Raw genomic sequence first — 121,743 nt, 5'->3', positions numbered from 1 at the left:
ATTGTAAATTTGGGAACTCGTTGGGTTTGCTTCCATTGAAACTATTCCGCAGTCTAATAACTGATTTTGGGCTGGGCTGCTTTTCCATATGTAATTCCATGCACATGAATCCACTACCCCCAAAGCAAGGATCGCAAATAGGCTAATGTTTAAACATATATTTTTCAATGTAAATATGGGGTTGTGCAACGTTTTAAAAACTGCTCATGTATAGCTTCGGAACTTTCAGGCCATGTAGAGGGAGATATTGAACAAAATTAAAAAAAAAAATGTTTACATTCAGGTTTCTAGGAGAGAGTATCAACAAAATTTCAGGAACAGCTCAAGAGCTGATTGAAAACTTCCAGGGAATGCCGAGGAAGATATTGATCTAAATCGAAATGCACTATGAGCATCCGAGTATCAAAAAGGGAGTATCAACAAATTGTCAGGAGTTGCATTGAGTATTGGCTGAAAACTTAAAGGGAATGTTGAATTAGCTTTACTGTTACAAATCAACAGTTATGAGGTTGAGAAATTCGTTCAGTTTCAAACAGTTTGCGGCAAGGAACTGTAAGTAAGGAGTGACGCGGCTCAATAATAACCGAAGCTCTAAAAAATGGATATCAATTTGATTTTGATGCCAATAGATATGTAAAAAGAATCGGTTTATCATGCTGATTCCAAATATATAGATATTATTAAGTTTAGTGTTGCCCATTAAAGGCTACGCGCCTGAGAAAGTTTGCCTGATTTCGAAAAAGGGGGGGGGGCAACGCCACCTAAAAGTCAAAGAATCTTCATGAAAATCACATCGTCAGATTGTGTGTATCAGAGAACTCTACTGTAGAGGGTTCAAGCTCCTGTCTGCTAAAATGTGGTATTTTGTTTCGTTTTTTTTGCCAGGAGAAAGATCACGGATGTGTGTTATTTGTTTTTTTTATTTTCCCAGGGCTGATCGTATGGACTCAATTGTCCTAGAATACAGAAAAAGGGCTAGTTCGAACGGAAATTAAAAGTTCCTGTGCCCAAATCAAGTGGCCAAAAAGATTGGAGGGCAACTAGGTCTTCTCTCACGCCCCAGTTTTTCCCAAAACCGTCCAATCAAAATTTTGAGATGACCATTTTGTTCAGCATAGTTGAAACACCCAAGAACTATGCCTTTGGAGATAACATAGCCCCCACAGCCCCTGGGGAGAAGTCCTTAAGTTATAAATTTGCCCATTGTTTACGCATAGTATTTGTTATAAGGAACTATGCATACATTTTCTGGGAGGACTGGGGTTTCTCCACGGGGAGGATATTCCATGGGAGGGAAGTTTCCAGGGGAAATTTTGCACTGGGTGAATTTGCCACCTATTTGCATTTCTTTTTATATGTCTCCCTTTCTCTTTTCCGACTCAACCTCCCACACAGCCCCTGGTGAGAGGTCTTTAAGTTTGCCCTTTGTTTAAAATTTGCCCTAAAATTTGCCCTTTGTTTACGTATAGTATTTGTTATTGGGAAATATGCATACATTTTCCGGGAGGACGAATTTTCAGCAAGAGGTTTTTTCACGGGGAGAATTTTCTATGGGAGGGAATTTTCCAGGGGGTGAACTTTTCAGGGGAAATGTTACACTGAGGGAATTTGCCACAACTTCTATACAAATTTCTTTTTATATGTCTTGCTTTCTCTTTCCCAACTCAATTTTACGCATAGAGATGTTAAAGATAATTGTCGAGGGTAAATTTTCAACGAGATTAAATTGTCTAGAGGATATTTCTCTGGGGAGGGGTATTTTTCTGAAGAAGTTGAGCCAGATTTTCTGGCTTTATTTAAAGAACAGTCAGAAAATAAAAAAACAATTTTTTCAACTGAAAGTAGAGAGCAACATTAAAACTTAAACGAATAGAAATTATTATGTACTAGCTGTTGGGGTGGCGCTTCACGCCACCCCAACACCTAGTTGGTGGGGGCGCTTCGCGCCACCCCCCAAGCCCCCCCGCGCGCGTAAGTTGTTACGGGCCATATTAGTTACGCGCCATTGTAGTTGTGTCCCTGTGTCCCACCTGTGAATATAGATAGATATATATATTTTCTAACTACGTAAAACTTGCGAATATACAACATTCTTGGCTGTCCCATTGTCTGTGCATATAAATAGATTGTCAGGTTTACAATGATTGCCCTTGAGCTTTGTTGATGGTGATTGCCAATCGAACATTCCCTGTGTCCCCGTCGTCATTTATATATCCCCCTGTGCCCCCCGGCGTCCCCATTGTAGTTGTTTTTCTGTGTCCCCGTCGTCATTTGTGTCCCGGTGTCCCAGTCTGTAATTTCTCTTTGAGTGTCGCGGTCGTCATTTATATTCTCTGTGTCCCGGTGTCCCGGTCGTCATTTTTGTCCCGATCGTCATTTGTGTTCCGGTGTCCCGGTCTGTAATTTCTCTTTGAGTGTCCTGGTCGTCATTTATATTCCCTGTGTCCCGGTCGTCATTTGTGTCCCGGTGCTTTGTTGATGGTGATTGCTAATCGAACATTCCTTGTGTCCCGGTCGCTTTCTCTTTGAGTGTCCCGGTCGTCATTTATATTCCCTATGTCTCGGTGTCCCGGTCGTCATTTGTGTCCCGATGTCCCATTCTGTAATTTTGTCAGTCGACAAATATGACGTCAGTCGACACACAAACATGACGTCGCTCGACAGACACACAGACAACTTATTTTTATATATATATAGATGTCTCGGTGCCCCGGTCGTCATTTGTGGCCCGATTTCCCGGTCTGTAATTTCGTCAGTCGACAAACATGACGTCAGTCGACACACAAACATGACGTCACTCGACACACACACACACACACAAAGACAACTTATTTATATATACTAGCTGTTGGGGTGGCGCTTCGCGCCACCCCAACACCTCGTTGGTGGGGGCGCTTCGCGCCCCCCCAAGCCCCCCACGCGCGTAAGTCGTTACGCGCCATATTAGTTACGCGCCATTGTAGTTGTGTCCCTATGTCCCACCTGTGAATATAGATATATATATATATATATATATATATATATATATATATATATATATATATATATATATATATATATATATATATATACATATATATATATATATATATATATATAAATATATATATATATATAAATATATATATATATATATATATATACATATATATATATATATATATATATATATATATATATATATATATATATATATATATATATATATATATATATATATATATATATGTTTTTAACTACGTTAAACTTGCGAATCTACAACATTCTTTGCTGTCCCATTGTCTGTGCATATAAATAGATTGTCAGGTTTACCGACTCTTGAACATGCAACATATAATGGTCCATGGGAAAACAATCCGTATTCAGATCAATACCTCATGATCCTAATGATTGCCCTTGAGCTTTGTTGATGGTGATTGCTAATCGACCATTCCCTGTGTCGCCGTCGTCATTTATATATCCCTCTGTACCCCCGGCGTCCCCTTTGTAGTTGTGTCCCTGTGTCCCGGTCGTCATTTGTGTCCCGGTGTCCCAGTCTGTGATTTCTCTTTGAGTGTCCCGGGCGTCATTTATATTCCTTGTGTCCCGGTGTCCCGGTCGTCAATTATATCCCCCTGTGCCCCCCGGCGTCCCCGTTGTAGTTGTGTCCCTGTGTCCCGGTCGTCATTTATATTCCATGTGTCCCGGTCGTCATTTGTATCCCGGTGTCCCGGTCTGTATATACATTCGTTTTTTTAGATTTGTTTTTCTCCTTTATTTTTCATTTTTTTCCTTTTTTATTTTTTTTTCTTTTTATTGTTTTTAGTTTTTAGCTTTTTTAGTTTTTTTATTAGTTTTTAGTTTTTTTTTCTTTTTAGTTTTTTCGTAGTTTTTACCTTTTTTAGTTTTTTTAGTTTTTTTTTACTTATGTCCTGGTCGTCATTTATACTCCTTGTGTCCCGGTCGTCATTTGTGTCCCGGTGCATTGTTGATGGTGATTGCTAATCGAACATTCCTTTTGTCCCGGTCGCTTTCTCTTTGAGTGTCGTCATTTATATTCCCTATGTGCCGGTGTCCCGGTCGTCATTTGTGTCCCGATGTCCCGGTCTGTAATTTCGTCAGTTGAAAACGTGACGTCAGTCAACACACAAACATGACGTCACCCGACAGACAGACCCACACATCCACAGACAACTTATTTATATATATATATAGATAGATATATAGATAGATAGGTGTCCCGGTCGTCATTTGTGTCCCGATGTCCCGGTCTGTAATTTCGTTAGTCGACAAACACGACGTCAGTTGACACACAAACATGACGTCACTCGACAGACAGACAGACAACTTATTTTTATATATATAGATAGATACGTCAGTTGACAAACATGACGTCAGTCGACACACAAACATGACGTCAGTAGACAGACACACAGACAAACAACTTATTTTTATATATATAGATATGAAGGAGGGTTGCTCCCTCCTCAACACCTGGCTCTTTACGCTAAAGTTTGAATTGTGTCCCAATTCTTGAAAAATGCCTCTTAAAACACGAGGGTTGTTTAATTAGAACAGTAAGAGGCTTTTTTAAAATTTCTGAAAAATTTTGCGTGAAGAGCTAGGTTTTTATGAGGGGACAACGAGGTAATAATTTCTGCTCGTTTTAAGTTTTAATGATGCTCCTTACTTTCAGTTGAAAAAACTTGTTTTTTTATTTAATCAGAGAAAGGGGAATCACAAGAGAGTGATTCTGATGTAAAACCAAAAAGAATTATCACACCACACACATCTTGACTTAATGAAAAATAATAAAAATTAACCACCATAATCCACTTCAAGCTAGACAAAAATCATGAAATACCGCAATTTGTTGAAGAAAGTCAGTATGGCGAAATTCAACCCTTTCAAGTCATTATAAGAAACTCAATAACGGCGAAAGCAGCATACAAACATGAAAACACGATATACCCAACAATTTTTTTTGTCCTGAGATTCTGCAGATACTCCCATTTGAAAACCTGGATACACACAGTATCATCTGATTTAGTTCAACATCTCCCTCAACATGCCCTGACATCACCCTGTCCATCGAATTACAAAATGTAATTAAATAGCATGGGAATTAATAACGGGAAAAGTAGCGCAGGAATAACACACCATAGGAATTAACTTTTCTTCAAAGTTCGGTATTACTCTTATTCTGTTATTTTTTAAAATAACCGAAAAATGCTGAAATAAAACAAGCCTCGATTAATCGGGGGTTTGCCGTCGATCAATTATTTGTGGCGCGCCACCACCGAATTACGATTGGGCATGACTTCGGGGACCCCTATGCACCAAGTTAATACGGGCCAGGTTTTTTTTTCCTTTAATCATAGAGGTATAAATGCTTCCTTGATTTCGGTTCAAACAAGGTACGATATGCCCACCTTTGTGAAAAAAAATTGATGGTAGCAAAAAGGAATTCGTTGGAACAGGCATGGACCCAATTCGTGCCTGTGATCCTGTAGAATTTCTTGCAATTTTTAGGCTAGAAAAAGTTGAAAATGCCTACTTTTTCTAAAAGGAAAGTGTATGCGTCAGATGTGGTTAGAGACATTCTTTTGACTTTTCGGCCATTTTGACTGAAAAATTCACCTCAATATTCTGATCCGGTGCCATGGAGGGCAGTAGTCAGGGAGGAAAAACAGCCATTAAGAGATTAGTTCCCTTCTGATTGTTTTCGGTCCTTAAAAAGGATCATATAGCTTCCTTTCAAATCAAATTAGCCCTCTCACACATTCATTCAATAACCTGTTCTATACGACGTTGTCGGGGAAAAGTAAACGTGGAAAACTTCCATGATTTTTTCATGCTAATGACTTTTGAGGGTTAAATTTAAAATTAATCATATTGTACAGACGGGGTAAATCCTAGGCAGTGCAGTAGCACTTCCCAAGTAAAGAGCGATGTGGGCACAACGTATTATTTTTTTTTTTTTTTAGACCAGGATACTTAGTATGGAAGGATTTGTCGTAGAATTTTGACAGGGATTCATTCGATTGGAAATTGAAAGTTGTAGTGTCCTTATCAATAGTCAAAAGTGATTGAAGGGCAACCTCCCTCCCCCACGCTTATCATTCCCCCAAATACATCCCATCAAAATTTTGAGGTAACCATCTTTTTAAGCATAGATAAAAGGTCAAGTAATTATGTCTTTGAGGATGAACCACCTTTTTAAGCGTAGATAAAAGGTCAAGTAATTATGTCTTTGAGGATGAATCCCCTCTCTCTCCCGCAACCCTTAGAGCTACATTAAACCAAAAATAAGCAGAAATAAAATCAAATAATTTTCCAAGTTTAAAACTACCATAAATCATCATCAATAAATAAATGAAACCCCGAACGAGCCGAAATTGCAATAAATATCTGAGTCAAACTCAAAACGAGCAAAAATTAACACAAGTATTGAGTAGCGCTGACAACCCCCATGCCTTCTTAAGACCAAAATATAATTTATACTTCACTGAAAATAAAATAATTTTAAATGTTTTCACTTTTTTTACTTTAATCAATGAAAAAATTCTTGAAACTTTAAGGAATAAATATCAGTTTATGTATTTTAAACTGACAATCTATGGTCATTTGTTTTTTTGTTGTTTTTTTTTACTAGTAAAGTGCAAATTATGTTCAGGTCTTGAGAAGGCATGGGGGTTGTCAGCACTACTCAGGTTAATTTTTGCTCGGTTTGATTTTCACTTGGTTATTTATTGTAATTTCTGTTCGTGTTGGGTTTCATTTATTTATTGTTGGTTATTTATATTAGTTTTACGCCTAGAAAATTATTTAACTTTATTTTTGCTCTTTTTTGGTTTAACGGAGCTTTAATTTTTTTTGAAAAACTTGTTTTGTGGAAATTTTTTTTAAATTAATTTCCGTTCATTTTTTATTGGCATAGCCTTTTTCGTGAAAAAAAAAATATTTTAGATCTTTACGTTTTTTTATATAAGAATCCATAGATTGGCCTGCTATTTGTATGTTTGAGAAACTTTTTCACCAATGCTTAGTTCTGACGAAAATACTTACTTACTTGTACTTGTGGCGGGGGTCAGGCGTTTCCGCCTCACCCGGCATCCAGGATTCTTGTGATCTCTTTGGACCAGGTTTCACGATTTGCTGCAAATTGCTCTACGAAAGGGAGTCACTGGGCCTCGCTTAGTTTTCAACATCAGCGCCATACTCGAAGTTGCATCGCCTGTCAGGAACCCCGTAGCATGATAGGCTTGCTTACTTCTCGACACCCGCGCCAATACGGGAGCCGCGTCGCATACCGGAGACGCCGTAACCATATCCAAGTTTTTACGAGGTCTGAGACCCATAGATGTTTCATGAGGATCTATTTGAACGCAAGGACCCCAATCTTGCGGGTCACCCGGAGCGCGTTTGCCAACATCTCGCTCTGCGTGGATCTAAATGGTGTTTACACCCCTTCACCACTTTGAGGTGCGCTTACAGGTTTCCACTGCTGTCTAGAGACGGAGGGTCGAGCCTCATTAGCTACAATCCCACCACAGCCGTGAGAAATGTAACCTTAGCTATGATGCTTTAATTGCAACCTAGAAACAACAGAGGCTTCGGGAAGGGGATGACACAAATAGTATTTTATAAATTTAATTTTATATCTCCTCAAGTTGACCTGGAAAATAAAACATAATATCATTCCCAAAAAATTCTTTATATGCTCATTGACAACTTGGATACATTCAGCCTTTTTTGATTTATTTAAATTGTTAGAGCAGAAGTAGTAATTGTAATAGCCCCGAAAGTTTCAATTTGATACACCCAGTCGTTCTCGATATAATGCTGATGTGCATTATTGGCAACCATATACATAGTGCCTTTTGATTTAGTTTTAAAGCAACATTTAGTTTTAAAGCATAATGGCCCGATTACATAATTGTGGGGGGCTGACATACCCAATATCCCCAGAGACATAGTTACTGGACCGTTTTACTATGCTGAACAAAACTACTGTTCTAAAAATTTTGACTGGATGTGTTTGGAAAATGAATGGGCTTGGGAGGAGGGCTGCTTGCCATCCAATCTCTTTTGACTCTTAAAAATGACACTAAAAATTTCTGATTTAGTTCAACATCTGCCTAAATATTCCTTGAAAGCTTCACCTTAATGCTCTTAACTTGCGTCGTAGCAATAATTGTAGAAGCATTAGTAGCAGTATGCACATAACACCTTTGGATTCTTCAACATCCCCTTCAACACACGTTGTATTTTTTAACTTAATACCATAAGTCATTTCTGAAGCATTTTTCATACATCCTCTTAACAACCTGTGTGGGCGTAGTGTGTTCCGATTTAATTCCATAGAGTTTCAATATTTCCCAAAATTTTTGCCCTAATAGCCATAGCTTTAGTAGCAGCAATACCAGTTGTAACAACAGAATAAATAGTAGTAGCCTTAGCTTTAGTCGTAGTAGTTGTAGTAGCAGTAATAATAGTAGCAGTAGAAGTAGTATGAGTAGAAGCAGCAACAATGGACTGCAAATATTTTCTTTTGGTTCGACAAGCCCTGTTAGTTTCAACTTCACACACCCAGCCAAACTGTTCCTAAGGTATTACAGTTACGCCCTTTGAAAACCTGCATACAGATTGCGTGTTGTGATTAAGTTCACCTCTTCCCCATCTCCCACAAAAAAATCCCCTGAAAGCTTCATCTTTCTACCCTTAGGCATAGTTGTAACAGTAGTCATAGCAGCAGTCTTTGTACTAGCAGCTACAGTAGCATTATCACATTACTAAGTAGTTGTGACAGAAGTAGTAGTTGAAGTTGTAGTAGTAGTAGTAGCAGTAATAAATGTAGCAATGATATAAGTATTAGTAGGAGCGTGCACATATTGCCTTTAGGTCTGATTATTGTCCCCTTTTAGTATTCTCTTGAAGTTCCAACTTAACAACCAAATAAAATCTTGAGATACGACCTTTTGACAATGTGCATGTGCATAGCGTATTTTGATTTAGATCAAATTTCCCCTCAATATTGTAAATGGAATAGTCTGTTAGTAGTAGTATTAGTAATATGTAAAATTTCCTTTTTTGATCACCTCCCTCATCATTTCCTGAAAATTCCAAATTAATATACCCAGTCATTAATGAGTTACGCCCTTTTAATAATGCGTATACGTATAACGTGTATTGATTTAGTTTAACACTCCCCTCAACATTCTCTGAAAGGCTCACCTGAATTCCCTTCGTCTTTTTTAAGAAAAATTAAATAAATAAAAAACAAGTTTTTTTGCTGAAAGTAAGGAGCGACATTAAAACTTAAAACGAACAGAAATTACTTCGTATATGAAAGGGGGTTTTCCTGCTCAACACCCCCCTCTTTACGCTAAAGTTTGACTCTTTCTCTTAACTCTACCTTTTAAAACAGCAAAAAACTTTAGCGTAAAGAGCGAGGCGTTGAGGGGAAAAACCTAATAGCAACGGTGGAAATTTTTGACAGAGGCCTTTGGTAAAAATGGTCGTGCGGGCGGGGCGGGGGGGGTTGGTTACTATCCTATTACTCTTGACTCTTAAAAAAGGAGCTGGAACTTTCAATTTTACTTTGAGTGAGCCTTCTCTGAAGTCTTTATGGCCACCCTTTCCAGAAAACTTAATTGTTAACGATTGGAAAATAGTATAGCTTATAGCCCTTTCTTTAAAGGCTGGGAGGAATTCACCCTCAAAGACATAATTACTGGACCTTTCAAACATGCGTAACAAAATAGCTATCTTAGAATTTTGATTGGATGGGTTTAGGGAAATTATGGGCGTGGAGGGGGGACTCCAATCACTTTTGAGTATTAAAAATTGCATTAGAACTTTTGATTTCCAATCCATTAAGCTCACTCCGAAGAATGTACGACCAACCTTTCCTTAAAAAGCCTATATTTTCGGGGGACTTAACTAATAACCCTTGCCCTGAGAGCTGTGGGGGGGGTGTAATCTTCAAAACATAATTACTGGACCTTTCGAATATGCGTAAAAATGATTATCTAAAAAATTTGATTGGATAGGTTTAGTGGAATGGTGGGCGTGAAGGGAGGGATGGGGTTGTTGCCGTCCAATCACTTTCGATTATTAAGAAGGGCACTTGAGCTTCTTATTTCCAGTCCAGTGAGGCCCCTCCGAAGTCATACGACCACCCTTTCCATAAAAACCTTATATGCCCCCGGGGCGTAACTTACAACCCTTGCCCTGAAAGCTGCAGGGAGGGATGTAATCTTCAAAGACACAATTACTGGCCCTTTCAACTACGCTGAACAAAATTTCTATCTCAACTTTGTATTGGATATATTTGGGAAAATGACGTGTGGGGGAGGGGGCTAATTGTCCAACAATCACTTTTGACTTTTAAAAAGGGCATTAGGGTTCCTGATTTTCAATCCAGTGAGCCTCCTCTGAAATTTATATGACCACTCTTTCCATAAAAAAAAACTTATATACCCCCAGGGCATAACTTACAACCCTTGCTCTAAGGGCTGTGGAGGGGGAATATTCATAAACATTATTACTGGACCTTTCAACTACACTTGAACAAAATGGCTATCTCAAAATTTCTGTCAGATGCATTTTGGGAAAATACAATGTCAAAGGGGGTAGCTGCCCCCGATCACTTTGACTCTTAAAACGGGCACTGGGACTTTCAATTACCAATCCAATGAGCCTCCTTCGAAGTTCATAAGATCACCCGTTTCATGAAAAGCTTATATTCCCCTGGGTATAAATTTAATAGAAATTACTATTAATAGAAATTACTGTTAAAGAATAAAAAACCTGAAACAAACAGAAAGTAAACAAATAATCATAGAAAACATACTGATAACAATTACTAATACAAAAGAATAGATAAATCTTAAACCAAGTAAAAATTAAATTGAAAATTCAAGTCAAACCTAAAACGAACAAAAATCACTACAAATTGGAGTTTGGCTACTGTCCCTTTCCCCCTCCCCTAACCATAACATTCTATAACCCGATGCGTCGTTTACGTTTTATGCAAAACTGTAGCGTGAAGAGTCCTTTGAAAAAACTAATGAAAATAAAATGAATATTGTATATGTAAATTATATTAATTGCTGAAAACTCGGAAACAATTCAAAACTGAAAACAATTCAAGATTTTAGTTTACCGTCATTTTTTTCAATGTTGTAAATATGAAAAAAATTGCAATATGATTCGTTTTCAGTAAAGTGCAAATGCTACAATAGGCTTTAGAGTTTTACGGCTAGGGGAGGTGGAAGGAGGCAGTAGCCAAACCCCCTTAGGTAGTGATTTTTTTATTTATGTATTTAGTCATTCATTTATTCATTTTTTGATCAAGATTTATTTATTCATTTATATTAGTAATTGTTATCTGTATGTTTTCTATGATTATTTGTTTAATTTATGCTCGTTTCAGGTTTTTATTCTTTAATAGTAATTTCTAACAATATATTAATAGTAAAGCTCTATTTATTGTCTTTTAATTTATTTCAACGTTCTCCTCAGTATTCCCTAAGAGTTCCGACCAAGTACCATTAACCGTTCCCGGAATATTGCAAATACACCCTTTTGACAACCGAGATGTGCATAATATCGTTTGATTGAGCTCAACATCTCCCAACATTCTCTGAAGTTTCAGCTTAATATCCCTAACCTGGGCTGTCCTGAAAAGGGAGTGCACCGCCCCCCTAACTTTTTTGGCATCTTTCAGTCAAAATAAGAAATACTATAATGATTAAAATATGGTCAACATGAGAAATATTGGCCGACGAGCCTAAAAGTTAACAAAACACACAAGTTTCTTGAATAACGCTCTGACCTGGAGTAAACAGGGTCAGTTTTGGAACTTTCATAGCCACTTTCCTGTTGAGTGAGATTTGAGAGCGACGAACGGATGCCAGAGGAAGTTCCTGTTTATGGTATGGAGGAGGAGGACTGAGCAAAATTTCATCGCAGTTTCTCACGATGGACAAAACAAGAATGAGTTCTAAAACTTTAGGTAAAAAGAGTAAGGCAACGGTGTTTTCTGTAGATGATTTGTAGTGATCTCTCCTGAAGCCGTTCAATTGTATGAATTTTTTTTGTCAGAGCGAAATGCAAACAGTAGGCGTATAAACATGCCGCAAATTAATTTTAGTTTATCCTTTGGAATCTGGAATTTCTTTAATGTTTTCAGTATTTGCGTAACACCGTTTGTCTTTTTTACAATGAATCTTGTATTTTCATGCCAAGTAAGATTAGAAGAGATTTACTATCCCTAGCGGGGTGGTGTTGTTGCTGATGAGGTTTGGGTCTATAGGTGGTTTGAAGCCGGGTTGGCTTTTCATAAGAAATGAAAGTGTGCTTACCAATTATTTATCTTTATTTACCACTATATTCAGTTTTGCCGCTTCAAAAGTAACTTGCTCAATTTAATTGAAAGTTTCGCTTTTATCCACTCCAGATACTCCTTAGCTAGGGAAAAATTATCTTCATGCTTCCATCTTTCGTCTAGCACAGCAGTTATTTTATTGATCCTAGAGAGGAAGCATAAAGAACCAATTACGGTTGCTTGTGGGACAATGATATTATTTTACTTTACATATTCAGTGCTAAGATTACCAATCTTATCTAAGATATGTAGAAATATTTTTCTCCGCCATCTCTTCCTGCAAGATCTTCTGATCAACAAATAGAAGATTTTTTAAAAATCTATTGAAATTAAATATATCCATTTCCTAGGCTCATCTAGATGTGTTAAGCTAAAATCAAGTGAACTAAAAAGATAGTGAATAGTTGAAAACATCGGGGTATTGTCAAAATGCTTCTTATCAATTACTTCTGAAAGATATTCTTTTAACCACAAAGTAGTAAAACTCTATTAAAGTCGGTGGAAGATCGATGTAGTAGTGATTGGCCTTACGAAAGTGATTTTACTAACTGCTTTTTATTAGAATAGGAGAGGAAACTTCGATTTTCCACTTTTAGTGGAAATACCTGGTTTTGCTAATATTATTATAAGAAAGAGAACGATAATCCTTTCGCAAATGCTTTAGTAAGAGCTATCGGGACGTCGAAGGGTGTCAACAATGTTCTCTTTAACACGAAAGGTTTTTTTTTTATTTTTATTATTATGATTTCAGGCATTAAATTATAATTTATATTTGAATCTTCTTGTGAGTTTTGCGATGATGCTTCAGTTAAAAATGAAAATGGCTTTTTAGGAATGAGGGGTGCGACTATACAATAGAAGCAAAATTAGTCTAGGTCGTTCTCTGTTTTCTCCTAAGGCTTTCCTTTCATGAAATCAGCTGGTTGAAAGCCTGTTCCACTTAAATGTTGGATTTTATCGAAGAATTGCCTGAGCTAGGATTTGAGGAGGCTATCTATTTCTTTTATAATAATTTTGCCGTGCCTGCAAAATTTTTCATTTAATTGTTTTTCTTATTTTTTTGCTTCTTCTGACTTCTCCAATTAATTGTAGCATATGTTTGATAATTGCTTAGTCTTCTGAACCGTGTATTACAAAATGAAGGGTATGGACGGCAATATGGTCCAAGAAGTTATTTAGCATCTGAACCAAATTTACAAAAACAGACTAATCTCAGGCAGGACCCCCCTCTTACTTTCAGCATGTGTTTTTGCATACCAAAAGTCATTGACTATGAAAATAGCCAACAGCAACAGATTTTTTGGATCTCTTAGGTTGTGGCCCTTGAACCAGCTAATGGCTCCTAGGCTAGCGCTAGATGATTTCAAACGATTCAAATTATTATGTTGCTATCCAGCTTTTGCAGAAGAGGTGATTTTCAATTTGTTGTGGCAGATTTTTCGATTTTGAGAACCGTGAGACTGAAAATGACTACAATATTTTCTTCAGTAGCCTTAGCTGCTCCAATCGAAGTTTTTGCCTTGAATAAAGCCTGTGCAGATGATTCATATGCTAACAAAGTAAACCTGGGTGTCGGTGGTAAGTATCCTATCTCTTAGCTCAGTGATACCACAGTCATTGAGGTTAGGCTAATATAGCCCTAGCCTTTTGCCTTACTGACACCTTTGGTGTGAGAAAAAGTGAATGAAACTATTTGAAACTTAATAATATCTTATAGCTTAGTAATTGTGCCCCATTTCCTAAAATATTCTCTAGTAGCCTATATCAAGTTTCATTAATATCTGATCACCTATTCATGAGGTAAACATACATCAATTTTCATGATTTTCTCCCCCCTTGAACTGCCCTGAGAAATATATTACTAAGTTTATATATAGGGCCATCATCAGGGAGGGGTGCTGCACTCAGTAGAATATCCATGATTTTATGAAGGGGAAGGGCAGCTCATTACCTTAATTTGCACTTTGGAACAATGTTAAGGTCCATGCAAGAGCAATATTAAGGTTCATTACAAAAAAATTTAATTCCTAATTAAACCTAATGTACTTTACTGATATTGAAAGTTGCATGCCTGCTTCTATATGCCATTTAGCTGTCAGTTCTGTAAAGCTATCCACAAAATTACATTTATAGAAGCACTATTGATATTAATCTACAAACTCTTGCCTCCCATTTCCATTTAGCAAATCTATCAGTAACAGTTTCTACACTTATGACAATATCACAGTGAACATGACAAAGGGCAAGTCTGGGAGTCTGTCCTATTTGTTCTTAGTCATGTTTTCAATGTTCTTAAGGTAGAAAAAGCTTGTTCAACAGTCACCACATTGACAGATTGGGTTATGAGGATCTGTAAGTGTGCTGAAGTCTTTAAGAAAATATCAGCATTGCTGTTGTGTTTTGGTGAAATTTTCCATATTGTTTCAGATATTCTACCTGTGCCTGGATTGCTTTTTCTCTGACAAAGCTACCATGTTTTCCATATTGTCATTTTTCCAGTCATGGCAGATTCTCAAACCAGTTGAAAGTTGACATGACAAAAGGCAAACATGACAAAGGGCAAGTCTGGGAGTCTGTCCTATTTGTTCTTAGTCATGTTTTCAATGTTCTTAAGGTAGAAAAAGCTTGTTCAACAGTCACCACATTGACATATTGGGTTATGAGGATCTGTAAGTGTGCTGAAGTCTTTAAGAAAATATCAGCATTGCTGTTGTGTTTTGGTGAAATTTTCCATATTGTTTCAGATATTCTACCTGTGCCTGCATTGCTTTTTCTCTGACAAAGCTACCAAGTTTTCCATATTGTCATTTTTCCAGTCATGGCAGATTCTCAAACCAGTTGAAAGTTGAAACCAATTATCCTTATGACCAGTATTCTGCTGACTAGTCATGAATCATATGAGTGAATTGTTATTTGTTTCCATACAATTTATTGGTAAGAAAATACTAAGCTTAAAAGTGCCCAGTTTTTCTATGGAAAAATGGCTTTCTAAGTCTGAAATGATTATTTCCAACAGAGGAATATAATTGACTATTCATGATATTCCTTATGTGAACTGAGTGGTACTTTAATCCAGTTTGTTTGCAGTTTTCAGACCATTATTTTGGAATGTAAGGAATTCACAGCTATCTAGCATGTGAAACATGCTAGATTGAAAGGCATTATTTCTTAATATAGTTTGTGGTAGAGATCCCTAAAATCATGGAAGCTTGTGAGACCATCAGTGGTTGGGCAGCATAATCATGACAATTATTGATTGCTGTCACATCCTCTGATCTAATAGTTGTCATTTACAGTCCTAGTAATATACCTGGACTGATTTTACTGCACTGTTGGCCATTCTAGAAGAAGATCATGGACCTTGCATCTGTAATAAGCCATGTTATCTTGCATCTGCAATAGGAACTTCTTATCTGGTTAGATGTCAAGCATTGGAAGAGCGAAGAAAACTTAAAAAAAAGAAGCATTTGACAAGGTAACTAAAGTAGTAACCAAGATAGGTTTAGAAATAACAGTTAAAGTAATGAAAGAAATTTTAACTTTTTTGGTGCTTTTGCACCAAATAGTTGTACTTTGAAGAAGCAACAGAAAAAGCAACTATTTCTTTTATTACTCTGATGAAGTTCCTAACACTGTGGACAGAAGAAGCTTTTGAGACAGAAAGATTCAGAGCAAGGTTAAAATATTGGCAACATAGGGTATTCTTTGCTACGTTCTGAACTTCTTTTACACCACCAAAATATTCTGAAACTATTACAGCACATACTTCAGTGCCTATATCTACACAATTTTTCAGCTCTAGGTGAAGAGATCAAAGAAAATTCAACACAACACGTCCAAGCATTTTCCCTATATTGATCAGTTCAAAGTTGCCAATGCTTCCTGACTAACATGTTTTGTTTAGGTCTAAAAAATCAACAAAATCCTCACATCTGTTACAAATGTAATTGTAGCCAATTGCTACAATTGCAATTTTCGCCATCATCTCTTTGGCCACAAAGAGCAATGTGCTGTCAACCTAAGAAAACAATTGATTCTACTATTGGCTTCTATTTTGCTCTGTTTTCATACATTTGTTGGCTATATTATTTGTTTAATAGGCTTAAGATGCTGGTTTCAGGGTTATCATATTTAGAAGGAAATGTTTGCCTGCATCAATTGAATTGCGGTTATACTGACTATTTTCATGAGATACCAAGTTACTATCTATTTCAGTTGGCTTTGAAAAAGTCCAAAAGGGTTTCTTTACAAACTTTAGCAATTGATTGGAGCATTAAAGTAGTCCCTCATCTTATTTGAGAGTACTAGCCAGTGGTTTTTTTCCATCTGGATATGAATGAAAAATTTTATTGCTTCTTGTCCTCCTTGTGAACAGAATAAGGGAACCTGTAGTTAGACTGCAGAATCTAAGGTTCCAAAGCAACCAATATTGTGTATGACCTTCCAGTTTTGCAATGCTATTGAGATAGTTTCCAATATCATTTTTGCAGAAAATTCTCATATTTTTGATGTTTGTGTTAGGCTTTGGGGTACACATTTCAGTTGATGCTGTTGAATCACCCACAATTTTATTGTTTGTCACAGTGCTGAAACCACAATCAAGACTGCTACTCTCATTAATTATACCTTCAGTTAGATGTAGATTGTCCACTAACCTAGCTTTCAAACCAGAAAACTTGTCTTTGAGTTGACTGCTGTCTTTGCTTCAACAGCATAACTGGCTAATATTATCAAAACATTTTATGCTGTTCAAACCCATTTAGAATTCTAGCTAACACTAAGCTGTGTCTGTTGTTGCAGTCACTTCAAGAAATTTGATTGGTTACTGAAGAATAAACTGGTTTGAAACCCACACTTTTTTGAAGCTTTGACAATTTACAAGTTGACAAGCTACAAAATACCTTGTTGGCTTGGGTGGCTCCAAACAATCTGGACAATTCCCAGAAGATTTAAGTCTAACAGATAAAGTGTTGTTAAATCCTTTTCAAACATGCACTGATCTTGCAATCAAGTCACAGAAATGTTATGACAGAACTTTTTGCCCACACAGAGGGGGGGGGGGCAGGCAACCCTCTGGATTTGCTACTGGCTACAATGTCAAAAAATAATTGTCATATCAGGAGAGAGCATAAAACAAAGAACCTAACAGCCTTTTACCACTTTCATTATAATTATAATTTTTTTTAGATATGGTCAACCAATTAACTATATTTTTGATTGCAAAAGACACTAGGTGTAGCAATTTCTTTTAAAATGAGCCATTAAACAGCCCTCTATGATGTTCCAGTGTTCTGCTAGCTGAGGAGAAAAAGAAAAAAAAGATGCTGTATATGCAGAATATTGTGGTCCAAGCAAATTTTCTTGCTTTTCAAGCCAATAGATTTTCCTTGTTATTCAAGCCAAAGAAAAGCTAGTTTTCTATATAGAGGTATTGGACAAGGCAGTTACTAGGTTGCTAGCTAATTCTGCAACCCAGATTTCTTATATTTTTTTGTCAAAATATAAGTTTGTATAAATATTGTATTTTCTTGTTACACTAGGTATGGTTACATGACTATGACAACATTCCTAAAGTTTGTGCATGAAAATACAGTTTTTTGTAAAAATTGATTCTATTTTAAAAACTTTTTAATCACAAATGAAACTAGATCTAGCAATTTCATTTCAAATGAGCCATTAAACATCTCTCTATGATGTTCCAGTGCCCTGCTAGCTGAGGAGACAGAATGGAAAAAAGCTGCATTTGATGCAGAATATAATAGTTGCAGCTTTTCTTGTTGTTCAAGCCAGTAAAGTTTCCTTATTATTCAATCCAAGGAACAGTAAATTTCCTATGTAGGGGTTTTGGACAAGGCTGTTTTAATAGTGCACTTCCTATTTTGACGTGACGCTATTTTTAGGAGTTATGGGCTATTGTATGTCTTAGTTTTGGACATGATTGTCTCTTACTAGGTTGCTAGCTACCACTGCAACCTGAATTTCAGTTTCGATGGGCTATCAGACAGCTAACAGCTAAGAATCAAATCCAATATGTTTCATCATTTGTTCTTGGCTTTGTTGCAGCCATCTCTACAACCATGATACCAATGAAACTTACGTTGTCCGCATTTATATTTAACTTGACCAGTCGCTTGTATAACAAGCCAAGTGACTGTAATTTTCTTTTATAGGGTTTTCAGACAAGGTGGTTCTGTTTTTGTTTACATCCAATACTATTTTTACAAGTTATGGGCTATTGAATTTCTTGGTATGGTATGTGATTGTCTCTCCCTAGGTTGTTTACTACCCCCTTCAGCCCTGATTATCTTGTCATACACTTTCTGTTTACATCTGAAAATATTCTTAGGAGTTTCGAGCTATTGTTTTTATTGCTATGGGATGTGCTCACCTCTTACTATATTTCAGCTGCTGCTGTGACCATGATAACTTATAGTGACTTGGTACTTCAGTTACTATGGGCTAGAGTTCATTCTTTATTGTAAATTTAAAATGAACCATTAAACAGCTCTTGATGATGGTCCAGCACCATGCTAGCTGTGGATAAAAAGAAAGAAAAAAAGATGCAACATATGCAGAATATCACAGTTCAAGCAACTTCTCTTGTTTTTCAAGCCAATAGATTTTCCATGTTATTCAAGCCAAGGGACAGTAAGTTTCCTTTGTAGGAGTTTTGGGCAAGGCGGTTCTAATAGTGCACTTCTTGTTTTTATCTGACACTATGTTCAGGAGTTATGGGCTATTATAGTTTTTAGTATTGGATATGATCATCTCCTACTAGGTTGCTAGCTACTGCTGCTCCCAAGATTAATATTTCAGTAATTTACAAGAAACGTTTTTCAAAGAAAATTACAATCAGGAAAAAGCCTTTGGCTTTTTTTTGTTTGCAGTAGTAAGAGACAAACCATAGAGAATCAGACAGCTAATTAAGTCCAATATGTACCATGGTTTGTTCTTTACTAGTTTCAGCTATTTCTACAGCCGTGATACCAATGAAACTTACATAATTCCAGTTTATAATTAACTATATTGATACTTTATATAATCATTTACCATGGGCTATATTACAGTTGCCTATGGACTATTGTATTTCTTAGTGTTGGACATGATCATCTCTTACTAGGTTGCAAGCTACTGCTGCAACCTGGACTATATCTAAATGTTTTTTATAATGTTAAAAATCCTATTCTGATTTTCATATGCAAGATGGTTTGCTACTAGTGTTGAGCAAAGAAGCAGTTTTTCATAAAAAATTGTTTCTATTTTTGAAATTATTTGACACAATTGCAATAGGTTTTAAATACATCAATTTCCTTTAAAATGAGCCATTAAACAGCTCTCTATGATGTTCCAGTGCACTGGTAGCTAAGGACAAAGAGGGAGAAAAAAATATGCTGTATATACAGAATATTTTACTTCAAGCAAATTTTCTTGTCTTTCAAGCCAATAGGTTTTTCTTATTATTCTAGCCAAAGGATGGTAAGTTTTCTATTTAGGGGTATCAGACTAGGCAGTTCTAATAGTGTGCTTTTGTTTTGATCTGACTCTGTTTTTAGAAGTTATGAGCAATTGTATTTCTTAATATTGGATGTGATTGTCTCTTACTAGGCTGCTAGCTACTGCTGCAACCTTGATAATTTCAGATTTTTTTTTTATTTCCCCTCTCAATAGCTCCAGTTATGCATTGATACCAAAATAATGTTTGTTGCTGTGACAATTCACTTTTTCTCTCCCTCCTTATGGTCCCAGTCATAGCCCTAAATAGTATATTTCTCCTTTTATTTTCATCTTGTGATACATATTGTTTTTCTTTTTTTAATAAGTAGAAGTATTCTTGACCTATCAAAAGCATTAGGATGTTATTGCAAAAGAATTAAGAGCAGTTGATAAAAATAATATCTAAAAATGATTTAAAAGTGTGAATAACAGTAGAAGGATGCTGATAATGTGATTGATAGAAAAATGCTACATATTATAAAGCAAGGATTTCATTGTTTTAGTGTCTTCTCTAAGTTTTTGTATAATCCTTGGGCCATATCTGGGACTGCTAGGGGTGGATAAGGTGCATTGTCAAAGTTGCAACTATTTTGTTCAGAAAGACCTTCAGTTATGGAATTAAAATGTACTATCCTTTCTTATTATAGTGTTTCCTTCAGAAGTGCCATAGTTAGCCTTCTGATGTTACCTTTTCGGTAACTGAAAATTCCACCCAGAAAATTTCTAGCGGATGAACTTGGGCGAAAAGTTTTTCATAGCGCAATTTCATTTGAAAAAACTTTAATTTCTGGTTGTTTTCAAAATCATGCCGGTCCTCCCCTTGTCCATGGAAAAGGTTTTCCAGCAAAAAGCCAGCAAAAGAGTATTTTCCAGGAAAGGTTTTGTTGTGTGAAGGGGAAGGAAATTTTGAAAAACGTATCAGAAATGTGAAATTGACATCTACTCCCTTATGATTTCTGGGAATATTTTCGGTCTACGTCGTTATTATGAAAGTAAAGAGTAACATTAAACCCCAAAATGAGCAGAATTTATTCTGTATAGGAGGGAGACTGCCCCCTCCTCGTCCACACCTGCATAGAAACACACCTCCGCAGAAACATCGGAGTATGTTCATTAGATCAAAAGTTAAGAGTTTTAGCTCTTTTTTTTAAAGCCCAAAGGGATTGAATACCAACCAGCCACGTGGAGGTGGTATTTTCTGGGGGGGGGGGTGAATGCTGGCCACCTTCAAATTCACCCATTATGTTATTATAGCCAAATTTTACTCTACATTTAGATATATTAAAGGATAAAAAAAAACGTCCTTTTGCCCACCCATGTAAAATATCAAAATATGCTTGAAGGCCTATGTTCGTTGGTAATATCAGAGAGTCTTCAATCATCAGGATATAAAGTTGTATTTACTTCTTTGCATATAAGATCAAGCAATCCATGACACCCATTGTCTCATATTTTGGACAAAACTTCAGGGTTTATTACTTTCATGGATGTTGTAACCTTAAAGTAAGTTTGTTTTGTAAAGTGTGGGCTTTAAAGTTAGGGGAAATTCTTATGACTGTGACTTTTTATGTCATGGAAGACACATTCTAATTTAGTTTCTTTTTCAAAAATAATTTATGTCTTCCTTATTTGTGGATTAAATTTAATGAAAATTAGAATTGGTGTTGATTGCAGCAATATACAAGCAAAATGAGAAAGAATACATTTTTTTGAAAAAAAAAATGTTTTTGCTCAAGTTATTATTGTAACACATTTCATTAAACAAGTATTATTTGATATCTAATGTTGGTCACTAGGGTCTGTTCTAAATATATACATATTCTTACTTTTTTTTTACTTTTGTTTATCAAAATTATGCATAACGAACACTTTAAAAATAATATCGAATACCATTCAGACGGTGCCTAAGACGACACCGGAAGAATGGTCGTGACGCCAGCAAAGACGACACATTAGTGATTGCGACATAATTGTCGATGGTGGTTGTGATGAGATTGATACTGACGTCCAAGAAGACCTCAAGGACAACAAAGATTTTAGTATTACTGACGACGATGATTTATGCTGACGATAAAAGTGATAATGATAACAAAGGAGATAATGATAGTAACATTTGGGTCAAGTTAGAGGTGCAAGACTTGATGTCCCTTTAGCTTGCTCACCCTAGAGTAACCAAACTCTTGTTGGCTTGAATTTTGTGTGGTTGGATATTTTCATGGATTTTGCTACAATGGGTCTTGTTTTGTCAGCTGTTTGCTACAGTTGGGTTTTGTTGTTTTAATCTTGTATGGGTTGACATTTGCTGGTTGATCCCAAAGTTCTTTCGGCTTATATGAAACCCTATATCTAGACAAGTGTTTATTGTTACTATGCCGCGCACTATAAAAACTTCAAGCATTTTGAAAGTTTACCTAGGATGTAATTAAATACTTTCCCTCTCCCTTAAATCGAAGCTAAAATTACATTCTAATAGGTCACGTCATAAACCCTTCAAGTTTTTTATGTGGGGGCTCAGTTCAGCAATAATCTTTAAGGTTGTCTCCCCCTCCCCCGCCTAGGTTAGTGATAATGGTTTACTTTAAATACTTTAAAAAATTAATTTATCCTAGCATATCGGACTGATGATGGAAAGCCGTGGGTATTACCTGTGGTTAGAAAAGCAGAGCAAATACTTGCAAATGATATGAGCCTGAATAAGGAGTACCTGCCAGTTCTTGGACTCGATTCAGCTGCAACGGCTGCGACAAGGATGCTTCTCGGAGAAGATTCTGAAATTTTTAAAAATGGAAAGGTAAGTTTAACACAGCTGGCATGCTGGTCACCAAGAAAAAACTGACTGCTGTTACAATTACTATTAGTTATGTTGTATTTTATCTAGTGTTAGGATTAGCTAAAATTTATGATTTCTTTATGCCCCAAAAATGTAGTTGTTATGCTCTTGAAGTGACATTCAGGTCGCTACTTGTCGGTTATTGGAAACAGACACAAGAAGTGAAGTTAGTTTATTACTAATGAAAAAAAAAATCATGATGACAAAATAATACTTTAGAAACACAATCATGGAAACCTAACCTAACCGCCACCCCTAATGTGGAAATATGTAGCCCAAATTATAGAAGTCCAAAGCTGTTTTTGAAGCCATGAAACCGGTTTTCTGAGATGTAGTCTAAGCGTAATTCATGAATGTGTTTACAATAACCGACAAGTACCGTCAGGTCATTTTAACTTCAGCTTGATGTATAAAAAGAGCAGAAAAGGGAGAACGATATCAAGGAAAAGATGGGGGTAGAGGGGGCGAGGGGCCACATTTTAGCTTCATTGAAATGTCATTTGTATCACTTGTGTGTGATTCTTTCGAGAAGTGGTGAGGTTTTGATAGACTGGTCATATTTATCTATATTTTTAGATTTCTGAAAAACTTGCGTAATACTGAAAATTGAGCCTGTTTGAGCTTTCAGAGAATTAAAATTGTATATTAAAATTAATTAATTTCATGGCTTATGGAAGAACATTGACAGCCTCATAGATTTGTCTTTTACTTGATACAGGCTACTTACGGATTATTCTGCTCCTAACACTGTTTTGTTGGGTCGATTGTGTATTTAGAGCAGAGCGCTGTTTTTCCACAGTTCTACAAATTTAGGGAGATATAACAAGTCAGTTTATTTGAAACAGTTTATCAGAGGTTCTTCCACTTGTTTTTGTATGTTCTTTTCTTTTTTTTTGTGGCCATAGCCCTATGTGATATTTTATCTAATATGCATAAAGGTATATGACGTGCGATCTGACTCGAATACTTAGCTTGTGTGTTGCTAGGTCTGCCAAGTTTCTTGTATTTCGCAATGCTGTTACCGTATAACAAAGATACCCCACGTTTTTGTACATTCACTAGTTATCTTAAAATCGAAAGTCGGCCTAAACTGGTTTGCTATCGCCAAAGCTGAAATTTTGTCTTATCGTATGTGTGCCAAGTCTTGTGGGAATACGTAACATATGTTTACGCAAATAATGTTTAGCAAAAAAGCCTCGAAAAACAAAGCTTTGTGCATTGAAAGATATCTCAACACACACAGTGAAATATGTGGTTCTAAGCGTTTACAACCCTCTGGCGTTTATCTACTGGAAAATACCCCCCTGTAGAAAATAATCCTTTGGAAAAGACACTTGCGGAAAATACCCCCCCCCCCCTCCGTGGAAAATAAGACTCCAAATTTGAGAATTGAGTTTGAGATTTTTTTTTGTTTTCCTAGGGGGGGGGGGAATTTTGGTACTTGTGTATTATACGCCACTTATTCAAGGTTACGATGTGTAAAACTCGAGAACAAACCGGTTTCATCGTTAATTTCTTTCAGCTTAGCGTGAGACAAGACGAAGGCAAGTGACAGAATAGATGAGAAATATATAATTTGGGCTATATATTTGCACACAGGGGAAGGGGGCATAAAGTATTTGGACAGTTTGAAGTCAGAAAACAATTCTTAATTCGTAATGTTTAGAATAAGTGTACCTAACACATTTTGCATATTGAACCGCTATACTTAACCCCCCCCTCCCAATGTGCAAATATATAGCTCAAGTTTGTTTCTAAAAAATAACGAAGAAGCTGGTTTGTTCTCGACTTTTACATATCGCAAACTTAGAGCGAGTGGTGTATAATACATAAATACCGGAATTTTTCATGGAGAAAGATCCGGATTTCCCAGTATTATTTAAAAATGATCAGAGATTAAATAAAAAAAAATATGTTTTTCCACTGAAAGTAAGGATCAACATCAGAACTTAAAACGAACAGAAATTATTAAGTAGATGAAATGAGCCTCCTCCTCAAGACCTCGCTCTATACGCTAAAGTTTTTTTTAGAATTTTAAAGCAAAGCTTATTATTCTAATTAAACAGCCTTTGTATTTCAGGAATCGTTACTAAAGAATTAGGACAAAAAGTCAAAACTAGCGCAAAGAGCAAGGTCTTGTGGAAGCGCAACTCTCTTCATATACGTAATAATTTCGGTTCGTTTTAAGTTTTAATGTTGCTTCTTACTTTCAACTGAAAAATGCGATTTAAAAATAGTTATTTTCTGATCGTTTTTAAATAATACTGGACATCCGGCTCTCTTTCCATGAAAAATTCTGGTACAAGAGTATTATACGCCACTCACTCAAGTTTACGATGTGTAAAACTGAAGAACAAACCTGTTTCTTTGTTACTTTAGAAACGAATTTGGGCTATATATGCACATCAGCGGGGGGGGGGGGTAAAGTATAGGGGGTCTGCATGAAAAAATGTGTTATGTACAATTATTCTGCATATTATGAAGCAAGAACTGTTTTCTAAATTCAAACTATCCAAATAGTTTACTCCTTCCCCTTATATGCAAAATATATAGCACAAATTATATATTTCCCATCTTTTCTGTCACTTGTCGGTCTTTGTCTTGTCTAACGCTAAGCTGAAAGAAACTAACGGAAAACCGGTTTGTTCTCGAGTTTTCCACAGCGTAAACTGGAGTGAGTGACGTAAAAAACACAAGTACCAAAATTCCTTCCCCCTTACGAAAAAACAAAACTCAAATAAATTTTCAAATTTGGAAAGCCTTATTTTCCACGGGGGGTATTTACTGGGACGTGGGGGCTGGTACATGGCGGCCACCGAAATGTATACGGAAGTTTAAATTGGTAGAAGAGAAGGAACTTGGAAAAAACATGTCATTCGTATTATAGATTAAATTGAAAAAATGAGTTTTTCAAATGAGGTAGAGGGCGACATTAAAACTAAAAACGAACATAAGTTATCCTGCATATGAAAGCGAAATTCGCCCTCTCGTCTCCTCTTTCACAAACAATTTCTTGGACAACACTGCCTTTCCATTTATAATTCATTTGATTTGAAAATATAATAACTTGTAAAACTTTTAAATAAAATGGCGAACGTCGGAAAAAAGGCTTTCAACGTGAAGGTGGAACTCGACATAAAACAAAAAATATTCCGAATTCGTAGTTTTTATTAATACATTTACCCATATTATACTAATATTTTACCCTCCTCACTCCTTTACACTCAAGTTAAACTTGTGCTTAACTTAAAACATTTTAGAATGCAGCAAATATAGCTTGTTGGTAATTGGAAGGTTTGTATATCCTTTGCCTTTCAATACATTAGAACTTAATATTTTATTGTTTAAAGCGAATGGGAATTACCAAGTGCATCTATTCCCGTGGCGCTGTGATAAATATATGTTTATTATATTGTCCTTGTGTTAGAGCATTCCCTCTTGAAGCATTGGCAAAAAGTCATAATTTTAACGTAAAGTGGTGCTGGGAGTGGGCTGCCACCCTCATATACAGGTTAATTTTTTTTCATCATGTTATCTAAGTAAAATGCCCTTGCTTCGAAGCTTAAACTTTTAGAAATCAAGTAACTGTGGGGACTGATAGAACTGCATATGGTACTTGTTAATTATACGGAACACACTCTATAAGTGAAAGTTTGATCAACCCTAACGAAATATACCAAAATCTGATGATAATATAATATTTTAGAGGCAAATTTGTGGAAATTGCGACAAAGAATTATGGAAAGCAGGCCGCGCAGAACACATTATATTAAGTACCTAACCTAACTTAATCCCTAACTACTTGTATGTACTAAGTATTTAATTAAAATATACCTGCATACGTGTTTTTTATCTCTCAAAATAAGCAAATCGTAACTGATTGCAGAGAGGCAAAACGGTTTTCGCCAGATCTTACAGAGCGTAATTCTTGAGTGTGTTCGGTTAAATTAACAAGTTCCCTTCGTATTATCTATCCAACAAGCGAAGCAAAATTTGTGGATCTCTCATACATTTTTTGAAAATAATACCGAAAATCCTGTGTTTGGAACAGAAGTTCCGATTCTGATGTTCTGATCGAAACTTCGATTTTGATGTTTACTATATATACGTTTAATCGCATAAAAAGTTAGCAAGAAGACATGCACTTTTCTATATCCACAAATGAAACATACAGTAAGAAAAACTTCTCTAATTACATGCTAACCTCGCCAATAATAACCTGCAATAATCATAACGCACCTGCAAACGTGATGCGAGAGCATATACATTTTATTACCCGTGACATGTAGTTGCATGTGTTACTCTGCATCGCTGACCTATGGGTCACAGTTGCTGCAGCACTCCACGGTACTTTGACGCCGGATGTCTAGTTAACCTTTGAAAACTGTGATGTGTGGAAATGAAAAGTCTACCATTAGAATCGGCATAGTCCAAAACCTTTGACCGGTTGTTTTCAGCCCCCCCCCTTCAAAATTTGAGATAATCATTTTATCTAGTATTACTGCCTCTCCTTTTTTTCTAACGCTATTCCTAGTAAGAGCAATAGCTTCAAGAAAATGGTTTGCTCTTTGCTAGGTTCCAGCTAAGGAAAAGGCCATCGAGTGTGATGTTTGCCACGAAAGATAGAATTTTCTGTAAAGCTTTTCTTTCAGCTTTATCATCACATAGTCACAAACGAAAGAATCTTTTCTGATTGTCGGTCGCGAGCCTGTTGTATATGGGAAACAGTTTCGTCCGCTTTTTCCGGTCATTCTGCTCACTCCAGTCTTTGATATTCATCAGTGGTGGTTCTGGGCCTTCGGCCCTCGGAAGCATAGCTGACATATCCCCCCTCTGCTCACTATGATAGTTAAAGTCAGCAGCTCTAATCTTTGGTCCTTGTACACTTGTTGTAATTATGTCACATTAGCGGAATTAGGGTTTTCTCTCGTTTTTTTTTTTTTTTAGTTTTACATTAGGAGCCTTAAGAGATAATGGACATACGAATGGTTTAGTTTTTCAGTAGTTAAGCCCGCATTATGAAAACAATATCTTGCTGTAACCTCCTTTGATTGTCAAGACTAAAAAGGTTACAATTCAAACAACAAAAGTTAAAATTGGGGCTAAATCAATTTCATCAATGGGATCACTCTGATTATTCCTAAAACCTTGATTGTCTACAAGAATGCTAATTAAGACCATAGAACTCACTTTAGACTCCTCAGCATAATAAATTGAGACTTTCAAATTTCCATTGCTGTAGGCCTATGCCTGAAATTATAACACTTTTAAAATATTCTGATTTACCACTAGGCATCAGTATATAGCTGGAGACCGCGGCTGATGGAATTCCTTCTTGTTAAAGATTAAATAAAAAAGAAACAAGTTTTTTTTAAATGAAAGTAAAGAGCAACATTAAAACTTAAAACGAACAGAAATTACTCCGTATATAAAAGGGGCTTTTCCTCCTCAACGTCCCGCTCTTTACTCTAAAGTTTGACTCTCTCTTAACTCCACTTTTTAAAACAGTTAGAAACTTTAGCGTAAAGAGTGGGACGTTGAGGAGGAAAAGCCCCTTTCATATACGGAGTAGTTTCTGTTCGTTTGAAGTTTTAATGTTGCTCCTTACTTTCCTTTAAAAAAAAACTTGTTTTTTTTTATTTAATTTCTGGACATTTTTGAATTAAAGCATGTTTTGATCTTGGCTCTCCGCACATAAATAATTAAAATGAAATTCGCATATTAATTAATTGCAATTTTCGGAAGATTTTGAGAAAAAAGGAACGAGGGAGGAGGCCTAGTTTCCCTCTAATTTTTTGATTACTTAAAAAGGCAACTAGAACTTTTAATTTTTTATGAACATTTTCATTGGTAAAAAATATACGTAACTTATGAATTAACTTACATAACGAACTTCTATATTCGTATGTTTTATTGCGTATATGAGGGGGTTAAACCCTCGTCGATACCTCGCTCTTTACACTAAAGCTTAAATTTTGTCCCAACTCCTTAAGAATAACCTCTGAATCACAAAGGCCGTAGAATAAATAGTTGAAATTACTGAAAATACTTTAGCGTAAAGAGTGAGGTATTACGAGGAGGTAAACCCCTCATATGCGTAATAGTTTTTGTTCGTTTTTAGTTTTAATGCTGCTCCTTACTTTCAGTAGAAAAAATTTTCATATTTATTTTTTCATTGTTTTTTCAAATAATGCTAGAAAATCCTACGCTCCCCTCGTTGAAATTCTCTTCCCCCATGAAAAGTTCCTCCATGGAAATATCCTCCCACGTAACCCCCCCCAAATCTCCCCCCTAAACCAAAAAAATCCCCGTGAAAACGTCTGTACACTTCCCAGTAACCATTACTATATGTAAACACAGGTCAAAGTTTGTAACTTGCAGCCCCTCCAACGGGGACTGCGGGGGAGTAAGTCGTCCCTAAAGACAAAGTTGTTAGGTTTTTCGACTAATGGCTATCTTCGAAAATGGCTATCTCAGAATTTTTATCCGGTGACTTTTGGGAAAAAAGGAGCGTGGGTGGGGGCCTAGGTGCCCTCCAATTTTTTTGGTCACTTAAAAAGGGCACTAGACCTTTTAATTTCCGTCAGAATGAGCCCTCTCGCGACATTCTAGGACCACTCAGTCGATACGATCACCCCTGGGAAAAAAAAACAAACAAATAAACACGCATCCGTGATCTGTCTTCTGGCAAAAAATGCGAAATTCCAAATATTTGTAGATAGGAGCTTGAAACTTCCACAATAAGGTTCTTTGATACGCTGAATCTGATGGTGTGATTTTCGTTAAGATTGTATGACTTTTAGGGGATGTTTTCCCCTATTTTCTAAAATGAGGCAAGTTTTCTCAGGCTCGTAACTTTTGATGGGTAAGACTGATCTTGATGAAACTTATATATTTAAAATCAGCATTAAAATGCATTCTGTTGATTCTTTTTTTAGAGCTTTGGTTACTATTGAGCCGGGTCGCTCCTTACTACAGTTCGTTACCACGAACTGTTAAATTTTCAAATTCTGTCATAATCTTTAATAGCCTCTTGATTGTAGAAAAATCAGCAGACATTAAAGTAGCAATTATTTCTTTGAGAATAGCACCAATCACAGGAAGGATGTGAAAAAAGCACAAGAAAGGGTCCTAACGTTTTTCTTCTCGGATACAGCTTAAAAAACATATATTAATAATAACTAGAGGCTATGCAATTTAGAAATTAAGAAAAGTTATCTGACTGAAGGATTTTTGTTTCGTTCTTCAAGTTTAGGCTGCACTCAGTTAAAGTGTTAATGATTTCTTTATGAGTAAAAAGTATGGAACCTTAATAGTTTTTGTCTTTCCCTTGTTCTACATAGATTTCTGTGATAGAGCAGTATTCTTTCCACATTTCATAGCTGCTTCAATGAAAATAAATTGAAACATACACTCATCTGTATGATGCTGGATGACCACTGGCTTTTACCGTCTAGAAGCCAGCCAGCATTCTTCAAAGTTTCAAAAGCTGGAGATTCTCCGAACTATTATTTTTTTTAGCCTTCTTGCCTGAAGCAAAAGAGAAGGTGAATTAAAGTTTCTCGGGGAAAGTTTCCTTGGCATAAGGCTCCTATCCAAACAATTTTAGAAGTATCTGGGCCCTTTGACCTGAACAGTTGATAGGAGAGGCAAACGCTCCAACCTCTGCATAAAAGTGTTCAGATGTGTTTCAAACTTACAGAGCAAGTACTGTGGGCCAAGGGGACAGAGGGGATGGATTCAAAGTAAATGGAGCCTTTTCCAAGCTCCATATTTCTTCCGTAAACTTTTAGACTGCTGACCTGCACATTCCAGGCTTCAAAGTTGCAGAGGACAGAGATTTTGTGAAATATGACATTTTGGAAAAAAAAAACAACAAAACAAGTACATTTCTAGAGAAGTGTTCTTGAGCTGTTGGTGCCAGGCTCCGAAATTCGAGCGAATCCAGCTACTTTCATGTGGAAGGCAGGCGAGGCTTGGATCTATGTTAAAGGGCCACGAGTTCCACTGCGTGTCAGCATGGCCTACGTAATTAAAAGAACATTTAAGTAGCCATTCGATGGTTAATTAATAGTAATTTGCACTCAGTTTTGCTTGCCAGTTATTGGTAGTGTTATCGATTTAATTCAACAAATGTAACGCTATGCATCGAAACCTAGGAAGGAACAACAGCTCAAATTTGTTTATGTCATTGACATTTCATTGCTCCCTCGCGATATCCACTTTTGAAAAAATAGCTAAAGCAAGGGTCACAATCCAGTGGTCACTAGAGGTAATTTAAACTATGAAAGGATTTATTGGGTTATTACCTTCACCTACCTTGGTATGATAGGTGGTTGCTATGAAGATGCCAAGTGTAGAATAAACAAGGTGTTTTTTTTTCGCAGTTGAAATTTCTTTTTCGGAAGAATAAGAAAATTCGAACTAAGATTAGGACACGATAAGCTGGTTAATGATAGTTTTCTAGTATGGTTCTGAAACTTGGAGTTTTCGAAAGGTGGAGGAAGGTATACTACATAATTTCCAGGTGAACTGTCCAAGGATAGTTTTAGGTACTCATCGCTTCGTGACTGCAGACCAAAGTTTAACCTTTTAAAAAAAGAAGAAAGAAAGTATTGCTGGTCGGAATATCATACGGCTGATGGGCCTCCATCATTTTTTACAAAGTTGATATTTGGCTGTAAGAAGAGAACATTAGTCGCTTAAGAGGAATGAAGTCACGAATGTTGTAATCGGACTGGAACTTTTGTGATTTCCCGTCCATAAACGGACTTGTTTTCTCGGTAAAGTTTTTCGATTTTTATGATTTAACACATCTATTATTAGTTTTTAAACTAGCCCTCTTGTCAACTGAAATTGATTCAGCCTAAAACCGTCTACGTATCCCTACATGCTCTCCAAATTTTAATCATTTGTTTTTTTTTATAGGCTATAGGTATTCAGTCGTTAAGTGGCACTGGGGCCCTTCGAGTTGGAGCCGAATTTCTGAACAGGATTCTGAATCATTCTGTGGTCTATTCATCAAGTCCAACTTGGGGTAAGCTTCACTAAACAATTTTTTTGACCACGCCACTTAAAAATGAATACAAGAAAATAAAGATGTAAAATAAGGGTAAAACTTTGAATCAAGACTGTTAAACCAAATACAAATATTTCAATTTTTACTTGGGAAAGCTTTTTTCAAACTAATTCAAATATAAGAAAAGAAACATAAAAATGTCACTATGAAAACAGGATGCAGTAGAAATGGAATGAAAATGCACATAATTCACAGTAGCCCGTCTGTAGTCACAGTCTATAGCCCGAACGGCCGAAAAGAGCCGATTGAAGAAACTCCTCTGTCTCTCAAAGCTATAGAATGTATAAGTAGCCAAAATGTCGGAAAAAGCAGGTTGAAAAGACTGCTTCATAAAGGGAATGCACTAGTGAAGTTGCTTTCCATTATGAATTTTTTTAAGCGAAACATTTTTTTACAGAAAATGTTACAGCGACATAGCGAATATGCAGCTATAACGTCTACTACTACTAATACTAATAACAACTCACCGCAGCACCAAGTCGCCTGAGCTACACACGATCTTCCTCTATCCCAGTCCATTCAAAGCCTTCCTCTTTACGCCCTCCCAGGAGGTTCCCATTTTTCTTAAATCTTTCCTCGTGATGTCCTCCCACCCCAACCGAGGACGACATATTTTTCGTTCAGGCCTACGCTTTTTGTCGAAAAGTACAATCTCTGGCAATCTGTCATCCTTCATGCGCAGAAATTACCCTAGTCATCTCAGCCTTTCTCTCATTTTAGCTCTAGAAAGCGGGATTGAACCATACTTCTCGTACAACCTACTGTTTGAAATACTGTCAGTCAGTCGGTTATCCAAACAATCCGTAAGCAATGTCTCTGCAAATATTCCTCCCTTTTTAGGAGCGCCTATGCTTCAGAACCATACTCGACTACTGTCTTCACTGTAGCTTCCAATATTCTAATCTTGGTTTGCAGACTTAATTTCCTTTACTTTCAGACTTTTCTCAACTGTTGAAAAAAACCATGGGCCTTGACTATTCACTTTTAACATCTTCTCTGCACCCACTGTCTTTTTTAATAAAAGACAGTGAAATAAAAGTTCATTTACCTAGGTAAATGAAGCTGTTCACTCGATCGATCCTTTCGTTACCCAATGACACCTTTTCATCTTCAGTTATTCCTAGCTTTAGCGATTTAGTCGCCAATGGCAACTAAAAATAGGCGATTTAGTTACATTAATTTTCAAACATATTCTAGCACCCTGAGCTAGAAAAACTTTTAAAAGTTCACTCATTTTGCTCACACTTTCATCTAGGATGCTTAAATCAGTCAGCATAATCTAAGTCTAGGGAACGTTTTACTTCCCATTTTATTGCGTGTTCTCCCATTGCCTTTGCTGTGCTCTTTAGTACAAAGTCCATCAAAATGATCCATTTAAATGGGATAGAACACAACCCTGCTTAACTTCTTATTTAATGCGAAACCAACTACTAACCTCATTTCCTATCTTAATCGCAGCAGTGTTAAACTCGTACATAGTACTAGATCACTTTAATGTATCTGTCTGGTATACATTTCAAGGATAAGACCTTTGCTAAAGCTCTTCTATCAGCTGAATCAAACGCTTGCTCATAATCTATAAAACTGAGGACTAGAGGTGTTTGATGACTCAGGTACTTCTCAATTATTAATTTAAGGGGGAAAATTTGGTCAACGCGTCGTCTACCCTTCCTAAAACCGTACTTTTCTTCTTTTAAAATTTCGCTACGGCATCTCTTAGTCTAAATTTTATCTTCATACAAAGTAATTTGCTACCTACAGAAACCCGGCTAATGCCTCTATAAATACCCCAATCACTCTTAAAACTTTTCTTACACAGGGGTTTATTTAGGGTTTTTCTAAAACTATTAGGTATCTTTCATTGATCCTGCCTGTCTTCGGTTTGTAATAACGTAATCAATAAGATTAGCTGTCTTACCATTATGTGAATACCTTTTTAACTTATGGGACATTTTATGACCAAATACTATATCGGTTATAACTAGATTGTTATGCCTACGAAGTTGTAGTTGTCTGTAGCCATACTGTTTTACTGTAGCCTGTACTGTTTTCTTTTCCTACACCAAATTTACTTAGACTAGGATACCATCTATCCCTATTTCTACTGACCTGGGCATTAGCATCTCATAACAAAAATACCGTATTTCTACCTGGGACTCTATTTGTCCCCCGAAAAATTCCCCCGGGTGTATTCCCCCGCGGAAACTCATCTCGAGAAATTTTTCCCAGATAATTTCTACTCATATTCGCCCTGGATAGTTCCAGATGTTCATTAGAAGGGAACTTGAAAGTTACTTTTTTGCTGTTAATGTGTATATACCAATACCTGTAAATTGGTTGGTAGCTTCCCGCCTTTTCAGTTTTCTGCTTGACAATTCAAATATTATGTTGTAAGTAAAATTTTGAACAAGATTCGGTTATATAGTCAAAATTATATTTTAACAGGGAATCATGGGTTGGTATTTCGCAACGCTGGCTTTCCAGATTATAGAAGCTATCGCTATTGGGACGCTGCCAATAGGTCTTTTGATTTCCAAGGAATGATGGAAGATTTGAGGAATGCACCTGAAAGGGCTGTTATTATTTTGCACGCATGCGCTCACAATCCAACTGGTGTTGACCCAAACAAAGACCAATGGCGTCAAATTGCAGCCGTTATCAAGGTACGTACAATGAAAATGATTTGGAATATTCTGTAGGAATTAACAGATAGGGTAAACGAAAGAATATGGAGAAGCAAATTGGATGTTTTGTGCTCGGACATAGGATTTGTGCAAATTATTAAGTACATGTATCACCGACCGTATAGTCTTACTGATGTAAACTATAAAAGTTAAGAACAAGCTTAAATAAAAACTCACCCATTGAGATCGATTAAGATTTAGAGGCTTTAAATGAAACTTTAATTACAGTGTAACACGCACAGGTATACACCTACATACACACAGAAAAAGAAGCCATGGAAAGTTTTCTTGCCATTGTATAGAAACAAATAAAGTGCTGTTAATATTTACTTTGAGATGGGGAAAAATTTATAAATGATATGTTTCTAAAGCTTATGATTTGCAACATATTTCCTTAGAAAATTAAAAAGAATTGGACTTTAGGCCGAAAGGGGTTATAATAAAGTTGGGGACGTTTTTTAGGACCTGGTCACAAGGTATCCATTGTTTTCCAGTTTCTAATCTTTTTTTTAGTAGATATATTTGACCTAGTTTGAGAATCATTAGGGAATAGACCAATAGAATGACCAAGTAATAAAACATGTGAACTTCATATTGTTGACTTGGTACTGTTATTTTCCCTCACTGATAAACGGCCATGCAGAATAAAACAGCATTACACATCCTTACTTACCCAAGGCTTGTCAGCGAGCACATTACAGAAAATAATCTGAAAACAAAGAAGATTGAGGCAATTTTTCCTCTCATTCACAATAGTCATTTCATCCTCTTCTCTCCACTCCTTCCCAAACCAAAAAAAAAAAAAAAACTAGTAAAAGACTTTAGGTTCTCAGTAAATTTCCCTATAATCTAACAATAATTCGAACTCACTCAATAAAAAACAAAATTCTTTAACCTCACTCTTAAGCAACCTTCCGCATACCCACTTCATCATCTATCCAAAATACCATACCTTACTTCACTCACTCTCGGTAGTTGCCTAAGCATAGATCTTCTAAGAAAGTACAGAACTCTTTCATTTTCTCCATTAATTTGAAATCTTTCAGAAACACAGTTCATAGCTCAGGTCTAATGTGAAGGAATGAAACTGAACGTCTCGTTGTCTTACGTATCGGGGCTCTCTGATATATGAAATTCTGTTTGTCGTACCTGCTTACAATAAACTAAAGTAGAAAACAGTCAGGTGGGACATCAATTTTGAACCTAAACATAAAAAAAATCTAATTATACAGTTCCCTTAATAAAGTATATTCAAATTTATAATCCTTACTTACAGTTTCTCTTGATCTTCTTATGACTATATGCGCCCATGATTTTTGATTAACGTGTATATTCTGATAAATATTCTGTTGAAAATATATAGTATTCACATGTGATCGGAAAGTAGATGTACAAATAAGGATTGACTAGTGGCAAATGTAACAATCTCAAAATGGCTAGCGGGAAAATATGCTTCAGTTTAAGGGTCATATCAACATTTCTTGCTAGCATAGTACCACTTCATGGAATATGATCAGATAACATTCATCAGTAACTACTCCGAGAAGCCTCACCGATTTTTCTTCAGTTGTCACAACACCATCATACCTGAACAAAACTGGTTCTCAAACAGGCCCTTGAAAATCGTCACAATAAACTTTTTTCTTTGAATAGCATACTTCCAAGTTTTACTCTCTTAAAACGATCTTACAGAAACGAGAAAAACACCCAATTTCTACCGAAAGCAATATATCACCGTCAATTAGAAGGCTGTAGAAGCAAAGAAATACCTCCATATAAGTTCGCACTAAAGAGCTAATGTTGATATTTCTTTGGCTCCACTTATAAATTTACTCTATGGCTTTCTTTTTGTTTTCTATTTTTCTTTCTGATAATTTTTCTTATTCTTGTTTCTCCATTTTTTTCTCGATAGCTTTTTCAACGTTCTTCTTGCACTGAAGACGGCTTAGTATGTTATTATTGTTGTCAAGGAGGGAGTGGATTCTGTATCCCTGGATCGAGAATCAGGCCTTCGGGGCTGATTTCCTCCAAATCCTGAAAACTGCTCCATTTGTGGTTGGGGGGGGGGGGTAATGATGGACGACTTAGTAAAGGTCTTCTACAAAACATCCGTACTTTTCCTTTTTTGTTCACTGGCCAACATTTTGTTTTAGTATCTGTTTGTTTTTCTTGTTTGACTTTTGCTGAAGTGCCTTGAGACGGAGATCAGCACCGCCGGCTCAGACCTTATGGGTCTACTGCTGCATCCTTTACCCTTTTTTTTACTTGTTTGACTATTAATTCCAGCCAGTTTGATCTTAGAACTTATTTAAATCAGTTCATGATGTGGCAAAGTGAGAATAAACTCAGTGAGAATAAACAAAAATATCGAACAACGATTGCCGAATAAAATCTATTTATATTCGAATAAATGAGTTATTTAAGAGAATGTCTTGACCTAATGCAAAGCCAAGTTTGATGAAAAGATTCCATTCAAAACTTTTCTTTTGTATACTTGAAATTTTTTTTCTTTGACATTCAATCTTTTAGTATTTAGTTAAAAGTTTCCGGCAACGAATATTTTTTCTTACATTTCTTTAATTAACTTATCTTTTCCTTTGAGATGATAGATAGCGTTGGTAGGTCTGTTTCTGAAGACAAAATTAAGAATTTTTTTTCCAGGGAAGTTTTTCGTGAAAATTTTGATTTGGATAATTTTATCAAATCAGATTTTAAAGCAGAATTCTTCCACCACGGTGGAAAATCGAAGTGTGCATTCATGAGCTGAGATTTTATCAGAACCAATTTGTATAGAAAGTTCAGTCATTGAAACTTCGGGGAGGGGGGGGGGTTCATTCAACTGGTAATTGAAAGCTGTAGGTACCCTTTTTAGGAATTAAAAGTAATCGGAGAACAAACCAGACCCATTCCTTTTCCTTCTTGTGGTACCTGGCCCCCTTGTAACCTCTCAAGGTATTCGGTCAACATTTTGGCAATTTCGTACAAAGTAGTTGAAAGGATCAATGAATATGCCTCTGGTGATGACAAAACTTCTATAGGATCTGGGGCAAGAGCCTTAAATAATGCAAATTTGTAGTTATAAAAGACGCATCTTTAGTTTCTCAGAAAACGCAAAGGGTATTAAGCCGTAACTTTCAGGGAATGGCGAAAAGGATATCGAACAAAACACGAAGACCCTATGAGCATTCAGGTTGTCAAAACGGTATATCTGCAGTATTTCAGGAACAGCTAAGGATATTAATTTGAAACTCTCAGGGGATGGTGAGAAAAATATTGAACTAAACAAGAAGACACTATGAGCATCCAGGTTGTCAAAAAGGTGTATCTGCAATATTTCAGGAACGGCTAAGGGTATTAAGTTGAAATATAAAAATAATGTTTATGGGGAAGTTAAATCAAAATATACTATGTCCAGTTGGGTTGTTAAAACATGTATCTGAAATATCTATGGAACGGCTAAGGGTATCAAGATGAAGATTTTAGGGAATCCTGAGGGGGATCTTGAATGAATTATATGACCTATATGCATCGAGGTTGTAGAAAGGGCATATCCGGAGTATATCATGAAAGTTTAAGGATATTAAGTTGAAACTTCCAGGAAGGGCTGAGGAAAATTTTGAGCTAAATTATAAGACGCTATTTGTATCTAGGTTGTCAAAATAGTCTATATACAATGCCTCAGAAATGCCAAGGGTATTAAGTTGAAACTTTCAGGGACTATTGAGGGGCTGTTGAACTAAACTGAAGGACATTGTGTGCATTCAGTTGTTCAGAAGGACGTATTTGTGATATCTCAGGAACCACTAAGAGCAATCAAGTTGAAACTTCCAGGGAATGTTGTGGGGGTTTTTGAACTAAATCAAAACACTAGGTGCATCCCAGCTGTAAAAACAGTGTATCCACAATATCGCAGGAACAGCTAAGGGTATCAAGCTAAACATTTTTGGGAGTGTTTAAGGGGCTTTTGAACTAAATCAAGAGAAACTGTGTGTGAACAGGTTTTCGAAATGGAGTATCTGCAACATTTTAGGATGGGCTAGTGATGATAAAATGAAACCTTCAGGAAATGTTTAGAGGGATATTGATCAAATGTGGGGAATGAAGTTGAAGGTTTTAGGGAGTCATAGGGTCGGGTGAATTGGACCTCAAATTGAGGCTTTTAACTAGTAAGAGGCAGAAGTGAATGAAAAGACACTGTTTGTATCCAAGTTATCGAAATTGAAGATCTGTCTTACCTTGAGGACGGCTTGGAGTTTGCAGTCACAACTAAAAGGTGCTGTTGGTGAAAAAAGGGGAGAATGGTGTACGGGGTTTCCAGATTTCTGTGGTAAGGAGAAAGGGTAAACAAATCATGTCTGATTCACAAAATTTTTTTTTTTCACGGAGTCTTTATGGAGAAGGGCAACTAGGCGTTTAACTATAAGTGAAATAGCTCAAGCTGGTGTCCATGTTATATTTTAGACAAAAGCACGTTCTGGGACGTTAAAGAATTGTTTGTCGAAATTAACGACTATTATTCCATCTAACAGTCCTATATTACGGACCAAAGAGTCAAACGGCTAGTTTTGTAAAACTTTTAGGCTTAGTGAGCTGAGTGGTCAATTATCACCCTATTCTCGCCCTTGTCAATCCTTGTTCGGGTGTCAATGTTTTCCATTTGAAATGGAGCAGTAGCTTATCATTTTAAGACCCCTAAGATTTAGAGTCTAGATTGGATAAGAATATGCAAGATATCCTGGAAGGAAATGTAGTTTGGGTATTCGTCTACAAACGCCGTTCTACATTCACCGTACATCGATCCATTTAGGATACTCTTACAACGTGCACGCTTGCTCAAAAGCCTAATTTTTTTTCCCTCTCGGCGATACATTTTGAAGGTTTGAGCTACGAACCAAATCTTAAACTATGTTATACCGGGCGCATTTCCTCCCTCCGATGGATCTATATCTTTATAATTGTTGCTTAACTTATTGTGCCTATATTTTAGTTCTTCTTTCATTTCTTTCCTTTTCAGGAGAAGAATTTATTCCCCTTCTTCGACTCGGCTTATCAAGGGTTTGCATCAGGAGATCTTGACAATGATGCCTGGGCAGTCAGATATTTCGCAAACCAAGGATTTGAATTTTTCTGCTCCCAATCTTTTTCCAAAAATTTTGGACTCTATAGTAAGTGCTTTGTTTTAAAATAGTACTATTTCAAAGTAGGTCTAAAACAAAACCAAGTTTGTAAGATAGGATATATGAATTTTTCAAATTCACTTTAGATTAAATGGCTATGTAGACGTTGATCTACACAGCCAAGAACTGAGGGAGGTGCGAGGATTGGTTCATGCGGTAATGCATTAATAAAGGTATACCGATTTGTTGGAACATTCAAATTCATTCATATTAAGGGTTTTCACAAAATTTTTCTGGCAAAGAGGGCATTGGAGCTACCCTTCCCCCTCTTTTATCATGGTACCCGCTTTCAGTTTATTAAGAAAAGTATCCAGATGTAAAAAATTTGTAAAAAGTTTAAAAGTGAAGGAAAATAGCTAATAGGAAATAATAATATAATAATAATAATAATAATATACCCAATAATAATATAGGGAATCAATTATAGGAAGTTAATTGAAGAAATGTATAAATACATTTATAAAGGTTTTGAACATTGAGTCACACCCACTTCAAGGTGTAAAAATATAGTTGTTAATATTCCAATGCAAATCATTCAAAATTTTTACTTCTTCTTCTTCGTTGTCAGCATAGCATGATTTAAAAAGAAAGCAGAGAGAGAGAGAGAGAGAGAGAGAGAGAGAGATAGCTACGATTATTTATAATTTCACCGCACTTGGAACGTTTAGTCTAAATTTGAAGCTCTGCCAGTGTTACGTTTTCCTTTATATGGTGTAATGTCGGTGATTTACGACTAAATATTCAAATCGTTCATGGTGTTAAATGGTAAGTAAAGGGTGACCTGTGCCAATAGAGTAACCAAAATAAATGGAAATCCGAAAACTTGTAAACATAAAAAGAGTCTGCGTTTTATGCTGACTCCAAACATGTTCAATTCAGTTAGTTTAAAGTTAACTTCCTGAAATTACAACCAATAGACTATCTGCTAGTTTAAAGAATGCGTCAATTTTCACTTAGAAAAATGGTCACGGATGCAAGTTTTTCTTTCTGATCGTATTCAATCAGTTATTTTCCTGATTGTATTGAATCGGTGGTTGTAAAATGTTTAGAGCAAGCTCATTCAAACGTAAATTGAAACTTATCCCTTTTAAGTAACCGAAGTTTGCACCTCAGCAAAGTACTGATTCCTGCCAGGTCCGTGTTTCAAAATAAGAATTTTGGCTTGAATAGGGCCAAAATGATACGCAGGGAATATTCTAAAGTATCTATTTGATTTAGAACTTTTGCAAAACTCTTTATACAATCACTACGTTTGAGAAGCTGTTTGGCCACATAGTGACCTATTTATGCTTAGCATATGCTATCCCTGCAAAAGCTGTTATTATTGACAAATATTTTTAAGTTTCACTTGGCTCATTTGATCCAAATTGGGTATCGTAAATTTAGGCGGAGTTGTGTATAATTGTGTACTGACTATTGAAGGGGAGGGGGATCAGAGAATCTTCCTTTGGGTTAAGGGGAGGGGAGGAGTATCAGAAACATCAAAAAATGCTCTTGAAGCTTGCGTTTTCTACCTTGATGTGATATGTTTTTCAAATCAATGCGGGGGTTGCTACAGGGTGACTGGACAGGTTCCCTCTTAATGCGGTAATATTTCAGTCTAACACATTTCTAGTAATGTTATGCTTCCTTTTGACATTTTGACCCCCCCCCCCCCCTCTGAAAATTAATTTAAGGGCCGCAATTTATTGAAAGGATTATCATTCTTGAAAAAATATTCCATGCAAAAATTATACTCGAATGTAAAGAGTGATGTTTCTTCAGAGTGGCAGACTCTCTCTTATCTAAGAGTTTTCATATTATTAATCAAGAAGTCAACTAGTTAATACTTGACCTTAAAAGCAAATAGAAATTTGATAATTCTTTGTCTAATCATGACTGTAGAGGTGGCTAAAACCTAGTAAAGAGTGAACAACATCCGATTTTAACCAAAAGTTAAAAAACGCGTTTTGAAAAAAATTGCCTAGTGAAAAAAAAATTCCATCTGACACTGATTCAAGAGTGATGACTATTATTACGGTTTGTCTTAAAATAACAGTTTATTGCGAAAAATTTTTATGGTGATTTTGAAAAAAAAAGCCTGAAACGCCTCAAAAATGGTATCAGATCAAAATGAAAAGTGTGCTATTGGAATCAGCATGGTCGAAAATCTTATACAGGAAAATTACAGTCCCCCTCCTTGAACAAGGAAAATCACTTTTGCATCGGTAGCACTGATCTGTCTCCTGTTTTTCTTTTTGTTTTTATGACACTTGGTATTAACCAAGTCACATATAGCGACCGCAAATTCTGTCGGTCTGTCGGTCGGTCTGTCTGCCTGTCCCGGTTTTGCTCGTTTAGGCACTTCCAGATAAGCTAGGACGATGAAATTTGGCAAGCGCATCAGTGACCAGACCAGATTAAATGAAGTTTGAGACTTAGAAGGATATCATGTCTCAAAGCTGTTATTTTGAATCCCGACTGGACCCGGTGACATTGGGGGGAGTTGAAGCGGGAAACCTAAAATCTTGGAAAACGCTTAGAGTGGAGGAATCGTGATGAAACTTTAAAAAAAATTTTTTTTTTTTCTTTTTTTTTTGTTTCAGGCCTAGCGGGCTACCAGGACATCATAGAGAGATGCTTAATGGCTCATTCAAAAGCTATTTCTTATATCTACGTGCTTTTTATGATTTCCGCTATCTGCATGTGCCTAATGGCACTAAAGTAGCACTTTTTGTGCCATTTCTCAAGAGGTGGCACTAGGATGCTACCAGAATATCATAGACAGATTTTGTATGGCTCATATAAAAGATATTGCTCATATCTACATTCTTCCTATAAATTCCACCATCTGCAAGTTCCAAATGTCACTAAAACGGAAGTTTTGATGTCATGTCTTTAGTGGAAAAGTTGGGGCTATTGGACTAGCAGAACTTCTAAGAGTTATGTTTAATGGCTCATTTGAAAGCCATTGTTCATATCTATGTGCTTTTTTTTTCAATTCTACCGTTTGTAAGTGCGATATAGAACTCACTTTTGGTGCCACTTCTTAAGTGGAAAAGCTCTGAAGTGCAAAGCAGGCACTATTGTAATAGTTAGGTTCCAGAACCCTTAGCTGGAGGTTTACAAGAGCCCCTCCCGTACACTCCCCTCCCAGTCCCTTTAGAAAGTTTCATAAATTTTCAGCTCTTCAGTAAGCTACTGAAACATTAGCAGGCTACCGCACCATCGTAGATAGATGTTTAATGGCTCAATTAAAAGCTATTGCTTCTATTTACTAGGTTTTCACAAATTCTACCATCTATTAGATTTCAGAAATTTAAATGATAACTAGTTTCTGGAGAGAATCTACAACGGAAAATTTGTCCTGGTTGAAACATTGGCTGTCATCTAGTAAAGAGCGGACCACAGTCCATAGTAAAAAACGTTAAAACGGTCTTTTTTCTTCTTCTTCTGTTTCCCAGGCCTGGTGGGTTGCTAGAACATCATAGAGAGAGGCTTAAGAGCTCATTCAAAAGCAATTTCTCATATGTACGTGGTTCATATAAATTCTGCCATCTGCAAGTGCCATATGGAGCGAAAAAGGCACTTTTTATGCCATTTCCCAAGGGGTGGGGCTAGCGGGCTACCAGAATATCTAGATAGATTAAAAAAAAAAATATTGCTCGTATCTACGTTCTTCCCATAAATTCCACCATCTGCAAGTTTCAGATGGCATTAAAAACGGTACTTTTGATGCGATTTCTCAAGTGGAAAAGCTGGGGCTAGTGGGCTACCAGAACTTTTTAGAGTGATGTTTAATGCCTCGTTTGAAAACTTGTTGCTCATATCTACATGCTTTTTATCAATTTTACCATTCGTAAATGAGATATAGCACTAAAAACAATACTTTTGGTGCGACTTCTTAAGTGGAAAATCTGGCAAGTATAAAACGGTATTATTGTAATAATTATGGTCCAAAACTCTTAACTGGAAGTTTGCAAGAACACCTCCCCCATGTTCCTACTCCAGGCCCCCCTAATAATCTACGCAATTAAAGTCGTACAAACACCAAAATATTAAACTACATTATTAGATGGGTGGTTCTGTTAGTAGAGCGCTGGACTTAAAATTATATTATCAGGCATTCGATTCCAGCTTGGATTTTTTTTTTCAATCATGGTTTGTCCCTTCTTATGATTACTTTTTAGATAATCCACTATTTTTGCAAATGTGATGTACTCATTTTCTAAAGCATATCCCGGGAAGGCTCATTTTAAACATATTCCTCATATCTACGTGCTCGTTATCATTTTTACCATCCATAAGTGCCATATAGCCCTAAAAATGGCATTTTTGGTACCACCTCTAAAGTGGAAGATTTTTTGAAGCATGAAACGGTACCATTGCAATAATTATAGTCCAAAGCCCTTAACTGGAGGTTTATAAGAACCTCTCACATATACTCCCCCTCTGGACCTTCTTAGTTAGTTTTATAAATTGCCTACTTATCTCAAAAGTACAACATTATTGCGAAAACAAATTAACTAAACCTAAAAACGTTTCAACTAAAAATCTACCAAAAATTAGGCTGGAATGATCTACAGTTTTAAATTGAACATTCAAACTTCACTCTGTAATGAAGCCTGTGTTAATTCTAACGGTAGTAATTGAGGAGAAGGGACGTCCTTGCTCCCTTAGTTCTTTGCTCTTGCCTAGGTTCTGAAAAATACCTTTTTTTGGTCATTTAATTGGAAAAGGCAATTTTTTATTTGAACTAAATGGGGGAAACAGCAGCAAGTATACTTTGTGGGGATATGCTATCACGTCAGATTGATAAAAAGGGATTAGGTATAAATGTAAGCTTTTAAATGAGCCCTGAAACATCTCTTTTTTGTTGCAGTAGCCTTCTATTTTCTGCTATCAAGTAGGCGATTTATAAAGCCCTGTATCATTATGGCTTTTTCAGGCGAAGTCGGCCGAGTTAAAACAGTTTTTGTTCATCGAAATACAAACGTTACTGAAAAATATGTATTGTTTTGTAAAGTATAGATAATGAACTTTGTGTTATAGACCTGAAAGTTTTTCGTAACTGTTGTCTGCAGTATTATCTAGAGGTGTCTTATCTCCCCTAGATCGGTGATAATTAAATTTTTTATTAAAAATAAGTTTTCAGCTGAAACTAACGAGTGACATTAAAACTGAAAACGAACATACATTATTTCGTATAAATAAAAAAGATCAAGGCAGCGTAGTTTCTACATTAAATTTTAACCAAAAATGAATAAAGATTAATTTAAAAACACAAAGTTTTTCCAAGGAAAGTAAAGAGCGAAGTTGAAACTTAAAACAGACAAAAATTATTACTTCACACCCTATCTAATATATATCAATGAAACTAGTACAAATAAACCAACTTATTATGTTTTCATATGTTTCTAGGGCTATAGAAAACTACGCTTTACTGAAAAACGCAAAATAATATAAGAGTTTTATTACAGTAAAAACAAACCAATCCAGGACACTACGCAATAAAAATGTTATCAATGCCTTTTAAGATAAAGCAACAATCCATAATGGCTCAGTTCAATGACTGGCTCTCGTTTTGTGTCTGAAAGGACATGACATGATTAGTTTGTTGACAAGCTCGAAATAAACCCATAATATTAGAACTATAGACTTGCTTTAGAATTTGTATCATAGCTTGAAATTCACTGTTGCATAGAGAGAAATAACCGGATTTCCAGAGTTCCTATTATGTCTTATTTGATGTTCATTTCAAGTAATAGTAAAGCATATTTCTTGCAATTTAAGATAGTATATTACTCACTATTAGTATTATAGCTTGCGAGACCAAAATGCTACCTGATAAATCAATCCAATAATTCTGTATGCTGTTCAATTACTTCGCGGTTGTTAAAAAAATATTTAATTTGATGTTAATTTGAAGTTACTGGTGTCATAACTTGTGTAAGTTTATTGTTGTCAGGCTACATACTCACTTTTGACTCCCAAATCAATATTCCTGTTTTTTATACTTGGCTTTCGTTTTTTCGGTAAAGCACTAGTTTTCCATAATCCTACAAACACAGGGAAAAATAATTAGTTGGTTTATTTGTACTAGTTTTATTGATATATATATAAGATACGCTGTGAAGTAATAATTTTTGTCCCTTTTAAGTTTCAACTTCGCTCTTTACCCCCCTCGGAAAAACTTTGTTTTTTTTAATTTATCAATGTAAAGATTGGCTTCATAATTGAAAACGAATATGAATTTTTCTTTTATAACAGACTTTCACCAGCTAAACTTCCCCCTCTTTGCTGAAGTTTCTACATATTGCGTAATGTGAGGGAAGTGCCACCCGCCCAAACTACGCGCTTTTTGCTCTTAAATTTAACTTCTGTAATCGAACTGTAAGAAGGATGTGACTCAGCCTAATAGTAACCGAATCTCTGAAAACGGAATTTTGATAACATTTGATACATCAAAGGAATTTGCTTTTGATGCTTATTCCAAATATCTAGAATTTGCACAGTAGAATTCTACCAATCGAAAGCTACGAGTCTGAGAAATTGCCTGATTTTCGAAAAAAAGGAAACACACCCAAAAATTCAAACGATCTTAATTAATAGCGGCATCAGATCCAACATATTAGAGAAATCTCTCTATCTTTCTTTTCTAAGTATGTTTATCTTTTCTTCTGCCTCGCTAAATTTTCAGAGGCAGTGCTCAAGTGCTGGCTTTGCTAGAGCCCTAATACACGTGATAATAAACATAATATCATTATTTTTTTCCCGGCCACTTAGTATTGAAGGGTGCTCGTTTAAAAAATTGAAAGTTCTAGTGCCTGTATTAACAGTTGGAACTGATGGATGATGATCAACCACCTTCCTGTTCTCTTTTTGTCTACATGAAGAAGGCTCTTTTAATTAAATAAAATAAGGAAAACATTCTTTTAATAAAATGATGAAGTATTATACGTGTATGTTGAAGGTTTATATAATATAATATAGGATAATATACAATATAGTATATAGGATACGTGTATATAAGATGGGAACAGGGGTCAGGATGGCTTCAGCCTTATAGAAGACCACCAATGAAGAGATTTTCAATTCATATGGGTAATAATGCCCCTCCACATCCACCCGAAATCTTACAGTAAAATTACTATTGAAAATTCATTGAACAAAACTGATTCTGATCAAAATATGGACAGAATATTCGCATTTCGTCCAAACTCATTACAATAGAAAAACTGTGAAAGCTTTACAAACATTCCTAAGATTAACCAGTAATAGAACTATGTCATCTAAAGCAAACAGGAACTAATTTCAAAACAAAATTTTCCAGAAATATAAATTTTCAAAGAAAAATAAAAAACCGTAATAAAACCTAAGATGAGCAGAAACAAAGTCACGTAATAGTTCAACTTAAAATGAACAGAAGTTGCTATCAATAATAAATGAAACCCAAAACGAACAGAAACTAAAAGGAATAACTTAATCAAAAGCAAAGGTAACATATACCGCCATGGATGAATAAAAGAATCCTACAGCGAGCAAAAATAAAAATGTGTAATCAAATCACAGTTAAAACAAGCATAAATTACCGCAAACAGATCCCACTTTCAAGGGCTATAATGAAAGAAAGGTTGAGATGGCTAGGCCACGTTCTGCGGATGAAGGATCATAGATTGCCGAAGATTGTCCTTTTTGGCCAACCGTCTGGGGCTACACGGAAAGCACGTCGTCCTTGTATGGGTTGGGAGGATGTCATAAATAAAGATTTAAAGGAAATGGGAACTTCCTGGGATGGTGTAAAGAGAGAGGCCTTGAATAGATTAGGTTGGAGGAGGAGCGTGCGTAGCTGTGTTGGCCTCAGGCGGCTTGGTGCTGCAGTGAGTTATTATTAGTTGTAGTAGTAGTCGTAGTAGATGTGAATGTTCATATTACTTTCTGCTCATTTAGGATAAGCTTGTATTAATCAAATGTTTTTGTTTTTTTCGTTTCTCCCCCTTCTAAAACCTTATTTTGAAAGTACTAGATTGATAAGCTTTTCATATTTGAAATCCGGGTCCTTTTTTTTACCGAAAATTTTTAGGAGTAATTTCTTTTGTAATTTTTGGGGGTGAATTAGTCGTTTACTGCACTAGAAGAATAGCTCGTATGAAAAGTATAATTGACTCCCACGTACTTCCTGTAAATAGGCACTGTTAGTGCACTTTGAGTGCTACCTAATACAAAAAAAAATGCTACTGTTACCCGCCCTTTCTGGGATACAAAGGGCTTGAAAACTAATAAGTCCCCTTTAAGAAAGGTATTCTTAAGATACATGGCAGGAATAGATATAAAAAATTGGACACATATGAAGCACTAGAATTCCCACACGAGGCAATGATTTAATCAGAACAAAAAGTATAGCTTCTCAGCCTCTGCAATATATATCTATAAAATTAGCGCAAATAAACTGGCTGATGGTATTTCCTTATATTTTAGGATGTTACCAAACTAGTGCTTCACTTATACAACAGAAACATAAAACGCTCTAGGATGTTTTTTAAAGTCCAAAAGGAAATATTTTATGTTGTTTATACATGGTATTAGTCTGCTTGATTTGGTATGATTTTACTATTATTTCGTATTTTTGTATTCATGATTATTTTGTTTACGAATCTGAAGTGAAGCTGTCTTGGTAGGGCTAGGATTATTGACTAAGTTCAGAAATCTGAATCATAACTAAATGTTCTTCGTAAAATAGACTGAAATGGCTCGTTTTTTGGACTTTGATTAATTGACTTGAAAGTAATATAAAAGCGGAATACAGAAGTGTAGCAATAGTACAGCATACATTCTATTTTACTAGCCGTTGTCATTGCGACCCTTAAGACCACTGATTAGCTTTTTAGATCAGTTTGTTATTTTGAAGGTTGCCAAGACTTTTCTGTTACTGCTGGAATAATATTCTCTTTCCCTCAAGCTTTTCAGAAAATTAAAATTTGTATTCTAAATTCGCTGATGTTGAAAGGCTCGGAGGTAACAAAAAGCTCACAGAGCTGCTGCTTTGGTTAGTGCATATTAAAATCAAGTTTTTGTATGCTGTTCGCTGATTTTTTTTGTGGGCAGAAAATTGTGGCTCCGAAAAAATAAACCAAACTAATTCAACTAAATAGGTAAAATTTATACAGGATAATTTTAAATCCGTGACAATGGACATAGACTATACAAATCCAAACAGAAAAAAAATAAATAAGAAAAACAAACTGGGAGCAAAACCACGACAAGCTGTCGACCGAAATGGTTGACAATGAAAGAAAGAAAATGGAAATTGAAGGCAGAGGAAGGTAATCAAAAGTAAGGTCTGATGTGAGAGCCAAAGTGCCGCCGATAACAGGCGGAGTTAGGTGACAAAAAAAAAAACGTTGTTCTCTCAAGGCAAAATACTGAAAAGCATAGTCTGCCAAGACTCTCCTACTGATTGATACTGTGTTGCTGATGTATGTGTTTCTACAAAGAAAGATACGTAGGTTACATTAAAGAAAAAATTCACTGTCGCTATTGATGGTCGAGGAAACTCAATAGATACTAATGAAACTATCACCTGAAGTGAATTTATTTCATAGATTATGGAAAATTGATAAGAGCGAAATCGTAAATTGTTTTCTCACTAAGCAACAAGTTTTACAACATTATATTATCTAAGTCGGTTCTAAAACTGTCTGTGATTTTGAACCTTGCTTTCGAACTATAACAGAAGCTGATAGTACTGCTGTGGATTTCTGGGGGCCTTTGTTATAGGCCGTCCTGGCCGAGTAGGTTGGTGCGCTGGATTCAGGTTCCTATGTCTGAGAGGACGCCGGTTCGAATCCCAGTGTACCCAATTGTTCAGTTTGGGACACGGGTCAGTGGTTTGACTCTGTAAGCTTAGCCAGAGTCGACTTAGCTCTAATTGGGTACCTGGAGAAATCTGGGGAAGGTACATAGGAAGGGTGTACGAAAGCACAGAATGGTTGGCCCCCAACCCCCATTGCACCTCCCGGCTGAAGGGTCAAGAAACGAAGATCAGCATCGCCGGGAGGGACTGTAAAGTCTAATGCCGTATCCTTTACCTTTTTTTTTACCTTTGTTATAGGTGTTTTTTACTTTTATTATCAAGCTTTGCAACGCTTTAATGTTTCTTGCGCTAGTACTTCCTAATTTCTCATTGTATCTATTCCAAATTGACAAAGCTCTCTTTTTGTTCAGTTTTATATTTCATCTTCGTCAGTTTTGTAACTTGAAGTAAAAGACTTCATCGTTTTATTTATCAAAGCGATAACTAAAACCGTACCATATGAGGGCATTCAATAGCCTGTTCAGTTTACCCATTAAGTCTTCTACAAGCTTTATGACTCTCAAATAAAAAGTTATTTTTTTTACTATTATGAATTGTTGAGTTTTTTTCTATTATAACAATACTAAAGCATCCCAAATAATCTTTGTATGTGTTATCGTTTAGTCTTGGAGGATTCAAAAAAAAGCTTGTCAGTCGTAATCTTTTTGGTTATCTAAAAATTCATTCAAATCACCAGTTTTTTCTTCGAGACCCAGTTAACAGTCTCTGGGCTTTTCTTTGTCACAGATACATTTATCATGAAAATACACTGTCTCTGCAATTCGTCAAAAATAATTGATCAGGATTGGTTTAATTTATCGTCAAGAGAGGATATTTTCCAGGGGCACTAATTCCCATGCAATACTAATCAAGTTCCTGGCTATGCAACTAAGCTTATAAATATCATAGGTAGCAAACATAAGAAATCTAGGTTGCTTGTGGAGTAACCACAGTGTATCAAGATCTTTCTGTCCAGGAAACATCATAGAAACAGGCACTTGAAAAAAGCAATTGATGGCAATCAAATGTAGAAACATGTGTCAGACACTTTCTAACCATTAAAGGCAAGAGGGACGAAACAAGAAATTGCCTCTTAGATACAAAACTTACAATGTTGCTAGGAGCTGCATGTGTTGTTTTTGTTCTTAGTTAAGACTTATGATTTTTACTAATGATACTCTGGCAACGGCAGTAATCCTAGACAAAGACTAAGATTTTAAATTGTTTTTGTAATTATTTAACGTGGTTGGTTACTCTAGCTTGAATTCCTAGAAAGACTGAAAAAGATATTTGTTCACGCAACCAGAAAAAAACAGACAGACATCCACTTGAATTGCAGTATGTTGGTATACTTGAATCATATGCCCTCCTATGACGACATTTTGAGGAATTTTTCAGTTGTACTTTTAAGAAGGATTTCCATAGTATAAAACTATTCTTATGGTTTAAGATTATTCTGAAAACTGGTTCGTTTAGCTATTTTTCAGGGAACACACGAGGTCATCCCGAGCACAGTTTTCTGGTTGCTGTTTCCCCCAGTTATTCTAGTGTTCTCAAGGCTAGAACATTATTCCCTTCAATCTAAAATCATGGCATAGGTTCATTTTAAGTCGAAGCTAACGGTTTTTGCCACATGATTTGAAAATTTTTATGAATTACGTTGAAAGTATAAGAAATTATCTACTACAGATGTTGGGAGGGGCCCGGGGCCGTTCGATATGAAACTACCTGTTTGTATTAGAAAGGAGTCATGCTTGGTTTGAAAATAGTTTACAGTGCATGATTATGCGTAATTTTATTTGGCGAAAAAATTTGAATTGTAGTTAATACAATATTGTCAGAACTTTAAGGCTTTTTAGTCTCAAATCAAGGACCAGAAAGAGCTAAATTGTATTTTACTACTTTTTAGATCTAATTTACTGCATAAAGACATTTCGAAGCATAGAGCTTTATCAAAAATATTATTATTAAAATAAATATGTGTTTTAACTGCTATTATCGTTGCAGCGATAGCTGCAACTTTGTAAAAAGCGAACCACGACCCATATCAACCAAAAACCTAAGAACGCTTTTTGAAAAAAATATGTACCAAGAACATATATGAGAATTTTTGAGGACTCAAATTTAGAATGGGAGTAGGGGTTAAAATGAAACACCAAAAAAAAAACAGACTAATTATATGAAAAAATTTTGAATTTCTTTTTAATTATGTTGAAAATATAATAAATTATCTACCAAAGATTTTGGGAAGCGGCCTCGGCCTATTAGACGCAGAGCTACCTGTTTGCGCGAAAAAGGAGTCACAGCTATTTTGAGAATGCTTTACGGTACTTGATTTTGCGTAATTTTATTTGACGAAAAAAATATATCAAAATCTGAAAAAAATTATCGAATTCGAAAAATCTTAAAATACGGAAGCTCTTTAGTCTCAAATCATGGACAATGCCAAGATAAATCATATTTTACTCCATTTCAGGTCATATTTGCATTATATAAACCTTCTCTTGTGTCAAGTTTTGTATATTCTGCTGTTATTAATTATGTATTTTCACTATTATGTCCATCAGGTATGTATGCTTGGTATCATTAATCAGGGCTCGCATTGAAGAGGAGGTGATTCAAATGAAAAAATAAACTAATACGAAAAAAATTAAATCGCGGAAAATTTCGGATTTTAAGATTTTAGAAGAGTGCAATGTCCCTAGTGTAAATGCTTGATCAGACACGAGTACATGAAGCTTTTTAAGGGGGGGGGGTGACACTTAGGGGGGGGGATAAAACTTTGATTGAAAACAAATAATAGAATTATGTGAGATACATAAGATAAAATGGGAAAAGTTCTACCTCTAGCTTACATCCCTTGCCCAAATAACTTCTTTGCTGCTTTTTCAAATTCCATTTTTAAGATTAGTGTACTATTTTGGAGCAAAACTAACAAGGTAATAATTTTCACCTATTTGTCATTCAAAAAATCCCAAAAATCTGTCAAGATAAAAGAATAATTACTAAAAACTCCTTCCAGGTCTCAGCCAATATTAAAGAGCAATATATTCCTTTCTTCTTCTTTTTTGTAAAATATCCGTGCAGATGCACTTGCTTAAAGGTAATATCTTTCAGATGAAAGAATCGGGAATTTAACTGTTGTTGTGAACGATCCATCTGTGTTGCCTGCGATTCGGTCTCAAATTACTCTTTTGGTTCGTGCAAATTATTCCAATCCACCAAGTCATGGAGCACGGATTGTTAGCATGGTCCTGAATGACCCAGCTCTTTATGAAGAGTGGTAAGTACGAGCTGTATTTTTTTATTTGGCTGTATATTTTATTTTATATTTATATGCATTTTTTATTGTATTTTTTTATCGGGATTTTTTGGATTTTAAGACCTTTTTCTTACACAAAGGTTGTAATCAAAATAGATTTTACTGTCTAGCTGGTAGATCTACTAATTGAGATCCTTGTTTAACTCTATCCTATGAACTACTGTAAAATCAGTAAACTGCAAGAAAATTACTGTAAAGTCGGCAAAACTGTTGCGAAATAGGTGAAACTGTGGAAAAGTTGTAATTAACCAATCGCTTAATTGAGTACAATGATCTAATAGAATTTAGAGCACTATAGTAATCATTTTTCTCATTTTCAGTCATTTTTCTTGATATTGAAAAAATTTCCTTTTGTCATAGCTTCGACGCTTTGCCTAATTGTTTCGCTGGAGCAGAACTTTGGTTTTGTTTTGCTTTCATTTTCTGCGCTGCTTATTGCGCGAAAGGGCCTTGAGTGTACGTGTAAAGTCTCCAGGGAAAGCATTACTTCTCGCTAGATTTATAAATATGACCTATTTTGGAAAGTTTTGTGTAATATTTGCCTTAGGTCAAACAGGACGGGTCTCGTTTGTCCTTGAGCCAGAGTTTACAACTTGTGAGCTGAAGTGGAGATTATGGTCTATTTGGAAAAGACTCTGAAGCTGTTTCTCAAAGCTTTCATTTCTTTTGTCCATACATCAGCTTTTAAGTGAAAGAATTCTTTTCTAGTGGGGTCGCAGACAAGAATAAGTTTGAAATTTTAGTTGGACAAAATTATAAAAGTTATTCAAATGTGTGACGTTTCCCTGGGCCGTTGTCAAAATATTATTTTAGGATAATATGTAGAAATATTTAAGACATGTAAAAGAAGTATTCCATTAGTCCAAAGGTCTTACCATCTATGGTAACTTGCCATTTATATTGCTGATTTCTTTTGGCTTCTTATTCCAGTTCTTGGGTTAGGGGTTGTGGCAGAGGATCGGTATTCGCTTGTTAACTTGTTAGTCAGTTAATTTACCTATGGAAGTGTTTTTGAGTATACAACATCCATTAATACTCTGCTCGACATGTTCAGTGCACAAAATGCAAAGATGGACCGCTAATCAAGTTGTCATCTATCTGTGTCAGGAACTTTTGCCCAAAGTCAAGCATATGGCATACTGAGGAGAGTGTGATCTTTAGAAGGATTGAGAATTGAAGACCTGGAGTGTGACCCACTTATAGCAAAGATATCTTGTAACGTGGATCCAGAAAAACTAGTTAAAAACGAAACTTTCTCGTTAAGTCTTTTCGCTCGTTATTATATTGAACTGCTGCATTTATATATTTAATTAACGAGAAATGGACTCGTTAACTCTCTTCGCTTGTTATTATATTGAACTAATGCATTTATATATTTAATTAACGAAACATGGTCTCGTAAACTTGCTTCGCTCATTATTATGATTAAGTTGCTTTTATTGCATCCTTGTTGTGAGGTATCTTTCTTGTAAGCTTGTCAGAGTCCAGTTCTCCAGCTCACAGTACTTCTAAAGATCGTATTCTGTTCGATTTGGCATACGCTGGATTTTTTTTGCTAAAAGTTCCTTACCCGGATAGATAACCGCTTGATTGACTGTTAATTCTTGAATTAATTTAAATATTGATAAAAATTGGCATCTCCTAGGATACTTTGATTCTTAATCGTTACTGATCGCTTCATAATCCTCACCAGGTTAGATAAGACTATATTCAACGAGGGTTTTGCCAAGACTTTTGCCACAACGAGGGTTGAAGCAAAATGGGTAAAACTCAACTTGTCAAGAATGAGGGGTTGATTGCTTCTGCTGATAGGTGTACCGATCTAGTCGTGTAGTTTACCACTGATTGTAATGATTAGTGCAGGCCTTCTTTAATATCATCATTAAAAAAAAAAAAACAAGAAAAAAACAGTCTCCTGATAAGTTTATAGTTCTATTTAGGTTTGATGAGACTAAATTGTAAGTTTTCGTCTGTCCTGGTGCCCATGATTCAAAAGTGTAAGAGCTCACCTTATATATATGTATTAATATGTTTTTTAAACCCCCTAGTCTAGCCCTTCTTGGGTTCCTAGTCTAGCCCTTCTTGGGTACTTCATTTTTTTTTGCACATGGAATTGACGCTTTATCATGCATGTCTGGTAAACTTTAAAATTCTCTCTCTGTCCTTGCTCTTGTTATTATAAGGAAATGTTTTTGCGGTAAGAAAAGGACCTTTGGACTAAGAGACAGGGAGTTTTATTTCAACACTGGATGTTAGGCCCTTGATAAGCTGATTAAAGTACCTGTGTCATTTTTCTTATCCTTAATGGGATATGACATAGCTCTTGTGGTATAGTAATAATGAGGCTCTCCTTTAGAAACAGAGAAATGCTATTAAAAAGAGCTGAGGCTTGAACAAACTCTTTTTAGCAAGGTTTTAACGAGTGCTAATGGACTTACCGGAAAAAACAATTCTGTGTAAAAAGTTCGGCAAGTGAAAGACGTGAAATGAAAACGAAAGACTCGTTGAAGAGGAGCTTGTAATTTTGGCTAGTTTGTTTACCTATTATTTCTCTATATATTTGTTTTCTTGTTCACAGTGAATGATTTGTAAGAAGGGGTAACGTACTCAACAGTTATTACTGAGCACGTTCATTTTGTTCTTAACTTTGCTGAAGTTACAGAATTTTTCGTTGACCGAGTAATTCTTGCATAAATATTACCGTTGCTTGACCCATGCCAATATGGTTGTTTTAAAGGATATACTATAACTGTCTGTTTATTGCGACTTAACTACTTGATTGTTAAACGGTTAAAGCTGGAAGACGCTTTTGTTGATTTATTTCTAGTAGCCTTTCTAGCCTTTTTTTTTTTTTACCATTTCCTTTTTAGTTTTATAGTGCGTATTCTCGATATTCACAAAGCAGATACTTTTGAAGAAACTGATTTTTTTTTTTTAATTTATTTATTTTAGGTTGTTGTTTTTTAGTTGGTTGCACTACAAAATGTTCATCTTCAGTATTTCATTTTACTTTCAAATTCGCTTTGCCACTAATACATGATAAATCCATGAAATACATTTTTGCCATGAATTGAGGAAAATTTGCCAACATGCCTTGCCCTATAAATCTGTCGTAATTATTTTAGTAACGTTGATTAATGGGTTTAGAGATACATAGTGTCTTGTAAATAGATTAACTTGGTTGCCACTGAACTGCAAAACCTGCTAATGCCCTTCCAGCCAATAAAAGTATGGTGTATTGTTCAAATCGTAGATTCTTTGTGAGACAAGTAAACTACAACATCTCTTATTTATTAATCGATGGGAACAAAAAGAGTAATTTCACAAGGACAAACAAATTTCTCAATCAATCATTTGCACATAAGATTCCCCCCCCCAAAAAAGTCATTAGTGTTTGTTTAGTAATTCTCATCTATAAGGTACATAAACAACTCCTATGGGAATCCATAATCCCATGTAACGAATGCACTTAGATAATAAACTAGACTTCTTGGGTTATTAAAAGGACTTATTATACGATTTTCTCTTTGTATTGATGGGAAATAAATCTAGCTAAAGATAGGAATCTCCTAACTAGCTGTCATGGAGGTTTAGCTGCCATATCCGCTTTATTAAGGTTGCTCTTCGATATTGAGTGATCCGATGCTCGATATTAAGTGTATCCAAAACTTTATCTTTGTCACGCTTTTTTTTTCAATCACGCTGTTTGTGACTAGGGCGTATAGCATATCTCAAATTTTACATCCCTCAGTAGGTTGTATGGGAAGATCGAAGATCGACCTTTCTTTCAAAGAGTTTGAAACGGAGACTGTCATTGCTTCACCTGTAAAGTTTGGTGATCAAATCGCTCATTTAGCATCTACTTTATATTAGTTTATATTAGCTTCTCAATTGGAAATAATGTTAAAACAAATGTTTAATCAGTAGAAGACTTTGTGCGTAAAATTCGAAAGGCAAATGCTAGGATTTCATAGTTGCAGCAGTAGCTGCAACCTAGTTAAGAGCGAACCACAGCCCATAGTTACTAAAATAAAAAAAATTGTAAAAAAATGCCTAGTGAAAAAAATTACCATCTGACACTGACTCAGGAATGATAACTATTATTTTGGTTCATCTTAGAAGTAAAAGTTTATTGCGAAAAGAAATATATGGTGATTTCGAAAATAAGAACGAAACCCATCGAAAATGGTTTCGGAATGTAAAGTGTACCATTGGGATCAACATGGTCGAAAACCTTATCCAGGGATATTACAGTCCCCCTCCTTGAACAACAAGGAAAATCACTTTTGCATGGGTAGCACTGATCTGTCTCCCGTTTTTCTTTTTGTTTTTATGGCACTTGGTGTTAACCAAGTCACATATAGCTACCGCAAATTCTGTCAGTCTGTCGGTCGGTCTGTCTGTCTGTCCCGGTTTTGCTCGTTTAGGCACTTCCAGATAAGCTAGGACGATGAAATTTGGCAGGTGCATCAGTGACCAGACCAGATTAAATGAAGTTTGAGACTTAGAAGGATATCATGTCTCAGAGCTGTTATTTTAAATCCCGACCGGACCTGGTGACATTGGGGGGAGTTGGAGGGGGAAACCTAAAATCTTGGAAAACGCTTAGAGTGGAGGGATCGGGATGAAACTTGGTGGGAAAAGTAAGCACAAGTCCTAGATACGTGATTGACATAACCGGAACAGATTCACTCTCTTTGGGGAAGTTGGGGGGGATTCTTAAAAATTGGAAAAATGAGGTATTTTTAACTTGCGAAGGAGTTGTCAGATCTTAATGAAATTTCATATTTAGAAGGACCTCGTAACTCAGATCTCTTGTTTTTAATTCCCGATCGGATCCAGTGTCAGAGGGTGGAGTTTGGGCGGGGGGAACCGGAAATCTTGGAAAAGGCTAAAAGTGGAGATATCAGGATGAAACTTGGCGGGAAGAATAAGCACAAATCCAAGATACGTGGCTGACATAACCTGACCAGGTCCGCTCTCTTTGGGGGAGCTGGGGGAGGGGGGTAATCCGAAAAATTAGAAAAAAATGAGGTTTTTGTAACATACTAACGGGTGATCATATCTTAATGACTTTTGATATTTAGAAGGATCTTGTGCTTCAGAGCTCTTATTCTAAAGCCCGATCAGATCCGGTGAAATTTGAGGGAGTTGGAGGGGGGAAACCGGAAGTCTTTGAAAACATGAAAATTGAGGTATCTTTATTTTACGAATGGGTGATAAGATCTTAATGAAACTTAATGTATAGAAAGATTTTATGTCTCAGATGCTCTATTTTCAGTTCGAATCGGATCCGGGGACATAGGGGGCTGGAGGGGGGAAACAGAAGTCCTGGAAACCGGAATTCTCGGAAAACGATTAGAGTGGAGAGATCGGGATGAAACTTGATGGAAAGAATAAGCACAGGTTCTAGATACGTGATTGACATAATTGGAACGGATCCGCTCTCTTTAGGGGAGTCAGGGGGGGGGGGTTCGTTAATTCAAAAAAATTAGAAAAATTGAGGTATTTTTACCTTAAGAACGGTTGACCGGATCTTAATGAAATTTGGTATTTAGAAGGAACTCGTGTCTCAGAGCTCTTATTTTAAATCTCGACCATATCTGGTGACATTTGGGGGAGTTGGATAGGTAACCGGAAATCTTTGGAAACGCTTACAGTGGAGAGATCGGGATGAAACTTGGTGGTTAGAATAAGCAAATGTCGTAGATATGCTATTGACGTAACCTGACTGGATCTGCTCTCTTTGGTGGAGTTGGGGGGGGGGGTCCAGTGCTTTGGCGAGTTTGGTGTTTCTGGACGTCCTAGGACGGTGAAAATTCGTAGGCGTGTCATGGACCTGCACAATTTGACTTGATAAAGTTGTTTTCCCCGATTCGACCATCTAGGGGGCGGAGGGGGGAGGAAAATTAAAAAAAATTAGGTATTTTTAACTTAGAGTGGGTGATCGGATTTTAATGAATTTTTATATTTAGTAATACCCCGTGTCTCAGAGCTCTTATTTTAAATCCCGACCGGCATTAAGCCTCTGAGTTTCCTTTTAAATCAATCCATCGATTCTTAGAATTTTGCTAGAGCTCATGCCATATGAGCTATTGGCTCTTCCGGCCTCGTCACAAGTGCCATATGAGCTCTTAGCTCTTGTTTTTTCTTTCTTTCTTTTCCAGGCCTAGCGGGTTACCAGAACATCATAGAGAGATGTTTAATGGCTCATTCAAGAGATATTTCTCAGATCAACGCGCTTTTCATAAATTGCGCCATCTGATAGTGCCATATGAAACTTAAATGGCACTTTTTTGCCATTTCTCAAGGGATGGCGCTAGCAGGCTACTAGAACCTTGTAGATACATTTTTTTTATAGCTCATATGAAAGATATTGCTCATATCTACGTTTTTCCTATAAACTCCACCATCTGCGAGCTCCAAATGGCACTAGAAACGGCACTTCTGATGCCATGGAAAGCTGGGGCTGTTGGGTTAGCTGAACTTTAAAGAGTTACGTTTAATGGCTCATTTGAAAGCTGTTTAACATATCTACGTGCTTTTTATCAATTCTACCATTCGCAAGTGCGATATAGCACTGAAAACAAAACTGTTGGTGCCACTTCTTGAGTGGAAAAGCTCTGAAGTACAAAACCGGTACTATTGTAATAGTTATGTTCCAGAACCCTTAACTGGAGGTTTAAAAAAGAACACCTCTCGTATGTTCCTCCTCCAGGCCTCCTTAACAAGCTACGCAATTAAAGTCCTACAAACACCAATATATTGAATTGGATTATTAGAGTAGTGGTTCTGTTATTACAGCGCTGGACTTGAAATTAGATTATCATGTGTTCGATTCCTGCTTGGAATTTTTTTTTATCACGATTTGTCCCTCCTTATGATTGCTTTTCAGATAATCTATTTTTGCAAATGTGATGCACTCATTTTTTAAAACATATCTCAGGAAGGCTCATTCTAAAGCTTTTACTCATATACACGTGCTTTTTATCAATTTTACCATCCATAAGTGCAATGTAGCTCTAAAAACGGCTCTTTCGGTGTCTCTTCTGAATTGGAAGAGTTTGGAAGCTTAAAACGGTACCATTACAATAACTATGGTCCAAAGCCCTTAACTGGAGATTTACAAAATCCCTCACATATACTCCCCCTCAAAACCCTCTTAGTAGGCTTCATAAATCGCCTACTCATCTTAAAAGTAAAAGATCCTTCAAAAAAAAAAACTAAAAACTTTTCAGCTAAAAATATACCAAAAATCAAGCTTCAATGATCAACAGTTTTGAATTGAACCTTCAAACTTCATTCTGCGATGAAGTTTGAGTGTTAGTACTAGGGGCGGTAATTGAGTAGAAGGGATGTCCTTGTCCCCTTAGTTTTTTGCTCCTCCGTAGGTTTTGAAAAACACCTTTTTGTGGTCATTTTATTGAAGACACTTTAATCATATGAAAAAAAAATGGGGAAACAACCGAAAGTGCACTCTATGGGAATGTGCTATCAAGTCAAATTCATAAAAAAAACTGATTAGGTATAAAAATAAGCTTTTAAATTAGCCCTTTAAACAGTTCCTTAGTTACAGTAGTCTTCTAGTTTCTGCTAGCCAGTAGGCGATTTATAAAGCCCTGTCTTCATTATGGGTTTTTTCAGGCGAAGTTGGCCGAGTAATAACAGCTTTTTGTTCATCGAAAAATAAACGTTTCTGAAAAACATGTATTGTTTTGTAAAGTATTGATAACAAACTTTTTGTTACCAACTGAAAGTTTTTCGTAGCTGTTAAGGTTGCCTGCAGTATTTTCTAGAGGTGTCTTATCTCCCCTAGATCGGCGATGATTGGAAATTATATTAAAAAATAAGTTTCCAACTGAAGTTAACATTAAAACTTAAATAACGAACAGAAATTATTCTGTATTTATAAGAAAGATCATGACGGCGTTGTTTCTACATTAAATTTCAGTCAAAAACTAGTAATTTTTTTTTTAAACGAAGTTTTTCCAAGAGAAGTAAAGTTGAATACCGAAGTTACTGATGTCACAACTGGTGTAAGACTATGAAAAGCTTTATAGATTAGTTTATTGTTGTCATTCTACTTACTCACTTTTAACTCCCAAATCAGTATTCCTATTTTTCATACTTGGCTTTTGTGTTTTCAGTAAGGCGCTAATTTTTTATAATCATAGAAACACAGGAAAACATAGTTAGTTGTTTCATTTGTACTAGTTTTATTGATATATATTATATAGGCTGTGAAATAAAATTTTTGTCCGTTTGAAGTTTCAATTTCGTTCTTTACTTCCCTCGGAAAAACTTTTCTTTTAAAATTAATTATTATCTAAAGCCTAAGGGTGCTACAACCGTCATACTCGCACCTTGTCGTACGGAAGTCTTGACATGCCTCATGTCTTTGCTACTCCTGCTTTTCAGTGTCTTATATTTGGAGTTTATAAGCGTTAAATATGGCCCAGTTTTTACCGCTTTTCCAAGCTCTTGCTCGATCTACCTCCCTGGGTGTGAACGATGTATATCAGTATCCAAGTGTTCCGAACCCTTTCTGTGCTGTTGACAGCCGATTTGAGAAGATCAAGTGACCTTTGAGTTTTGATCGTGGTCTAACCGAGACCACCCTGCTTTAGTCGTTTGCCCTTGTAAATCATTGCGAATATTATTAATTTCTTTTCAGTGGGTTGGTTTGAATGTGTTTATTGCCATTTAGTACATTAATTTGAAAAAAAAAACTTTCCGAAAGATAATTTTTTTTTCAAAAAGGTAAATGAGCCATATTAGAACTGAAGACGAGCGAAAATAAAGTCGTCTGAAAAGTCAAACTTGAAAGGGCCATAAATTATTGTCAAAGAATAATTGAAATCCAAAACGAACATATATTAAAATAAATAATCACATTAGAAATAAAGGTAACACGTATTGATATAATGGGTAATTAAATCATAAAACAAGTAGAAATTAAAAGGAATGCTCGAATCAAACTTAAAACGAACAGAAATTACTACAAAAAGGAGTTTAGCTACTGCCCCCCTCCCCCCTTAGCCGTAAACCTTGCGTCATTTGAGTTTGATTAAAATTATATATGTTTTTCTTTAAACATTGACGAAAAAAAAAACACTAATAACCAAGATTGACTGAAAAGAATGAATAAAAAACAGCTGAAAGTCTGATACATAATGATATTTGTTCCTTGAAATCTCTACAATTCAAGGTTCAAGATTTTATTTAACAGTTACTTTTTTTAGTATTCAATGTTATAATCATGGAAATTATGTTTAAAAGTAACTTGTTTTCAGTAAGGCGTAAACGACATATTAAATTTTGTAAAGTTTACGGTTAGCTTGGGCGGGGGGGGGGGGTAGTAAACTTCTGTTTATAGTAATATCCTTTCGTTTCTAGTTTTAGACTTGAGTCTTCATTTTAATGTGTACTTGTTTTATAATTTAATTGTTCATTTATATCAATACATGTTACCTTTATGTTTCATGTGATTATTCATTTTTATCTCTGTTAGTTTTTAGTTTCAAATATTCTTTAACAGTAATTTCTGGTCGCTTTAATTTTGATTTTTTTTACGACTTTATTTCTGCTCTTCTCAAATTTTCATATGGCTCCTTAATTTTCTTTGCTAAACTTCTTTTCGCAAAGTTTTTCTTCAATTAATTTCGGTTCATTTTATTGCCAAAGTTTGTTTTTGGTTAACATAATGAAATATTCCACCAGTTTGTCAGGTTTTTAAATTAGGAATTAAATATCGGATTCTAGTTTAAATTCTTAAGTTTTATAAGGTGATCTGAGTATTGTTTCTCTTTCATTTAATAAAATCATTATATAAATTTCGTTTAATTTGAAATCAAGGTTTACATTGGCTCTTCAGCTAATCTTCAAAGATAATATACTCAAAAGAATCCTCCTGGGGGAATTTTCGAAAGATTACATTTGAATGAAAAAAGAATAAGAGAATAAATATATCACACAGGAAACATGCATCTCTCTTTATTTCTGACTCTTTGAACTCTTCTATTTGTGACTTTGAGGTGAGCGTTTGCTATGTGTGGTGTGGAAAGCATGTCACTCTGACAATCTGGATGCCCTTGATGCCTTTTGATTGAGTTCAACTTCGCTCTCAAATCTTCTGAAAATTCAAACTAAATACCTTAACCGTTCTTGAATTATTTCACATACACTTTGACAGCCTTGATGCAAATAGTGTCTTGTGATATATTTCAAATTGTCCTCGGCTTTCCTCAAATCTTAGGCTTGATACCCTTGTCGTTCCTGAGATATTGTACACACCATTTTGACAATTTTGATGCGTATAGTTTCTACATGTAGTGCATTCGTTCAATCTGGATGTACTTTGCGTCTGTTGATTTAGCTCAACATCCCAATCGACATTTCCTTAAAGTTTTAACTTAATAATCTTAGCCTTTCCTGAGATATTTCAGATAGGCTCTTTTGACAACCAGAGTGCCGACGGTTTCTTAAAGTTCAACATCCCCCCCCCTCGCTATCTTCTGAAAGTTTCAACTTCATAATTCTTAACTGTTCTTGTGATATCGAAGATGCCGTTTTCCCAACCTGAATGTATATAGGTCTTTTGCCGGGGCGTAGCTCCAGCATTTTTATTGGGGGGCAAGAGGAGTCAAGGGGCATTGGCTACATAATATATAATGTTTTTCCTCCAAATTATTTGGGACAACCGCTCCTATTACCCCCCCCCCCAACGGCGTCACTGGTCTTCTGGTTTAGTCAAACACCCTTCTTGGTGATCCCTGAAAGTTTCAACTAAATACACATAGCCGTTCCTGAAATCAATATAGATACGCCCTTTTGACAACCTGGATGCGCTTAGTGTATTTTGATATAGTGCTATAGCCTACCCCCTTAACACTCTCTGAGAGTTTCAACTTAATATTATATATATATATATATATATATATATATATATGTATGCATATATATATATATATATATATATATATATATATATATATATATATATATATATATATATATATATATATATATATATATATATATATATATATATATATATATATATATGTATGCATATATATAATTGTCCATGGGAAAAACAATCCGTATTCAGATCTATACCTCATTATTCTTATGATGTGTCCCGGTGTCCCGGTCGTCATTTATATTCCCTGTGTCCCGGTGTCCCAGTTTGTAATTTCTCTTTGAGTGTCCCGGTCGTCATTTATATTCCCTGTGTCCCGGTGTCCCGGTCGTCATTTGTGTCCCGGTGTCCCGGTCGTCATTTGTGTCCCGGTGACCCGGTCTGTAATTTCTATTCGAACAATCCCTGTGTCCCGGTCGTCATTTATATATCCCGCCTGTGCCCCCGGCGTCCCCGTTGTAGTTGTGTCCCTGTGTCCCGGTCGTAATTTATATTCCCTGTGTCCCGGTCGTGATTTGTGTCCGGGTGTCCCAGTCTGTAATTACTCTTTGAGGTTCCCGGTCGTCATTTATATTCCCTGTGTCCCGGTCTTCATTTGTGTCCCGGTATGTAATTTCATCAGTTGACAAACATGACGTCAGTCGACAAACAACTTCATGACGCATACAGCTCAATCCTTATAATGACGTCAGTCGACAAACATGACGTCACTCTACACACACACACACACACACACAGACAACTTATTTATCTTCTATCTATATATATAAAAATAAGTTGTCTGTGGATGGATGGATGGATGTGTCAGGTGACGTCACCTGAAAAAACTGGATCAGGTGACGTCAAAACTGAAAAAACTAAAAAAAGGCAAAAACTACAAAAAAAACTAAAAACTAATAAAAAAAAAATAAAAAAGCTAAAAAACTAAAAAAACTATAAAGGTAAAAACCAATAAAAAACTAAAAAAAAAACTGAAAAAACTAAAAAAAGGCAAAAACTACAAAAAAAAACTAAAAACTAATAAAAAAAGTAAAAAAGCTAAAAAACTAAAAAAACTAAAAAAAAAACTAAAAAAAGGTAAAAAACTAAAAAAAATAAAAAATAAAAAAAAACTAAAAAAAAGGAAAAAACTGAAAAATAAGCTAAAATAAAGGTAAAAACCAATAAAAAACTAAAAAAAAAGGAAAAAACTAATAAATGACGACACTCAAAGAGAAAGCGACCAGGACAAAAGGAATGTTCGATTAGCAATCAACAAAGCACAGGGACACAGGGAGTATAAATGACGACCAGGACATAAGTAAAAAAAAAACTATCTATATATATAAAAATAAGTTGTCTGTGGATCGTGGATCAGGTGACGTCACCTGAAAAAACTGGATCAGGTGACGTCAAAACTGAAAAAACTAAAAAAAAGGCAAAAACTACAAAAAAAACTAAAAACTAATAAAAAAAATAAAAAAGCTAAAAAACTAAAAAAACTAAAAAAAGGCAAAAACTACAAAAAAAACTAAAAACTAATAAAAAGGCTAAAAAACTAAAAAAACTAAAAAAAAGGCAAAAACTGCAAAAAAAACTAAAAACTAATAAAAAAAAAATAAAAAAGCTAAAAAACTAAAAAAACTAAAAAAAAGGTAAAAAACTAAAAAAACTAAAAACAACTAAAAACAACTAAACAAAAGGAAAAAACTGAAAAATAAGCTAAAAAAAAGGTAAAAACCAATAAAAAACTAAAAAAAAACTGAAAAAACTAAAAAAGGCAAAAACTACAAAAAAACTAAAAACTAATAAAAAAAGTAAAAAAGCTAAAAAACTAAAAAAAACTGAAAAAACTAAAAAAACTAAAAAAAGGTAAAAAACTAAAAAAAAAAAATAAAAAAAACTAAAAAAAAGGAAAAAACTGAAAAATAAGCTAACATAAAGGTAAAAACCAATAAAAAACTAAAAAGAAAAAAAGGAAAAAACTAAAAAAAATTTTCATCTAAAAAACTAAAAAAAACTAAAAAAGGTAAAAACTAAAAGAACTAAAAACCGGGACACAGGGACACAACTACAACGGGGACACCGGGGGAAACAGGGGGATATAAATGACGACCGGGACAAAAAAAACTAAAAAGAAAAAAAAAACTAAAAACTAATAAAAAAACTAAAAAATCTAAAAATCTAAATAAGCTAAAAAAGAAAAAAAAGGAAAAAAATAAAGGAGAAAAACAAAACTAAAAAACGAATGTATATACAGACCGGGACACCGGGATACAAATGACGACCGGGACACAGGGAATATAAATGACGACCGGGACACAACTACAACGGGGACACCGGGGGAAACAGGGGGATGTAAATGACGACCGGGACACCGGGACATGGAATGGTCGATTAGCAATAACCATCAACAAAGCTCAAGGGCAATCATTAGAATCATGAGGTATAGATCTGAATACAGATTGTTTTCCCATGGACCATTATATGTTGCATGTTCAAGAGTCGGTAAACCTGACAATCTATTTATATGCAAAGACAATGGGACAGCAAAGAATGTTGTATATTCGCAAGTTTTACGTAGTTAAAACCATATATATATATCTATCTATATTCACAGGTGGGACATAGGGACACAACTACAATGGCGCGTAACTATTATGGCGCGTAACGACTTACGCGCGCGGGGGGGCTTGGGGGGGGCGCGAAGCGCCCCCACCAACTAGGTGTTGGGGTGGCGCGAAGCGCCACCCCAACAGCTAGTCTATATATAAAAATAAGTTGTCTGTCTGTGGATGTGTGGATGGATGTGTCAGGTGACGTCACCTGAAAAAACTGGATTAGGTGACGTCAAAACTGAAAAAACTAAAAAAAGGCAAAAACTACAAAAAAAACTAAAAACTAATAAAAAAAATAAAAAAGCTAAAAAACTAAAAAAACTATAAAGGTAAAAACCAATAAAAAACTAAAAAAAAAACTGAAAAAACTAAAAAAAGGCAAAAACTACAAAAAAAACTAAAAACTAATAAAAAAAGTAAAAAAGCTAAAAAACTAAAAAAACTAAAAAAACTAAAAAAATGTAAAAAACTAAAAAAAATAAAAAATAAAAAAAAAATAAAAAAAAGGAAAAAACTGAAAAATAAGCTAAAATAAAGGTAAAAACCAATAAAAAACTAAAAAAAAAGGAAAAAACTAATAAATGACGACACTCAAAGAGAAAGCGACCAGGACAAAAAACTAAAAAAAAAGGCAAAAACTACAAAAAAACTAAAAACTAATAAAAAAAATAAAAAAGCTAAAAAACTAAAAAAACTAAAAAAAGGTAAAAAACTAAAAAAACTAAAAAAAAACTAAAAAAGGTAAAAACTAAAAGAACTAAAAAAGAAAAAAATAAATGACGACACTCAAAGAGAAAGCGACCAGGACAAAAGGAATGTTCGATTAGCAATCAACAAAGCACCGGGACACAGGGAGTATAAATGACGACCAGGACACAAGTAAAAAAAAAAATTAACAAAACTAAAAAGAAGGTAAAAACTACAAAAAAACTAAAAAGAAAAAAAAACTAAAAACTAATAAAAAAACTAAAAAATCTAAAAATCTAAATAAACTAAAAAAGAAAAAAAAAGGAAAAAAATAAAGGAGAAAAACAAAACTAAAAAACGAATGTATATACAGACCGGTACACCGGGATACAAATGACGACCGGGACACAGGGAATATAAATAACGACCGGGACACAGGGACACAACTACAACGGGGACACCGGGGGAAACAGGGGGATATAAATGACGACCGGGACAAAAAAACTAAAAAGAAATAAAAACTAAAAACTAATAAAAAAAACTAAAAAATCTAAAAATCTAAATAAGCTAAAAAAGAAAAAAAAGGAAAAAAATAAAGGAGAAAAACAAAACTAAAAAACGAATGTATATACAGACCGGGACACCGGGATACAAATGATGACCGGGACCCGGGACACAGGGAATATAAATGACGACCGGGACACAGGGACACAACTACAACGGGGACACCGGGGGAAACAGGGGGATAACCTGACAATCTATTTATATGCAAAGACAATGGGACAGCAAAGAATGTTGTATATTCGCAAGTTTTACGTAGTTAAAACCATATATATATATATATCTATATTCACAGGTGGGACATAGGGACACAACTACAATGGCGCGTAACTATTATGGCGCGTAACGACTTACGCGCGCGGGGGGGCTTGGGGGGGGCGCGAAGCGCCCCCACCAACTAGGTGTTGGGGTGGCGCGAAGCGCCACCCCAACAGCTAGTATATATATAGATATATATATATATATATATATATATATATATATATATATATATATATATATATATATATATATATATATATATATATATATATATATATATATATATATATATATATATATATATATATATATATATATATATATATATATATTGATCCCATTTCAGCACCAGTCTGTCATGTCAATATTCAGTTTAAAGTTTGGTACCGTTATCAAATATTTCAAATCCTAAAATGTAGTTTATCTTTTTGTTTCAATTTTATTACTTGAAAATTGTCGATTGTGGCTAGGTTTGTCATTACTTCTTACTTACTTTTGGCACAAATATGCTGTCGAACACCTAAGACACTAAGATTTTATTTTTCGCTGACATTTGCAATAGATTGAAAATAAATCTAGCCAAATTTTGGAGGAGATCCATGTAACTTTCTTCCAAAACTACATATCACCACTTTTTCAATATCATTAAATACATCGTCGTAAAATAAAACCAAAGTCCTGCCAGGAGACTAGAAACTTGAAAGGTCTTAAATCTTTTCATTGAATAGTTATGACTTTCTTGTGTCGTTTTCGATAGATAGAAAAAAAATACCTCGTAAAACATAGTCTCGTCAGAGTGTGAAATAATATTAAATAGTTATCTCTAAATTTAAAACAAAAATAATTTCCTCAATAGTCTTGTCATTTTTGGTGTTTCTTCATGGAATTTGAGATAGTCAGCTATAGACACGTATAAACATCGTATAAACATTTATAATACCCTAAAACATGTATCAAATTGAAGAAATATTGAGGAAATAATCTCTGCAATATTCCAGTCATTTTTGTAATTTCACCTCAGAATTTGAGATATTCAGCTATACACTCCTATAAACATTTATAACACCATAAAACTTAGCCGCCTATCGGGGGGTTGTTACGGCAACAGATTTCAAAGGTAAAGGGTAAAAAAATCTTTGCACGTTTTTTTTTCTTCAAATATATCGGTTCCTGTGGAATTCTTGCTATTTGTATTTATTATAAATATTTTAGTGGACTAAATTCTCTACAATTTTTGCTAGTTTTTTTTTTCTTTACGTTAAAATACTTTTGAGATTGAGGGCAGTGAGCGCGTGATGTTTATTAATGTAGAGTATTACTCAGTACTAACCGTTAATCCCGATCAAAAACATGCCGTATAAAGTATAAAAATTATTTATAAATATGTAATTATTAATAATTTGTATTCTATGTTAATTATTAAATTATATTGTATATTTCATAACATTTACCTGCTATCCGGTTGTAATCCATCTGAAGTGCTTCGGTGTAGAATTGAGAAGATATGTTAATCCCGGTCCTGCACTGGTATCCGGGATGCTTTTCCTGAGGCCAAAATAATTTCAATACTTTAAAGAAAATGAAAATTGGAACTTGGAATGTTACGATGTTAAAAAAAAATGACTATTGTATCGACATTTTGACTAACGAATTCAGATTATTCGAACTGGACTTATTACGAGTTTCAGAAACTCATATCCCAATGGTAGGAAGCATGAAATTAGGTGATATAGAATTTGTTTACTTGAGCACGAAGAATGGGGCATAGACAGGAAGTAGGGCTCATGATGAATAAGGAAGCTGCTAAGTCTTATTTAGGCTGGAAAGGTATTAATAATAGAATACCAATTGCTCATTGTATGACTAAAAAATTTAGGGTATCAGTTATAGTAGTATGTGCCCCTGTTGAACCGACTGACGGAGATACTAGCGACTCAGATGCATTTTACGTACAGTTACAGGAGCAAATAGACAGGGTCCCGGGTAAAAATATGGTATTTTTACTACGAGATTTTAACGCCCGTCGGTAGAAATAGGGATAGATGATATCCTAGCCTAGGTAAATCTGGTTAGGAAAATAAAAGAGTAGGCCTCGAAGACTGACAGGATCAATACAAGGTACTAGGGTGTATAGGAGTGCTGTTATTGATGTTAAAAGTAAAGATCACCATCTAGTAGTGTCTAGGGTTAATTTAAAGCTGAATTTCAGAAGGGTAACCACCTCCCGGGAAGTTACGACGTTGGTAGGCTCCATGATGAGAATTTGAGAGAAACTTTCCAGGAACAGTTGAATACTAAACTTTAAGTTTAAGTTTAAAAAGAATGCTAAGTTTAAAGTTTGACAAAATGGAAGATGTTTCGAATAATTCTAGAAAAACAATTTGTCAAGCTGCTGATGGTGTCTTAGAGAAGAAAGTTAGGACTGCAGCTAGGAACATTAGTAAAAAAGCTTTATGTTTAATTGTGAGGAGAAGGGGCATGTACGTGAATTATCTGTGTGATAGATCAAATGAAAATAAAAAAATGTAAAGAAAGCGGAGAAATCGTTAAAATATGAAATAAGACGGTGTGAAGTGGAGGCCATGGATAAAATTGCCGAGGACCTGGGAGATGCAGCTAGGGGGCATAATAGTAAAATACTGTACTGGCATGTTAGTAAATTGAGAGGGAGTGGTCAACCCAGACTTGTCCCAGTTAAAGATAGGAACGGGGCCACAATTAGTGATTAGGGAAGAGTTAAAGAGAGATGGCTTGAATATTTTGAGAATGTGCTAAACCGAGATAGATTTGCAGGATAAGATATAGAGGAAAATGAAAAAGTTTGTAATACCTTGGCTGTGAAGGAAGATTTGTTTTCTGAGGAAGAATTAGCGACAGTACCAAAAGGATTAAGAAATAGTAAGGCTCCAGGTGCTGATAATGTGGTAAATGAGTTCCTTAAATTTAGCGGCTCTGAGGTCAGAAATAAGTTACCGAAGATTATGTCTTAGAGAAGAATGACGATTTTAGCAAAACCTTAATTAAACCGCTGTATAAGAAAGGTGATAAGAGTGAGTTTGGTAATCATCGAGGCATTAGTCTGGTCTCTGTAAGTTCAAAATTTCTTAGTTATGTGATATTTTCTAGACTGAGAGATGCTGTAGACAATGTTTTAAGAGAAGAACAGTGCCGTTTTAGAAAAGGTAGAAGATGTGTCGACCAAATTTTCACTCTTAGGCTAATAATTTAGAAGTGCCTTAGTTATCAAACACCTTTGGCCCTCAGTTTTTTAGATTATGAGCAAGCCTTCGATTCTGTTGATAGAAGAGCTTTAGCAAAGGTCTTTTCTCTGTATGGTAGAACAGTCAAATACATCGAAGTGATTTGGGCTATATACGATAATAACACTGCTGCGGTTAAGGTTGGAAATGAGGTTAGCAGCTTGTTTTGTTTTAAATAAGGAGTTAAGCAGGGTTTTTTCTATCCCCCTTTATATGTATCATTTCGATGGACTTGTCTTAAGGAGCACAGAAGAGGCAATGGAAGACCATGGAACCAAATGGGGAGCAAAGACTGTCATGGACTTGGATTATGCGGATGGTTTAAGCATCCTAGATGAGAGTGTGAGCAGAATGAATAAACTTCTAGTGATTTTGCGAGTTTAGGGTGCTAGAATAGGTTTGAAAATTAATGTCAAGAAGACTAAGTCACTAAGGCTAGGAATAAGTGAATAATATTGATCAGGTTGGCAGTTTCACTTACCTTGGTAATGAATGAAAGTAACAATGGATCCACTGGAACTTTACAATAGCTAATTTTTACAGATTTGCTTACAACTAAAAGTGGCATTAGTCTCTCGGAGCGTTAAAATTTTATGTCCTGTAATCTCTGAACTCATAAGCTTAGTGACAGTGCTCATTTCTAATCATTCAGAAGCTTGCGATATTAACTGTGTCGTATTTGGATAGGGATCGTGAAATTTAAACCATTCAACTAGAAATTGTGTGTCAATATTGTCTCTTTTGACTTTTGAACCCCTACAATCTACGTCTTGCTCTTTTGAGTTCTAAGAAACGTGACAAAACTCCATTTCTTCACATAGTATTCGTGGCGTGCATAGCATATAGTTACACAAAATGCTTTCTTTCCTGCTTCGATCCCAAGAATTTTATTTCATTGGAGTCTATTTAATCTACTGATCTACATAATCAATTTAGTCTATTGAATCTATTAGTCTATTTGCTTTTTTTTATAATTTTATCTTATTTATATATTTTTTCTTTTCCTTTTTGCTCTTCTCTCTGTGAGTAAGTGATTATTTAAAAAAAAATTCCTGAGTAAGTGACTCGTTTATCATCCCCCTTCTTTACATGCCAAAGAGCCTTTGGGGGAACAGTAAAATATAATAGGCTATTGCATGTTTATTTCGTGAAGAATTATTTCTTTTCTTATCTTAAAAAAAAAGATACGGCTTCTTTTGTCTTAATAGATTTCATGAGGCTCTGTTCAGTTACCTTATTTGTCACTTTGCCTGAATTGAATATCTCTGTTGATTTGACGGTAAAGAAGTGTGTAGACTTTGCATAAAAGAAATGACAAGTGGCGTGAAAACATACCAGCATTTTTCGCACTGCATCAAGATGTTCTTTGGAAAAAAGTCTTTCAACGCGAACAAAATCAAGTGCAATTAAAACTCTTTAGAAGTATTGTAACCATAACCGTGCAGTTGAACTGCAATCCTTAATTCATTAAGTTTGTTCAAAATGACGAGAGAAGGAAGTTCGAGTTACCTATACAGGCTTCAACATTTGATTCGTTATATTGAGTCATCTGACGTAGTATCTTCAATCTCTACATCTTCAAAAATTATAATTGATCTTGCATCGATTTATGGCCTCTCATGCTTCGTGAATAAGCGTGACCACTCAACAGCATTTGACATATATGTTTTTCCGAGAGCTTCCTTGAGTCTACATCTGTCATTTTATCAAATTAAATAAAAAAAACTAGCTTTTTTAACTGAAAGTAAGGAGCGACATGAGGAGGGGACATTGTCCCCTCCTCAACGCCTCGCTCTATACGCTAAAGTTTTTAATTGTTTCAAAAGTAGAATTGTGACAAAGAGTCAAACTTTAGCGTTAAGAGCGAGGGATTGCGGAGGGGACAACCCATTTCATATACGGAGTAATTTCTGTTCGTTTTAAGTTTTGATGTCGCTCCTTACTTTCAGTTAAAAAAAAACTAGTTTTTTTATTTAATTTCTGAACGTTTTTGAATTAATGCATGTTTGATTTTGGCTCTCCGCACATAAATTATTAAAATGAAATTTGCATATTCATTCTTTTTTTTTTGGCTAAATGGCTTTCTCTTAGTTTTGATCAGACGATTTTGAGAAATAAGGGGTGGGGAAGGAGGCCTAGTTGCCCTCCAATTTTTCGGTTACTTAAAAAGGCAATTAGAACTTTTAATTTTTAACGAACGTTTTTATTAGTAAAAAATATACGTAACTTGAGAATTAACTTACGTAACAAACTTTTATATTCTTATATTTTTATTATGTATATGAGGGGGTTTGTCCCCTCGTTAATACCTCTCTCTTTACACTAAATCTTAAGTTTTGTCCCAATTCTTTAAGAATGACCCCTGAATCAGAAAGGCCGTAGAATAAATAGTTGAAATTCCTAAAAATACTTTAGCATAAAAATTGAGGTATTTGTCTCCTAATTACACCGCTCTTTATGCTAAAGTATTTTTATAACCCCTCATATGCGTAATAATCTCTGTTCGTTTTAAGTTTTAATGCTACTCCTTACTTTCAATTGAAAAAAACTTTTTCATGTTTATTTTTTCATTTTTTTTTTATAGTAATCCTAGAAAATCCTGCGCCCTTTTCATTGAATTTCTCTTCCCCCATGACATATTCCTCCAAAGAAAGATCCTCCCACATAGCCCCCTCCCCTCAACCCCACCCCCAAACCAAAAAATCCCCCTGAAAACGTCTATACACTTCCCAACAACCATTACTAAATAACCAAACACTGGTCAAAGTTTGTAATTTGCTGCCCCTCCCCCGGGGACTGTGGGGGACAAAGACATAGTTATCATGGTTTTCGACTATGCGGAACAAAGTGGCTATCTCCAAATTTTGATACGTTGACTGGGAAAAAAATGAGCGTGGGAGGGGGCCTAGGTGCCCTCCAATTTTTTGGTCACTTGAAAAGGGCACTAGAATTTTTCATTTCCGTTAGAATGAGCCCTCTTGCGACATTATAGGACCACTTGGTTGATACCCCTGAAAAAAAAAAAAAAAAAAAAAAAAAAAAAAAAAAAAAAAAAAAAAAAAAAAAAAAAAAAAAAAAAAAAAACACGCACCTGTGATCTGTCTTCTGGTAAAAATACGAAATTCCACATTTCTGTAGACAGGAGCTTGAAATTTTGCTCTAGGGTTCTCTGATACGCTGAATGCGATGGTGTGATTTTCGTTAAGATTCTATGGCCTTTGGAGGGTATTTCCCCCTATTTTTCCAAAAAAAGGCAAATTTTCTCAGGCTCGTAACTTTTGATGACAAAGACTAAATTTGATGAAACTTATATATTTAAAATCAGCATAAAAATTCGATTCTTTTGATGTATCTTTTAGCATCAAAATTCCGTTTTTTAGAGTTTCGTTTACTATTGAGCCGGGTCGCTCCTTATACTGTTCGTTACCACGAACTGTTTGAAAAATTTTTATAACAAACATCATGGTATTTTAGATAAGATAAGATACTTATTCCAAAAAGATTCTATCACAAGTCCTAAAAGGGCTGAATTCGGACTTCGGAATCGAGAAAATACATGGTTGCACTAACAATGCAAAAAACAACAACGAAAAATAAAAATTATAATGAATAATCAATTATGAGTCAATAATTAAACTGTAATAAGTTAATTAAAGAGCGAAAAACGGTCAAACTAAACTTGAACAAAGTAAAAGTCAGAAAAAGAATTAAAAAGGAAAAAAAAGGAAGGGGATAGAATATGCAAATAATAATAATTTGTATATATGTATATACAAATTAAAAGAGACACTAAAAGGAGTCCAAAAAAGCACAAAAAAGAGAACGAAATATAAAACACATAAATATTAAAAGGGGAACTGAACCAAAACAAGGGGGGCAAGCAAATATGTGCAACGACCTTGGCAGCACCTCACCGAATAAAAAGAGGGAGAAACTAGTTGGATATTTTATTCATTTTTTCTGTGATGAACGGGACAAAAGTTATTTCATATCTGGAAGTAGCGCAGCGAATGGGGGACAAAACTGGGATGGGCTCAGAAACAGCTCGAGTCAGTCGTAATCTGGATGGGGAGTGATATTTGGGGAAAATACTTGTCGACCAAGGGTTCGTTATTGCATATTTTTTTTTTGAAAAACGGAGGCACAACGACACCTTTCTTCGCTCAAGGATTTCCAAACTAGCCTTTTTTAGGAGCAAAGAGTATGGCACTTTGCCTTCTTTAAAAATTATTCGCAAGGCTCTTTTTTGGATTGACTCAATTTTGTCCGATTCTTCACGAGAGATGCCAGGGTGCCAAACTGGACAAGCATATTCAAGATGCGGGCGGACAAAAGACGTGTACATCCTTAAGGAGTGAGAAGGGGGGACGCTATATTTATTTAGGAGCTTAAGGAGGGCGATAGACACATTAGCTTTATGGGTGATGTCTTGAACGTGGATACCCCACTTGAAGTTCGAAGAAATTGTGACACCAAGTAATTTAAACGAGGACACATAAATTTCAGGAGGGATAGGACTAAGAAAATGGGGCGAGGATTTGAGGAAACAAATCGGTATTATTATGGACTTAGAAGGGTTTACTGTCATGTTTAAGTCCTAAGCCTCACTTCCAATTTCATTGAGGATACTCATAGGGTCGCTTATTAAATTTCTGAAGCAACTTTCAACAATCGTTTGGTCATCAAAAAAATTTCCATCGGTCAGTAACTTCTTTCGTGAGGCTGTTGATCATGACTGAAAAAAGGAGGGGGCCTAGGAGAGTACCTTGGGGTATGCCATTGAAGACAGGAAGAGGGTTTGAGTAATGGTTCTGGTATTTAACCACCTACGACCTATTTGTTAAAAAGGAGGCAATCAATTTTACCAGTAAGGGATCGATATAAAACTCGCTAACTAATTTCTCAATTAAAATATTGTGGTTAACAAGGTCAAACGCTTTCTGAAGGTCAATAGAAATTAAGTTTAGCCAGGAATTTGGCTTTTCGAGGATTTTCCTGATGTGGTCAATAAGAGAAACGAGGTAGTGGGAAGTAGAAGTTGATTTTAGGTTTCCGAATTGCTTCAGGTCAGTAATAGGTAGGATTTTTTCCTTTAGCAAATCTGCAAGCAATCCTTCGTACAATTATGAGAAAATAGGAGTAAGAGTAATAGGTCGAACGCCCTCAAAGCCAGACTTTCTGTTTTTCTTTTTCAAAGGTGTAATTAAACCCTGTTTCCAAATTATTGGAATTTGCCCAGACTTAGTAATTTCGGTAAACAGGAAAGACAAGGGCTTAGAAAGGAAGTCACCGAAGGCTCTAATAAGAAGAAGCGGGATATCCAAAGGACAAACACTTGTCTTCCTTAGTTTGTCAATTCTTTTTTCTATCTCGGATGGGGAAACAGTCGGAAAAGAAGGGGATGGGGCTCCTGTTGATAATTGGTTGGAGAATGCTGGAAGGCTCTGGACAATGGAAGGAAGAAACTTATTTAAATTATTAGCGGTAACATCAGGGGGCTCTGGTAAGTTGAAATTAAGCTGGTCGACTCCTGCCGCATAGCTTTTTAACCTCGGAATACCAGTTTTTGGTTTATTAATGAACAATTCTTCGATCTTATTTTTGTAGTACGATCGTGCCAATTTACGAATTTCTCTTTTAATTGATTTTCTTAGTATATTGGCTTCATTGAGTTTCCCTTTTTTTAAAAGCTTCAATTTGGTTCTAGTTATTATTTTTATTATTTGATTAATAAAGGGTTTATCACTTGAGCACCTTTTAAATCTTTTGTGTGGGAAACAAATTTGATATTTATCAATTAGCTTTTTATGAAACGCGGCCGTTTTCTCATCAAGGTTTTGTAAACTATAAATGTCAGACCAATTTTCAGTATTCAGCCCTACACCAAAAGAAAGAAGACCAGAATTTTGAAGAGGGCGGTAAGTGCTATAAGCTATGTAGAAATAATGCTTAAAATTTGAGGAGGGGGACAAAAGAATGGAAAGATGAATACTCCCACCTAATGGGGGCAAAGTTGAGGGAGGGCTGTAAAAATTGTACATGTTAGTTAAAATAACATCAAGAGAGGTATTTCCCCGGGTCGTCGGTGTTTTAATAATTTGCTTCACTTTAAGTGAAGCGCAAAAAGAATCCATTTAAGGTCGTTGGCATCGCCAAAAACAAGGCCAGCATTGGGGTACTTAGAAATAACAGAATCAGCACTTGCCTGTAATTGCTGGATAAAATTACGTTTTGGCTCGATATTTTGATTTGGGGAGTGATAGAAAACAGCTTTTGCTATAATATTGAATGGACGAGGGAGTACTTTTGGTCCAACACTTAGCCAGAGGATTTCATCATACTGGGATAAGCTAGGGACTCGAATAACATTTGGGTAAAGGTGACTCTTAGTAAAGAGCAAAACTCCGCCACCTTTTTTCCCGAGCTGGTAAAAGGTATCTTGCGTCTTTACTTTTCTTTTTTCTTTGTCTCTGCGGCCTCATCAGCTACTTTACCACTAAACAAACATTGCTTTTTAAAATCAAACGCTTCACTCGTCTTTTAAGGGATGTGCTTGGAGGAACTAGGGTTTCGTCTTTTTCTAGCCGCGGTTTAGCGTATGGAACTCAATTTTTACATATATACACTTTTTATACCCATTTAGAAGGAGAAAGAGAGAAGTGTGTTTTTACAAAACACATAATAAAAAGAACACTTGGCCACCGACACCACTATATCATCACACAAACAATATATCATAGGCAGGAATAGCGCTGCCTAAGTAAAGAGCGATGTGGACACAATGTTTTTTTGTTGTTGTTGTTTAGAACTGGGCTCTTTGTGTCGTAGGAGTTGTCGCAGAAACTTCAAAAAGGGCTCATTCGATGGGAAAATGAAAGGGCTATTGCCTTTTTAATAGTCGAAAATAATTGGAGGGCAACTAACCCCTCTCCTATTCCCCCAAACACATTCAATCAAAATTTTGAGATAGCTATTTTTTCAACATAATTAAAAGATCCAGAAATTATGTCTTCGAGGATGACAAACCCCCCATAGCCCTTAGGGCAGGGGTTGTAAGTTATGTCCTGGGGGCATTTAAAATTTTGTATAGAAAGGGTGGTTGAATAAACTTTGGAGTGCCCTCAATGGATAGATAATCAAAAGTTCTAGTGCCCTTTTTAAGATTCAGAGTGATCGAAGGGTGAATACCCTGCCCAACACCTCGCATTTTCCCGAATTGTATCTGATACAAATTTTGAGATAGCCATTTGATGTCTTAGAAACTTCTAAAAGGGCTAATAAGATTGGAAATTGAAGTGGGTACTGCCTCATTTAATAGTTGAAAGTCATTAGAGGGCAACGAACCCCCCTCTTACACTCACCATTTCCCCAAACACATCCAATCAAAATTTGAAAAGGATAGTTTTGTTCAGTGTAGTGAAAAGGTCTGGCAATTATGTCTTTGAGGATGACAACCCCCCACATCCCTCAGGGCAAGGATTTGAGGGCAACTAACTCCCCTCCCACGCCCACTATTTCCTCAAACACATCCAATTCAAATTTTGAGATAGCCATTTTGTTCAACGTAGGTGCAAGCGCCGGAAATTATGTCTTTGGGTATGGCAAACCCCCTACAGCCCTCAGGTCAAGGGTTGTAAGTTATGGCCTGGGGGCATATAAGGCATAGGCCTATATAGAAAGGGTGATCGTATAAATTTCTGAGGGGGATCATTGGATCGGCAATCAAAAATTCTAGCGCCCTTTTTAAAATTCAGAGTGATAAGAGGGTGGATCCACCCCCCCCACACACACGTCGTATTTTCTCGAAATGCATCTGATAGAAATTTTGAGATGGCCATTTGTTGTCTTAGAAACTTCAAAAGGCGCTCATTCGACTGGAAATTGAAAGGGTTAGTTCCCCTTTTAATAGTTGAAATTCATTGGAGGGCAAGTAACCCCCCTCTCACGCCCACCATTTCCCCAAACCCATCGAATCCAAATTTTAGATAGCTATTTTGTTCTAATGGTCCGTAAATTCTGTCTTTGAGGATGACACCCCCCCTCAGAGCCCTCAGGACAAGGGTTGTAAGTTATGGCCTGGGGGCATATAAGGTATGTTTAGAAAGGGTAATCGTATGAACTTCGGTTGGGGCTCATTGGATTGGTAATCAGAATTTCTAGTGCGCTTTTTAAGATTCAAAGTGATCGAAGGGTGGATACCCCCACACCTTGTATTTTCTCGAAATGCAAATGACACAAATTTTGAGATGGTCATATTGTTGTCGAGGACACTTCGAAAACAGCTCATTCGATTCGAAATTGAAAGAGCCAGTGCTCTTTTTAACAGTCGAAAATAATTGGAGGGTAACTAACCCCCTCCCCTCTCCGACCATTTCCCCAAATACATCTAATAAATAATTTTAGGTAGCCATTTTGTTCAGCGTAATTAAAAGGTTCGGAAATTATATTTTATATGATGTCACCCCTCCTCCTTACAGCCCATAGGGCAAGAGTTATATGTTATGACCTGGGGGCATATAAGGTATGTATATAAAGGGTGATCGTATGTTTTTATCATCGTATATATATATATATATATGCGAATATACAACATTCTTTGCTGTCCCATTGTCTGTGCATATAAATAGATTGTCAGGTTTACCGACTCTTGAACATGCAACATATAATGGTCCATGGGAAAACAATCCGTATTCAGATCTATACCTCATGATTCTAATGATTGCCCTTGAGCTTTGTTGATGGTGATTGCTAATCGACCATTCCCTGAGTCGCCATCGTCATTTATATATCCCCCTGTGTACCCCGGCGTCCCCTTTGTAGTTATGTCCCTGTGTCCCGGTCGTCATTTATATTCCCTGTGTCCCGGTCGTCATTTGTGTCCCGGTGTTCCAGTCTGTGATTTCTCTTTGAGTGTCCCGGGCGTCATTTATATTCCTTGTGTCCCGGTGTCCCGGTCGTCATTTATATCCCCCTGTGCCCCCCAGCGTCCCCATTGTAGTTGTGTCCCTGTGTCCCGGTCGTCATTTATATTCCCTGTGTCCCGGTCGTCATTTGTATCCCGGTGTCCCGGTCTGTATATACATTCGTTTTTTAGTTTTGTTTTTCTCCTTTATTTTTTTCCTTTTTTCTTTTTTTTCTTTTTTAGTTTATTTAGATTTTTAGATTTTTTAGTTTTTTTATTAGTTTTTAGTTTTTTTGTAGTTTTTACCATTTTTTTTAGTTTTTTTAGTTTTTTTTTTTTACTTATGTCCTGGTCGTCATTTATACTCCCTGTGTCCCGGTCGTCATTTGTGTCTCGGTGCTTTGTTGATTGCTAATTTATATTATATTTATATTTATATTTTTTATATTTATTAATATTTTTTAGTTTTCTTTTTCTCTTATTTTTCAGTTTTTTCCTTTTTTTTAGTTTTTTCTTTTTTAGTTTTTAGTTTTTTTTTGTTTTTTACCTTTTTTTAGTTTTTTAGCTTTTTTAGTTTTTTTATTAGTTTTTAGTTTTTTTTTAGTTTTTGCCTTTTTTTAGTTTTTTCAGTTTTTTTTAGTTTTTAGTTTTTTACCTTTTTTTAGTTTTTTTTAGTTTTTTAGCTTTTTTAGTTTTTTTTCTTTTTAGTTTTTTTTGTAGTTTTTACCTTTTTTAGTTTTTTTTCTTCTTTTGTATTAGTGTGAAATAATTCAGACGTCATATGCGGACAAACACGACGTCACTCGACAGACAGACAGACAGACATAACCCACAAACAACTTATTTTTATATATATTTATTCATATTTTTTTAGTTTTCTTTTTCTCTTTTATTTTTCAGTTTTTTCCTTTTTTTTTAGTTTTTTTCTTTTTTAGTTTTTAGTTTTTTTTTAGTTTTTTACCTTTTTTTAGTTTTTTTTAGTTTTTTTAGTTTTTTAGTTTTTTTTAGTTTTTTTATTAGTTTTTATTTTTTTTGTAGTTTTTGCCTTTTTTTATTTTTTTCAGTTTTTTTTAGTTATTAGATTTTTACCTTTTTTTAGTTTTTTTTTAGTTTTTTAGCTTTTTTAGTTTTTTTTTTCTTTTTAGTTTTTTTGTAGTTTTTACCTTTTTTAGTTTTTTTCTTCTTTTGTATTAGTGTGAAATAATTCAGACGTCATATGCGAACAAACATGACGTCACCTGATCCATCCACAGATCCACACACAGACAACTTATTTTTATATATATACTAGCTGTTGGGGTTGCGCTTCGCGCCACCCCAACACCTAGTTGGTGGGGGCGCTTCGCGCCCCCCCCAAGCCCCCCCGCGCGCGTAAGTCGTTACGCGCCATAATAGTTACGCGCCATTGTAGTTGTGTCCCTATGTCCCACCTGTGAATATAGATAGATATATATATATATCCCCGTCGTCATTTACATCCCCCTGTTTCCCCCGGTGTCCCCGTTGTAGTTGTGTCCCTGTGTCCCGGTCGTCATTTATATTCCCTGTGTCCCGGTCGTCATTTGTATCCCGGTGTCCCGGTCTGTATATACATTCGTTTTTTAGTTTTGTTTTTCTCCTTTATTTTTTTCCTTTTTTTTCTTTTTTAGCTTATTTAGATTTTTAGATTTTTTAGTTTTTTTATTAGTTTTTAGTTTTTTTTCTTTTTAGTTTTTTTGTCCCGGTCGTCATTTATATCCCCCTGTTTCCCCCGGTGTCCCCGTTGTAGTTGTGTCCCTGTGTCCCGGTCGTCATTTATATTCCCTGTGTCCCGGTCGTCATTTGTATCCCGGAGATCCACAGATCCACAGACAACTTATTTTTATATATATAGATAGTTTTTTTTTTTACTTATGTCCTGGTCGTCATTTATACTCCCTGTGTCCCGGTGCTTTGTTGATTGCTAATCGAACATTCCTTTTGTCCTGGTCGCTTTCTCTTTGAGTTTCGTCATTTATTTTTTTCTTTTTTAGTTCTTTTAGTTTTTACCTTTTTTAGTTTTTTTTAGTTTTTTAGATGAAATTTTTTTTTAGTTTTTTCCTTTTTTTCTTTTTAGTTTTTTATTGGTTTTTACCTTTATTTTAGCTTATTTTTCAGTTTTTTCCTTTTTTTTAGTTTTTTTTTATTTTTTATTTTTTTTTAGTTTTTTACCTTTTTTTAGTTTTTTAGTTTTTTTAGTTCTTTAGCTTTTTTACTTTTTTTATTAGTTTTTAGTTTTTTTTGTAGTTTTTGCCTTTTTTTAGTTTTTTCAGTTTTTTTTTTAGTTTTTTATTGGTTTTTACCTTTATTTTAGCTTATTTTTCAGTTTTTTCCTTTTTTTTTAGTTTTTTTTAGTTTTTAGTTTTTTTAGTTTTTTACCTTTTTTTAGTTTTTTTAGTTTTTTTAGTTTTTTAGCTTTTTTATTTTTTTTATTAGTTTTTAGTTTTTTTTGTAGTTTTTGCCTTTTTTTAGTTTTTTTAGTTTTTTAGCTTTTTTATTAGTTTTTAGTTTTTTTGTAGTTTTTGCCTTTTTTTAGTTTTTTTAGTTTTTTAGCTTTTTTATTTTTTTTATTAGTTTTTAGTTTTTTTTGTAGTTTTTGCCTTTTTTTAGTTTTTTCAGTTTTGACGTCACCTGATCCAGTTTTTTCAGGTGACGTCACCTGATCCATCCATCCACAGACAGACAACTTATTTTTATATAGATAAGATATATATATATATATATATATATATATATACTAGCTGTTGGGGTGGCGCTTCGCGCCACCCCAACACCTAGTTGGTGGGGGCGCTTCGCGCCCCCCCAAAGCCCCCCCGCGCGCGTAAGTCGTTACGCGCCATAATAGTTACGCGCCATTGTAGTTGTGTCCCTATGTCCCACCTGTGAATATAGATAGATATATATATATGGTTTTAACTACGTAAAACTTGCGAATATACAACATTCTTTGCTGTCCCATTGTCTTTGCATATAAATAGATTGTCAGGTTTACCGACTCTTGAACATGCAACATATAATGGTCCATGGGAAAACAATCTGTATTCAGATCTATACCTCATGATTCTAATGATTGCCCTTGAGCTTTGTTGATGGTTATTGCTAATCGACCATTCCCTGTCCCGGTGTCCCGGTCGTCATTTACATCCCCCTGTTTCCCCCGGTGTCCCCGTTGTAGTTGTGTCCCGGTCGTCATTTATATTCCCTGTGTCCCGGTCGTCATTTGTATCCCGGTGTCCCGGTCTGTATATACATTCGTTTTTTAGTTTTGTTTTTCTCCTTTATTTTTTTCCTTTTTTTTTCTTTTTTAGCTTATTTAGATTTTTAGATTTTTTAGTTTTTTTATTAGTTTTTAGTTTTTTTTTCTTTTCAGTTTTTTTGTCCCGGTCGTCATTTATATCCCCCTGTTTCCCCCGGTGTCCCCGTTGTAGTTGTGTCCCTGTGTCCCGGTCGTCATTTATATTCCCTGTGTCCCGGTCGTCATTTGTATCCCGGTGTACCGGTCTGTATATACATTCGTTTTTTGACGTCACCTGATCCAGTTTTTTCAGGTGACGTCACCTGATCCACGATCCACAGATCCACAGACAACTTATTTTTATATATATAGATAGTTTTTTTTTTTTACTTATGTCCTGGTCGTCATTTATACTCCCTGTGTCCCGGTGCTTTGTTGATTGCTAATCGAACATTCCTTTTGTCCTGGTCGCTTTCTCTTTGAGTGTCGTCATTTATTAGTTTTTTCCTTTTTTTCTTTTTAGTTTTTTATTGGTTTTTACCTTTATTTTAGCTTATTTTTCAGTTTTTTCCTTTTTTTTAGTTTTTTTTTATTTTTTATTTTTTTTAGTTTTTTACCTTTTTTTAGTTTTTTTTAGTTTTTTTAGTTTTTTAGCTTTTTTACTTTTTTTATTAGTTTTTAGTTTTTTTTTTGTAGTTTTTGCCTTTTTTTAGTTTTTTCAGTTTTTTTTTTAGTTTTTTATTGGTTTTTACCTTTATAGTTTTTTTTATTTTTTTAGCTTTTTTATTTTTTTTATTAGTTTTTAGTTTTTTTTTGTAGTTTTTGCCTTTTTTTAGTTTTTTCAGTTTTGACGTCACCTGATCCAGTTTTTTCAGGTGACGTCACCTGACACATCCACACATCCACAGACAGACAACTTATTTTTATATATATAGATAGATATATATATATCTATCTATCTATATATATAAAAATAAGTTGTCTGTCTGTCTGTGGATGGATCAGGTGACGTCACCTGAAAAAACTGGATCAGGTGACGTCAAAACTGAAAAAACTAAAAAAAGGCAAAAACTACAAAAAAAACTAAAAACTAATAAAAAAAATAAAAAAGCTAAAAAACTAAAAAAACTAAAAAAAGGCAAAAACTACAAAAAAAACTAAAAACTAATAAAAAAGCTAAAAAACTAAAAAAACTAAAAAAAGGCAAAAACTACAAAAAAAACTAAAAACTAATAAAAAAGCTAAAAAACTAAAAAAACTAAAAAAACTAAAAAAAGGTAAAAAACTAAAAAAACTAAAAACTAAAAAAAAAGGAAAAAACTGAAAAATAAGCTAAAATAAAGGTAAAAACCAATAAAAAACTAAAAAAAAACTGAAAAAACTAAAAAGGCAAAAACTACAAAAAAAAACTAAAAACTAATAAAAAAAGTAAAAAGGCTAAAAAACTAAAAAAACTAAAAAAACTAAAAAAAGGTAAAAAACTAAAAAAAATAAAAAATAAAAAAAAACTAAAAAAAAGGAAAAAACTGAAAAATAAGCTAAAATAAAGGTAAAAACCAATAAAAAATTAAAAAGAAAAAAAGGAAAAAACTAAAAAAAATTTTCATCTAAAAATCTAAAAAAAACTAAAAAAGGTAAAAACTAAAAGAACTAAAAAAGAAAAAAATAAATGACGACACTCAAAGAGAAAGCGACCAGGACAAAAGGAATGTTCGATTAGCAATCAACAAAGCACCGGGACACAGGGAGTATAAATGACGACCAGGACATAAGTAAAAAAAAAAAAACTATCTATATATATAAAAATAAGTTGTCGGTGGATCTGTGGATCGTGGATCAGGTGACGTCACCTGAAAAAACTGGATCAGGTGACGTCAAAACTGAAAAAACTAAAAAAGGCAAAAACTACAAAAAAAACTAAAAACTAATAAAAAAAATAAAAAAGCTAAAAAACTAAAAAAACTAAAAAAAGGCAAAAACTACAAAAAAAACTAAAAACTAATAAAAAAGCTAAAAAACTAAAAAAACTAAAAAAAAGGCAAAAACTACAAAAAAAACTAAAAACTAATAAAAAAAATAAAAAAGCTAAAAAACTAAAAAAACTAAAAAAACTAAAAAAACTAAAAAAAGGTAAAAAACTAAAAAAACTAAAAATTAAAAAAAACTAAAAAAAAGGAAAAAACTGAAAAATAAGCTAAAATAAAGGTAAAAACCAATAAAAAACTAAAAAAAAAACTGAAAAAACTAAAAAAAGGCAAAAACTACAAAAAAACTAAAAACTAATAAAAAAAGTAAAAAACTAAAAAAACTAAAAAAACTAAAAAAAGGTAAAAAACTAAAAAAAAATAAAAAATAAAAAAAAACTAAAAAAAAAGGAAAAAACTGAAAAATAAGCTAACATAAAGGTAAAAACCAATAAAAAACTAAAAAGAAAAAAGGAAAAAACTAAAAAAAATTTACATCTAAAAAACTAAAAAAAACTAAAAAAGGTAAAAACTAAAAGAACTAAAAAAGAAAAAAATAAATGACGACACTCAAAGAGAAAGCGACCAGGACAAAAGGAATGTTCGATTAGCAATCAACAAAGCACCGGGACACAGGGAGTATAAATGACGACCAGGACATAAGTAAAAAAAAAAATTAACAAAACTAAAAAAAAGGTAAAAACTACAAAAAAACTAAAAAGAAAAAAAAAATAAAAACTAATAAAAAAACTAAAAAATCTAAAAATCTAAATAAACTAAAAAAGAAAAAAAAAGGAAAAAAATAAAGGAGAAAAACAAAACTAAAAAACGAATGTATATACAGACCGGTACACCGGGATACAAATGACGACCGGGACACAGGGAATATAAATGACGACCGGGACACAGGGACACAACTACAACGGGGACACCGGGGGAAACAGGGGGATATAAATGACGACCGGGACAAAAAAACTAAAAAGAAAAAAAAACTAAAAACTAATAAAAAAACTAAAAAATCTAAAAATCTAAATAAGCTAAAAAAGAAAAAAAAAGGAAAAAAATAAAGGAGAAAAACAAAACTAAAAAACGAATGTATATACAGACCGGGACACCGGGATACAAATGACGACCGGGACACAGGGAATATAAATGACGACCGGGACACAGGGACACAACTACAACGGGGACACCGGGGGAAACAGGGGGATGTAAATGACGACCGGGACACCGGGACAGGGAATGGTCGATTAGCAATCACCATCAACAAAGCTCAAGGGCAATCATTAGAATCATGAGGTATAGATCTGAATACAGATTGTTTTCCCATGGACCATTATATGTTGCATGTTCAAGAGTCGGTAAACCTGACAATCTATTTATATGCAAAGACAATGGGACAGCAAAGAATGTTGTATATTCGCAAGTTTTACGTAGTTAAAACCATATATATATATATATATATATATATATATATATATATATATATATATATATATATATATATATATATATATATATATATATATATATATATATATATATATATATATATCTATCTATATTCACAGGTGGGACATAGGGACACAACTACAATGGCGCGTAACTATTATGGCGCGTAACGACTTACGCGCGCGGGGGGGCTTGGGGGGGGGCGCGAAGCGCCCCCACCAACTAGGTGTTGGGGTGGCGCGAAGCGCCACCCCAACAGCTAGTATATATATAAGTATATCTATATATATATAAATAAGTTGTCTTTGTGTCTGTCAAGTGACGTCATGTCATCATGTCATGTCGTCATGAAGTTAGTTGTCGTCATGTTTGTTATGACGATAGCGTCATTAAAGGTATTTAAGACATTCGTTAACGGAAAAATGTTCAATTGTAAAATGACTGAAGAACCTACAATGACAACAGCCGAGGAAGCTGCTGAAAGAGTCTATGCCAAAAAACTTGCTGCTGATAGAGAAAGTAAGAAAAGAAAGCGTGCCGAGGAATCACAAGAACAGCAAGAAAACAGGCTTGCGGCTGATAGAGAAAGTAAGAACCGAAAGCGTGCCGAGGAACTACCAGAGCAACGCGAAACCAGACTTGCTGCTAAAAGAGAAGGTGAAAAAAGAAGGCTTGCCGAGGAATCACAAGAACAACAACAAAACAGGCTTCCTGCTGATAGAGAAAGTAAGAAAAGAAAGCGTGCCGAGGAATCACAACAACAGCGTTAAATTAGGCTTGCGTCTCAAAGAGAAATCACCAAAAGAAAGCGTGCCGAGGAATCACAAGAGCAACCTGAAAATTTTCGCCTAGCATTCAGGTACAGCCCAGTCGATGATTATAGCTTGAGTAGATCTGTTCAAATCGGGACTATGTCTAAAATTTGTCCCTATTGTAAGGCCTTGAAATTTAATGGTGAAACAATGGGAATGTGTTGCGCCTCAGGAAAAGTTAAACTTCCTCTACTGGCTGCACCACCAGAGCCATTGAAGACTTTGCTTACTGGAACTACGTCATAATCTAAGCGTTTTTTTTTTTTATCACAGATCAGAAAATATAACTCATGTTTCCAAATGACGTCGTTTGGTGCCCAAATCGAAAATCCAGATCAATCTATGCCTACTTTCAAAGTAAAAGGGCAAATTTATCATAGAGCAGGGTCCCTACTACCATTCTCAGGCGAGAATCATAGATTTTTACAATTGTACTTCATCAGTGATAGAAATTCTGAATTGAATGCACGTTGCGAAATTTCTCCCGACGTTGAAAGGACAATCGTTTCCCAATTGCATCATCTTTTCCACGAAAATAATAATTTAGTGCGTCCTTTCAAAACAGCCATCGATTTGATGCCTACTGATACGCATAAAATTGTTATTTCCGCTGAAAAAACGCCTCCTGGCCAACATGTGCGTAGATACAATGCTCTAACTATCGACGAAGTGGCAATCGTTATGGTCGATGATCAGTTTTTACCTCGAGATATTATTCTTCATAAGCGAAACGCTCAGTTGGTAAGAATTTCTGAAACTCATCGATGCTACGATGCCCTACAATATCCTATCATTTTTTGGGATGGAGCCGACGGCTATCACTGTAATATATTAAATTGACAAATCCAGCCACTAACAAAGAAATGAATAAGAAATGCAGTGCAATGCATTATTATTCCTATAGACTAATGATTCGGCAGGATGAAGACAATTATATTTTAAAATGCCGTCAATTATTTCACCAATACGTCGTGCAAAATTGTTTGAAAAATCAATGTTTGAAAGATTTGCGAGGGAATTCGAAACCCTTTGGCAGCATATTAATATTGCTTGCGGGAGATTTCAGGCAAACAGTACCTATAATACCTAGATCAACCCCTGCAGACGAAATGAATGCTTGCCTGAAAAACTCTAATTTATGGGCACACGTAAAAACATTAAAATTAACTACAAATATGCGTTTCCGATTGCAAAACGATGACTCTGGTCAAACATTTTCAGATCAATTGCTGGCAATTGGAAACGGAAAGCTCCCAGTAGACTCAATTTCAGGACGTATACAACTACCTGCTGAATTCTGTAATTTAGTGACGTCCAAAAATGAATTGATTGAAAAAGTATTTCCGAATATTCTAAACAATTATAAAAATAATAAATGGCTAAGTGAAAGAGCGATTCTTGCACCCAAAAATATAGACGTCCACGAAATCAACAATATTGTTTTGACCAAGATTCGAGACCAGGTAGTCCTTTACAAGTCAGTCGACACAGTTTTTGAACCAAATGAGGCGGTTAATTATCCATCTGAATTTTTATATTCCGTGGATCTTTCAGGGTTTCCACCACACGTGCTACAACTAAAAATAGGCGTACCGATAATACTGTTAAGAAATATCAACCCACCAAAGCTTTGCAATGGCACGTGATTCGCCGTAAAAAAAACAATGGAAAACGTAATAGAGGCCACAATCTTGACAGGGCCTTTTGAGGGTTAGGCTGTTCTTATTCCTCGCATTCCCATGATTCCAACGGATCCTTTTTAATTTAAAAGATTGCAATTCCCAATTCGATTAGCATTTGCAATCACCATCAACAAAGCTCAAGGTCAATCATTAGAAAAATGTGGTATAGATCTTAATACTGATTGTTTTTACCATGGACAATTGTACGTTGCATGTTCGAGGGTCGGTAAACCTGACAATCTATTTATATGCAGCGACAATTGGACAGCGAAGAATGTTTTACGCAGTTTTACGCAGTTAATTTGTATTGTATCTATCTATCTATCTATCTATATAAAAACGAGTTGTGTGTATGTATGTTTGTTTGTTTTTAAAAAGAGCGTTTGCATATGACGTCATTATAAGTACATAAGGCTTTGTATGTGCACAGACAATGGGAAAGCCAAGAATGTTGTATATTCGCAAGTTTTACGTAGTTCAAAACACATATATAAATCTATCTATATTCATAGGTGGTACACAGGGACACAACTACAATGGCGCGTAACGACTTACCCGCGCGGGGAGGCTTGGGGGGGTGCGAAGCGCCCCCACCAACTAGGTGTTGGGGTGGCGCGAAGCGTCACCCCAACAGCTAGTATATATATATGCAAAGGGTAATCGTATAACCTTTGGAGGAGGTACATTGGATTGGTAATCAGAAGTTCTTGTGTTTTTTTAAGGTTCAGTGATCGGAGGGTGTACACCCCCCCCCCACATACCTCTTCTTTTCCCAAAATTCATCTGATTTTAATTTTAAGATGACCATTCATTGTCGTAGAAACTTTGAAAATAGCTTTTTCGATTGGAAATTGAAAGAGGCAGTGCCCTTTTTAATAGTCAAAAGTGATTGGAGGTCACCTAACCCCCTCCCTGGCCCACCATTTACCCAAAAACTTCCAATAAAAATTTTGAAATAGCCGTTTTGTTCAACGTAATTGAAAGGTCTGGAAATTATGTTTTTGAAGATGGCACCCCCCAACCCTCTGGGTAAGAGTTGTGCGGTATGTCCTTTGGGGATATAATGTATATATAGAAAGTATGATCGTATAAACTTCAAAGGGGGCCCATTGGATTTGTAATCAGAAGTTCTAGTGCACTTTTTAAGACCGAGTGATCGGAGGGTGGATACCCATCACCACAACTTGTATTTTACCGAAATGCATCTGGTAGAAATTTTGAGATGGTCGTTTGTTGTCATAGAAACTTCAAAAATGCTCACTCGATTTTAAATTGAAAGGGTCAGTGCCCTTTTTAATAGTCGAAAGTGATTGGAGAGCAAATAACCCCCTTCCATCGCCCACCATTTCCCCAAACACATCCAATCAAAACTTCGAGATAGCCATTTTGTTCAGCGTAATTGAAAGGACCGAAAATTATGTCTTTGAGGATGACACCTCCCCCCCCCACAACCCTCAGGTCAAGGTAAGTTATGCCCTGGGAGCATCTAAAGTATATATAGAAAGGATGATCGTATAAACTTCAGAAGGGGCTTGTTGGATTGGTAATCAGCAGTTCTAGTGTCCTTTTTAGATTCAGGATGGTCGAAGGGTGGATAACCCCTACCCGTCCAAACCTCGTACTTTCCCGTAATACATCTGATAGAAATTTTGAAATGATTATTTCTCGTCGTAGAAACTTCGAAAAAGGCTCAATCGGGAATTTGAAAGGGCTAGTGCCCTTTTTATTATTCAAAAAAGATTGAAGAGCAACAAGCACCACCACACCCATCAATTTACAAAACACAACAAATCAAAATTTTGAGATAGCCATTTTGTTCGGTTTAGTTGAAAGGTCTGGAAATTATGTCTTCCACAACCCCCATACCTTCTCAAAACCAGAACATAATTTGCACTTAACTGAAAAAAATGGCTGTAGGTTTTCAGTTTAGTATACATATACTAATATATATTCTTTATGGTTTAAATCGTATAATGAATAACCGAGTCAAACTCAAAACGAGCAAAAATTAACATGAGTAGGGCTGACAACCCCCCTGCCTTATCAAGACCAGAACAAAATTTGGACTTTACTGAAAACAAAATATATCTAAAATGTTTTCACTTTGTTTTTCCTCGTTTAAAGTGATTCTACTACACACATCAAGGGGGAACTCCGCCCTCTTGGACTCTAATTATAGCGCGAGTGTCTGGTGCCCTTTTTAAGAGAAACAAGAGATTGGAGGGAAAACAGCTCTTCTCTCAATCCCATTCATTTTCCAAACGCATCCAGTCAAAATTTTTAGACAGCCATTTTGTTCAGCATAGTAGAACGGCCCAGCAACTATGTTTTAAGGTGTATTAGGCACCTCGACCCCCCACAGTTATGCAACTAGCCCATTACTTTTTCTAAACTAAACGTGGTTCTAAATCAAAAGGCATTGTGTTAAATGGTTGGCAATAAGACACCTCAGCAATACATCAAAAACGACGGGGGGTTTTAAGTTGAAACTTTTAGGGATACTACTTTTACTACTTCCGTTCTTACAATTTAAATAAATTAAAAGAGTGTAAGTGCATCCAGGTTGTCAGAGAGCATAGATAGAATCTTTTGGGTATGATATTAAAGTTTTATTTTTTCAGGTCAACTTCAGAAGCTAAAGATTAAATAAAAAAATAATTTTTGCAAGGATTAAAAATTGCTGAAAAAGTTTCTCCAACATACAAATAGCAACCCATACTATGGATTCTTATAGAAGAAAACTGAAAAGATTTACAGTATTTTTTTTTTTTCAATGAAAAAAACTGTCAGTAAAAAACGAACAGAAATTAATTTTAAAAACTTTTTCCACAAGACAAGTTTTTCAAAGAAAAGTAAAGAGCTTCATTAAGCCAAGAATAAGCAAAAATAAAGTCCACAAATTACTATCAATAAATAGATAAAACTCGAAGCGAAAAGAAATTACAATAAATAGCTGAATCAACTCAAAACGAGCAAAAATGAACCTGAGTTGGGCTGATAACCGCTATGCATTCTCAAGACCAGAATTGCGCTTTACTTAAAATAAAATAGCGCTTGAAATGTTTTCACCTTTCTTACTTTCATAAATGAAAAATTGTCAAAACATAGGCGAAGAAATGACAGTATATGTCAATTTAACTGACAATCCGCGGTCATTTTTTTTTCTTCTTTTTTTTTTCATTGAAACACAAACTGTGTTCTGTTCTTGAGAAGGCATAGAGGTTATCAGCCCTACTCAAATTAATTTTTGCTCGTTTTGAGTTTGACTCGGCTATTTATTGTAATTTATGTTCGTATTGAGTTTCATTTATTTATTGATAGTGATTTGTGGTGTTTCTACGCTTGGAAGATTGATTGACTTCATTTCTCACCATTCTTGGCTTAATGGAGCTCTTTACTTTTCTTTGAAAAACTTGTCTTATGGAAAAAGTTTTTTTAAATTAATTAGTAAAAAAACTATCATTACTTTACTTTTCTTCTGGGAACATCCTATCATTATAACCCCCACAATAAATATACCAAACTCACATTTAAAAAAAAGCGGTTCCTTGATGGTTTTCTAAATATATGGGGGTCTTCAATAATCTCAATATCACTAGTAAAACTATTCCATTTCCGTTTACTATTAACAAAATAATAGAAACACGTGAACGGTAAGAAATACATCTTGGTACATAGAAATCAACACTACCCCTTGTATTGTGAGGATGAACAGTATACCTAATGCACAATAAATCACTAAAACAATGAAGCTGAATATCCTGCTGCAATCGCAAAATAAACCTCAATACATAGAGTTATACAGAAGTTGCAGTGTTTAAATCGCTAATGTGCCGTGGTTTCGTTCGATACTTGCAGTTTTCAAACCAACTCTTGCGTAAACTGATGGTTCATCTTCAGAATCTGAATTATCATGGCTGCAGCGGCAGCTGCAACCTAGTAAAGGATGATCCACGGCCCATAGTTACATATAAAACACAAATTACCCGTAACTGTTTAAACAGTGCGTCCACTGCTAATAAGACACGGTTCAATCAAACAAGTTCATGCAAGATCGCAAGCACATTCACTGCAAGTCGTATTCATCCCTTTGCTCGTCGAAACAAGCGCTGTGGAAGGCGATGACGGCAGCAGCAGTGCTTTGCAAGTCTTGACATGTTGTAGTGAATATAAAATATGCAAATTTTTACAAGTAACAGTCGCTGAGCTTCTTAAAATAATATCCGGCTATATTAATAGGTGAAGTCAAGCCAACATTTTAGTCATTCATTATTGAAACCAGCTAAAATTTTGAGGACCCTCTTTTACTAATTATGGACTCCCATTTTTTTTCTGTCACACCAATGTAAACCCCCGCCAAGCTTCCCGTGCACTCCTGGGGGTCCACCTGGACTACTTTGGGAATCACTGATGAAGACAGTGGAATTGAATTTTTTTTCTTTATGCAATTCTTACGGCCGCCGCTTCCATAAAGAATGATTAAAAAAAGGAACATAAAATGCACTTTGCCCATTACTAAGTATGAAATGGTAGGGAAAGTAAACTTCAGAGCTTTACAATAATTGTGTCTGAGAGAAAAATGAAAGAGAAAACTATATAATTCACAACGTGTTCCTAATCTCTTGATTGAGTTAATAAAATTGGTCGTGTAGCTAAAAAAAAAACAACCAAACGAAAAGTGAAACACTTTAGTCCAGATAATGACCCATCTCTCTACCTCCTATAAATTTCAGGTGTGCTGTCAAGAAAGCGACATTTTGATGCACCGTTACTGAAAATCTCCCGATATCCTCAAGCTTCTGTATTTCTTTTCAAAATCCCGGTTACCCGAAACTTGCAGCAAGCTTGATAAGAAATGGTATCATAAAAGTAAATGGAGGAAAATTGACCTTCCATAATACATTTCTACCCTTGCTGCTCACCTCTTGAATATTCAAACCCCGTTCATCTTGCTGTGCACTAGTGTTTATTTACCAAATGCTCGCTCCCTGTTAAACACATATTGTCTTCAAATCGTTGCCTATTAGAAACAAGCAGAAGCTGCTGCCGTCCCTCGTGTCCGAGTTCATTTAAAAAATGCGTAGTTCTATTTCATAAGTTGTCCCGAATTAAAAGACATTAAAGATAGAGTGAAGTTTTGGCTTCGTATCTGGATCGTCTGCGGTCGCCCAAATGTAGGCCATGTTTTAATATCAAAAAGAAGACCAAAGAAGAATTCAAGCGGTATCTGCGTAGTGTACGATATAATGGCTCTGAATTTCCCAAAATTGCTTCTCATTGGGGACAAGTGATCAATGCTTCTAAGCTGGAACCGTCTGCTTCTAGTGATGTTATCCTTTGTGGCTACTTGCATTAAGCACTATTTTAGAATTTTCACTGTCATTAACTATGCTATGCACTCTCGTTTCTCTTATCTCTTTAGTGATTTAGTTTCCCTTGGAGCTGAAGCAGAAGCATATAATCGCAATCTCCTTTGAACATGTGTTTAAAAGTATTAAACTGCTCAAATCGAAATCTGTTGATCATGATGGTATTGCTGTCTCCCGCTTTCGAACGGAGTCGCTTGATTTAATGTTCCACCTGCAGCTACTTTTTCAAATGTGCTTGGCATCCACTCTGGTGCCTGACTCCTTTCTAAGCGATGCAGTAACCTCGGTGCTAAAGTGCGGAAAGGATCCTTTAAGTTGTGGTTCATATAGACCCATAACTGTGGCCTGTAATGTTAGCAAAGTTTTTGATTATGTTTTGTTTCCCTTTGTAACAGCCAGCATGCCCACGTGTTTTAACTTCTGTCCTTTTAAAGGCTCGAGCCAGCGGTCCTAAGGTCCATTTTTTTGGCCCTGGACGTGTCTAAAGCTTTTGACAGTATTTCTAATGCTCAAAATATGTTTTCCCAAGTCATTTCTGTAGACAACGTTTCTGTCGTTCAGGCTCTTTAGTTTTGGTATAGTAATTTCAGTATTCGGTTAAAGGTTCACTCTAATTTTTGTGGGAGTATTCCAATTCACTCGGGAATGGGTCAGGGTGGGGTTCGTTCACCATATCTTTTCAGTATTTGTATCCACAGTGTGCCTCCAAAATTATGCCCTCTCTTTTTTATGATTTGGTCTATGTCTTTTATATTGCATATGCGGATGATATACTTCCATTAAGTCGTTCTAGATCTAGCCTCTTGAATTCCATGTCATCTATTTCAAAACATTTCCAAAGTGTTCGTCGGTCATTGAATATTGGTGCGTGTGAGTACCTAGTCTTCAATGCCAAGTCTATGCCCGTTTGTCTTCCGTGCTCTAACTTCTCCATCCGTTGTGAATTGCGGTGGTTAGGCATTCGTATTTGTTCGAATCTATTAACTTTTAGGATCAATATTTTACGGGATGTTAAAGAAAAAATTAAAGTGGATAATAGTAAAATACTGTCTAATCTTGGTGATTATTCTCGAAAAGCGCTTGCATTGCTATATAGTAGCTTTTGTGACAATTCAAAACTCTTCCTGTCTGGTATTTCACCTATCCTGAAAAAAAGATCTGGCAGAATTGCGTGTATTATATTTTCGTTATTGTAAGTTTTTGCTTTATTTACCGCGGTCTTATAGGAACAAGAAAATAATTTGATATTTCGGGACTACTGATATTATCACTTCTTTGCAGAAGTTAGGTTCAAAATTGGAAAAGGATTATATTTTTTCTCTGGGCCCCTTCCACCCTTTTGTTTGTTTATTTATTCGTTAGTTGAGTTATACTTGTAATGTATATGTTTTATCGCTCGTATAGTTGTGTTTTTTTCTTTCATTATCTTTTATTTACTCCACTTGTCTTGTATTTTAGGGGTTAAAAATAAATTATTTATTATAGGGTCATTGATGAATGAATCTCATATCCTTCTAAGAAATTAGAAAGAAAAAAGATGAGTTCCCAAGAGAAATCGCTTTTAGGGCTTACGAAACGTATGGAAGCGAACAATAGGAAATAAAAATCAGATATCTAAATGCAAAGAACGAAAAATATATAATTTATTCTCTTTCATAACCGAATAAGGGACATAAGTGTAATAACTTCTTTGACAAAACTAAGCAACATTCTCGCTCGGGATTCCCTCGTTGTTATTTGTATAGCTACTAAATATAGAAGAGAAATCAGTAAATAACAAGTTTTCAAAGACTACGTGGGACTGGATTTAGTTATTACTGACGTCATATTTCCCTTTTATTGTTGTTGTTTTTATAGGATTGTCCCTTTGGAAGTGCGTATTAGCAACAACAGTTGAAACATTAGCAGTATTATTATGGCTATTAATGTTTTTTTGTTTGACATGCTATTAAGTGACAAAACATCTTTTCATATTCTACAGGTTTTCAACCGACTGGCTTTTTAATGCAGTAATGTCATCCTCCCAAAGAGTTATGTGTGGCTCCCCATAGATTTTAGGTCTCCCATATCAATAGATATCTGCCCCCACTTTCAATAGAAGTATTGAAGTATTCATCTCCCATTTCTAACTCAGTATTAGGTTAGAGTTGCCGTTGCTTGAGTTTTATCGCAAAATCAGAGGGACTTTCCTCCCGCATGATTTTTTTTCTCTTGCGAAAAAGGAGATTCCATCTCGTTCAAAGTTAAGTAATGTTTATATGTGCGAGTGCTTTCCGGTTTTGGTTTTAGAGGTCCTTTTGCAATAAAATACACTAAATCCAAGAGTAACCTGATCCGAAAACCAAATGTTGTCTTGTTCTATTGGTAAGCTTTTGGTATTTATTCAAATTAGTTAATAAAACACTCCGAAAAAGAAGTTTTCTAAAAAAAGTAAAGGCCATATGAAAGTTCAGAAGAGAAAGAAACCTACAATAACTCAGACTCAAAACAACCAGAAATTGCTATTTAATAATAAATGAAACCCAAAACGAACAGAAATTAAATAAACAATCATAGAAAAAAACATACAACGGGTACTAATATAAACGAATAAATAAATCTCAAAACGAGTAAAGCTTACGTTAAATATACAAATCAAGGTTAAAACGAACAAAAACGTTTTGCTAATGAGGCATAAATGAAGCCCAAAACGAACAGAAATCAAATAAACAATCATAGCAAACAAACAAACAATAGTTACTAATATAAATGAGTAAATAAATCTTAAAACGAGTGAAATTTAAATTGAATGTGCAAATCCAGCTTGAAACGAACAAATATCTCTACAAAGAAGAAGTTGGGTTTTTGCCTCTTTCTTTCACTGTAAAAGTCTAAAACCTGCTGCGTCATTAGCTTGAATTAGGCATTTGTCTTTTAACAATAATGTTTTGCTAAATAATGCGATAGAAAATGATTAGAAAGCGTAAATACAAAGAACACGTAAGGATAGTTTGAAGAAACTTGTGAGGCATAGCTGACAGGCTCACATATTGGGGGGTTGAAGTTCAACTTAAGTTTGGCTTTTTGTCACAATCCTTTAAGAAATACTGCTCAAACACAAGGCCTGTCGAATTTGACTGAGAAGTATCTATAAATAACTTCAAGACTTTTCCATAAAGAGCGAGGATTGAGGAAGGAGTAGGCCCCCAACGACTGTTGAGAATAGAATAACTGATGCAATGTTTGCAAAAATTCATGGTATCATTGTATTGGACTTGTCTGGCACTCAAGATGTGACGAACGGAGAGTGTACGTTTAGAGTGCACCTTTGCCGAGCCATTAGCTGAGAGTATTGCATTAATCTCGTTAAATCAATTTGAACTTTACTGAGAAATCACTCCCGTAGGTAGTGTTCCACTAGACCTCGCACCCAAAACACAAATCAAATAATCAGCGTATTTCATATGGATCCGTACATGTCTAAATGCAAGTTCTACTGTATACCATCGGATTTCCTTGAGAAAATTCAAAGTGTTAACAATACCATTAGCATTGTTAATAGCAGTCCGTCGACCGTATAGACTGATCATTGACTATGCATATTTCAAACAGCGAAGAATATAGAATTTTTTTATTCTTTTGGCCTACCATATTTATTCTACTCTCCGAACATCAACAACCTTATTGAAAACAGTGGGGAAAATATTATACAAAACCAGAAGAGAGTGCAGGATTTAACGACTAAAAGATGTGGTTTTCATGTACTACTATATTTTGTTTTTCGATGTTGTCGCTATACTTTCAATGAATTTTCTAATATGTACGTAGACAGTCCTCGCCTGAATGCCTTCCTAGTGAAAAATATTTCCATAACTATATAGCATTTATTTCAGTGTCCGACGAATAAAATATTCTAAAAATATTTGTACCTTTGTTTATTAATAAAAATCTATGTACATAAAAAATGGCTTTTTATCTCCTCTTTAGATTTCCTCTTCTATGTATAGGTAGCTTTCGAGAACACCTAATGGTGGCAAATCATTGAATTCACAGTATATTGATCGTGATATGCAAAGTCAGTGTCACATTGTTTACAGTACAATGTAACTTCACTCTTATTGTATCTCTTTGTGAAGCCAATGATACCATTTCTATTCATATTGTAAAATTCACGTTTTTCAATTAGTAATCTAAAATTAAAGTCTTTTTGAAATAAAGTGTCCTAGGAAAGAAATTCAGCTGGAATCGTCAGAGAGAAGTTTTTCGGGGGACATTTTCTGCTAGAATGGAATTGTCTGGGGGTAATATTCCAGGAGGGGGGTATTTTACGTGGGAGGAACTTCCCATGGAGAGATCTCGTTTGGGGGAAGGGACTTTTCGTGGAGGGAAAGCCGGATTTTCCTGGAATTATTTAAAGACGATCAGAAATGAAATGAAAGACAATTTTTTTTCAATTGAAAGTAAGGAGCAATATCAAAAACTAAAACGAACAGAAATTATTACTTATATTAGAGGGATCGCCCCCTTTTAGGCTATAGTTTTTTGTAACTTTAAATAGTAGAGTTGTTACTAAGAGTCAAACTTTAGCGTAAAGAACGAGGAGTTGAAGAGGAGACAACACCCCTAATATACGTAGTAATTTCTGTTCGTTTTTAGTTTTGTTTTTCCTTACTTTCAGCTGAAAAAAATTGTTTTTTTTTTATTTATTTAACTGCAGTCTGGGATGGTGACGCGTGATGACAATTTTAGAACAATGGACTTGTGATGTGGTGCTCATTTGCCTTTATTGGTATCCAAAAAGAGTTACATAACTGAGTGAAGTATGCTTTTAAGATACAAAATGACTATCCTCCTGAATAATTTACCCTATAAGTGGCTCGTAAGGAGTTAGAGGAAAACAGTAATCCTCATGTTATTCCCTGATGAGTTTATATAAATTAATGTAACTAGAATAAATTTAGAAAATGTCTTGCTAGGAGTAGTAAAGAGGTGCTTCCTTAATATAACATTGAGAACCACTTAGAAGGATTCCTATAACCTGCGTAGCTACCCTTAGTTGAACTTAAATGTTATGGACATCATTCCGACTAGAAAATCACTAGATGACTAGGTGACTTTCTCTTGTTTCCTATAGTTTTATCGCTCAGCTTTTTTTTTTTTTTTTTTACCTAAGTGATGAGAAAATGGTCTCAATGTTCTATAGTAAAATGTAGAAGCCCAAGATTAAACAAGCTATAATGCGTTCTACAAGCTTTTAATGATGAAAAGTTGTTATACGGATTTCTTTTGCACCTCATAACTAATGCGGTCCTTCCAATCTAGTCTAATCCAGTTCAAATATCCCTCGGAAAAAACAAATGGGTAAAATGTGCCTTCGAGATAAAAAATTACTTTATCCTCCTGAATAATTTACGCTACAATGGGCTCGTAAGGAGATTAGAGGAAAACAAAATCGTCAGACATGGCCGTACCCAGGATTTATTCGCAGGGAGGGGGGAGGTTCCAAAAAAATTAAAAAAAAAACGTCAAAAATTGGTTTATATTCATTTTTGTTCCATTCTTACGCGTCTGACAAACATTACGTTGGGAAGTTCAAACTCCCTACCTCCCCCTGGATACTGCCTTGTCCTCACATTATCCTAGTATGAGATAATAAATTAATGTGAATAAAATAAAATTAGAAAATGTGCTAGGAGTAACAAAGAGATGCTTCCTTAAGTATAACATTGGAAACTACTTAAAATAATTCCTATAAACTGCATAGTCATCCTCAGTTTAACTGAACTGCGATGGAGATCATTCCAACTAGAAAATCACGCCTGTTTGCGACCAGATGACCTGCTTTTGTTTTCTATAATTTCATCACTCAGCTTCCTTTTTTTTAACCCAAGTAATGAGGAACTGATCTCAAAGTCCAATATAAAAATGTAGAGAACCAAGACCCAACAACTTATAAATGCTTTCTACCTGCTTTTAATAATGAAAAGTTATTGCACGGATTTCTTTTGCACCTCATAACTCATGCTTGCCTTCCAACTTAGGTAATCCCAGTTCCAATATCCCTTGGAAAGAACGAATGTATGGTTTTGACTGATTTACGATATCTATTCTGACGGTGAACTATTCTTGCGAAGCTTTCAACATTCGTCTTTTTCTTGTTTTAGGAAAGGATGTATTCGTACCATGGCTAATAGAATAATAGCCATGAGAGCCGGCCTGCGAGAACGTTTGGAAAAGCTAGGAACTCCTGGTAAATGGGATCATATAACTGCGCAAATTGGAATGTTTTCGTATACAGGGCTGAATGGTAAGCTAATGCCGCCTAAAGTCCGCTATATAATACCTATAAATTTAGCTCATCTTGAAATTGAATAAGTGATCGATGATCAAAATAGTTAAGTGTATTCATGTTTTGTAATAATTGTTATAGTGTTAGCAATAATTATTGGTACTCTGGTTCGGTTTTGTTGCCAACCTTTAAATAAGATCAAATGAAAATTTTTTGCTGAATTTTTTTAATGACTATTTCACAGTTCTGTGCTCTCTAAAAAATTCAGCATAAGATTTGGGTTTGATCTTGTTTACGGGCCTTTGTGAATTTGGGCGAATGGGCGAAAACCTTGAGTGAATTTGCGGGGGGGGGGGGTATTCATTAATATAGATTGAAATCTGCTTAATCTTGGTGTATTATGACTGAGTTCATTCCAGCTGTCAGTGCTACCAAATATTTAATGTCGAAAGTGCCACCTTTTTGACCAAAAAGTGAAAAACTGTCCTGGACTTAGATTATACTGATGATTAAAGCATCCTAGATGAAAGTGTGAGCAAAATGAATGAACTTGTAGAGGTTTTGCGAGTTCATAGTGCTAGAATTGGTTTTAAAATTAGTGTTAAGAAGACTAAGTCACTAAGGCTAGGAATAAGTGAAGATGAAAAGGTGACGTTGGGTAACGAAAAGATGGATCAGATGAGCAGCTTCACTTACCTTGGTAGTATTGTTAGTAAAGACTGTGGGAACAGCGAAGATGTTAAAAGTAGAATAGCCAAGGCTCATGGTATTTTTTCACAGTTAAAAAAAAGTTTGGAAGAATAAAAAAATAAGTCTGAAAACCAAAATTAGAATATTGGAAGGTACAGTGATGACAATGGTCAAATATGGATCTGAAGCATGGGTGCTTTGAAAAGCGGATGAAGGATTACTAGATGTTTTTTAGATAAATTGGCTACGGATTGTTCTGGGTACCCGGCTGACTGATCATTTTTGAAACAACAGGCTGTACGAAAAATGTGGTTCAATCCCGCTTTCTAGGGCTTTAATGAAAGAAAGATTGAGATGGCTAGGGCACTTTCTGCGGATGAAGGATGACAGATTGCCGAAGATTTTCCTTTTTGGCCAACCGTCTAGAGCTAAACGAAAGTAGGTCGTCCTCGTCTGGGGTGGGAGAATGTCACAAAAAAGATTTAAAGGAAATAGGAACTTCCTGGGAGGGTTTAAAGAGGGCGGCTTTATACAGATTAGGATGGAGAAAGAGTGTGCGTAGCTGTGTTTACTTCAGGCGGCTTGGTGCTGCGATAAATTGTTAGTAATAGTAGTAGTAATGGAGTAATCATTTATAATGATAATGATTAGGTCAAATTTAGCCTGTTGCTAATTCTGCTTTTGTATAGTCTAGGATAAACTGTGATTGTGATGTTGCCGTTATTTTGCTAAACTCATTAAAATACAACCATGATTTCTTATTTTTGGAATTTAGCAGACGCCGGGTTGGCAGAGAAATATCACAGTGCCTGGCCTCAATTCTTTTTTCTATCTATTGGTGCTGCATCGGCAAGCCTTAATTGTTGGATCTGATGTAGTTTGAAAGATTCGTTGAAGGTATTTTGGGCCTTATCACAGTAGCTCTTAAACGACTGTCAGCTCTTATATGTGTATAGCTCTTAAACGACTGCAAAGCATTTTAAGTTTTGGGCTAAAAGTGTCTCCATGGGCAGTGTCACTTTAAAAATTGCCACATTCTCTGGAAAAAAAGGATAATGTGAACCAAAATGCGCGTAATTCTAAACCGTAAATAGCTTTAGACGATGGAATATGGTGATAAGATTTAATGAAATAGCTTAAAAAATAATCCTAAGTTCTGAAAACGATTTTAATCTTCAATAACTCACTCCGAAAATCCAGTACGCATAAATGCAGACATGTAAGAGGCAGTAAATAACGCCGTAGTACACGTTAATGAGTCACTGATGACCTTACAAAAACATTTTGGTACAAATCCCCGAGGAATCATTTAGCAGAACCTATGTTGTTTGTCAAATAACAACTTTCACTATTTTAGTTTCTCACTAAATAGAGATCCGAATTGTCCTGATCGAGCCTTCAAATTGCAAATTGTGATAATTCAAACGGGGCTTGTTTTGCGGCTATAACTACTACTTGGCAAAATAATCCAGTCACTTCGACTCTTAAATCGCACTCTAGAACTTCCAATTTCCAATTGAATTTGTTCTCTCCCAAGTTTCTACGACCTTCCCTTCAATACGAAGTTGTCGGAAAAAATATATATATATATACTAGCTGTTGGGGTGGCGCTTCGCCCCCCCCAAGCCCCCCCCCTGCGCGTAAGTCTTTACGCGCCATTGTAGTTGTGTCCCTGTGTCCCACCTGTAAATATATTATATATATATATATATATATATATATATATATATATATATATATATATATATATGTATATATATATATATATATATATATATATGTATATATATATATATATATATATATATATATATATATATATATATATATATATATATATATATAGAGTGTGTGTGTGTGTGTGTGTGTGTGTGTGTGTGTGTTTAACTACGTAAAACTTGCGAATATGCAACATTCTTCGCTGTCCCATTGTCTGTGCATATAAATAGATTGTCAGGTTTACCGACTCTTGAACATGCAACATATAATTGTCCATGGGAAAAACAATCCGTATTCAGATCTATACCTCATTATTCTAATTATTGCCCTTGAGCTTTGTTGATGGTGATTACTAATCGAACATTCCCTGTGTCCCGGTCGTCATTTATATATTCCCCCTGTGCCCCCCGGTGTCCCCGTTGTAGTTGTGTCCCTGTGTCCCGGTCGTCATTTATATTCCATGTGTCCCGGTCGTTATTTGTGTCCCGGTGTCCCAGTCTGTAATTTCTCTTTGAGTGTCCTGGTCGTCATTTATATTCCCTGTGTCCCGGTGTCCCGGTCGTCATTTGTGTCCCGGTTTCGCGTTGCTCTGGTACTTCCTCGACACGCCTTCGTTGACGTAAATTGCACATTCCTAATCTGGCATTATCTCTTGAAGCCGCAAGCCTGTTTTCACATTGCTCTTGTGATTCCTCGACACACCTTCTTTTTTTACTTTCTCTTTCAGCAGCAAGTCTGGTTTCGCGTTGCTCTGGTAGTTCCTCGACACGCCTTCGTTGACGTAAATTGCACATTCGTAATCTGGCCCTTTCTCTTTGAACCGCAAGCCTGGTTTTGCTTTTTGGTAACATTCTAACTTTTTCAATGTTTTTCAATTTGCCAACTGTCAATTCTAACATTGACAGTTGGAAAAATCTTCACGTGCCAAGCATGCTAAAGTTCAACAATTTATAATAAACCTCAAAGTTTTAAGTATCTGTTTTAAGGTTTTCGAATTACTTTAATCTATTGTCAAAATATTTTGAAATATTTATGCAATTCCCATTTTTTACATTTTTAGTTTCAGTTTTCTTTTTCTTCTTTATTTTTCAGACGTCATATATATATAGAAGAAGATCACTTTCAAGTTATTTGGTTTGTTTTACCTTGGCTTGTCTTTCGTCACTATGTATATCGTATGTCGCCGAACCTTTGTTTTTTTAACTAAAATCTGGTAGGCACTGATGACCTTATCCAAGTCAAAATCCCAAACTCAATCATCATCGCTATCATTTTCAGTTTTGATACGTTTTGATTTTCGCTGTCCAGGTTGATCTTCATCTAACTGCGCGGTTTTGCGTTCTTTAGCCGCAAGCCTTTTGGCATTAACTCTTTGAGCAGCTTCCTCGGCTGTTTCTTCTGCCATTGTAGGATTTGGTAACATTCTATCTTTTTCAATGTTTTTCAATTTGTCAATGTTCATTCTAACATTGACAGTTGGAAAAATCTTCACGTGCCAAGCCTGCTAAAGCTCAACAATTTATAATAAACCTCAAACTTCAAAGTATCTGTTTTAAGGTTTTCGAATTACTTTGGTCTATTGTCAAAATATATTGAAATATTTATGCAATTCCCAGTTTTTCTCATTTTAGTTTCAGTTTTCTTTTTCTTCTTTATTTTTCAGACGTCATATGCAAACCCTCAACACAAAAATACATACAACTTATTTTTATATATATATAGAAGATATAATCTGGCGTAACAGACATAGTGTAACAGACATAACAGACATACAACTTATTTTTATATATATAGATAGATGGCACATCGTTCTTTATTAAAGTGCTCCCAATTGGGGCGCTTCGATAGTCTTATTACGTTTTGGTTTTTCAAAACTGATAATCTTCTTGAATAAATACATGTTTTTGTCATTTACATAAGGGTTTCTCTTATGTTGTCTTTAAGCCAAATTAAGCTTGTGTCTTTATAAAATAATTTCTGCTTTTATCGGATGCTTCATTTGAATGAAATCTTAAAAGTATCAAACAGTTCGTGATAACGAACTGTATAGTAAGGAGCGACCCGGCTCAATAGTAACCAAAAAATCTAAAAAATGGAATTTTGATACCAATAGTTACATCAAAAGAATCGAATCTTAATGCTGATTTTAAATATATAAGTTTCATCAAGTTTAGTCTTACCCATCAAAAGTTACGGGCCTAAGAAAATTTGCCTTATTTTAGAAAATAGGGGGGAAAACCCTCTAAAAGTCATAGAATCTTAACAAAAATAACACCATCAGATTCAGTGTATCATAGAACCCTACCGTAGAAGTTTCAAGCTCCTATCTACAAAAAATATGGAATTTTGTATCTTTTTTCCCAGAAGACAGATCACGGATGCGTGTTTATTTGTGTTTTTTTGTTGTTTTTTTTTCTTCCAGGGTGATCGTATCGACCCAGTGGTCCTAGAATGCCACAAGAGGGCTTATTCTGGCGGAAATTAAAAGTTCTAGTGTCCTTTTTAAGTGACCAAAATAATTGGAGGGCACCTAGGCCCCCTCCCACGCACATTTTTTCCAAAAGTCACTGGATCAAAACTTTGAGATAGCCATTCTGTTCAGCTTTGTCAAAAACATAATAACTGTGTCTTTGGGGACCACTCAATACCCCAAAGTCCCCGGGGGAGGGGCTGCAATTTACAAACTTTGACCATTGTTTACATATAGTAATGGTTATTACGAAGTAATAACCATTACTTCGGTTGGGGGGAAGGGGTTACGTGGGAGGATCTTTCCATGGAGGAATTTTTCATGAGGGAAGAGAATATCCATGAAGGGGGCGCAGGATTTTTTTTTGCATTATTTAAAAAAAAGAGAAAATAAAAATATTTTTTTAAACTGGAAGGAGCAGCATTAAAACTTAAAACGAACATAAAATATTACGTATATAAGGGGGTTCGTCTCCTTCACAATACCTTGCTCTTTACGCTAAAGTATTTTTAGTAATTTCAAATATTTATTCTACGGCCTTTTTGATTCAGGATCATTCTTAAACATTTAGGACAAAATTCAACCTTTAGAGTAAAGAGTGAGGTATTGACGAGGGAACAAATCCCCTTATATACATAATAAAAATACATAAATATGGAAGTTCGTTTCGTAAGTTAATTCGTAAGGTACGTATGTTTATTACTAACAAAAACGTTCGTAAAAAAATCAAAAAAAATCTAGATGCATATTTAAGTAACCAAACATTGGAGGGCAACTAGACCTCCTCCCCCAATCCATCTTTTCATCAAAATCGTCCGATCAAAATTATGAATTAAGCCATTTAGCAAAAAAAAAAAAAATATGCAAATTTCGTTTTATTTATTCATGTGCAGTGAGCCAAAATTGAAACATGCATTGATTCAAAACGTTCAGGAATTAAATAATAAAAACATTAAAACTTAAAACGAACAGAAATTATTTCGCATATGAAACTGGTTGTCCCCTCCTCAACGCCTCGCTCTTTATACTAGAGTTTTTGAATTATCTTAAAAAGTAGAGTTGTGACAGAGTCAAACTTTAGCGTAAAGAGCGGGGTGTTGAGGAGGGGACAGCCCCTTTCATATGAGGAATAGTTTCTGCTCGTTTAAGTTTTAATGTCGCTCCTTACTTGCAGTTAAAAAAAAAAAAACTTTTTTTTCTTAACAAGAAACTTAACTTACCTAAATAAATGATAAACAATCATTCTATTATGAGGTGCAAATTATAATTATTGCCCTTATCTTCAGTCGCAAGAAGTATCTATTTTCAGATAAAAAAAAGAGGTAATTATTGGATAGATATTGATCAAGAAACGGTGTTGGTAGTGTTAGGAGGGAGGAAGGTTTGGGAGAGGCTCTATATGCATCCAAAAGAGATCCAGTCACGGTGATTCATACAGGCTACAAGAGACAGCCTTGGACCGAGATGTGAGGCAGTGAAGCTTCTTAGCCAAGTGGGGGGGGGGGTAGACCAAAGCCTGGCAGACAAGAGTCGAAGCTGAGAAATATTCAGTTGTTATGCCTGGGTCTGATCGCCAGAAATTGTTAATCTCTGTGGTAGGTTGCCACGGAATTCAAAAAAAACTCAAAATTATTTCTGATCTAAATACGGTTATGGCATTATATTTAATTTGGCTGTCTTGCGTAGGTTAAAGAAAAGTTTTTTGGTTAATTGCCTTTTCTATCTTAATTGCCATCTACATCCTTGATATTGGCATACTTATGACGTTATGCAGACATATTATTTGGGAAGAATTCAGGCTAAACTTTATTAATATCTTCTTATTGTGGAATCCTTCTATAATATCAACTCCTTGGTAATGAGAAATAACCTCTGGGAACCAGTAGATTGGAACAATAGCTTCTCTCCTTTATGTTTCACAATTAAAAGTCTTTGGTAGATAGACACGAGGAGATATTTGTGGAACAATATTATGGTGACCGCCCTTGGTCAACAATATTAAAAAGCTTTCGCGGATCTTGAAAGGTACTGTGAGACCAAGATATAACTTTCTTCCGTTCGAAAATGTAATTACAGTCATTTTTTACCTCTTCCTTATAGTGTCTACGCAACAAGTCATTATTTTAGTTTTTTACAACAATTTGGCTGACACAAAAGCTGAAAATCTATTGCATTTATAATAGTCCTGTTTTATGTCCTTTTGTAAGTTGTACGTATATATAAGTGAATTTTTCAGCAATGGTTCCACCATCAGTGATCTTGATAATACACTGATTAAGTATTTAAATATTACGGACCTGTGTACTTTAGAGCCTTTTGTCTTCCAGCTTTTTTCTTTTACAAGTGAGGATCGAACAACCGACTGAGGAGGGACGCTCAACAGGTTGTGTTTATCGTATAACAGACATTACGTCTTGGCGTCTGTCATCCTTGAGTCGCAATAAATCAACACTCAGAAACGAGTCGTTCTGCTCGCCCAGTTCCATGATTGAGCTTTCGACTGGCATGAATGAGAAAAGATCAATGATCTTTGGTTCCAGTATCATTTTAGCTGCTAGAGGCTGTGATAAGTTTCTGTCGTGTGGTTCTTTTTTGACCGGTGACGAGTACTCTCATCGACGTCAGTATTGATTTCCATCATCTCCCTTTTCTTATTCTAAAAAAAAACATATTATTTTGTATCTCGATGAGTTCCAAAATGTCTCTCAGGGCTAGCTATTATTACATCCACAGTATTTGCAGGTTTCTAAGTACTACTATGTTTCATTTCTCCCAGCTTCTTTTTCACTCTTAGGAAGACAGGCAACCCTATGCATAAGAAAATATCTTCCTCACCTTGCGAGATGTCTGAAGCTTTCGCCAAAAACATTCAAATATTCAACAAATACATCAGTCTAAGTGCTGTGAGTCTTGACTTCTTTAGCTTTTCCCACAGTTTCGTCAGTTTATCTGTTTCCTGGTAAGTTATGACTTGACTTGCTTTACAGCATCATAAATTGAATTCCATCCTGTGTTATTTTGGAAAATAAGTTGCTTTCCCACTCTTTCTCTAAACATGTCTGGTGCATTAGTACTTAAGCAAAATTGGCTGAAACAGTTGGCTTTTTGACAAAAATTGGCTTTTCGAGTATTGACTCACTTGTTTCATATGCAAGTGGAAATTGCTGGTGAGTCAAAGGCTGCCTTTGAGCTCTTTGTTTGGGCAGCTCCGACAGTAGGAAAAACTTTGCTTTCGTAAATGTTCACGACTTGACACAACTTCGCATTAAGAAAAATTAGCAAAAACGAACCTCCTATTTCGTTTAAATTTATGAGTTTTGAAACTCGTCAAATTTCAAAATCCCATAGATTAACTCAGTCGCAAGTAGAGACACTTGAAACAAAGCGCTGCGAAAAAATAGTCTCTTTAGGGAAGATAGATCTATTTTGAACAGGGGTAGGTCTAGAGCAAAATCTTGGGGGAAGCCCAATGTGGTGAGCAATATCTTGGGGGGGGGAAATGTGACAAAGGTGCCAATAATTGACCAAATTGACAAATTTCATTCTTAAAAAAAGAGTGAAAAAAAGAAGAAGAAACAAACAGCGAAAGAGGGCGCCAGGAAATTCTTGGGGGCCCGGGGTTGCCCCCGGCCCCCTTGATTCGCCAGTAGTTTTTAAAGTATTTTATGTTTTAATCGCAGGAAAGAAAAATATTAAAATACTTATTTGAAATACACCAAAGAAAATATAGTGAATGCCCATTTAGAAATTAATGTAAGCAGTTAAATGCGTATTTCAAATATCTGTGTGTTAATACTTGAACAACAATATTCAGTAGTTGTACAACCTAGAAAAGAGTGAACCCCGGCTCATATTAGGGTGATTGGTATTAAGAGACACCGCCAAGGGACAAACATTTCCTATAGATAAAAATATTCGCATATTTTTTTGGATCATTATTTGTTTTTTAATTGTCGTTTTCATACAGATTCAATAGAACGGTAATTGGTATTTACGATAAGACATTTTGACGAATTTTGAAAATGAGACAGAAACCCCCAAAAATAAATTCAATTTGAAATAAAAATTACATTTAGAAATTTGCCATTGTTGAATACTGTTGAATTACAGTCCCCCGTGGAAAAATCAAGAAAATTCATGTTTGTACATGGGTAACACCGATGTCTCTTTTAAATATCTTTTCCTACCACGTGTGATCGTATTCCAGTGAACGCTATATATCATATATGTTATAAGCATTGAACGTAAAATATCAGAAAAGGGCTCATTTTGACGGAAATCAAAATATCCAGGATCTTTTTTTGGTAACGAAATAGATTGCGACACAGCAAAGTGCGTATTTTTGCCATTCTGTACGACAGACATCAATTTTGGCCCAAATTGGGTCAAATTACCCCTTTTTTCTCGCATATTAATTGTTTTAAAAATGGCAAATACATAAATACTTTCTTATATAAAAAGGGTATTAACTACTGAAATTTCAATTAAAAAAATAAAATAAAGTCTAATAGAGTCAACATACACGTATGCGTATCTACGAGCACAGTAGCAAGAGTCAGTATCTTCATGTAATTCAATATGGGAATTCACTTTTCAAGTAAGCCTGCGAAGGTAGAGGGAGGCTAGGTATACATCTATACTGCTAGTGCTACTAGCAACTCAGCAGAGCATCATGATGCTTAACGCCAAGACATCTTCGCATGCCTCTCCTCCACCCTAATTTATTCAAAACTTTACTATTTACACCTGCCATGAAGTTCCTATGCCCCTTAAATCCTTTCTTATGGTTTGTTCTCATCCGATTCGTGGACGACTTGCTTTTTGTTTGGTCTCAGGTGGATAGCCATATTTGGCAATCTGTCATCCTTCATCCGTAAAACATGGTTTAGCTATCTTCACCTTTCCTTCATTATAGTCCTAAAAAGTGGAACTAAACTGCATTTTTTTGTTTAAGCTTGGTATTTGATATACGTTCAGTGAAACGGGCACCTACCTCAGCATGCATACGTTTTAGAGTTCTTTTAGTAGTCCAATATTAGTTCACAAACTCGTCCTCCTATTCTTCCAAAGTTTTTTCAAATGTGTCAAAACTGGCTGAGCCCTGGCTGCTATACTTTTTACATCTTTGTTGCATCCATCATCTTTAAATACTATCCATGTAAGTAAAGTGACCCACTTGATCAGTTTTCTCGTCACCTAACATCACTTCTTCACTCTCATACACATCTATTACTTAAATCTAGCAAGTGTGTTCCTGGAAGTGTGTTGTACTCTTGGTCTTTTTTTTAGAAAAATTGTTTTTTGATTCATTTACTTCCATAATAGACAATATTACGTTAAATGGACCCTTGGTAACCTTTTGTATTCTTTTCCTGACTTCTTTTTTAGCTTTACAGAGCTTTTACTCAATCAATGTTTCAGGTTGATTGCATAGTAAAGCAATTTGATAATTTATTTTCTTTTCCGTGGTTTTTCCCCTTTCTTGAAATTTTCAATTTCTGGAAAGCCTTTCTCGGCATTGGAAACAGGCTTCAGCGAATTTTATAGAAAGTAATTTTTGTCGTTAGTGATTTATGTTTATCTTATCCCTTGTTCTTTAATTGAGTTGTTTTTTTTTATGTAGCTACCTTGCTTGCCATGCTTATAAAGGCAAAGGTATTGTCGATCTTTTAAATAGAAACTGGATTAATAAAATTAGGAAAGTAACTTCCTGTAGTTTTTTTTTTGCAATATTTAATTACAAGTCAAAAAACTAGCAGCAGCACAGTAAAAGATGAGCTATGCTAGTAAATAAAAAATAAATAAAATACAATGCATTTTTTGGTCTATGATTTTCGGAATTAGAGGGTGGAACTATGTGCCGAGTTAAATTTAAGTTCAACAGATACATGGTATATGGTTTTTTAAGCTAATTCCAAATATGTAGAATTCATTTAGCTTAATGTTACCCATCAAAACTCTTGAACCTGAGAAAATTTGCTGGATTTCCGAAAAAAGGAAAAAAGGGCACTAAAATGTCAAGCGAAATCACACAATCGAATTCAGCATATCGGAGAACCTTATTGTAGAGATTGCAAGCTCCTATCCACAAAAATGTGGAATTTGTATTTTTGTCAGAAGAAAGATTACTAATGCGTGGTTATTTGTTGCTTTTTTCTTCCCTGCAGTGGCGAGCATCTCGAATCAATCGTCCTAGAAGGTTGCGAGATGGCTCGTTCGAACGGAAATCAAAAGTTTGAGTGCTCTTTTTGACCGACGAAAAAGATTGAAGGGCAACTAGCCTCTCTCCCAAGGTCCTTTTTTCCCCAAAGATATCCAGCAAAATCTTGAGTTCGCCGTTTGATTCAGATAGTTGAAAGGTTCGATAGTTATGCCTTTGGGATGACATGACTCCGATAGTCCGTGGGGGAAGGGCTGTAAGCATTTTTTTCAGGGAGAAAGATTCTGTGGGAGGGGGGGGTGTTTTCCATTGGGATAATTTTCAATGGGTAGGAAAGTTTCCGGGAGGAATTTTTGAGGATAAATTTTACATGGAAGGTGGGAAGGGATTTCTTGACATTATTTGACAAAACGGCCAGAGATTAAATTACAAAAAAAAACGCAATTTTTCAACGAAAGTAAGAAACAACATTAAAATTTAAAACGAACGGAGATTATTCCATATTTGAGGTAGGCTGCCACTTCCTGAACCCTCGCTCTTTACGCTGAAGTTCGACTTTTTGTCACAATTTTTAAGAATGACTCCTGAAGCACAAGGGCCGTTGAACTTGAATGAGAAGAATATTTAAGGAACTTCGACACTTTAGCGTAAAGACCGAGGAATTGAGGAGGGGGGCTATCCACTTACTGGGTAGAGAACTACTTATCGTGTAGTCCTATGCGTAGCTCAGGTTTAGGTTGATCAAAGCTGTATGCTCCCCATGGTTACCACCACGGTCAATATCTAAAGTTGCCCACATTTGCGTGTTACACAGCGATTCTGGGTGCTACAATTGATAAATATTTTGCACGTGTCACGGCTTGCCCCGCGACACAAGCATGGTCCGTTTAAGTGTACTTTGATTAATTTTTATGTTAATTTTTTATCTTTTTTTTAATGTAGAGGAATAAAAATGTATCATGTGTTGATCAGAGAGCTGCAGAACGGCAAAATGTGTTCGTACACGTATATCCTATATTTAAATGTATTTAGATTATTGCCATGCATAAAAAAAGGTTCTGACGTATATTTTGATGTGAGACACATAGTTTAATTGCATTTTATATGTCTTATATTTTCAATTTGGCCATAAGAGAACAAGTGCTAGATTCCGTGTAGCGCATGCTGTAGTGCTTCACATGATGAAATAGTGCTAAAATAGCACTCTCGAGCTACAATTGACAACCCTGATGCTTCCTTTATCCTTGTACTAAGCCTACTCCAAAGCTTAGACGTAAGAGGCTATACACACAACAGAAAAACATCCTACTTAGAACCAGTCGCGTAACCATATATATATATATATATATATATATATATATATATATATATATATATATATATATATATATATATATATATATATATATATATATATATAATATATATATATATATATATATATATATATATATATATATATATTTATATATATATATATATATATATAAATATATATATATATATATATATATATATATAGGTAATATTTTATGGGATTTTCATCATCAATGTCCTAAACTCTAAAGAAACCCTAAGCACATTTAGGCAGGTCATTAATAATAATTAAAAAAAAGAGTAGGATCCAATATAGAATCCAAAGGAATGCCCAATTAATAACTCTTTTACTTGAAGAACATTTATTCAAGTGAGCATAGGCTACTCCACTCTATTTTGGAGATAATTCCTTAGGAAAGCAGTACCTTTTTATTAATATTCGCTGACCTGCTTCAAATGCCTTATTAAGAGGGAGGGATGAGCAATTGAAGGAAATGAGGCCATTTACCCCTCCTATATCTTCAACCCCCCCCCCCCCACTAGATATCGAAAACATTTCTCTATCTAAAGATACTTCTTTCGGTATTTTTGTTGGAAAAATAGACAATAATCTTCCCTAGATTTTAAAGAATACATTTTGCCCTCCCCCCCTCCTCCACTACATTTTTGTCAATTGGTCTATTAACTTTTTGTTTCTGAAAGTTTCATGCAGACCGACCCTAATTTTTCACGAATTTTTAAACTTCTGAAAATAAACTTTTAGCCACAATTCCATTTAGTCAGCTCCATTTTGTTACTAGTATTAATATAAAAAAAAACGAGTTTTTTCTAACTGAAAGTAAGGAGCGAAATTGAAACTTAAAACGAACAGAAATTACTCTGTACATAAAAGGGGCTTTTTCTCCTCAACGCCCCGCTCTTTACGCTAAAGTTTGACTCTTTCTCTTAACTCTACTTTTTAAAACAACAAAAAACTTTAGCGTAAAGAGCGGGACGTTGAGTAGGAAAAGCGGGACGTTGAGTAGTATTTATAATATATATATATATATATATATATATATATATATATATATATATATATATATATATATATATATATATATATATATATATATATATATATATATATATATATATATATATATATATTACATACAAATTTATTTTACATAAAGGTAATATTTTATGTAAAAATAAGGAATTTTCAGGATCATCAATGTCCTAAACTCTAAAGAAACCCTAAGCACATTTAGGCAGGTCATTAATAATAATTAAAAAAAAGAGTAGGATCCAATATAGAATCCAAAGGAATGCCCAATTAATAACTCTTTTACTTGAAGAACATTTATTCAAGTGAGCATAGGCTACTCCACTCTATTTTGGAGATAATTCCTTAGGAAAGCAGTACCTTTTTATTAATATTCGCTGACCTGCTTCAAATGCCTTATTAAGAGGGAGGGATGAGCAATTGAAGGAAATGAGGCCATTTACCCCTCCTATATCTTCAACCCCCCCCCCCCCCCCACTAGATATCGAAAACATTTCTCTATCTAAAGATACTTCTTTCGGTATTTTTGTTGGAAAAATAGACAATAATCTTCCCTAGATTTTAAAGAATACATTTTGCCCTCCCCCCCTCCTCCACTACATTTTTGTCAATTGGTCTATTAACTTTTTGTTTCTGAAAGTTTCATGCAGACCGACCCTAATTTTTCACGAATTTTTAAACTTCTGAAAATAAACTTTTAGCCACAATTCCATTTAGTCAGCTCCATTTTGTTACTAGTATTAAATATAAAAAAAAACGAGTTTTTTCTAACTGAAAGTAAGGAGCGAAATTGAAACTTAAAACGAACAGAAATTACTCTGTACATAAAAGGGGCTTTTTCTCCTCAACGCCCCGCTCTTTACGCTAAAGTTTGACTCTTTCTCTTAACTCTACTTTTTAAAACAACAAAAAACTTTAGCGTAAAGAGCGGGACGTTGAGTAGGAAAAGCCCCTTTCATGTACAGAGTAATTTCTGTTCGTTTTCAGTTAAATTTCGCTCCTTACTTTCAATTAAAAAACTTGTTTTTTTTATTTAATTTCTGAACGTTTTTGAATTAATGCATGTTTTGATTTCGGCTCGCCGCACATAAATAACTAAAACGAAATTTGTATATTAATATTTTGGCTAAATTGCTTTCTCAGTTTTAATCGGAAGATTTTGAGAAAAAGGAGCGGGAGAGGAGGCCTAGCTACCCTCGAATTTTTTAATTACTTAAAAAGGCAACGAGAACTTTTAATTTTTTACGAAGGTTTTCATTAGTAAAAAATATACATAACTTTCGTAACGAACTTCTATCTTCGTATGTTTTTATTGCGTATATGAGGGGGCTCACCCCCTCGTCAATACCTCGCTCTTTACACTAAAGCTTAAATTGTGTCCCAATTCCTTAAGAATGACCCCTGAATCACAAAGGTTGTAGAATAAATAGTTGAAATTACTAAAAATACTTTAGCGGAAAGAGCGAGGTATTCCGAGGAGGTGAACCCCTCATATGAGTAATAATTTATGTTCGTTTTAAGTTTTAATGCTGCTCCTTACTTTCAGTTGAAAAAAAACTTTCATATTTATTTTTTCATTGTTTTTTTAAATGATGCTAGAAAATCCTGCTCCTTCTTCATTGAAATTCTCTTCGCGCATGAAAGATTCCTCCATCGGAAGATCTTTCCACGTCCCTTAACTTCCCCCCCCCCTCAAACCAAAAATCCCCCTGAAAACGCCTATACACTTCCCAATGACCATTACTATATGTAAACACTGGTCAAAGTTTGGAACTTGCAGCCCCTCCCACGGGGAGTGTGGGGGAGTAAGTCGTCCCCAAAGACATAGTTAATAGCTTTTCCGATTATGGTGAATAAAATGGCTATCTCAGAATTTTGATCCGGTGACTTCTGGGAAAAATTGAGCGTGGGAGGGGGCCTAGGTGCCCTCCAGTTTTTTATCACTTAAAAAGGGCACTAGAACTTTCAATTCCCGTTAGAATGAGCCCTCTTGCAACATTCTAGGACCACTGGGTCAATACGATCACCCTGGGAAAAAGAAAAGAAAAAAAAACTAAATAAACACGCATGCGATGGTGTGATTTTCGTTAAGATTCTATGACTTTTAGGGGTTGTTTCATCTTTTTTTTAAAATAGGGCAAATTTTCTTAGGCTCGTAACTTTTGATGGGTAACATTAAACTTGATGAAACTTATATATTTAAAATCAGCATTAAAATGCGGTTCTTTTGATGTAACTATTGGTATCAAAATTTCATTTTTTATAGTTTCGGTTACTATTCAGCCGGGTCGCTCCTTACTACAGTTCGTTACCACGAACTGTTTGATCATTCTTGAAAACCTAGAACTTCACTGGGATAAATTTGGGATAAATTTTCGTATTACGAACATGTGTAAATGACAGCTGACTTTATATAGATTGAATAAATAAAAAAAGTTTTTTAACTGCAAGTAAGGAGCGACATTAAAACTTAAAACGAACTGAAATTATTCCGTATATAGAGGGGTTGTCCCCTCCACAACGCCTCGCTCTTTACGCTAAAGTTTTTTATTGTTTTAAAAAGTAGAGCCGTGAGAAGGAGTCAAACTTTAGCGTAAAGAACGAGGCGTTGTGGAGGGGACAGCCCCTCTCATATACGGAATAATTTCTGTTAGTTTTAAGTTTTAATGTCGCTCCTTACTTGCAGTTAAAAAAAACTTGATTTTTTTTATTTAATTTCTGAACCTTTTTGAATTAATGCATGTTTCGATTTTGGCTCACCGCACATGAATAATTAAAACGAAATTTGTCTTTTTTGCTAAATGGCTTTTTCATAGTGTTGATCGCATGGTTTTGACAAGAAAAGGGTGGGGGAAGAAGCCTAGTTGCCATCCAATTTTCGGTTACTTAAAATGCAACTAGATTTTTTTTATTTTTTGTACGAACTTTTTTGCTAGTAATAAACATGCGTACCTTACGAATTACCTTACGTAACGAACTTCTATATTTGTGTATTTTTATTATGTATATAAGGGGGTTTGCCCCCTCGTCAATACCTTACTCTTTACACTAAAGCTTGAATTTCATCCCAAATCTTTAAGAATGACCCCTGAATCAGAAAGGCAGTTGAATAAATAGTTGAAATTACTAAAAATACTTAAGCGTAAAGAGCAAGGTATTGTGGAGGGGAAAACCTTCTTTTATACGTAATATTTTATGTTCGTCTTAAGTTTTAATGCTACTCATTACTTCCCGGTGAAACATTTTTGTATTTATTTTCTCATTGTTTCTTTTTAAATAGTGCTAAAAAATCCTGCCCTTCCTTCATGGAAATTTTCTTCCCTCGTGATAAACTCCTCTATGGAAAGATCCTCCCATGTAACCCCCTCCCCTTACCCACTCCCGCCCAAGTGCAAAAAAGTCCCCCTGAAAATATCTGTACACTTCCTAATAACCATTACTATATGTAAACAATGGTCAAAGTTTGTAACTTGCAGCCCCTCCCCTGGGGACCGTGGGGGATTAAGTCGTCCCCAAAGACATAGTTATTAGGTTTTTGACTAAGCTGAACAGAATGGCTATATCAAAATTTTGATCCGGTTACTTTGGGGGGAAAATGTGTTTGGGAGGGGACCTAGGTGCCCTCCAATTTTTGGGGTCACTTAAAAAGGGCACTAGAACTTATAATTTCCGTTAGAATGAGTCCCTCTCGCAATATTCTAGGACTACTGGGTCGATACGATCACTCCTGGAAAAAAACAAAACAAATAAACACGCATCCGTGATCTGTCTTCTGGGAAAAAATACAAAATTCCACATTTTTGTAGATAGAGCTTGAAACTTCTACAGTAGGGTACCCTGATACGCTGAATCTGATGGTGTAATTTTCGTTAAGATTCAATGATTCTTACGAGGTGTTTCCCTCTATTTTCTAAAATAAGGCAAATTTTTCAGGCTCATAACTTTTGACGGGTAAGTTTGATCTTGATGAAACTTCTATTTAAAATCAGCATTAAAATGCAATTCTTTTGATGTAACTATTGGTATCAAAATTCCGTTTTTTAGATTTTCGGTTACTATTGAGCCGGGTCGCTCCTTACTACAGTTCGTTACCACGAACTGTTTGATTTAATTCCTTCAGCAACTTACAATCGTACTCATGTCCTTTATACTGTTAGGATAGAACTTTTTATTTATGGAAAATCGGACTTCAGTGCTTTTCAATCAGTGTGATGACAGTTACTTTCGCTGTATTACAGCCACCTTCGTGTCCGTGGTATTGCTGAATTTCATAAGGATGTAGTTTTGGGTGCCATGATAATGATGGCTTTAAGGTGGTTGAATTGTTCCTGTCACCTATAGTTACGTAAGGGGTAATAAAAATTTTGGGATTCTTCGGAAATATGTCACCATAAAGGTCCTAGTGAGAGTGTTCTATCTTGAATAAAACTGAAAAAATAGTTATGTAACCCTTAATAAAGCAAAAGAGCTAGTTAAAAAAAAAAGATGCTTCCAATTGTCCAAAATACTTGTTCCTTCGTTAGCTTGCTAGCCTACTTTCTTTTAGCTATATCTACCATAGTCTTAATGTGAAACACCTCAAAACGCTATTAATAAAATCAGTAAAATTCGTAGAAAATTCTATTATTGTATTGGTCTTAAAATCTCATAAAAGGTAAGGATAGCAGCAGTGTAGCAGCCAGGACGGGCTAGAGGACCAACCTCCCCCCCCCCACCAAAGCAAATGCAATCCGAGCTACGTCCCAGTCAAGCAGACATTAAAATCCATGGAAAGGAGATGTTAAGGAACTCATAAGTCTGTTTAGTTTGAAATTAATCACTAAGGTACCAAATGCTTGTTTTGAGAGGGTCTATTTTGGAGAGTGTTGTGAGTAGAAACACTTATAAGCGAATCAGAGGTTTTTGTATCAAATATCCAGCTTCTATGGTTGTGTGGGTCATTAAGTATAAGTAATCCTCTAACAACCTCGAAGCAAATACCCCATTGCATATAGAAATTTTACTAGTAAAAATAAAATATTTTTGATTAGTATTGTCAAAAAAGTGCGCTGAAGTCGGGATTCGGGCCAAGCTCCTCCCCTCAATAAGACCTTGTTATTTTTAGGCTTTTTTTCACAATTTCTCACGTTTCTCAATTTTTGTATTTGGTACTAGTTAAGTACAGCGACCACGCCCAATAAGTGAAGTTAGGTTAATCCTAATGAACTATACTAATGTATGATGAAAATATAATACTTTATTAACAAAATTATGGAAAATACAGCAGATAATTATGGAAAGCAGGCCGCCCGGATCGCATTATATTAAATGTCTAACCTAAACAGCTTTATATATTAAATATATAATAAAAATATACCTACATAGTAGTTTACTTCGTTCAGGCTAAGCTGATTATATCTGTACATACAAAGAAGCCAGCAGAGAAACCGGTTTTGAACAGATCAAATAGATCAAACTTCTTGAGTGTGGTCGCTGTACTTGACAGGTGCCTTGTATTTTACTACCGTTTTTTTGCGGATCTCTCAGGATTCTGGAATTTTCCATCCCTAGAATAAATTTATGGGTATTTGCTAGGGTTTTGAATAGAGCGACTTCATCATCGAAAGAAAGACAGTGTTTCCCCTGAAGGAATTCTAGGCTATTTCTGGAAATCTTGTGAAATCCTTGGTTTAAATCAAGTGTACTGCATTTTAAATAATCCCCGAAGAAGCAGAGCTTCTCCATGGGGTGTAAAACGCTTAATTGACTTATAACTTAAAGTAATAGTTCCTTACCAGAGTTCCAGATGCAAAACCTGATCTTAAATAAACGAAAAGAACAGACTAATAAATATCTGCACGTTCTTGCTAAATAATTCTTCAATGTTCTTCATAAAAAAAAATGTTCTCAGTCTTTCAATCCATAGGCGGTCTTTCTTTTTTGGAAACAGTTGATTCAACGTCTTTCCTTTTTTCCAGCGCAACAAGTTGAATATCTTGTCAAGGAGCATCACATCTACTTGCTGAAATCAGGGCGTATCAACATGTGCGGAGTTACTACGAAGAATATTGACTATATTGCTAACGCTATTCATGATGCTGTTATTAAGTTTCAATCTTCCCTTTGAATCTATCCTTTCTCGTTGGAACTCAATTGAAACTGATATGTTTAGAATGTTCACTTTGTTTTAGAAAAAAAGTGTCGGTATCTTTCTTTGATAGTAAGTCACATTGTACTTCTTTTATTTCCTTTTCTTTTTTACATGGACTGGATTAAAGTAGATGCTTAAGGTTAGATCTCGTTTCTTTCTATTTTCTATTAAATACTTTAAAATTTTCTTCTGAGCTACAGAGAAAATAGCTGACTTCTGAAGGATAACTACTTAATGTTTTGAGAAACTTAAATTCATGAATATTTATTGAAAACTTGAATAACTAAAAAATTATTAAAAGAATGACATTTGTTATCGTACTAGCAACCGTCTTTTAAGAAAAATAAAATCCAGGGGTATTTTTCATGCATAATACGTTTTAAATATACGTATTTGTTCTAAATATTAAAAAGAATTAAAAACAAATATCTTTTCCATTTTGCAGAAGTCACGATTTTCTTTTTCTCGTCAGTTTTGTGCGTCTACGTTAATTGCTGCCAAGGTTGAATGACAGGTTTAGATTTCAGTATAACTTAGGGCTTTGTGTTAAAGCATGCAATGACTTATGATCAATCCAAATATTTCCCGCAATGAGACCCCAGTATCGCTTCTTGCTTTTCCTTGCTAATTATTTTTGTTATAAGCACGTTTCCATTCACTTGCCTAAAAGCTTCAAAACCTTCTTGAGGGACGGGATAAGAATACGAATTAGCTACTTCTCCAAAAAAGATTATTTGCATCAAAATTCTTAAATTAATTTTAAAATCGGGATTTTCTGCTACTGGTTATTCTATGTTAACTTTGGTAAAAACCCTTTTCAAATCTGTCTTAACTCGGTTTTATCAACTAATCGTGTTGGAGGTGTTAGAACTGCTTCGTGAAATAGGAGCTTCTAGACATCTTTGAAACCAGCAATTTTAATTATTATTAATAGATTTTGTCATCGATATACCATTAATTAACTTTAGTTATATCTAAAGCCAAAATATGTTTCTCTATTCGCTATTAATTAGTATATTAAAAAGAAAACTGTGATTTTTTTTCAAGTTGTTTATGTTTTTTTTGAGACGTCAAATTGCAGTGCGGATGGTGTACAATGTATCAGCTTACCTGTTTATATGTGATAGCTTTTGTTTTTCTGAAACCTCTTGTAGTTTGTATACTAGAAGTAAATGAAAGCTGTGTGTTGCATATTACATTGTCTTTGTTCCTTTTTAGAACGTAAGTTCCAGCTCAGGATAAGGAGATTATGTTTAATAGGTTCCTAGTTTTTAATTCAGTTTCACAGCCTGGGTGTATGCATCTGTTGTACATTCGCAAGAATCAACAGATAGCTTAAACAGGACTATCGTTCCCATTGATGCACGGGTTTCTTCCCGCCTAGGATTTGACCAGTTTGCGTGAAGAAAATTTTGTATGTTGAGTCCTC

At 35.3% G+C, this 121,743-nt stretch overlaps 1 protein-coding gene across 1 annotated transcript; it reads left to right on the top strand.

Moving 5' to 3' along the window:
- The first annotated feature begins 13,700 nt into the window (after positions 1-13,700).
- On the top strand, positions 13,701-121,510 carry LOC136025062 (aspartate aminotransferase, cytoplasmic-like). Its single transcript, XM_065700744.1, has 8 exons — positions 13,701-13,951; positions 22,477-22,658; positions 31,626-31,734; positions 34,222-34,439; positions 39,475-39,625; positions 52,587-52,752; positions 100,656-100,798; positions 120,142-121,510. Exons 1-8 carry the CDS (start codon positions 13,756-13,758, stop codon positions 120,288-120,290), a joined length of 1,314 nt encoding a protein of 437 aa, XP_065556816.1. The 5' UTR covers positions 13,701-13,755; the 3' UTR covers positions 120,291-121,510.
- The last annotated feature ends 233 nt before the right edge of the window (positions 121,511-121,743 follow it).

Source organism: Artemia franciscana, chromosome 3 (assembly GCF_032884065.1).
Source record: "Artemia franciscana chromosome 3, ASM3288406v1, whole genome shotgun sequence".
NCBI classification, from domain to species: Eukaryota; Metazoa; Arthropoda; class Branchiopoda; order Anostraca; family Artemiidae; genus Artemia; species Artemia franciscana.
Note: the sequence above shows the minus strand (reverse complement) of the source record. Positions and strands in the feature narration are given on the sequence as shown.

What these genes read in the sequence shown, in the direction of transcription:
- LOC136025062 (XM_065700744.1), top strand. Translation starts at nt 13,756, where the DNA reads ATGTTGCTATCCAGCTTTTGCAGAAGAGGTGATTTTCAATTTGTTGTG. An exon ending in CAAAAATTTTGGACTCTATA is followed by an intron (nt 39,626 to 52,586) that starts GTAAGTGCTTTG and finishes AATATCTTTCAG; the next exon opens with ATGAAAGAATCGGGAATTTA. An exon ending in CCAGCTCTTTATGAAGAGTG is followed by an intron (nt 52,753 to 100,655) that starts GTAAGTACGAGC and finishes TTCTTGTTTTAG; the next exon opens with GAAAGGATGTATTCGTACCA.